General features: G+C 40.5%; 4 protein-coding genes across 5 annotated transcripts in view; 2 read left to right on the forward strand and 2 right to left on the reverse strand.

Annotated features, from left to right (window-relative positions):
* Positions 1 to 15,146: 15,146 nt before the first annotated feature.
* On the forward strand, positions 15,147 to 40,799 carry tmie (transmembrane inner ear). Its single transcript, XM_034105438.2, has 4 exons — positions 15,147 to 15,480; positions 19,006 to 19,123; positions 24,168 to 24,317; positions 40,425 to 40,799. Exons 1-4 carry the CDS (start codon positions 15,376 to 15,378, stop codon positions 40,733 to 40,735), a joined length of 684 nt encoding a protein of 227 aa, XP_033961329.1. The 5' UTR covers positions 15,147 to 15,375; the 3' UTR covers positions 40,736 to 40,799.
* Positions 40,800 to 43,187: 2,388 nt separating this feature from the next.
* On the reverse strand, positions 43,188 to 87,626 carry pth1r (parathyroid hormone 1 receptor). Its single transcript, XM_034105054.2, has 13 exons — positions 87,550 to 87,626; positions 65,187 to 65,289; positions 56,756 to 56,866; positions 56,397 to 56,518; positions 51,795 to 51,889; positions 49,879 to 50,005; positions 47,507 to 47,660; positions 46,913 to 46,973; positions 45,749 to 45,815; positions 45,516 to 45,610; positions 44,982 to 45,123; positions 44,618 to 44,659; positions 43,188 to 44,529 (listed from the first exon to the last, which is right to left on the reverse strand). The coding sequence occupies exons 1-13, from the start codon at positions 87,613 to 87,615 to the stop codon at positions 44,167 to 44,169; spliced, it is 1,548 nt and encodes a 515-aa protein (XP_033960945.1). The 5' UTR covers positions 87,616 to 87,626; the 3' UTR covers positions 43,188 to 44,166.
* Positions 87,627 to 122,251: 34,625 nt separating this feature from the next.
* On the forward strand, positions 122,252 to 126,703 carry myl13 (myosin, light chain 13). Of its 2 annotated transcripts, none has more exons than XM_034104586.2 (5): positions 122,252 to 122,425; positions 124,002 to 124,029; positions 124,420 to 124,569; positions 126,010 to 126,183; positions 126,285 to 126,703. In XM_034104586.2, exons 1-5 carry the CDS (start codon positions 122,315 to 122,317, stop codon positions 126,389 to 126,391), a joined length of 570 nt encoding a protein of 189 aa, XP_033960477.1. In that variant the 5' UTR covers positions 122,252 to 122,314; the 3' UTR covers positions 126,392 to 126,703. The 2 variants fall into 2 exon arrangements, with proteins under 2 accessions (XP_033960477.1, XP_033960478.1); XM_034104587.1 differs by lacking the exon at positions 122,252 to 122,425 and adding an exon at positions 123,720 to 123,852.
* A 14,872-nt stretch (positions 126,704 to 141,575) lies between these two features.
* The window catches only part of LOC117461797 (corticotropin-releasing factor receptor 2), a 48,495-nt gene continuing 45,891 nt past the window's right edge, over positions 141,576 to 144,179 (reverse strand). The window contains exon 12 of the mRNA XM_034103756.1: positions 141,576 to 144,179. This exon is cut by the window's right edge and continues 86 nt beyond it. Within this exon, the coding sequence (XP_033959647.1) occupies positions 144,125 to 144,179 (55 nt within the window). The 3' untranslated portion in view covers positions 141,576 to 144,124.

Genomic DNA, 144,179 nt, shown 5'->3' on the forward strand with positions numbered 1-144,179 from the left:
TCTGGTATACCTAAAAAACAATGTTAACGTCTTTAACCGTGCGTGGAACCCTGGGTGTCCGAACATGTAACAATCACTCCTTCCTCTATCAAGGACCTAAAAACAGAAGTAATGTCATCAATGGTTTGTAGCTGAACTTAGGAATTATCCCTCATGGTAGGTATGTTTTTACTTTTTAACATCTCTAAATGTCAGTTAATTACTAACTAAATGAATGTCCATTAGGAGGTGGTGACGCTAGTCCTCTAAACTCATAATCTGGTGCCGTGCGCTTCCTGTGAAGCTGCAAGTAAGATTTTAAAACCCACTGCAGGGTGGGTCGAGTGACCCCTCCTCCCTATTGGTCGTCAATAATATGCACCCTTACAATGGGTGATTGAAGGCCCCACATTATTTCCCATTTCAGCATCAGCCCTCTTTACTCTAAAATTACTTTTTAAATAGGAATATGTAGAAATGGAACAAATATTCAATCTTCAGAAAAGTTCTTAACCAATGTCTATCTGGTGACTAGCCAACATATTTTAAAATGTCAGATGTATAAAAATAAGCCTAAATACTCCCTTACCATCAAAGTCCAAATCTAGACACAAGGTGAACAGTTTTGGTAATGGACAATTTAATCTAAAAACAAAATTGGACTTGTGTCCTTGTTATTTGTTCTTCAAAATACATTAGCAAATACCCTGCGAAGTATTCGCAACATAACTAACCCTCCCCAGGATATGAACTCCATTAATCCCTTTACCCATAGTTAGTTTATATGTCTAGATTATTATGTGTGACCTAATAATCAGATGTCTTGTTTGCCAAACAAGGATATTAAACTTTAATCTTTTCAGTATTCCAGACCATCGTTTAAACAATCAGCCTCCCCTCTCAAACATTAATGTTATTGTTGTACACCACCCTCTGGAAAACTCTTGCACAGTGATGCTGTCAAATCATCGCATAATTTCCTCAGAGTCTGAGACCAGCCTGTCTCAAGATCTTGTCTTAATGTGAACAGTCAGTGATGCGTTGTCCTCTGCAGCTGTAGCCAATAGGATCAATTAAACTCTTGCACTGGTATGTCCTGAGGGGGAAGGCACCTCTGGATCAATGTACTACAGTCAGCAGACACACGTTGTCCTCTGCACAGCAGGAATCCCCAAAAACTGCTGTTCCTCTTCCCACCACTGTTGCCTTGGCAACGAGGTACACGCAAAATGTCAAACCCTCCTCAGATGCGTTCTTTGCACAGTTCTTCTGTTTCTGTAGTGAGCAACTCTTCACCAACACACTGATTCAGAGTACAACCCAAAGGTGGCGCACAACTTTCCAGTGCCGCTGTAATCACAATAAATCAGCAACTGGAGATAAACTCAATTTAAATCTCTCCCCCAAAGGGTTACAAAATAAAACGGCTGAGTGTCTATATGGTCAGGAATGCTGAAACATGTGAATGTTAAAACAAATCAATGGCAGTAGTCTACCCAGATTCTTTACTCCATTAAAAGTAGTAAAACCACATTGTAAAATCTCTTTTGTTTAGTTGAAGTCCTGCTTCTAAAATTATTAGTCAGAAAAAATAAACTTCATCTTTAAAATCTCCTTTAATTTGAAAACAAAAAAGGTCTTCCTTCTCCACCATGATCCTATCTCTATATCAAAGTCCATACAAACTGATGATTTATCTTTAGAAACCATGAGGAATGACCCATAAAACACTATTCTTCCTTACTTCAGTTCTAAATCAAATGAGCCAGACAGGAAACCCCCTTTAACCACTTGCTTATTCTATTCTTTTTGAAATTGTTTATCTAAGTTGTGTTACAAGCAGGTTAGATCTGTAACAAAATACAAAACTAACTGTATTTAGCGCTATAATTGAAAAACAAGTAATCTGATCATGTTTAATGAATATATATGTTTGAACACTTATTATTGCCGGAAAGGTTTCCTCACAAAATGTAATCTCCATTACTAAAGCTCAAACCTAAAGAAATCATCACGGAACAGTTTTCTGTCATTATCACTTAATTGTCTCAATACAAACTAAAAAGCGTTGTGAAAACTCCCACTCTTGAGAACATCTCAACACTTTATTCCATCTGAGCACGAGTGTTTGACAGACACGCCCTATTAATCCAAAACGGTATTTAATGGTATAAATTGTGAACTTCCTTAATATGAATTGTAAATGCAACATATGTTCTCTTTAGAACACAGATAGGACAGTAGCTGCTGAAACTGGTTAATAGCAGTTTTCTGTCAACCTAGTTAAGCATGTTGTTGTTATATCTAGTAAATATATTTTTATTTCATGTTTACTCACAAAACAATATGACATTATTTAGAAACAAGTTTTACTCTCTCTGAACTCTTCAAAACATCTACTTGTCTTTCTCTTTCCTCCCTGTGCCCTGCAGCTGCCGGCTCAAGTTTCCCCTCATCAATCACCTGTGTGTTTGTGCAACACCTCTGTCATGCGTAACCATTTAACAGATTCATTCTGACTGACAACCTTATTTCAATCAGGAGAGACGTGATGTATGAAATACATGTTTATTATCGGTCACATTATATAAATGAAACATAATGATGACAGTTTATAACAAGTGAATGAAATGTGTTTTGGCGACTAGGCCCAGGTTTTGTAGGACATCATTCGAGAAGGGAAATAACCGTTTCCGATGAACCCCCCTGGGTCTAGACCTGGTGGTGGTGATAAGTGGTTAGGTCCGGTTGGAAGGGAGAAGGTTGAGCTTGGCCCTGAGTTGGAAGCAGGAGGCGAAGGGGTGGAGGAGGGTTGCGCGTTGACGCCTGGAAGACAGCTGATAGGAAAGGGGAGAGCATATATAGAGGGTTTAACAGGTGCGATAATTAGGCTTGTGAATGGAGGGAAGTGATATGTTGGCTAAGGAGTGGCGCTCCCTGTCATCCAGTGGAGGGAGTGAGTATTGCCATGACGAGCAATACGGAGTGTTAGGTCTTCCTGTCTGAACTTGCGCTCAGCTTCATAACAACCTCCCGTTTACTTTCTACTCTTTCTTCATAAACTTACAAACACAATTAATGTCTACTAATGATATTACAAAAACACTAGGTGGAATAATCCACTATTATGTTCAATTTGAATCAAACTTTAACCTGCTTCATATACTCAGCAAAAGCTATCATTACTTTCCCTCCACGTTACTGTATGCAATAAATGCCTCTGAAATATAAGTAAACTTCTCAGTAAATGACAAATACCACGAAATTCACAATGCAATGTTTCTTATTTGTTTAAATATCTACGACACATTGATCTATTAATCTTCAATGTTATTCCCTCCTTTTTCAGAGGAAAGCTGTGAAGTGGGGGCTTTCTCGAACCCACGCCTCCAGCCTGACTTCGCATGTCTTTATCTGACTTTTCTCCCTTATCTATTAGTAATTATTCACAGAAAATTATTCCCCGTACAGTCTATCGAGCTTTTTGGTGCAATGTTTATTTCAACAGATAATGCGACCTTAGAATGCGCTTCGACACGGCTTTTCAGCTATGTGACATCCTCATGGAGCCGAAACCCAGGTCAACAGAATCCTTTATCGTCACGTTTAGCTTCTTAGATTAATAACCCCACAGAACAAGAGAACGAGATTCCGTTCGTTTCAAAATGACTTTTTAAAATGTGCGTATCTCCTCTTGGATTTATTACATATAATACACTCCAGCGTCCTATGAGGCTGAAGAAGTATTATTCAGTTTCGTCCTGGGTGGATATCATTTTTATAAAACCCACTGGACTTCCCCGACTGAAATTGCCGACTTGATTTCTCTAAAACCAACGGGGCCTTGCACCTTCGTCTTACATTTCTCGTCGCTTCACGTGTAGCATATCCCCGAGGTTCCTAACCGTTGCTTTATCAATATCAGTAGTCCATCGTTACCTACCTATTCTAATATATGCATTGCATCATTTTATAACATTTATAGTCCGTCGTTACCTATCTATGCTAATGTATGCATTGCATTATTTTATAAGATTGGTAGTCCGTCGTTACCTACCTATGCTAATATATGCATTGCATTATTTTATAATAAAGTCTATGACACTGAGAAATATTCCTGACAACTCTAAAAAATTTGAATATATCCAAATCACAGATTTTGAGTGTAACGGGTATCCGTGCTTACCTGTGTTTTTGTATAGAGCTCTGTTTTTAGTTGTCAGAAAGTATTTCGAGGTGCCCCCCTGGACAGCTTCGTCCGCTGGCTCCTGATGTGACTCCCTTTGAACTCCCACTCGCTAACGTCGGGTCACCACTTGTTGGGGATTGGGGTTCTTACAACCCAACTCCTCACCGCGTGTTGTTTTGACGAGTCCTGCTTGAAATCATAACAGGGAGGGAATTAGAAGACACCAGGATACCAGTTAAACAATAATCCGTTTTAATTAAACAAAGTAATAATGCAATACGATATAATATAATACATTACTATACAATTCAAAGAATCATATAAGCAACGTGTGGAGTACTCCCGCCCTTATTCACGCGCTGCGGACATCCTTTCGTCTTGTCAGCGCATGGAGAGAGACCCAACAACAAGATACACATTTCCCTAATACTAAGAAGGGGTGGCGTTTCATTTGGGAGATACCAAAACGCTATCTCACAGGGAATCAGCGCATGGCAGCTATGAAAGCCACAGGTGTTGGGAAGGCCTGCAGGATGCACCTCATTAAAATCAGGGGAAATGTCCCTCCCAATTTGCAAAGCCTATCGATGGTTTAACCCAGAAAAACATTCTCAGGGATAATCTTTACACTCAAAACTGAAATCACCATTAATTCTGCATCTTCCTTCTTCACAAATAGCTTAAACACCCTTTTGATAAACAGGTAAAAAGTCAAAGAAAAAGACTATTGCGCTAATCTACTTTTAAGAAAAAGGGAACATTGTTTCAGGAATCTATAAAAAACCTCTATATTTGAGAGGACAAATTTACCTTTTGTTCCTTCAACTATTAACACACAGGAATGTATAAACCCACACATATAATTATTCAAGATATATAGACTTCCCTGAAACTTGGCCTGCTTGAGATCTTAAGCAGAATATACTCTCCCCCACCTAGCACCCTGTCCTGCATATCTCCACCTCCCCCACATGGCAATAAAACCCAGTTTACTCTTAACAGCCATTTGTCTATCGCCATTTTAGTCCTCACATTTATGAAAGGATAAAACAGAGAAATCACTATAAAACACAAACACAGGTATTGTTTGAACAGTATCCACTTAACTGATACTATTGATAATTACCAGAGAAACTCAAAGGGACCTCTTTTAATATCTGGAAATTGCAACAAGACTTTCTGCCATTTCAAATGTAACACACTTCTTCGGTACTATATCTCACATCAATTTCCACACCGCCGAGTGGATTTAGCACGAGAGGGAGCAACTCTTGCAGAGATAAAGAGTCGGAAGTGTGGTCCCGGCTCTCCTCTCGCCGCCCTTCTCGCCGCCCTTCTCGCCGCTCCTCACACCGCGTATCGCCGCTCCTCTTGCCGCTCCTCTTGCCGCTCCTCTCGCCGCTCCTCACACCGCATATCGGCGCTCCTCTCCGCGCCTGTGCTACCGGCGGAGATGTAAAGTGGATTAAATAGCCGGTGTAACGCGGTGGGATTACCTTCTCTACTCTGCTGTGTTGCTGTAGCTGAGGCCTGGTTCCACCTTGCTCCGGGAACAGCGTGGATACTGTTGTGCTGGACTGGGAGAATGGCGGGTGTCGTGTTTCTGCTGTGCCTTTTCTTGGCTGTGCTGGACAAGGAGAAGATCGCTAGTCGTCCTGAACAATCTACTGGATTCGGGTATGTTCTGCCGCCCGCAGTGGACATCCCCTGTACAGTTTCGGAGGTGTTGCACAAACAATTGCTGGTTGCACTGTCGCGGACATTCATTTCGGAAAATGTTTGTCTTTCTCACATGCCTGCCACGATGGTCCTTCAGAATTGTTTTTTAAACTCTAATCTCACTTTCGCGAAGTTTGCTGGTGACTCTAGAACAGCTGACAATGTATGTGTGTTGATTAAGAGGAAAAGGTGCTTGGTATTTTTATTGTTGTTACTATCAGGTAATGTACAGCCAAATCCAGGTCCACCTAGCAGTATTAGTCAAATAGCTACTCCTGCTGATTTTATATCTAGATCTGGGCTAGGTTTAATTTATTTAAATGTACGTAGTCTGTTACCTAAATTAGATTTTGTCCGTATTTGGGCGAGTTCGACTGATGCTGATGTCATTGTCTTATCAGAAACGTGGCTAGATAAATCCATTTTGGCCTCTGACATTTACATAAATGGTTACAGTGTATATCGTACTGACCGGCCTAAAAAAGGTGGTGGCGTTGCCATTTATGTGAAAAATAAGTTTTGTGCAACTAATATGGTTTCCAAATCTGTTAGTAAACAGCTAGAATTTTTAGCCGTGAATATTGAGGTAACAAAGGGTCAACAGGTCATGGTGGTGGGCTGCTACAGGGCCCCTTCGGCTGTCAAGGTCTCTTTATCGTCATTGGCAAAACTGTTATCACAACTTTCCTACAAGGAAATAGTGCTGCTTGGTGATTTTAATTGGGACTGGTTAACTTCTGTGTCAGAGGATTTTAAAAACCTGTGTACCTCATTGAATTTTACCCAGATTATAGACAGTCCTACTCGCCCAACTATTAAGACCCCAAATAAATCCTCCTTAATTGATCTAATTTGAACAAATGTTCCACATAAATACTCATCTGTGGGAGTATTTGCTAATGATGTGAGTGACCACTGTGTTGTAGCCACAATTAGGGACACTAAGGTCCAAAAGGTTAAACCACGTATCATCACAAAGAGAGACAAAAAACACTTTGTGGAGCAGGGTTTTTTACATGATCTGTTTGATTTTGATTGGGGTAAAATCAATTTGTGTGCTGATGTAGAAACTGCATGGTCTTATTTTTATCTTGGTTTTATGAAAATTATAGATAGACATGCACCTCTGCGTAAATTTAGAGTGAAGGGACGAAACAATCCCTGGTTTTCTGCTGAGCTGTCCAATCTCCTTCATGAGAGAAATAATGCTTGGGCTAAGGCTAGGAAATCAGGCTCAGAGGTAGAATGGCTATGTTTTAGGCAGCTAAGAAATAGCTTCACGTCTCAAATAAAAAGTGCTAAATCAAAGTACTATTTGTCGGTTACCACAGAAAACCTGAATAATCCTAGGAAATTTTGGAAAGCCATAAAATCGATTTCCACTGGTGATATCCCAAATGAGCTATCTCCGTGCCTCACCACAGCATCTGGCTCTATATCAGACAGGGCTACTATGCTAAATTGCTTTAATGAGCATTTTGTATCTTGTGGCTCTCTGTTTGGCTGTGTGGCTCCTGTGAACGCTCCAATCCTTGACTCTGAACAATGTGGTCTGGAAAACCCTTTCAGTTTTACTCCTTTAACTATTGGTATTGTTCATGAAGCATTATCCAAGTTAGATCCTAGGAAACCGGCTGGCCCGGACAATGTAGAACCTTTCTTTTTAAAGATAGCTGCAGATTTTATTGCTCCACCTCTTACTTCTCTTTTTAACCTCTCCCTCAGCACGAACACAATTCCAAAAGTATGGAAGTCTGCTTATGTCTTGCCTTTACTGAAAGGAGGGGAGGCAACTATTTTAAATAACTATAGGCCAATCTCTAAATTGTCAGTTCTGGCTAAGGTGCTCGAGCGCTTAGTGAGTGAACACATAAAGGAGTTTTTATGTATAAATGATATCCTGTCTAAACATCAGTCAGGATTCAGAAAGAAACACAGCACCATCACTGCGACAATGAAAGTGGTAAATGACATTACTACTATTTTAGATAATAAGCAGAGTTGTGCAGCTCTGTTTATTGACCTTTCCAAAGCATTTGACACCGTTGATCATCGCATTTTAAAGCAGAGGCTACTCAGTATTGGCATATCCAGCAATGCAGTGGGGTGGTTTGTGAACTACCTCTCTGAAAGGTCCCAATGTGTTCATTTTGATGGACTGTCTTCTGAATGGTTAAACATTTCTAATGGTGTACCACAAGGTTTTGTTTTAGGACCACTTTTATTCTCCATATATATTAACAGTGTAGGTGATAATGTGGATGAAGCTACTTTACATTTTTATGCGGATGATACTGTGATGTATTGTGCAGGTCCCTCCATTAAAGAGGCTGTTGTTAAATTACAAGCTGTTTTTAACACTATTCAGACTCAGCTCTCTGAATTAAAGCTTCTTTTAAATGTGGATAAAACCAAGATAATGCTCTTTTCAAAAGCTAAAAAGACACCAGAGCCTGTTTTAGATATTGTAACTACGCAAGGTACAAAACTTGAAGTTGTTGCCTGTTACAAATACCCTGGTATCTGGCTTGATGATTGTCTCTCTTTTAAACTTCATGTCAATAACCTGCTTAAAAAACTGAGGGTTAGGCTAGGTTTCTTTTTCAGAAACAAGTCCTGTTTCTCGCTTGAGGCCAGGAAAAGGCTAGTCACTGTGACCTTTTTACCTGTGCTGGACTATGGTGATTTGTTGTATATGAATGCACCTGCCAATTACCTGAGCAAATTGGATGCTGCGTATCACAGTGCTCTGAGATTTGTCACAAATTGTAAAGCGCTTACACATCACTGTACACTGTATACCAAGGCAGGTTTACCATCACTCTCTGTACGGAGGCTCAGTCATTGGTACACGTTTATCTATAAAGCTTTGTTGGGTAAACTCCCGTATTATATCTGCTCTCTGATAACACAGAGAGTTGCAAGCAGCTATTGTCTGAGGTCACATTATGTAGTCTTGTTAGATGTGCCAAGAGCAAGGACTGTCTTAGGTAAGACAGCTTTTATGTGCGCAGCTCCACTTGCTTGGAACAATCTTCAGCAAGAATTGAAACTGAGCAATCTCATTCCTCTGCATGTTTTTAAAGCTAGGCTAAATGAAATGCTTGCTGATACAATGGGCACTTGTAAATGTCTATAACTATGTATCCTGTAAATATAATGTATAATGTCCTTTATTGTTTTATGTTTCATGTGGAACCTATATGCTGCAGGTCTCCCTTGAAAAAGAGATCTATGATCTCAATGGGACCAATCTGGTTAAATAAAGGTTTGAAATGAAATGAAATGACTCTAGACCCAGCAGGGTTCGGAGCAGCTTGGGCGAAGGGCCGCTGTTGCGGAGGCAGCGGCTGGACCCTTCGAGGGAGACAGAGGTGGAGGGCCTCGTCTTCCTTCTTTTTCGACTCGCACCTCCTCTGCATGGAAGCGAGAGCGGAGCCGAAAATCCCCTCGGGAACGATGGGCATATCAAGCACATCTTCCTTTTCCCGGTCCGGGAGGTTGGTGAGGTTGAGCCATCTAGCTCTTTCCTGCACCACCATGATCCCCATTACCTTGCCCGTGGCCTGGACGGCGCAGCGTTGGACACAGAGACAAATGTCTGTGACCGCGGCTATCTCGTCCAGAGTGGCCGGTCCAGAATTGCTCGACAGATCCTCACAGAGCTCCGCTTGGTACGCGGTTAGCATCGAGGAAACGTTCAGAGCTCTGGCGGACAATGCTGCAGCTTTGTAGGACCGTTCAGTCATGGTCGACTGGAATCGGTCCGTCTTCGCTGGCAGTGTGGGGTTCCTGCTTGGTGACGGGCCCATCCTCGGTAGGAGGTGGGCTGCCACCAGCGGTTCCATAGGCGGTATGTGGAGCAGGCCGAGCCTCTCCATACCGTCACAGTCAAGGGAGGAGGCACCCTGGATTGGGGCCTTGTTGCTAAAGGGAGAGGGAGGTGTCGGTCCACGAGACCGACACCTCATCCAACATCTCCGGAAAGACCGGGAGGAGTTGCCTCTTTGTCCTCGTTGTTTGGGAAAAATGTTTTCCCTCGTAACGGGACCTGGAGGTCTCCTTGGCCACTTCGGGCCATGGGATGTCTAGTCTGGCCGCAGCGCGCTGACACACGGCTTGTAGGTCCATACTGAGACAGGGCGAAGCTGGTGTGCTATCGCCCGGGAGAGCAGCCATCGCTCCCGGCTTTGCAGCCTGAGCTGGTGACACGAAGACGTCTTCTTGCTCGTCCGAATCAGACAGGAGGAACTCAGAGGCATCCTCTTCGTCCTCCATGTAATCCAATTCTAGGACATCCTCCGCGGGTGAAACCATGGTGAGGTCCAGCCGGGAGCCCCAGCTTGGTATAGTGTGGGGCCCCGTTCCCGCGTCCTTTGCCGCCACCGGGTCCCGGCCTGATATGGCGCGGGAATCCGGTTCCGCGGCTGCCGCAGTTGATGAGCCCCAGACTGTGAAGGTGAGGGACTCAGTCTCTGCGGCGGACGCCCCCGTGTCTTGATTGCCAGCCGGCCAATCAGTGGACATGAGGGGATCCTGTCCCGACAGGCTAGCTTGTCATGCTAACCGTCGGCGGAGGCTCTTCATGGTGAGGCGGGCACAATGTCCGCACGAGCCGGGGTTGTCAATGGCCTCCTGGGCGTGTTCCAGCCCGAGGCAGGACGAACAGATCTGGTGTGAGTCTGTGCCTGACACTTTCAACCCGCAACCGCAGCGCCGAGCCTCCGAATTCCTGACTCCTCTGGTGTGAGGGAGAGAGGCGTCCATCTCGTTCGCCGTGAGGCGTGGAGAGGGCCCGCTCATAACAGGTACGTCGAGAAAGAAGTGTTTACCGATCTGTCTTTAATCCGGGGAAAAAAGGACAGCGTGGGTCTTTTTCTCTCAAAGGATATTACCTGGTATGGTAATATTCCTGTAATCCTTTTCTCCTCCGTGGAAGAGAGAAGAAAAAAGCGTCCTCGCTACCGTGGTGTTGGCAGTGAGGGGAAAAAAACACAAGCTAGCAACTGGTGTGTTGCTAACTTGAAGTCAAAACCTTACCTTACTCCAGAGGAAGAACGGCGAGGTTGACTATAATACTAACTGGTGTGTTAGTATCGTACTCTTCTGCGAGGCAGAATAGGGTAGCCGGCTAACGCCCGTCGACCGAAATTAGCTTTGGTTCAGTCTGTGGACTGTTAAGCTAGCCCGGCTACTATTAGAGATGTGCTCTGAAGCGAGAAGAGGTGTTTGAATGACGCATGCGTTGTGGCGCAGGCTACTTATAGGGGGTGATTTCCCCTGACGTTGACGTCAAGATCACCAGCCAATCAGGATTGGCGTAATGAGATTGATGCTTCTGTTTGCTCCGCGATGAGGCGCATCCCATAGTGAGACATCGAACGGAGTGTTATGAATGAGAACTGATATTGATGAAACTGATTTGCTCGACTGTCTCAAATTGTAATGATTGTGTGCATTGCTTGAATTTCACTTAACAGACTGTATGTGGTTTGTCTTGTGTGTCATGTTTTGCTTTTTGTCTTTTTGTTTATGTCTGTAAGTTGTTGCTATTGTCGGGACCCCCTTGAAAACGAGATGGTGCATCTCAAGGGGTTTATCCCAATGAATACAATTTCTATATATATACAGCCAGGGCGGAAATGTCAAGCACTCACTTACAGGCCCTTTGACTCCCTGTATTGCAATAAGACAAGTGAATTGACCTTCAGTGTTTGATACATGAAGATGCGACACATCCTTCTTAACCCATTCTTCACCAACACATCCATTTACCAAGAATACAAAGAGATCTCAATCTGTTTATTTAGTTGTATGTATCTAACTTCATGTGATAGAAGCAAGAGTGCATATTGAAGAATATGAATTTGAGTTGTGTTGGACTATATTTGCTTGTCTTTTCTGGGTTTCTTTATCAACATTTATTTTATGTCAAGTTGGTGAATGTATTTCCTTGTTTGAGAGCAGGTTTTTTTTTAATGAACGTTTCTTGTGTTTTATCTGTTGGGTGTATTTTCATAATTTGTATTATGTTGAGCTTTTGTACATTTCCCACACAATTATTAATACAGCATTGGTGATGATAATAAAATAATTTATTCTCAATTCTCAATCATTTTCATTTAAATGATTAAGTAGCCGTAATACAGATAGACATGTAATTTCAAAAGGGGGTGAATTGGATGCTTAATGTCTTTAAACCTCCATTGAAGACAAATCAAATGCCAGGACAGAACACTATTTCAACACCTCTCTTATTATTGTATTGTTAACTTTGACAAACCAAGCTACAAAAACCGAATCTATTCTCAAATAATGTAATGACAAGAAATTCAAAACCCTAAGCTTTATTCAAGCTACACAGCAGGCTCTTTTATATTCCATAGTCCTGTTATGGTGATTGCATCCAACACCTCCGACAAGAGCCAATCACTGGGAGCTGTTTCCGACAGAGAGGCTGAGGATAAGGGTTCCCGTTATCACCAAAACCCTTAGGACCGGCCAGGGGCGCCGTAAGGGGGTGAAAAGTTAGGACGATTCTAAGGGCCTGTGACTGACAGGGGCCCCAAAATGTTCAGAACATTAAGAAAAAAAATGTCAATCAATCCTCAATAATTAACATTAATAGAACATTATATTGATAAATTACTCACTAAACGTGTGAGGAGGGATGCTAGTACTTAATGACCAACAAAGTCAGGCTCTAAGAAAAGAAGAGAAAGGAGAGAAAGACAAGAGAGAGGGACTAAAGGGCGACAGTATGTCACCCAGTTTTTCACAAGAAAAGGTGGGTATGGTCCATGAGTGGTGGAAATTAGTCTGTTAGCTAATGTTTTTTTGTTTACTAAGCTGACATTAAGTACTGTTAATATCTTTACAGAAAATTCAGAGTTCTTTAATTTCACTGCTCTATTAGCTGATATTTAAAGGTATGGTAGGTAATTCACTTCAGAAACGCTTTTTGTTATATTCCATGGAATGCTCTTCACATCCCGATAGCAATGAATATATTAAATGCTTTGACAATAAATACATACAAAAATGTCATCTGTGGAAGCCGTGGCGCTGTAAAAAGCACGACCAATCATCTGAGCTGGCCCGGCAAAAATGACTGGATGGCCTACCTGCCTGTCAGCCTTCCATCTGTGCACAAACTTATCTCTTGTCATGTGCGCGTTCGTGTGTGTTGGAGGTAAGGAACTCTGAAGGAAGGGGCAGATTTTTTTCAGTTGTGTACTTTCAAATTCTAGCACACTCGAGCTGGTTTCTCCATTCTTACCTCCCTACCTTTAATAAATGCAAGCACATTTTTAGCGCCTATTCATACTAAATCAGTTGTCCCTCCCCCTTGTGCCAGGACCAACAGATCCATCTCTAGGCTCAGCAGCCCTGTCCCCCCATAATGTTGAACCTGAACCAGCTTTTCTCCCAACTGAAGGAGGTGAGCAGCATTGTGTTGAATGACATGCCACTTAACATATCTGAAGGGAGACTGGAATACTATATTATATATATATATATATATAACAAAAAGCTAACATCTAATTTAAATTATACATTTCAAACACAGTATTTTCCCACATAGCCAATGATCTATATAAAACAAAAAACTGCTTTTAGTCTATTTAGGATGATGGACAGTTTGAAGCATTGAGTGATCAGTCTGTATACAACATGTTAATCACAGACATTTTGGTTATGATATTAATACTAATGTTATTATATTAAAGCAGGGGTGGGGAATCTCCGGCCCCCGGGCCGTATACGGACCGCTATACCATTCGCTACGGCCCTCAAGGTAATTTATAAACAAAGTGGCCTGTGCCTGGTGGTGGGGCCCAATGTGATATATTTTCATGGGGCCCACAATCCCTGGCGGCGCCCCTGGGACCGGCTGCATTTCCCATTAATCATAACAGGGAAGTCAGATTAAAGTGTGCTACATATGGTCAAGTGATTTCTCCTGGATCAATTCACACAATGTATAGTGCCCAAGTTTTGTGATTAATGTGTGAGCCAAATTGTCTAATATGTGTAGACAAGATCAATTTGTCACTGTTAATTAAAGATTTACCCAGGACCAAGTAAATATAGCATTTATCAGTTAAAGGACAGATATTCTACTCAGGCTTTTGTAGTTACCCATAAATAGAGCTAAACCATCACCCTGTGACGGTATCACTGTCAAGACGCCATTTTGAGACATTTTTGATGGCACTTCCGATTGTTTTTCATATTCATTTTGACCTTAACTACACATCTGTATTGTTTAGTGACTGTATCTTACATCATTGTGACGTAATTGCGGTCACACAAACTGTACACAAACACACTCGTAAGGTGAATAGAAGAGAACTTCTTGCGGCTTGTAAAGAAATAGAAACATTTACCCAGAAACAAGCAACTGGTGCATACACATTTTTGTGAAAAGCTTAACTTACAATTTAGTTTTACTGGAATATCACTTTCGATACGATATACCACTTTAATGTATTTCAATTTGTTTTGGGGCCTTTCAGAGAGATCATAATATTGTCATTCTATCTTGTGCACTGCTGTGTCTGGTGTACTGGTTAATAGATACATAATTTATAAGCAAAACACGGAATTAGAAAATGATGAATTTTTAACCACATACAGCATTGTACGAACAATTTAGAGCCACCCCTATTATCTGGACAACCTGTAACATTTAAGATACATCAAAATAATAAACAGATCTGCAATTTGTTACAGACTTTCTTATTCTTTATGATCTTTAAATACAACTCGTTGACTTTAAATTGGAAACTTGTTGAGGAATCTTATATTAAATTCAAATTTGTTTCCATCTCTGGAAACATCATACGTTAACGTCACCCATTACACAAAGACATATGACCATTTGACCTGTTTGCTCTTTCCTTAGTCATATTGGAAACACTTGTTCCACGGCACCTTGTCTTGACATATTCTGCCACAGAGAAGGGGGGAAGCTGTGAGCATTTTTCACACTCCAGTTTCTAAGGTAATAAAAATGATGACGCTCACAGCCATTTGCTTCAGTGTCCTGCGCAGGCCAGCCTCATGGCTAACTGCACTGCCCAGCGCCCATCCCCCCACACTGTGCACACTGCCTGTCCCCGGCAGGATGAGCTGACTGTAAACCACACCAGGGCTATTGATTAATTAATGTACCCCAACTGCAGGCTTGGCTCCCTGCATAGTAGTGGAGCAGTTTTCAGCTGCCTGCAGTGGTTTGTGCCAGTCTGGTGTTCCTGCAGTGTTGAGGGAGGAAAGGCAAAAAATAAGAGGAGCAGAGCAGCAGACAACTGTGGATGGGAGGAAGGCGTCAGCACCATAGTCACCATTAATCACCAAAGGGCCATTGTGGTCCTGTCCTCTCCACGGCGCCAGCGCAGGCAGGCAGACAGAGATAAAGAAGAAGAGAGGAAGAGGCAGAGGGACAGAGCGGGCAGGGTGGCTGCAGGGAGGAAGAGGGGGAGAGAATGGTTGGGGATCAGCCTGTATATCCATCTCAGCCCCTGCTGCGGGGCGCTCTGCTGCTGTCTCAGTGTCTGTCCTCCGTCTTCTCCCAGGTCCCGGACCCTGAGGTAAGAGCCTGATACTGCACCATGTCCTCCACAGGTCCCCTCTGAGGATGGTCTATCCTGAGGGGTTTCTGTGATGGGTGCAGGTGTTTGCCGTTTATAAGGTTGATTTATGTCATTTCTACTTGTTGTTTGGTTGCCTGAGCGGTTGCTTGTGTTATTGATGAAAAGAGAGGGAACATTTGTAGAAACCTGATACATTATATAGTCTTACATATAGCCGAGATACGTGTTTTTTATGGGTGCAAGCAAGAGGATAACATGACGAGTTGTGCTACCACAAGTTGTTTTGAACGGGGTTACATTGTAAAGAATTTGACTACCACAATGATTTGACTTCAAACAAACCATGAAATGATTCTCCCTCTGAAAAATAGACAATTTGGCTACTCGCCCATGTAGAAACAGGACTCAAAATATAAAATACTATATTATTATTATTATTACTGACGAAAGAGTCTAATATATAAGATTTTATTAAAGTAAACCAGAATCTGTGGCTGTATAATGAAACAAACTATAGACACTTCAGGAAATATAATCTAAATGTGGTAAGCATGGCACACAATTGCAAATATCCAGTGTAAAGTAATCTCATTGTGAGTCAATGTTTTGTAATTGGTGTTTTTATAATACACGTGTCATAACTAAACCTGTAACCCAATGCTGGTTTTTCTATTTTTAGATATGAATCCTCCATTCTATTATACTAATCTTCCTCGATAAGGATCTTCTTAAAAACAAAGCAACATCTCTATAGAGGAAGAATATAATATGTAATGATCCAACCAACCAACCATCCAACAAAATTATGTTATACATTTGGGTATAAAATGGAAAACAAAGGTCATTTGAGGTCAATAATCTTCTGAATTGGTGTTGTTTATTCCACCAGAAGACTTGAGGCTTAGAACTGCTAATCCCGTCCACTAAGATGGCCCAGAGGAAAGGATTTAGCATTATATAATCGTTCTTGACGCAAAAATTGTTATTATTCAAGAGAAGCTCCAAATATCCCCATCAAGGCTAATCCTTCTGTGGGAGTTGGATAAACACGAGTGTAAAGTCATTCAGATAATTTTTTCGTGCAGTTTTTTTGTTCAAGTTCACACTCCTTCTTGTGTCCTCCTCAGCAGACACACAGGGGCCCTGAAGACACACTGTGCTGTCACATGTCATGTCACATGTCTAGCTGAAGCCTATCAGGGGGGTATACTGCGAAGCAGGATTTTCGCTTAGCCGGCTAAATTCAGGGGAAACTCCGGCTTTCCGGTCCTACGAAGCTGGTTCTCTTTTTAGCAGGCTAGATCTCCATGGTAATATATGCTAAGCAGCTAACCTGGTCGGGACCAGGTTAGGTTGCAGGCTAAGAGCTCAACTCAGTGAAAGCACCGCCTGCTGACCAATCAGAGCTCAGTGTGCGGAGTTTAAAGCGATCAAGTCATATTACAGGAGAAAGGAAATACAGAAAAACTGCCGTCGCAGGAAAGACGGCCGGCAAAAATCACCGACTGTGTGAACGTGAACATGAATAGAATATCACCTCCATCTTCAGAGCAATCTGACTATTATAACATTAGCGTTAAGAAAGCTTACTTAAATATCGGCCACAACATAAGTAACCGGATCAGAGTACATTAAGTACAGTCCGCGGCATATCACTTCATAATGTATCATATATCTCCTTATCTGAGTCAGCTGAGCCGTATCTGGCCGTGCAACACTCACAGTGTCACATACTGTATGCAGAAGTATTATTTTAAGCAACACATAAGTTGACGAAACACTCGAGACAAATGTAATTGAAGTCAGATCGTGTTTTAGACGGGGCAGTGATATCATAAACCTGTTAATGTACGCATTCAAACACTTTTTCTGTTACCAGCTGTATTCACCTTGCAGGTGCAGCTCTGTGGCTTTTATCCTGGATAAAGTGTTTAAGTCATGGATGTTTAAAGTTTAACTTCTTCATTTTTGACTAGTATTAAAGTTCACTTTTCATTCAGGAAGTATGACGCTGCGCTGTCAGTACGCTTCTCCATGTTTGTGATTGGTCGAATGCTCCAAATACCACCCCTTTCATGTGAACGCGCACCTAACTAGATAGGACACGGCTGGCTTGAGCGATCCACTTGATAACCAGCGTCGTAGTACAGTTTAGCGAGAGCGCGTATGTTTTGGATTAGGCCAACCGGCTAACTCAAACATATCCAGGTTAGGTTGAACCAGCTTCGTAGTATAGGCCCCTGGTCTGACAAACATGAACAATCAGTTGAAAAATTGTCATTTTGCCCATTTCTTGCTTGGAGTCTCACATGGCACCAAGGAAAATGCACATGGAAATGTTGGAAACCGTGCAAAACAAAGCTCTTTGTAAAATCTGCTGATATTTGGTGAAGTTGTCCTCAATGCGTCAAGACAACACTTCCATGTGATTGCAATGTTTTCTCTCCGTCATTTTGAAACATAGTGGTCAACATTTACATGCAAATGGTTTCTTGCTATACTGTATGTATATAATGTGTTGGTATACAGTATATGTTAAATTAAACACATTGATAGTGTTTTTATTTTTACTGTATTTCTACCAAAGCGAAATAGTTCCTTTTAATTTCTTATCCTCTTGCAGAGCCTCAGTCCCCAAGTGTTTGCTCCATCACTGTGACAGGCTATTCTCGGATATATATTGTTCAGTTTCAGCACATAATGGTGTTATCAGTAAAAAAAGGCAGCAATTGTAATAAGTGTTAGCTGATACATTGCTGTATATTTATGGACTAAAGTGTAGAGTTTCCAAAGCAACCTTGTATCATCCAATCAAGGGATCGATATACAGGATAGGGAGAGCTCCTCACAATGGTTATATCAGCGAACAAATTGTCTGCTGGCAACAACAACAACAACAACAACAACAATAGTGATCCAAGCCATCGATCTAACACACACACACACACACACACACACACACACACACACACACACACACACACACACACACACACACACACACACACACACACACACACACACACACACACACACACACACACACACACACACACACACACACACACACACACACACACACACACACACACACACACACACACACACACACACACACACACACACACACACACACACACACACACACACACACACACACACACACAGCTCTTATATTAGAGTGTTTGGAAATTCAAAAATAAGCAAACTGAACTTTGTTCAGCGGAGCGACATCAAAGACCACTGGGAAAGTTGAGAGGAAATGCAAGAAAAGTCTGGAAATCAGCCTATTCATGCTGCATGGTTTATGATGTGGGTGTAGTTGTCGTGTGGCTGAATAGATGCTGAAGATCTTCTCACTTTTTTGTTTTGAAAAAAAAGTCAGATAAAATAAATGTGATGACTATGTCAACCATGTAGTATCAAATCATGGAATTGTCCCTCACAGAAATAGGCCAACGAAGGTTTATGTGTAAGGGGCAGATGAAGAAACTCAAAAAATCTGTGTCTCTTTTTCCACAGCTTTTGCCCACAGATCCACCAAAGAAGCCGGACCCCATCACCTCAGAGTCTGTTGTTTTCTGGGGGCTGCGGTTATGGCAGGTCATTGCCATCTTTTCCGTGTTTGTTTTAGCAATAAGTTAGTATACCTCTTGAAATATATTTTTAAACCTCCACAAACTATTCTTCAAGTAGACTGAAAACTTTGGAAATAACTGCAGGCCAAAGATGTCGATGCATGCAATCATCTGCCTCAGTGTGATTATCAAGCACAATCTGATAAGCTACACTAGCAGCAACTAAGGAAAGAGGCAACCCAGTCTCACGGCATTTCGTGTTCACCAACACGATTTTTAATCTATTGATTCGTGGTCACCAACACGATTTCCCCCTTTTTTTTCGTGTTGCACAGCACGATTTTAAAAGCAATGTATTTCTACTGGTAATGTGTTTCGTGCCTGCAGCACGTCTTTTTCTCCGGTCGGGTCGTGGAAGACCGGAAGCTGTGTGGTTCATAAAAACATGTTCTTACTCAATATCAAGCCACAATTATTGCTTTTATTTTAAATCGTATAATTTCTGACTTTTGTTGCCGTCTGTGAGGAAAATAAATGGGGCTCAGAGCCTCAGAATACTGAAATCTGTATTTTTAAATAATTTTTTCCTTCTAATTTGTTATTCTTTTCAAAATAACACACTGTTATTTACTCACCAATACCACACAATTATCCTTGCTTTTATTTATTGGTTTAATTCCATAATCTCTGGCTTTTTTGGCGTCCGTCAGGAACTGAATTTAAAAATAAAAATAACCGGAAACAGACGTAGGCCTATAAGGGACATTTCGAGCATCATTGCGATTATCAACATTTCTGAGTTTAGGATGGCCGAAGACACTACACTACCCATAATCCCCAGCTATCGTTTAGGAATACAGTCCCCGTGATTAATCTTCAAGCTCTGAGATTGGATGTTGGAGTGGCAGTGCGCCAAGGTTACGCCGAGCGTCAAACAGCTGTTTGAAATGGAACGAAACCACGCCAGACTATCCAAAACTGAATCGAACGCCCCCCCCCCAGAACTACACATGCTGGCTATTGTGTTCCGCAAAATGTTCTATGGGACGTCTCTACTGAACGTTTTCGTTTTTCCCACAATTAGAAGTTGCCAGTATTAAACACATTGGTGTTATCAAAATGTAAAACATATAATTAATAAATGGGTGAAAATCGCTGTCCATAATGCGCAGCATTAATATATACCCACATGACAGCTCATTGTTACTTTGTAATTCTACTCCACTACAATTCAGAGGTTAACCTGGTATTTTTACTCCACTATATTTATTTTAGTTACTTTGCAGATTCTGATTAATGATGTGAAATATAAACAACCCTTAAATCAGACTTTAGTTACACCTGAGTAAAATTCAGGTAAGGTGATTGTCAAGTGCCAACAATCAGGAGAGATATTTGATAGTTGGTGCTTGATAAGACTAAACATGTATCTGCAATTGACATGAATGGAAACGAGTAATAAAGTATATTCATTACTCATTATTCTCTACTAATAGTTTATTAAAGACTGTATATTATGGCTATTTTGCACATCCCTTTCAAGATTTCAAGATTTTCAAAGGTTTATTGGCATAATATACACAACTACGGTGTAGTTATGCAATGAATGAAAAACTTGGGTCACAGGTTCCTCAACAGTGCATTACAAGACATCTATCAATATGTGTGTACCTCCACCATTAAACTGTCATATTCTGCACATTTCTTATTCTATCTACATACATAAGAGTATAATTCATATGTATAATATCAGTTAAAATAAGTGCTTCAACATAGTTAACATTGCAGGAAAGCAATATTAGACGTTAAGTACTTTGTCAGGCTTAATATTTATCTGTAGATAGATACCCCCAACGTTTTTTTCTTATTTAAAAGAAGACCTTAATCTGTTATTTAATGTTTAAATAAAGATTAATTCGTTTTTCTGTTTTGCACCTCCTCCTATTAATATCTTTGTAAATCCTGCACTAAACTGTTTTATTGTAGAGATCACTTATAGTATCTTCTTGATTTTTTATATTCTATATTTCTATCACAGACCTTCTACTTCCCCCCTATGAAAGTATATGTACTCTTAATATGTTTTTAATCAAATATAACACATAAAAACAATCATTCAATAATGTGCTTTAACCACTAGGCGGTGCACACAAGGTACACACAGCCATAATAACTTTGTATTATTAGTGTAGGACACTTATGTATGTACAACATCTGAAGATGTGTAGTTTTATTAGCGAATTAGTGTTGATACTGCAAGGAGACGTATTGTGTGAAGAGAAATTGAAGATGTTGTTTAATTGTTGATATATCTATGATCCACGTCAAGTATTCAGTTTCGGCGGCATTTCTTCAGTTTTTCCAAAGGTCTTCTCATCAGGGCGCTATAAATAAAGAACTACGGCAGATCTGTAATATGTAATGCAGCCGAACCGTGTATTACAATGCCGTTATGTGATGACTTTCAAAGAGAAAAGCAAGAGCACTCGGAATTAAGTATTATTTTATTGTTTTAAAATGTTTTCCGGATTTCATATCATATAAACACCAAATCCCAGCATGCACTTCGGCTAAAACATCCAATCAGCGAGCTTAAACCATAGCTGAGGATCTTGGGTAATCGCTCGAAATGCCTACGTCTGTTTCCGGTTATTTTTATTTTGAAATTCAGTTCCTGACGGACGCCAAAAAAGCCCGAGATTATGGAATTAAACCAATAAATAAAAGCAAGGATAATTGTGTGTTATTGGTGAGTAAATAACAGTGTGTTATTTTGAAAAGAATAACAAATTAGAAGGAAAAAAAGATTTAAAAAATACAGATTTCAGTATCCTGAGGCTCTGAGCCCCATTTATTGTCCTCACAGACGGCAACAAAAGTCAGAAATTATTATTATTATTATACGATTTAAAATAAAAGCAATAATTTTGGCTTGATATTGAGTAAGAACATGTTTTTATGAACCACACAGCTTCCGGTCTTCCACGACCCGACCGGAGAAAAATACGTGCTGCACGCACGAAACACATTACCAGTAGAAATACATTGCTTTTAAAATCGTGCTGTGCAACACGAAAAAAGGGGAAAATTACGGAGCCCCCTAGGGGACATGGAGAAGAAAAATAAATAAATAAATGTTTTGCGAGATCTCGCAAAATCTTTGCGAGATCTCGCAATACTTTTCATTTAGTACTTCGTGGTCAGTTCGGCTGCCACGGAAACACAGAAACCACAACAATGGAGTGGTTCATCGATTTTACTTTGAGCTTGGCCTTAAATATAAAGATATAACATCAGTGCTTGGCAACAGGCATGGGTTTCACACATAGACTGTATATATAAAAGGGTTTCACATAAGTGAAGACACCTCAAGAAAACACTCAGAGCGAGGGGACATGCACGTTCCTCTGAGCTGAGTTATTGACAGATTCGAATTTCGCGGATCAATAACTCATGAACATAACGTTGTAAAAATACAAACAACATGACTTTACAATCATAGCAAGGTAGACAACGAGCTACAGAGTCGTTTTTATCAGAACAGTTCGATACGCGCCGTCATCCGAGCTAAACATCAAGAATTGGTCACAATCTGCAGCTGGAGGAAGGAGAGGAGTGCTTAGGGACCGTGTACAAACTGCAACGGGGTTTTGCGAGATCTCGCAAAGGGGTTTTGCGATATCTCGCAAAGGTTTTGCGAGATCTCGCAAAACATTTTTTTTTTTTTTCAAATAATTTTTTTTTCCTTCTCCATGTCCCCTAGGGGGCTCCGTAGAAAATCGTGTTGGTGAACACGAATCAATAGATTAAAAGTCGTCTTAGTGAACACGAAATGCCATGAGACTGGGTTGAAAGAGGACATACTTGCACTGTTATGCAATGTGCAATTATGTAGGCATACGTTATAGACACTTTCCTACAAGTTACATTATTCTAGTGAGATCAAGCCATGCAGGTAGCTTTGATTTGCTAGGTATTTGACATCTCTGAATTGAATCGATCGCAAAGGACTAACATTAGCATTTGTATCAGGTCTGCAGACGTGTAAAGCTTTGTGAATCTTTAGTTTATCACGTTCACATGCGCACAACGGTAATGTTGACTATCTTTTGCACAACATTTGTTTTGCGGGTGTGAATGAGACACAAAAGATTTGACCTGCTAATGGTGCTTACTCAAACTTTAAAGGTGGGGTAGGTAATTTCGGAGAAACCAGCTCGAGTGCGCAAGAATTTGAAAATACACAACTTCCTTACAGAGCCCCTCCTCCAACACACACAAACGTGCACATGACCAATGAGGGCACGAGATAAGTTTGTGCACAGATGGAAGGCTGACAGGCAGGTAGGCCATCCAGTTACTTTAGTTGGCCAGGCTAAAATGATTGGTCGTGCTTTTTACAGTACTACGGCTTCCACAGATGACATTTTTTATGGATTTTTTAGTCAAAGCACTTAAGATATTCATTGCTATCGGGATGTTAACGTGTATCTCGAGCCGGTTTCTCAAACTTACCTACCCCACCTTTAATTATCAGCCATTGAAATGAACCAAAGGTTGATCAGGTTCAGGTTCAGGTTCAGGTTATTTATTTGTACCCGTAGGTAGATTCTGTTTGCAGAGAAAAATACAAGGGTTCCATCCTGACACTAAAAACAAACACAAACAACAGACACATCTCTAATAAAGGACTTGTAAAAGTACAAGTATACCCTGCTCAACCAAATCTCAAAAATATTTAAAAAACATTTTAAGAAGGAAAACACTAGTACAAACATGGACATTCAAAATTCACAATTCAAAATTAAATAAATAAATAAAAATAGGCATCTGTGTGACGCTCCTATGATGTGTTAATGTGTGCAATAGCTGCTGGGATAAAACTGTTTTTATACCGCTTCGTTCTACTATATATCGATATCAAATCTACCCAACAGTTGTTGAGATATTTCACTCTAAAACACAATTGTGAAAGTCATGATCATTTTCAGATGTATGTAAGTGACAAAAAAACACCTAAACCTATCATCAGATAGGATGTTGAAATTGTTAAGACTCTCCTAATGAAATCATTTTGTCCCCCCCCTCTTTCTCTCTCTTTTTCAGTCATCACTCTGTGTTGTATATTCAAATGTCGAATTCCAAGAACCAAAAAGGAAATAGAAGCACGAAATGTGCAAAGACAGGCCGCCAAGAAATACGCCAACACATTAGAGACAGTGCCACCTCTTAATGAGCTGACTGAGATCCCAGGATGTAAGTACCTTTCTATAATATATTTCCAAGCCACGATACACAAGCTATTTCCTGAAATGGTTCTAACTGTTGTTTTGATCCTGCCATGCTTTGAAGCTGCTTATTGAAACTTAATTTGCCTGTGGCACCAAATAAAATAAGTAGAATAAGAAAATGAAGTAAGATAAATAAGACTGTATCATACATTGTTGCCCTGTAACAATAATAAACCACATTGTATAATACGTAATTCCCCCTTGAGCCAGTATGATTGCTTTGCACAAAAGCACACTGTAGAGGCGTGGAAAACAGGATTAGCAATTATTTGTTTGTTAAGCTCTTGGTTTCTATTTATGAGAAGAGACGTGTTTTTATGAACACTGTTTATCTTTTAACCCAAAGGTCTTGCAAGACTCTTTGCTCATTTTGATGTTAAGGCTACCTGGATAGCTTTTCTATCTATAAAAAAACATCTGTTAACATCTTCCCTAGGACAGCTTTCATTTATTTTCACTTTTTCACTGTGTCTTCTTCTCACCTCACAACTTGCTGCACTTCTTTAAATTCTTTCTGCTGTGTTCAATTAAAGTTTCTCTCTTCTTCTCTCTTCTTCTTTTCTCTTTTCTTCTCTTCTCTTCTTCCAGCTGCCCCAGATGCATCTGCAGTTCAGACAGTCTCTGAGCAGGTCCAAACTCAAAGTGCCACCAGCAGCCAGCTCTCAATAGTTAGGGTCAGCGAGGAGCAACCCGGCTCTCTCACCTTGCCAGAGACAGGATGAATGTTTCCCTCTTCTTCTTTTTCCCTTATCTTCCCGCAGACTTTTCTCTTGGCTAAGTGACTTTAAAGTAAATGGTGCATATGAAAGTAGCCACTCTAAAAGTCCTCTTCATGCAACACACATCCATCTGGTCTTCCTAAATGCTATTTTCCGTATCTTGCAAGAGAAATTCAGGCAAACAAGTAACTCATTCAACCACATCACTTTAGACATCTATAGCCAGAAAATAGAGTTTGAACTTTGCAAATGTTGCTTTGTGGTGGAGTAGTGCAGCAGTAACTCCGTATGTGCAGAATAAATCACATCTTTAACTTTGACTACAAAACAGAGATTGTCATGCTTTTGCAAATTAGGTTACTTAAAAGCAGCCAGACATTTGCAGTTTATACTTTTGTATTTTTTAAGTCTTTCTATTTTAAAAGATGTGTTTCATATAGATTACACGCTGCTTCATTCATCTTTGAGTGGAAATGGTCAGAGCATATAACTTTGAGTATGGAAAACTGCTATTACTGTTAGCTGTGAAAATGGTAATGCATGCAGCATGATGTCTGTGCTCTGTGTATTTCTGTCTTCCAACCTGCCTGGTTGCTCTCCTTTGGTTTAGCTTTGAATAAATCACTCACACTACATCCAGCTGTGTTAATTATATGATCATTGGTGTCAGCGACATCGGCCTCATCCGTCTTTTAATGTTCTGGTCTTTACTTCTCCTTTCTCTTTTTTTCTCTCTCCCTATTTCTCAGGAATATTACAGTATGTGTTGCCTTGTTTATACATATCAGACATCTTAGCTGCGTAGCTGTGTTTTTCTCAGGTTAAGAAATGTGACAAATATAGGACTGACATCTGTCTGTTCCTCGGTTTGATATGTTACGCATTCATGTGCAAAAATACATTCAATGGTTCTTGAGTTGTTAATGATGGAAGGGAAAGCATTGAGCTGTCAATACGTTTTTCTTGCATGATAACTGTGTCAAACAAGATCTGCCTTAGAGGGTGGGGGGTGCGCATGCTAAACCTACTGTGGTGAGAGCGTTCATATATCTGCAATCCCTAGTGTAGTCTGGGGAGATGATATAATACGCATTGGATTAAATCCTTTTTTGTAACTCTATAACTAATTAAACTAATCAACCGTGCGCCTCTGGGAGAGGGGATGCCTTTATTATTAACAAATAATAAGGATGAACATATTTGCCATCTGTTCTCAACCATGAACTCCAAACTAACCGTATTGTAATCAATCAATCAATCAATCAATCAATCAATCAATCAATCAATCAATCAATCAATCAATCAATCAATCAATCAATCAATCAATGTTTATTTATATAGCCCAATATCACAAATGTTACATTTGTCTCAGTGGTCTTCACAGTGTGTACAGAATATCAGTATGACAATACGACACCCTCTGTCCTTAGACCCTCACATCGTACAAGGAAAAACTTCCAAAGAAAACCCAGTTTAAAGGGAAAAATGGGAGAAACCTCAGGGAGAGCCACAGAGGAGGGATCCCTCTCCCAGGACGGACAGACGTGCATTAGATGCCGTGTGTAAATTGAAAAGATAATACATTTGCAACATAATGTTGCCTCTGCATTAACTAAGGATGAGGCAAACTGCATAAGTGATTATGTCATGCTTAAAGTACACGGAAAAAAAATATGCAATAATATCTGACAAACCAGACGAGCACATACAAATAAATAAATAAAATGAAATTCATAATCAGAAGCCTTTTTCTTTTTTTCTTCTTTTTAAAAGAGGGCTTGATTATGCAAAGCAGAGCGCACCTAGGAAAACCAGAGCAATCAGAACGAAAAAAACTAAATAAAGCAGATCATTTGTGTGACAAATGAGGTTTAAAAACATGCCCACTCTTATCTATAGGATCATGGATGTGTGCATGAATACATGTTTTCACACAAAACAGTAGTACAATCTGATTAAGGGTTTGCAGAAAAAACATCCTTTGTTTTTGCACCATTCAGATGTGACATTTCCCATTAACAATTTCTCTGAACTTTGTTTTCCACATTCTTACCTGGCTGTCAAGAGCATCTGGAACAAAGTACGAGAAATGAAAGCTAACCAATTTAACGGCCAATATGTGTTGCTGCCCAGGGTATACAGAGAAGGAAGCCACACAGGCTTATTCTCTGTCTAACAGCCCTCTTCTCCTCACAAGCATTAAATACAAAGGAGGAAAAGCCAGAGCTGTGAATCAATCTCTCCTTTTTACTACCTTCCCTTATCTGCCATCAACTCCCACCAGACCTGCTGGTTCACAGTACAAAATAAATTGCATGATTTCAAGTGGCTGAAAATGAAGAAGTTCTTATTATCGCTGAACAGTTTCAGCTATTGTTTTTAACAACTCAAACACCTTTCTGAAACATCTGTCTGCTATAGCTCTGAATGGACAGAAGGTTGTTTAAAGTTCATCGCACACCAACTGATGAGTGACGGATTTGTGAAAAGGAATTTGGTCTAGTTACAAGTCCTGCTTTGTTCCTCAGGAAGAAAACCATATTTGTTGGAAATATTTGTTATATCAGTAAGACAGCTTGTTGCTAGCAGAAACATCCCTTCTGTTTACATTTACAATTTTGTCAGTAAGACTGAGCCGGGATTTCCTTGAAATGTCACAATGTCACAATGCCCTGTGCCCCCAGGTTTTATAAAAAATTCTACCAGCAGTATCTGAGCTGAACTTTAAATATGTAAAAATGCTGTGAGGGTCAAGGCCTTTTGTAGAGGGCATTGTTAACCTTTATGTATTCCTCTACTACACACAGTATGGAAACTCATGGCACCAGCACTCAAAGTTTGACCGAAATTAGAACACTGTGGATGTCAAACAATGTCAAGTTCTGACATTTAATTACAGCTCTTCATTTTCCCATCACCAACCCACTCTTTAACCCGTTGCCTCATCCCTCCGAGTTGTGTCTAAATCTGACTGGTAGGCTATATAAAGAAATAGGGCAACAAAAAAAGAGCTCATGAGCGGAGGAGAAATGCCCGAGGATAAGATTTGTAGACACAAAGACATCTATTCACAAATATTCTGATGGTTGGTTGATTATTCTAAGACAACTAGATTAACCCAACACAGGGAAACACAGGACCAAAAATAATTTCAGGTTTACTCTGACCCCTCTGGCAAAGTTTGACATTTGGTGTGTGTTTGTCGTTTGGTTTCTTGGCCTGCGTTTGTGTATCCAGTGTCTCTGCAGCATTTGTAAAGCACCTAAGAAATGTTTGCTTGGCTCTTGGAAAAAAGACTCCAAGAAACTCTGTTTGGCCTCGACTGGAGCCGGTCCTTTGAGCAATTTTCACAGTTAAGTGTAAAATCACACCGATGTTTCTTTCAATATAAAATGTAATTAGTTCGTTCCTGCCTAAGGCTGTTTCATGTATTTTAGGGGGTCGGTCGGACCCTGTTAGCTCAGTGTCAGCTTTATTTGAGAGGTGCATCTTTCATGTGGAAAGGTGTTCTGTCGAAAGTGATTCCTGAAAGAGAATGCTGTGGGTATTTTGGCTATAATATTAACGAAAAATGAATTAGGAGTGAAAACCTTATAAGGATGATGTAAACTTCAAAACAACTCTTTTATCCGTCTGTTAAAAATGTAACTGCAACCAAGTTTTGCTTGGCAAAAAGTCTAGGAAAAGGGGAGACACTAAGAGCTCACTAAAATGTTTTTGCTCATTTATTTAAAGAGTACAAAAGGTGAGGTAAAGTCATGTGATTAACTATTGTTCTTCAGGAGCAGTAACCCTAGTCTTGTCGTTACTGTTTATTCTGTTTCTTCTACTCTTCATGTCCTTTTAACCAGAATTTTGTACAAAAACAAACAAGTTATATTTCTTAATAAGCTTTAGGGATGTTTTAGGCAGATTTTGTAACATTTGAACAGAGCTCGGTTGACTGTTCTCTATAGTCTTTATGCTAAGCTAACATACTATTAGCGGTAGCATCAAACAGACATTAGTGTGGTAACCAGTGGTGTTGTAGCTCTCTTCACGACACAGACACAGGTCAGTTCTTTAAAACGGCATTTATTTCTTAGGAGTTTTCATCCTGTAGCCTTCCCTCTTCCGTTACGCCGTGAGAACTGACACCGAAATACGTATACATAGCCAAACATATTAGCATATTGTGCTACACATATGAATGAAAATAAGAAAATGAAAACATAAAACAAAAATACCTCGTTGGCCGCTTGTCGTGAAAGGAGATTAGTTTAGTTCCTTTTCTGCATAACTTTGTCACAGACTTCTTGTCACATTAAAACTTTATCACAGACTTCAGCAGAGCTTCAAAAAAGACGTCAACCCACGTTGAGTTGTACAGTGTAACAGCAAAACACGCAGTACCAGCACATGAACAAACATTAGTTCCTAGGCACAAGAAACACACACGCATATCGGTTTAACATGTAAAACAAACTGTATTAAATCATGCCATATTTAACGATTATAAAATAACATGAAATAAAGTATTTATTTATCTAATTGAACTATGACATTAATTGTGTTATTCTTTTTAATTAAGGCAACTTCGTTACGTCATTTACACTCCCACCAAATCACTCATTAACTCAAATGTGGGATTTTCATTCAAACAAAATGCAAAGAAACAGTCAAGTGTTTTCAGTGTGTATGACTATATTCTCATGTATGGGACTTAAGTGGCCTGAAGTAAGGTGACTACCTTATGAATAGGTCTTTCGAGGTAGACTAGTCTAGTGTGTGGTTTTCCTTTATCAAGTGTAGTGTTACTGACTAGTAACTTCAGCTTTCGATTACGCTTTCGCTCCCACTCGTTTCTTGGTAGGCTGTCATCTCGCAGAATGACAATGTCATCTACTTGTGAATTCCGCAATGCCTTTGGCCATGTCTGCCGCTGTTGGAGGTTTAGCAGGTATTATCGTTTCCATCTTTGACAGAATTCATTGGCAAAGAACTGCATTCTTCTTTCTTCAAGGCTAGTTGCTTCATCAGTTCTTGGCTGAAATCCCTTGGATTCTCCTGCAAATCTCTTGAGTCTTGCGACGGCTCTCACTTCCTTGGACCAGTCAGAAAACTTAGAGAAGCGGTTCACCATCGAGTTTTCTTCCATAGTCTTGACTGTGTGAACATGAACTTTGCGAAGTTCAGGATTGTTTTTTTCCACTTCTCCCACCTTCTCTTCACACGGGAGGTTCAGCTGGAAAAGAAAGTCAGGTCCTTTTTGCGAGTTAGACTCTTCGAGCTGAACTGCACTCAGCCCCCTTGAGGCGTAGTCGGCTGGGTTATTTTCTGTAGTGTGTTCAGTGAAATCAGACTCAAGAACTTTGATTATTTCTGTTGGATTGATCTCCTTTACTTGAGTTCTAGACACAAAGTGTACTTCTCTCTTCAGCTGAATTGCTGGCTGGACAGCAGGTGTTACTTGTCGCACTATGATTCTGTGACTAGTTCCCTTTGTGTCACTGTAGTCTTTTGCTGGATTCGAGAAGCCGATGATACTCCAGCCAAGATCCGTCCGCTGTGCATATGGATAATTGTCTTCACCGGAAAGGATCTCTCTTGGAAGGAGGGCTTGCTGACAGTTATATCCGATTAAAATACCTACTTCACAATCCAATGGTGGTGGAATCTTGTCTGCCAACTATTCCAGATGTGGCCATTTTAGAGCTGTCTCTGAGGTAGGAATGTGTGACCTGTCAACTGGAATGAACTCTCTTGTGAAAAGAGCTGGCAAAGAAATCCTTTTTTCCAGCTCGTATCCCCTCACTTGAAGATCGGTCAGTTTCTGACTGTTGACTTTGTTGACATTGTAGATAGCCGCAAACGAACATTTTCTTTGTTTGTGTCAAGATTTTGGGCCACTTCATCTAGAATGAAAGTCGTGTCACTCTGTGTGTCCAAGAGTGCGTAGACAAGAACTTCTTGTTCTGGCTGTTTTGTGGATCAGACCCAGACTGGTATGATTGCGGACGTTTGTGTGCTTGGGCCTTCTTGTATGACTCTGTTGGTGGTTGCAGCGATTTCTTTGGTGTCTGTTTTGTCCTTTGAGATGTCGTCTCCATTAAAGGTTGTTGACATTTTGCCTTTGAACTTGTCGTCATGCAAACACGTTGGATGTCTCCTCTGACACTTTTCACATGTGCTTTTGTCATTGCACGCCTTTGACTGATGACCAGTATTCAAACATCCAAAGCATAGCCTTTCTGTATACACAAACTTAATGCGATCTTCAACTGTCTTTTCTACAAACTTTCTACACTTTGAGAGGACATGTCCTGTTCCTTTGTAGAATATGCATGCTGGGATGCTACTTTGTGTTGTGTTTGTGGACAGTGTCTTTGCTTGAATAGTTTGGCTTCTTGGATTCTTTGTTTTTTCACTTTCGACACTCCTGATAGCTTGTATCGAGGATATGGGATCACATGCGAGATCTGCTTCCTTTGATATGAAATCTACAAACACTTTGAATGGTGGGTAACCACCGTTTGCATGTCTGGCCTCCATTGCTTTTCGGTTCCAGCCGGATACCAACCAATCTGGCAGTTTCATCAATATTTGTTGACTCTCGTTGCAGTCATTCAGTACTTCTAATGTCTTAATGTGGGGCATTGCAGCCTCACAGCTCTAAAGGAAGTCTGCAAATTCTCTTAGTTCGCAGCCATCTTTAGAGCTTATCTTTGGCCATCCATGTAGTTTATCTCTGAAGGACTTCCCAATAATAAATGGGTCTCCGAAACGTTTTTCTAACAGCTGCCAGGCAGAGTTATATGCTGCTTCGGTGCCTAACAGGAAGAATCCTTCTACTGCTTTCTTTGCAGCACCTCCTATGTACTTTCTTAGGTAATACAGTTTTTCATTCTTTGGAATGTTTTTCCTGTCTATTAAAGTTTCAAAGGATAGTTGCCAGTCTTTGAACTTCAAAGGATCTCCTGTGAATAATGCAGGCTCTGGTGTTGGAAGGTGATTTGCACTTATTGCTTCTGCTAGTATTTTAACCAAGTCAGCACTATTCTGCATCTGAGCTAAGGGCATTGAGGTTGGTAGAGCTTGTGGTACTTGCTGTGGACTGTGGAGACTATAAGCTTAACTTGCAGGTTGTAGAGGTTGAGGTATGAACGGAGGACTTGAAGCATTGATGACTTGTGCTGTTACTGGCTGAGACTGATAAACGAATGGTGGAGTTGTGGAGTACAGAGCTTGGGTTTCTCTAGCTGGTTCAACATCATACAGTGAGTCAATTGCTTCACAATTTTCTTCTATTCGATTGTACACCTTGACTCGAGCTCTTGCGGCTTTCAGCTTTTTAACCTCTTCTAGGCGTTCAAGCTTTCTGCGCTTTTTCTTGCATTGCCTGAATTCTGGCTTGCTTTTCGAACTCAAATTGTGCCATCTGTTTTTTATCTTCAGTCTCCAGCCTTTGAAGTTCTGTTGCTTCCTTTTCTTGTTCACCTAAAACTGCTAGGACTTCCTGCGATGCAACGGCTTCAGCTGCAGCTTCAAATCTTTTGACTGAGAGAAGACTAGAATGAGCAGAGCTACATTTTGATCGACAAGACAGTGGAGATAATGAAGAGTCAGTTGAGTTTAGAACAGATCCAACATCGGGCCAAGATTCTTCCTTTAGGTCTGCAGTATTCTCTTCAAGCTGTCTCTCTGCCATTCGAATAATGAATCCTGAGAGTGATATGCATGTATCAACTCTGCGTCGCAGGTTTGGTTCAGGAGTATGTATGAAACGTAACTCTTCATACATGGCTTTTACATCTGAGCAAGAGCTTTTTACATTTGCAATAAGCTCTCTCAATTCATCCTTGGAGGCGTCATCATTCAGTATTTCTTTGCCTATTCTCACATGGTACCTCCATTTCTCATAGACGATTCTGTAGTGACATTGTACACTTTTCAACTTTTCAGCTTGGAGTTATTTTCCTTTTTCTGTTAGTGTTCGATTTCTTTCACTTCTTCGTAGCTCTTCCACTTCTTCTGCCAACTCTGTTTCTGTTGTTTCAAGTTGAGCAGATGATTTGGCATTTTTGTGGCAGGTCTCAGTCTGTGCTTCTGACATTTTGAGATGACTTAAAGGTGACATGTCATGCTTTTCCGGTTATTGCCCGTCCCCTTGTGTGTTATGAAGGTTTTTATGCATGTAAACGGTCTGCAGAGTCAAAACCCTCAAAGTACACCAAGGGACAACAACAGGGAGTAAAACTCTAAAACTGTTACGGTAGAGCGAAGGAAGCAGGTAGGACCCAAATGCAGATTAAAGTGAAAAGAATTCCTTTATTTCAAGGCTATATATATATATATATATATATATATATATATATATACAGGCAGAACAGACCACTCACCGAGGACAAGCCAAATCACAAGACAACCCGACAAAGAGAGACAGAAAACCCAGAACTTAAATACACCCAGGACTAATCACATAAACACGAGACAGGTGAGGAGGGAGGAGAAAACACATAGGTACCAGGTGAACACAATTGGGTAATCAGAGAGGGAAACCGACAGAAAGCAAACAGGCAGGAAACGGGGGTGAACACTTTACAAAATAAAATAGGAAACCCAAAGATAGAAAAGGACAAGAAAAATACCAACACAGACAAATCCTAACAAAAACAGAAAATACCTCCCCAAAACGCCTCGTTGGAGATACGTCACTGTCCATTTGATTCTTCCGGGGACATCATGATGTCATGTCGTCCCCAGAACGAAATGGACCAATTCGTGGAGCCGTTACGTTACGTCTGCGGAGCCGTTACGTTAAGCCCCCGCTGATTGGTCCAAATTGACCAATCCACGGACTTCCTCACACACTCAGTGCAGGCAGCTCTGCTGATTTCTCCTCCCTGGCTGCAGGCTGATAACAGACAGTTGGGATCGCGGGGAAATTCTCTCTGCAGACCCATTCTCACAGCGTTTATCAACCTTTTTCTTCTCAATATCAAGCCACACTTATTGTTTTTACTTCGGCTGTGACTTTGTGTGTGCTCAGGGTGAGTTTGGCTGTGTTTAGCTGTGTATCGCTAAACAAGGAAATCACACCTCCACGGAGCTTAGCGCGATTCACAACGTCCCGACTGGTCCCGACTAATCGGAGCACACTGGGCTCACAGGGAGGGGGGGGCAAGAGCTGCAACGAGCCGTTAAGGACAGAGAGTGAATACACATACTTTACAGAGATGCTGTATGCGAAACCAATGTCAGTTTGGAAAATTACACAGTATAAATCTATTCTAGTAGACCACAACAATGGAATTATGATCAGTGGAAATGGCCATGACATGTGACCTTTAATAACTTATAACCGACTGTAATAGAGCATATGTCACTACTAAGCTTGAATTGGATCTCTGAATGTATAAATGTAAGTAATCAGTAAGGTTATCAAATGTATGCCTATGCACTCCTTAACAATTTTAACTTGACCTCAGCTTTACAACAAAATAACAATAACAAGAATAAGATTTAGCTTGTTACTAATAAACCTTAAATGTAGTGAAATATGCTTAGAAAGGCATTACATCACTTATACTTTACAAAGAAAATGTTTTTGTCATCAGTGGAATGACCCTTTAAAGCTCAAGTAAATTGTCCTTTAAGTTTAATACCTTTCATAAAATGTGAAAACGTTCTTCTTTTTTAACTTGAACTTATAAATAATATCTTCTTTCTTTAATATTAACTTATCATTTCTTTACTTTCTTATATGATTAATTTTCGTCTTTAAACCCTTTTGACATGTGACATTCATGAACACTAACACATTAGCTTCATCACCAGCATGTAGGCTTAGCATAGATGATAGACCTGAGTCCTTATTTGCAATTTCCAGATTAACCACTTCTCACACCACCTTTAACTTGAAGGATGTGGTAGAGCACTTCCTGGCTTTATCCTGAAATGTTGCGACTTTGACACAGTCTAATCACCGTAGCTTGGTCGTCATGCCGACAGTGCACCGCTGGCGTTGCTTCTCTGATGTGCTGGATGGTCCTTGAACGCAGCGTCGTCTCTCGCTCCAGTCTCGTTAGGCTTGTTTGAGACACATTGCGGCTCGCCTCGAAAGTAGACGAGAGTAGCCGATCGCAGCCGGGGGAGGTGTCAAAAAGCTCGCCTGAAGTCGGACAGCTCCGAGTCGGCTTCTTCTTCTTCATCTTCTTCTTCGCATTCTTCTTCTTCTTCTCTCGGTTTTTTGGCGGATTGCAAACAACTTTAAGGTGCATACCGCCACCTCCGGAGTCGGCTTGACTCGGTTTGCATTTATAAAGAATGCACACATGTGTTTAATCGTTAATGTCAGATATGTACTAAGTAAATACATTTGTTCCTGCTCAAGATTAGATTCAACTTTATTGTTATTGCACAGATTACAGGTACTGAGACAACGAAATGCAGTTTAGCTTCTAACCAGGTGCAACAAGCAGTAAAGTGAAAAGTAATGTACACAATCTACAGAATAAAATATAGAATGATGAATAAACAGTGAGGGGTATGAATACACTAGATATCAGCCTGTGAGCAGTATGAACAGTGTGTATGAATATGCTAAGATATATAAAGTATGAAAACGGTAAGCAGTGAGTATAGTATAAAATATATAGATATTAATTTCATGATGATAAACATTGTGGAACAATGATGACAAATGGGAATTGATGTGGCGACGTAAAACTGACACAAAACAACAACAAACTTTTGTCAGCCAATTGGAGAGTTTCATCAGCAGCACGTGGTAAAAACCACCAATGAGCGCTCAGCTCGAGATACCAGCGAGCCGTTTCCCATCAAGCATTTCGCTTCTGCAGCTCGTGGAGAGCAACTGCGCCAACTCGCCTCGCTCTCAAGGCTGCGGGCGTCTTTGTCCCGCGAGATTTCAAAGTCTCATGTGGGCGAGCCTCCAGAGCAAGTCGGACAAAATGACTAACCATCATGCAACGCACTAGCAAGACGTTGATCGCAACAGCGCAGGTCTGCGCAGGTCTTGCTTGTCTCAAACAAGCCTGTTGTCTTTCCCACCCGCGCTGAGCAGGCGAGTTCTCACTGTAGCTCTCTTCACGACACAGACACAGGTCGGTTCTTTAAAACGGGCGTTTATTTCTTGGGAGTTTTCATCCTGTAGCCTTCCCTCTTCCGTTACGCCGTGAGAACTACAACACCGAAATGACACGTACATAGCCAAACATATTAGCATATTGTGCTACACATATGAATGAAAATAAGAAAATCAAAACATAAAACAAATACCTCGTTGGCCGCTTGTCGTGAAAGGAGATTAGTTTAGTTCCTTTTCTGCATAACTTTGTCACAGACTTCTTGTCACATTAAAACTTTATCACAGACTTCAGCAGAGCTTCAAAAAAGACGTCAACCCACGTTGAGTTGTACATTGTAACAGCAAAACACGCAGTACATGAACAAACATTAGTTCCTAGGCACAAGAAACACACACGCATATCGGTTTAACATGGCGGCTCTTCTGGTGATGTAGTCAGGGGCGCCGCCAGGGATTTTGGGCCCCATGAAAATATATCACATTGGGCCCCACCACCAGGCACAGGCCACTTTGTTTATAAATTACCTTGAGGGCCGTAGCAAATGGTATAGCGGTCCGTATACGGCCCGGGGGCCGGAGGTTCCCCACCCCTGCTTTAATATAATAACATTAGTATTAATATCATAACCAAAATGTCTGTGATTAACATTTTGTATACAGACTGATCACTCAATGCTTCAAACTGTCCATCATCCTAAATAGACTAAAAGCAGTTTTTTGTTTTATATAGATCATTGGCTATGTGGGAAAATACTGTGTTTGAAATGTATAATTTAAATTAGATGTTAGCTTTTTGTTATATATATATATATATATATATATATATATATATATAATATAGTATTCCAGTCTCCCTTCAGATATGTTAAGTGGCATGTCATTCAACACAATGCTGCTCACCTCCTTCAGTTGGGAGAAAAGCTGGTTCAGGTTCAGCATTATGGGGGGACAGGGCTGCTGAGCCTAGAGATGGATCTGTTGGTCCTGGCACAAGGGGGAGGGACAACTGATTTAGTAAAAAAATCTGCCCCTTCCTTCAGAGTTCCTTACCTCCAACACACACGAACGCGCACATGACAAGAGATAAGTTTGTGCACAGATGGAAGGCTGACAGGCAGGTAGGCCATCCAGTCATTTTTGCCGGGCCAGCTCAGATGATTGGTCGTGCTTTTTACAGCGCCACGGCTTCCACAGATGACATTTTTGTATGTATTTATTGTCAAAGCATTTAATATATTCATTGCTATCGGGATGTGAAGAGCATTCCATGGAATATAACAAAAAGCGTTTCTGAAGTGAATTACCTACCATACCTTTAAATATCAGCTAATAGAGCAGTGAAATTAAAGAACTCTGAATTTTCTGTAAAGATATTAACAGTACTTAATGTCAGCTTAGTAAACAAAAAAACATTAGCTAACAGACTAATTTCCACCACTCATGGACCATACCCACCTTTTCTTGTGAAAATCTGGGTGACATACTGTCGCCCTTTAGTCCCTCTCTCTTGTCTTTCTCTCCTTTCTCTTCTTTTCTTAGAGCCTGACTTTGTTGGTCATTAAGTACTAACATCCCTCCTCACATGCTTTCACTCTCTGCAAGTGCCTGGTGCCGCACGGCGTTTGGAGGCAGGACCAAACCATTACATGTAAATAGAAGGGGGTGTACAGAGGCTTTGGGTAATTAACTTTTGGAAGAAAATAAGTTAAATGAATCGAATAAAAATGAATTAAATGAATTAAATTAAATGAATAAAAAATGTAATGCATTATTATTATTATTAATGTTAATTATTGAGGATTGATTAAAGGTTACTTACATTTTTTTTCTTAATGTTCAGAACATTTTGGGGCCCCTGTCAGTCACAGGCCCTTAGAATCATCCTAACTTTTCACCCCCTTACGGCGCCCCTGGATGTAGTACTAGCAGCTTCACTTGTAGCTTCGGTGCTGCTAGCCTCTTTCTTCTTGTGAATTATATTATTTTTAGAAAAGAAGTGAAGTAAAAAATGTTTGCCTGCCATTATAGAGCTTTTTCGTTAGCGTTCTTGAGGGAAAGAGCTGCCGCAAAACAGGCGGGCGGCGAGCTGGCCGTGGGTGTGTCACTGACACACGTTTTTATTTTTTATTATAATTACTGTGAAATGTATTATGTTTTTGTCATTATTACAACAAATACACACTTACAACTGATAAGACTGGCAATGATTTTATATTTATTAGACTATTAAAAAAAAGATCATGTTCCAAATAAGTGGGGGTACGGCGTAGGCGTACCCCCCCGTCCAACGCCCACTAAACCACTGGTGGTAACCATCGTCTCATCAAACTTTCAACAAGCAACATATTGCTGAAAAGGTCAAAATATTCTCTAAGGTCTGGAACTGGTATTCTGTTCTGTTGTTGCTCGTCTGGTCTTCAACCTTCCAACATTTTCCCACACCACACCGCTCCTCCGCTCCCTCCACTGGCTTCCAGTAAATGCTAAAATCCACTTCAAGACAATGGTACTTGCGTACCATGCTGTGAATGGATGCCCTTCCTACATGCAGGACATGGTTAAACTGTACACCCCAGCACGTGCACTCCGCTCTGCATCAGCCAAATGGCTCGCTGCACCCTCGCTGCGAAGGGGACCCAAGTTCCCATCAGCAAAAACACGTCGGTTTGCAATCCTGGCTCCAAAATGGAATGAGCTCCCCATTGACATCAGGACAGCAGATGGCATACACATCTTCCGGCGCAGACTAAAAACTCATCTCTTTCGACTCCACTTCGAGCAATACAATTACTAACAAAACACTTACTAATGAAGGACTGGCTTATCAAAGCCAGTTGAGTAGCATGTTTGTGGCTCTATGAAACCTGATGTAGGCTACTATGATTCTGTTTTCTTCAAGTTTGTATCTTCTTGGTCGAATGCACTTATTGTAAGTCGCTTTGGATAAAAGCATCAGCTAAATGCAATCTAATGTAATGTAAAATGTAATGTTGTAAATATTAAATTAAATCTTATCTTATTACCAAGATATTCATCCTCACTAGCTCTGTTAAGGCCCTGTCACACTGTCCCGAAATTGACACCCGATGGACACACGATAAAGGAAATGTTCAAATTCGGCTGTGATCGTAGCAACATCGGGCCATTCGTGAGGGCATCTAAGCCATCGTATGACCGCCGGTGGAGTTTCTCAGGCTCCGGCAGCAACTTCGTGAGCGGCAACTTCGTAAGGCACTCGTGAGGGCATCTTGTCAAATCGTGTCATCTTCGTGTTATCATCGGTGCATTCACATTCACTCTGATCGGGGCGAATGCCCGATGGCACAGAGGATAACAAGATGCCCTCACGATGGCCTTACGAAGGGCAACATTGACACACGAATTCAACACGAAAATGAACCTTCGCAAGGTCCTTCGGCAATTTTTTGGCATGCCAAAGATTTTGCCTCCGCTCACGAAGTTGCTGCCGGAGCCTGAGAAACTCCGCCAGCGGTCATATGATGGCTTAAGATGCCCTCACGAATGGCCCGATGTTGCTACGATCACAGCCGAATTTGAACATTTCCTTTATCGTGTGTCCATCGGGTTGTTTTATTGCACAACAAAATCATGTAAATATATTATGTAAATAACCCAATTTGTGTTCTGTGAAACTAAAAAGGATATAATATATTATTTTGAAGGACAGTTGACAGGAAATTGTTGTTGTTATGGAAACAACATTACGGAGAAAACGTAATATTTTCTACATATAAAGACGGATAAAGTAAAGAACAAAGTCTGAAGATATCAGTACAGTATCATAGTACTGTAACATAATTGTTTTTGGTACTTTCATTGCAGTTGTATGTCTTAAATGTAATGTAAATGTTGCCTTCGTGTGTGGTTCGGGGCCATCTTCGTGCGAAATTCACAATTCCATATTCGTGTGTCCATCGGGTGTCAATTTCGGGACAGTGTGACAGGGCCTTTAGCGATGATACGTCCTCATAAATACTGTAATAACAAAAAACGTTCTCTGTAACTCAGACAAAACAGACAGTAAACTTTAGTCTAATTCCTCACTGAGAAATTAGGTCAAACAATCCAATTTAAGAAATAAATAGACCATGCTTATTAGTACAGATAGAAACAGATGCGACTTCATTAAATGCATCCTAATTAGCTCCACATTCAGTTGGATTAAAATCTGCCTCCCACTTAGCGTTACAGGCAGGACCCAGATGATAGGCCTACCTTAATGATTTTCTTTTGTTTTCCACAGCTGCGAAAGTAGCAGAAAAAGAGGAGGTGACAACCGTTTCCGGCAAAGTGGATGCGGATAAAGGAGATAAGAAGACCAAGGAGGGAAAGAAGGATGGCAAGGCTGCTAAAGGGGGAAAAGATGAAAAGGATTCATCAACAAAGAAGGGTGAAAAAGGTGAAAAGGGAGAATCCAAGAAAGAAGCTGGTGATGGGAAAGGAAAGAAATCTGGAGAGAATGGAGACAAAGGAGACAAAGGACAAAAGGGAGGCAAAGGAGAAAAAGGAGGAAAAGCAGGGGCTAAAGGTGGAGCCAAAAAAGCTCAGAAGTGATCTCTGCCTTCACAGGACAGAAACGATTATTTCATATTTTTCACTTCACGCATTTTGCACACTTTTTTTTCTAAGACGACATTTGTATATTATATTTGAAATAAATAAAAATCTTATATATAAGAACATGCCTTGTTTGTCTACTTCAGAATAATGAACGTTGCAGGAATCTCTGTACAGTAAAATTACAGATTTATTATTTTATTCACAATTCACTGATGAACATTATAGAACAGAAAAACACTTTACTATTTTAATCCAATTTTACACTGATATATACAACGTGCCCAAATCACTACAGAGTGATGAGAAGGCGAAAATGCACAACACTACCCACATACTATATTTAAAGCATGAAGACCAATGTTGACTGCACTGAGTACATTTCGGTACAAGATAAATAAAAAAACAACCATATAATTTATATACTTCCTTGAGAGGTATCTTAAAACAATGAAATACAACATTAGCTCTGTGATGATTGGCCTTATCGTACACTTGATTCCAAAACACAATCATTTTACATGATACAATCAGAACAACTTACTTTATTATAGAGTATTAAAGTGCTCAAATATAATTATCCACATTTTTTTAAACATTTTTTTTTTCAATACCATCCACCTTTTCTATAAAAAAATACGGTCTTACACAAAAGTTAGATAACGTTTACTTGCACGTTGGCAATATGTGGAAAGTCTGAACAATCGCCTTAATAAAATATTTTACAGCTGTATGGATAAATTCAGAAAAGGTTTCCAGAATTGTCAGAGATGCAATACATACCAGCTAAAAGAAGTTAGTTAAATATGAAGAAAAAAATTGAGATCTTCAAATACTGTATTATCGAGAGACAAAGGTCTCACTCCAGCCTTTCACTGCAGCCTCCTGCAATAATGTCCAACCCCCATGGAGATGTTTAAGATCTAAAACCCGCTTCCTAGAATTCCACTGCTTATCATTGGTTCTTGTATATTCTTCTATATTGAGGTTACTGATATGTAGTTTCATTTTTTAAGCAATATAAAAACAGGGCTATTTAGCTTCAAGCTATCATTATTCAGGAATGTGTAAATAGTGCATTTGTGAGGGATTATTTTCAGCTGCTGATTGTTACTCATTTGGTGGGCAATAATAGAGATGTATGACGCAGAGGAATAGTTATGTTAGACTTTCTGTGTGTCAGTTCTTTATTTGTTCTGGTATCTTTATGGGATTTGTTGAAATAAGGAAACAAAGATAACCAGCCTTTTAAAAGTTTTTTTTTTTTTAAAGGGGGGTGGGAAAAGTTTGTAAAGATATCCGATTCATTTATTAAATACAAATTACTTTAATTTTATTTATTTTTTGGATGCATTGTAACTCTGTATAGGCAGTAAGAGCTGGCCATGCTTTAACATTTTAAACCAGCCTCAAAGCAAACCTCTTAATGGATCTAGCATCAGGTGGAACACAGCTGAGAACACGATTCAGTCAGTGTGAAGTCATCAAAACAACAAAGAAGCAGGAGGGACAAGAGAGCTTGAAGTTCATGACTGTAGGATTTAAAGAAATGCGAGAAAAAATACTGCGTAGAATATTAGCTTTGGTCACATAAAGTAAGTGATGTGAGGTAAAACTCTCACAACTCCATCAGACAGATAACCAAACAGTGATATATGACACTTGAGACGCAATTCCAAGTAGAGCAACACAACTGCGTTAAATATTAATGATTGTGTTGTCTACGGAGTGTTTCGAATTGTTTTCTCATTTGTCTTAATGCTATTTACATTAGAATATTTTGAACGAAAACTCATTCTTTGTGGGGGCTATATTTCTGTATTTCTATCTACCTACCAGTAGCAAATCCTTTTTATGACAGAGGGTGGTTTTAAGATGTTTTGGTCAGTGTAAACAAGATGGATAATGAACAAACAAAGAAACACTTTAAAATACCCTTTCTCTCTCAGCGTTTCAGTCCTTTTCTCTTTGGTTTAACAGATAATGTTTTCTTAACCAGCATTTCATGCAGATTAAGTGCGATAAATTACAAATTATGGAGTTTAAAATGTCTTGCAGAACGCTTATTTTGTTTGAATGCCATTCGTCACCTGTAAATATATTCGGCAGTTTTGTTTAGAAATATATACATTATCTAATATTGCAAACATTCCGTAAATAAACATGATAAAAAAAAAAACATTAAAACATATAGCTTTATAACAAAACACATGAACACTATTAGCTCACAATTAGAATGCATTTCTGATCTTTGTAAACATTGTGACTTGTATATACTGTACACATCAAAAAGCAGCATACCACTGGACCATCTGTACAAATAACTGTGTTATTCATTTCTGAGTTTTCCTTCATTTCCACCAAAAATGTCACTCTTGGAATTCTTGTGGAATTTGAGATTTTCTTGGAATCCTCATTTAATTAACATTCCTCTGAAATAGGACTGCTTCCTGCACCCTGTGTTTTTAAAGGGGGTCCTGTCTTTTGAAAACTGTGTGGGAACATAATACCTTTTAATTAAGTTTTTACCTCAACTAACTCTGTATCTGAGGCTAAGGAAAGAGACCGTCTTCAAAGAGATATTCTCACTGTGTGTAGCATAATGTTGTGCGTTTGTGTGAAGGAGGGGTAACCTTGTAGAAACTTTGAATATGAAACATTCATTTGAACTCGTCAAAATCTGTTGTACTTAGAGAGGTGAATACTGGGTTTTTCTAAACATCTGAAATCATACAACATGTTAAATATATATTTTACAGCTTTAGATAACACACCAACACCCCTGGAGAAATGCTGACCATGACAATACACCACTTTAAAAGTATACAAATAGCTGAGCAACAAAAGAGGGCTTCAATTACCTGAGTACCTTCCCTTTTACACTGAAGTGGATTCATGTCTACGCACAACTAATGAGATACCATGCCAGAAAGCGAGAAAAGATGCCTCAAAAAATAGTAGCATTAACATTTTTTAGCTCACCCTACACCTACTTAGTCTGATCACACTGATGTAATCATGCATGCTTGTGTCACTAAGTACACTCAAAATCCACCTGGTTTTACACCGGTGGTTAAGGCTTTTCCTGGCAAGTACTGCACTGTATTTAACCCCAGTTTGATGTATGCACAACAAATGAAACAGAAAACAAACAGAAAACGAAACAACAGTCTGTTTTCATCCTTCTACACATTCAATGTGGCAGGTGGTTGGCGACAGAGTCCATCATCTCTCAAATGAAGGTGGCCCAGCACATAAAAGTGATACACCCTTATGCCTCGAACCTCATCTGTCGGGAACGTCCTGGCTTGATTCAAAGCAGAAAAAACTGTCAGTGTTGATGCACGCCGTCGTCCCCTTCAGACCCCCTGAGACTGATTTCATTTAATTTCTTCCAGTTTTCATCTCTACCAAAAGTGGCCTGGAGGTCACATGACTGTCTCCCTCTCCTCCTCCACCACAGGTGAAGGTTTCTCGTTCTCGCAGGGCCGAGTATGAGCCGAATGCTCCTCATCAGGAATGTGAAGCTCCTGTCCTGACGAGGGTAAAGAGTTCTCAGAGACAGAGCCGTTCTTCACGTACCCAGGCAGGTTCCTGTGCCCGTTAACAGGCACCGGCCCCAGCCTGGTGGTGAAGTGAAGGGCCAGCGGTCCTCTGGCAGTGACGTTGGTAACACTGGTGTGTGACACCATCGGACCATAGCTGTAAGTGTTGCTGCCGCTCCGAGCTTTCCTTTTGAAGTCCAGGGCCAAAGTCCTCCTGCTCCACGACTTTTTGATCTCAGCTTGCACCTGAGATCAGAAAGAAGTTACTCAGTCATGTAGGAGCTTAAAAATCATGCAGGAGCTTGTTGTGTAAGATGCCAAGCTGAGTTCTTACCTCCCCATTGCAAAAGCAGTATATAATTGCAACTAGGAATCCCTGGAAAAGAGAAGAGAATGATTTCATGAATATACAGACTAGCCGTGTTTAACAACATGACATGTGAGCTGTATCATTTGATATTTTGCATGGTATTTCTAATCATAAGCCATCCCTCTCTTCCTCTTTATCTAAATTGAAATCTAACTACAACCAAACAAGTAAGCAGTTATCTGACAGGGTTTGGTTTTTTAATGATAACGATGCATTAACCATTACCAAGCATGATCAGATCACATTTGTTCAACTTGAAAGGATACATTAATATTTATTGGGACCCTTAGAGCTAAATTAACATTTTCTGAAATTTCAGAAACTTTACTTGGAAGGAGTTGAACAGCATCTCATAGTGCATCTGTATCAGCCAGGGAACTCCAGACACCTCTGTATACGGCATGGCATGGAATATGATGTAGTGGACACCGAAGAGAGGCATCAACACCATCGTGGACTTCAACAGTTTTCTGTAACAGTAAGAAAACAGACAAACTTAACAAAATACTACATAGTGTGCCAAACCATCTGCAGATTAAAGAGCTAAAACAGAAACAGAAAACAACAATCCTGAGTAGTTTCAAAGAAGGCTGATGCAAAAATAATTCTGTTTGCAGCTCAAGTGTGAGCTATTGAAAGACATAACCTTGAATATTGTGAAAGGCCTTTTCCACATTTAGCAACCACTTGAAGCCAAAATCAATTAAATGCATCAGACTGACTATTCGATAAAAAATGCAGCCTTACTTGTACATGTGGCCTGATGCAGTAAGAGTAAATATATTCATGGTTTTATTACACTGACAGTGATCCATACATCTGATGAATGAAGAGGCCAGTCTTGTATATCTTGTCTCAGTACCTGTACTGTTGCCTGGTGTCACACCTGCCAGCATTTGTTTCTCGTAGTTTAGTTGCCAAGACTCTGATGATGTTCAGAAATAACATAAAATTGACCTGAAGAGGAAATAGGAACATAATGATATCAGTTAGTGTAATTATAAACATAATGAGATGTTATCCAACAACTGCTATGCCACAGGTGTTATTTACTGCACAGCAGGCGAGAGGTGCAAGCAGTGAGCATGTACTTACCACTATAGCTGCCAGGATTGGCACTTGGTATATCCATTTCAAATTGCCTGCACTTAAGTCCCAACACCTGCAGTAGATAAACAACATAAGGATCAGCAAAAGATGAGTAAGGATCTCGCTGCTCGCTGTGATGATCCAGGATCCCTCAGGTCACCAGCGGTGTCTCTGATCATCACTGCCATCATTTCATACAATCATAGGATTTAGACGGATGCGGATAGGATTTACACACCATATTTTCTCTATCTTCCCCCATCGCTCAAATTGATTCGATATAAGTATCATATAAAACCACTGAGAAATTAATTTGAGTCATTTTCTTCTTACTGAATTGATTCATAATCCTTGGGCTTCACATCAAGCCCCCTTATGTTTCAAAGGCTTTCGTACATCTGAAAATGCTTTTTAGTATTCCTTTGAAATAGAAAACCTTAGGCTTCAGTTGGTATAAAATATAATAAATAAATATAATGTCCTGTTTTTGAACCACATGATTTTCCTGTCCTTTTGGGGCAAATATCACAGAACTGGGTAAACATGTTGACAGTGGGTCAGTATTACCAGTGTGGTCCGCTGTAAATAGGTTTGATTTTCAGCCAAATGCTTATTACATCCCAAATAATTTACTACAGCTTTGGTTACTATCAAGCTTAGTTTGTTTTCCTGCCCAAAATGCGTGGCAGGGAGCTGCTCTCCTGCTGAATGATAAGTGAAATATGTGCTGGACATCAGCCGGATACCAGCTTAGCCGTAAGCTCTCAGCTCCATGGTCCTTCATGTTTGACTGTGGTCCAGGACCAATGTGGAGACTACAGATAGTCAGTAAGAGGGGGGTCCACGGTCCTCAAAGTTGGTTTAAGGCAGTATTCTCTGAAGGTATTCTCTCCACTTTAATTCTTCACAGCTTTTAAAACTGTCCTCAAGCTTTACTACACAAGTATATGGTGTATTCGGTAATCAGAATCTGTGAAGAATGCGATATTTTTAGACTTCTTATCTTGAACCTTAGATATGCTGTTGTTACAATATGCAAATCTATTGAAGGAGAATTTCCGCAGATCCCACATCTGATCAGCGAAGTAAAACTACTGAGGCCAAATGTAATTCTCTCTTTATTTAAATGTACCAAGACAATATGTATTTATGTTTTTACAGATCACTTACTCTGTGTCTGCAAACGTGGCTCTCATAGTTGCCCAAACTGTCACAACCATAGCTGGTACTCCTGAGAAATACAATTAAACCAATTAAAGATGCTGTGATAAAATAACCATTACTATAATATATATATATATATATATAGAATAATCTCAATAAGTCTTTAAGAAATCCATTATTTGTCAGTATTGGTAGAACCCGGGTAGCACAGCATCCACATTGTATGCGCTGTGCTCAAGTCACTTATACGCACAGTGTGTACAATGCAGGAACTGTAAAGCCCATATTCAGCCAGTGTGTTTACTGTTTACAGGCATGAGTCATTCTCTACTGTCCTGAGATATATATATATATATATATACATATATATATATACACATATGTATATATAAATATATATACACATATATATATATATATATAAAATGCAATATCGGGGATATGACAGCAGATTTCTCTCTCTCTTTTTAACATGATTAATCAGACCATAACAACCTTACACAATACTTAACATATTTAATGTTTTAATTAGCATTGGCAAGTTCACTAATCATATTGCAATCACATGCATGTGTAGAATGTAAATGAAACATAACTCACCCCATCCAATCAGAGTAAATCCCCATAGATATTTTCTGTCTGAGAAGAAGGTCATAAAGATGAGGCTGTGGAGGTAAAGACCCTCCACAAGGATCCAGTAGTAATTGGTCGCCAGAAAGTACAAGAACAAGGTCACAACCACCTTGCAGCTGATCTATACACAAACAACAGAAAAGGAAAACGGATTTAATCAATACCCACACCGACAAAAAATGTCCCACTTTTTGAACACTTTCCAGAAAACTGTAAGAGTCCATCAAAACAGACAGCTGCAGCTGACTGAATGCATGCTTTCGGAGACCCTCATTAGTACAAGAAAGACCATGAAAGTGCATCACATCTTTCCAGTTTTCAGATCCTTTAATTGGCTAACGTGTGTCTAAGAATTGGTAACTTGATAACTGAAGATGTTCTACTACGGGACATTCCTGGGAGGCTGAAATGAGGTGAACAAACGAGTTTGTGAAGCTTCTTGTGTTGATGTATTCATTCATGTGTATCACCCCGCTACTTCAGCACTCAACACCTCCATCTTGGCTGGCTTCCACCTCCTCTCTGCTCAGATACGACATTGTATTAGCAAGAAACTATGGAGACATCACTTTGATGACATTGCTACAGATGAGATGCAGTTGGTGTCAGACAACATAATGCCATCTATAATCAGTATAGAAGGAAGACGTTTTTTTCTGAGAGCGGACAATCTATAATTATACTGATTTGCACAAAAAATGTACATAATTTAAATAGTGTTAGTGCTTGTGTTATTCACACCCTGTTATTTGTCTCTGACACAGTGTCTACACTTGTTGAAGCCCAAGCTTTATTCTAATGTTATTCTTTAAAAGTGCAATCACAAGTTCTCTTGAAAAATGAACTTTTTATAGATAAGTATACTTAAACTTCGCCTTTAATTTACAGCATTTTCTTCCTGATCATAATTTGGTGGAACAAACAGGGTCTAGTCAAGTCAATTTGATCAATTCAGCTCTCTGTCCTCCATCCCTCTGTAGTTAGCCCCTCAATTGGAGTTTATAAATATAAATAAATAATAAAACCTATTATGTTCTTGTTGCATTGACAGAAAGTCCCAGAAGCCTTTATTCATTTAGTCAGTCATCGATTCGGCTCAACCTCCACACTGTGGTCTGGCTTTGGTTGTTCATCAATGTGTATTCCAAAAAGCATGTCTGGGCTACAGCAGGGATTTAGCCATGGGGACTTTGGATATCTTTGTTTTCTACAAACACATTTTTTCCAATTTCTTTAATACAACTGATTTTAAAAGCTTGAGTATAAGGTTCTTGATACGGACTAAAGATAATACAGATGTTTAGGAATCTGATGTTTGATGATGAATGTTGATGAATATGCTGTCAGCAAATGAAAGGTAAAATGAAACCTTTTAGCACTAAAACTATAGATCAACAGAGATATTTTTAATAGTATTAGTGTTGAACAATGGCCAATTTCTATTTTCAATAGAGCGGTTATTTGCTACATACTTGACTGGCAGTACTGATTCCTTAGATAGAGAGGAAGTTCCGAACCAAAACAAATATGTACTTGAAGATCAAATATCACAAGTGCCTTAACAATTAAACATTCCTCCTAAATAATAATGTAAAAGTGTTTCCAATTATAATAAAAATGCCTCTTTAATAAAAAACTAAAGCCAAAATAAAACTCTACCCATTATTTAAGGCAAGAATAAACTCTTGCACAAATACAATCTGCACTGATGCAGGTTACCTAGGAGAAGAGCGATATCAATATTCGCTCCAAGTTTGCATATGCTTAATCCAGTGAAACACAATTTAGAGCCAGGATGTGCCCACTAAATACATTTCACAAATTGTTTGTTTGCATTGTTAAGCATGCGTGAAAAGTGTCCAGTCTTCACCCATTTTTTAAACCTGACTCTGAAAGGGAAAGCCAAGTACTGGCCTAGTAAAAGCTTGGCATGGTGACAAACCGTGCCGTTTATTTGCTCCAGCACTGGAAAGGCAGGTGAGACTTGCAAATTACAATTTCCTTTTTGGAAGCAAAACGTTAATGCCCAACTACACGATAAGTTAAATCGTGAACACACAATTAAACAAGGAGGATTCCTGTTAGGACTTTAATAAAAAACAGTTCATCCTTCATTGGCCTAATGGCACACTGTACCTATATCAATACTGTATGTTACATCGAAAAAGTAGCATTATGTGTCTTTTCGCTTGCTGTGGCATACACATAATTTTCAGTGAGTGGTTTGCCCTCAATCTTTTCTCCGTTAAGGTCACAGTGTGCTGTGCTGGTGTACTTACAAACTGTGTTTTGTTGGCTGGCGGAGCCTCAGTGATGGACTTGAGGTCTTCCACGGTGACTCTTTCCATGCTCTCTACGGCTGATCCAGAGTAGAGCACAACATCTTTCACAAAAATACTGATAGCTCTTAGCATGTAGGACACAAATAAGTGCATGTGGATGTAGTTCCTGGTGCAGTGCAATCGTCTAGGGAGAAAACAAACAAGAGCGGCAAGGTCAAAAGAGAGACCTTTGGTAAATTGTATGTGTGTGTGTGTGTGTGTGTGTGTGTGTGTGTGTGTGTGTGTGTGTGTGTGTGTGTGTGTGTGTGTGTGTGTGTGTGTGTGTGTGTGTGTGTGTGTGTGTGTGTGTGTGTGGGCTGGCACAACTTCATGTAATTGTGGGTAAGTACTTTCACACACACACACACACACACACTGCAACAATACTCATCCTAATTAGAGCCAGCTGAGTTCCACGCTGACTATAACACATTCTTGAGATTTAGGGGCTTGAGACGCACAAATATTGAATTGCTCCGCTCAAAGCGAGCTGTAAAAACCAAAATTGCAAGCATGTGTTGAGAAAAGCATGCAAATTTGCTTCCAGACGATCACGAGTTTATCTATCAAAAGTTCATCCAAAACATCCTGTCTGAACATTTACTGTGGAGCGGGCCTTTGGGGGGATGCTCCAGCATTTGAATATGCTATACAAATACAATAAAAACTAATAATACAACTGAATGTTCATAACATTTTAATTCATTCTAAAAGCCAACGTGAACAATACTGCTTATTGGAGAAAAAAATCTATTCGTTATTACTGTAGCTATTTTTCTTCTAAAGCCTCATTAATGAGCTGAATATTTGGCAAGCTATCCTTAGAGAGATATTGATTTAAGGGGAAAACTAATCTAGCGCACATTTCCCTAGTGACAAATTCTGAACACTTCTAATGTCAAATATCCCTTTTCTCTCCCTGGAAAACATTTACGAGCTCTCCTGTCCAAAAGCTGACATGTTCAAGGGGAGACATGGCTGGAGAGCTCCGGAGCACAGAGCCAGAATGTCAGAAGGGCCCATGGGATAACTTATTAAACTAATTTGGCCCATAGATTTCCTGATGCCAGTTGGGAGCGTTCCTAAAGCCGTCTGACTGCCTGCCTGTATGGTAAGTCACGCTGGTGGGAACATTGGTAAACAGCGCCTTCACATCGATTCCTGATACTCCCCATGCTTCACATATAAGCAAATAAGGATAAATGTGCTCTGCATTAATTAGCTGGGGAAAAAACAAACTGTTGCCTCAAAAATTAAATGAATTCAACCTTGTTTTAGGGTTTTTCTTTAATGATCAAATATATATTTAACATTCCTACAGTAGGAGAAGCAAAGCTGTTCAAATGCAATAGCTTACAATTTCCCTCTCAATTATTCACATTTTTAAGCACTTCCCTATTTTCTTTATTTGTGGGAGTAGTAGAGGGAAAGGATAAAGGCAAAAGGCTTAAGACCTGTAATCTTTGCAAGCATGTCGGAATAACAGAATCAATATCCGAGCTTTGAGTTGAGTCATTGAGTCTTGAAATCAGCATACAAATAACAAACAACCTAAATGTCACAGACATGCGCTCCTGCAAGCCTGAAGGCAGATTCTTCCTCAAAGGTGGATAGATCATAGTCTGTTAAAACTCAAAGTAAAGATCAAAGGTAATGTTTGATTCAGTTTGCATGCTTCGTGTTTTTGCCGTGACACACTCCATCGCATGCTTATAAAGGCTGTGGCATATCGCATGATTTCATGACAAAGCCATTAAGCCATCACAACATTAAAATGCTTTCTGTTATCTATGTTTGCGACGTATAACATGGTAAGACATTTTCATTGTGCCATCATGCTGGTAAACCTTTACACTCTGTTTCGATCCCTGCTTCATTTGGGAGCCTCTGTGATTGAAAGGATTAATTTGAACATTTTCACTGCATCGACTCACCGAAAATATCCCAAGATGACGACAGCAACCATGAGTGATCCCAGAGAGATGGAGTACCCGACTGTGTAGATGAGATACAGACGGTGAAAGACCTCCTGTGGAAAGAGCATTGTTTGTTACAAAATCAACAGGCTTCAAAATGGATAACAATACTGAGACAGGACTACAGCACATCCTTCCTTATACCCTTGCCACATGAGGACGATAACGATAACGGACCGCAATCGTTATCAAAAAAGTCTTCCGTCCACACGAGACCGCTCGAAACGCTGTAGTACATATGCCAGGCCTGTGAGTGGCGCTGTAGTCCTGCACAAAAGCAGCAAAGAAGACTTCCCGCGCATGGTTGGACCGTTTTCGTCCTTGTGTGGCAAGGGCATTAGTGCATTGTAGTGCCTATTCAAATTAAATACCTGCAGTTTGTGTCAAAGAACTCGAAAACAAACTAGAAAATGTATGAATTGTAACAATTGCCTTAGTAATAGGACATGTCGACAATAGAAAGTAAATAGATCAAAACAAATCTTGTGTACGCTTGTAGGCTACTTAATTACGATTTATTGTTTGCTCATCTGCTAACGAAAATGTTCAATAGGCCTCAGTTACCGCAATGTAATGTCATTTAATGCTGCTTTCATAAAAAAAAAATTCCAACGGTTGGAAAATAACATGCATACTCAAAGGGGTTTTATTTCGTTTTACGGAAGCAGATACATTGAATAACTAGTTAACACAGTTGGAATGTTTTTCACAAAAAGAAAATGCAACATTGTGTCAAATATAAGCATCTCAGGTGAAAATATTAACGTTGTGCCAGGTTAAGTACCTTGGAATCATTATTGAACACAAGTCAAGTCAAAAAAGTGACCCAAAGAGTCAAGTTTAGCCTAGCAAATTTTAAATACATAAGAAACACAATGACATTGAATTCTGCCAAATTATACATGAATGCCATGATCATGTCACATCTTATACTGTCTCACAAGCTGGGGTCAAACTAACAGCTCCACACTGAAGCCACTAGCAACCCTGTACAAACAAACCCTCAAAGTACTGGACCAGAAACCTAACCGCTCCCATCACTGTACCATCCTCAACAAGCATAACATCCTGAGTTGGGAAGATTTAATAAAGTATAGGAACATCGTTCTGGTTTACAAAATCCTGCACAATACAGCCCCTCCACCTCTTAGCTCATTGGTTACTCAACGTAACAACACCAGACGGACCACTAGAAGCTCCACACGTGGCGACCTATCATCCCATTCAGGAAGAGTACTTTTGGTCAGTCATCATTCTCGGTCACAGCAATACAAAACTGGAACTCTCTACCCACTCAAATCAAAGACACACATACACATCCCACCTTCACAGCTCACTTAAAAACATGGTTCACTGAGAACTACACCTGCACACACTAGTCTGTGTTAAGTATGGCGTGAGCGTTACATGTTGTGTTACATGTTGTGATCATGGATGTTGCCCCTCGTTTCTGTGATGTGATTGTGATGTGCTATACTGTATGTGACATGTACTGTATATAGTAACGTGTGTTGTTTATTGTTCTCTTTTATCCTCTTTCCTCCTTTTTATTTTATTTTATATATTTTCTTATAACTAATGCTGTTGATATATTGTAATTTTAAGGGTGTCTATTACCATCTGGCCGGGGACAACAGCTGGAAATTAGCCATGTCGGCTAAAGCTGCTCCATTTACTGTTTTTGTGACAGTTCATCGATGGAGACTGTCCACGACACTATAAATAAATACACTAAACTAAACTAAACATATTTGTTTGTTGAATGTTTTTAGTTACTTGATTTAAGCCACTGCAGTATCAGTTTATTCTTAGTGCTTAGTAACATTACTATCAGGTACATTATTATTGACTACCTTACTTAAGTCATTTTATTAGAAAGAGCATGTGTTTACAGCATTCGCCCTACAGTATATTGGAATATCTTCCCTTTAAATATGCCATGCCACCTGGTGACAGAAATGTCTCAAACACTCTGATGGAAAACAGCATTTGACATGGGTGGCAGGGCTAAGAAAGGCTGGGTGGGGCGGTTTGATCTTCAGTCGTGAGCTGGCAGCCAGAAGAGAGCCAGTCCTTCTGTGCGTCAACATGCTGAGAAGGGGGTTAAGAGCCCCGTGTGACGTAACTGCTGTTATCATTTAGCATCAGGGTCCTGTGCCAGAAGTTGTGTCTAAGTTGTGGTGGTGGTCTGCGGCATGGCAGTTGAGCTGTGTGGGGCTTTCATTTGTGCATATGTATTTGTCATTAACTGCTGCAACCGCTCCCTCGGGATCCCATCAACATAAACATGTGAAGTCATAGAGAAACTGAAGGGCGCCATGATGAGATTGTGCCCACATCCTCGACACCACATTCACACAGCCGAGAGGAAAATGTATGTGGAACATACAGCTGATGATTTTACCAACCCATGGCACAAATGTGTAAAAAAAGTAATTCAACGTTTCTAAAAATGAGTAACTGAGTCCTCCTTTTCTCTTTGTCCCCTATTAGCCAAGTGCAAAACATTTTGTAACCACTAGCAACACTGCAGAGCCACTAAACACCAACCTCTAATTTGGTAATAATACACCTAATTAAGTTAAAGGCTATTGAAGGCTTTATATTCAAGACTGTAAAAAATGTTTTGAGACCATAAAGAAAATACAATAAAAAGTCCTTTAAAAGCCATGTCAGCATCATTAGGTACTGTGCACAATGCATTTTTTACTGATACACATGTGTCCATATATAAACAATAAGAGCTGAGTTAGTTCTATTTTGACCATTTATAGCCTTACAGCAGTTTTCCACCCTACTTACAATACCCAGTAGTCCTATTCACTGCCAGTGTTATGTACTGACATCCAATCTGTACACAGTGATAGAGAAAGAAACAAAGCTGCGGTCAGGGTCACCTTTGTCAGTCACATGGGGAGGACGGAGGAGCAGGAGGTTGCCTTGCCTGCTTTACAAAAATGTTCTCTACAAGCGCTGTGGTGTGATGGTGATGTCAGTGCCCTTATATTATTTATGATCCCACGTTTGACTCTCGCATGCAGACCCTGTTGGATTTTATGTTACAGATGGTTTAGCCGAACGCTGTGTTAGATATTAGTGGTTTAATATAAACAACAGTAATGTATGTTAAAACAGTTGTGCGTCAGTCCTACAGATAGGTGAGGGTTGATGGTTCCAAAATCATAATATTTTCCCCAATAGGAGAACGCTGTTTGTGTCCCGTGTGAAACAAGAAATCACTGTTGATTTATTTGTTACATCTGTACTTAATGAAGACAACTTGCATATTTATTTAACCCAAACCACCATATTTTCAGTATCCTCTCTAAGTGGTTTGTTGCCTTGTTTTGCTGGACATTCAAAAATAACAACATAACTCTTATTGTATAAGGATACATTGACTGATGAGGCAGGCATGGAACAATGATCATCCCCATGTCAGCTTTGCTCTTCAATCATCATCAATCATAACCACAGCAAACGACAATACAAAAATACAAATAAATCACAAAACTCGCTTGGGACTATTCGAGCAAGTAGCCGAAAACACAAAACACACACAGTTTCTGTTGTGCTTCTTCTGCAGCTATTTTTGATTGTTTATGTATAATGATTGCAATGACAAAAGTGTACCTCCATGTTCAACCCAATGTTTCAATGTGACAATGTTTTTCAAAGTGAGGTTCATAAAAAAAATGGCTCTCTGCGTCAGGGGTAACAGACCTAGTTTGGTAGCAGAGTGCTGATCTGAACCACATCAAACACCTTGAGGACACCTGGGACGAGGTTAGACACCCAGCTGTGAGACGTTTCTTATCACCAATCACTGGAACCTGGCTGCAACGATTTGCTCCCATTCAGCCTGGTTTCAAAATGTGGGTGTAATGTTTGGCTGTGTGCATACTTATGATAATTCAGGGCATAGACATTTAACTAATTTACAAGATTTGAGTTCATTCATGAAAAACAACAAACTAAGATAACTGGTAGCCTCAAATGGCTACTGTGGGACACTTCTTTTTTAAAGTTTGATTACTTCAATACCAGGAAAGCAGCATGACTCCAGTACATGGAGTCATTTTGGTTTTCATCTCTTTTATCCCTGTGTGGCTGCCGTGAAGTTGTCTTTGAGGTTTAGTCATTATTGGTGACTTCTTAGACTTCTTTGAAATTGAATGTTTTTTGAGAAGTTTTGCAATTAGCAATTAAGTCAGTGTAGCAATCCCTTTAGTTTATACTGACATTCAGCTGATTGAAGTCTCATATTATCAAAAAGCCACCACATTGCCATACTGTCATTATCTTCCCGTCATTATCTCTACATTTCACTCAATAAGACTCAATTTCATTTGCACTGTGCATTACTTAGCAGGCATGCTGACAATGTGCTACACATTTAAAAGGGGTCGTAATGGCAGGGTAACACGGTGCAACAAATGCCTAGAAGGCTGAAATATCTAAAGCATTACAATGAACTTGATGCATTGACAAAGGCTATCATGGAGGAAGACACTGTAACTGTGACCATGAGCATGGAAATGGCGATGAGACGGACCTTACCCTTTCATGGCTAGGGTTGTAATGGAGGAGGAATTTTGAACATTCGTTATAATTGGCCCACGTCTTGTTGGCTGTGGCCAGTTCCCACGTTCCGTTGTTGTCACACCGACGGTATGCCAGTCCTAGACATCAAACAGAAAAGGCTATTTTTAATTACAGATGTTGCCACTTGTTTTTCAACACAAGCAATTACTCATCCTCAGCTTACTTCTTAATTGGACCTGAATAATTGTTGAACTTGAGAAAGAGGTTAGGAAGCCAAGTTATGATTACAGTACGTTAGCATCTGGGGCCTGGTGCTCTTTGAGCAGCTGGAAAAAAGCATTACGGTTTCAGCTGTGTCCGGGGCTAGGGCTCACCTTTATGGTTGAAGTCATGGATATACTCCGGACAGGTAGTTGATACAAGCTTTCCCGGAGGCCCTCCAGGCCAACAAACAATGCCGTCCCATTCTGGTGAGCAGTAACTTTCTGAGGAGACAACAGTATTACTGACTTTTAAATCTAGAACCACAGAGTGTTGTTCTCCCTCTGCTGCAGCATTACATGTCTGTAGGCATTTACAAGAGAAGAAGTGCAGCATGTTGCCAAGGATTATGTTTTCCTTTGAAAAGTAGTAACAAGTTGTCCATTGAATCTGGTTTGTTGACTAAGACTTGTTTGTGAGTTGCAGCATATTTAATGATTGTTTTCTTCTTGATAGCATCATATTGTTTTTTTGCTATATGATATTCATTTCAGATTGGATCTCATTAAAAACATATTTCCTGCCACACTGCATCGTAGTACTCTTAGTATCTTATTATGGCAAGATACTAATGAGTGGTGGTATGCTTCCGTCAACAAGTCATGATGCAGTTTACATCAACTTCTTTCCAAAATGTCATCACTTTATAAGTTTTATTTTATTAGACATGTGTTAAACTATCATAATAAGCATATTCATTTTTGTTGTTGTTGCCAAAACCCTGTTTCGTTAGATCGCAGTGATCTTGGCTTTTGACCTCCTTAACCCAATAAAATCATCCCTGACTCCAAGCTGACATTAATTTGTGACCATCCACAAAGATATAATCATCTGTTACAAAGGCATAATAAAAGCTATGTTGAAAATAGAAATGTAAAAATATTGGAAAGTTTCCCTTCTGTCTCATTAGTTTGGTATTGACAAGCACTAATGAGGCATGCTAGTGAACATATTTGATTTTAATATAGATTTTCTTCTCTTCAAGTTATATTAAAAATATGAATATTTGCCGATCTGGCCGGCTGACCAAGAGTCCAACACTTTAATATAATCCATTAATTATTATTTACGAGATGCTGGAAACAAGGGGTTTGCCATTTTTCCTGGTTTACTAACTGTAACATTCAATTAGTTTTTGTTGCCAATTATTTTATTAATCAACTTACTAATGGATTATTTTTTAATCTTTCAATTTAATTATCACGGCTCCCTGGAGGTCGAGGTGTAATTTGTTTTCATATCTCTACTGTCACTATTTAATAAATATATTCTATTTTGGCAGTATTAATAATAATCGAAAATGATCATAAATCTTGTGGAATACCTCATCCCTCCTTGTTTTGGTCCTTAATGAACAGACATTACGAGTCAAAACATCTAAAAAAAAGTTTAAAAAAATGCAATACATCAGGTTACATTTCACATAGTTTTGCTTTTAATTACAGGATTAGCTGATCAGATGAAACATTCAATTAAAGATTCACATTTGTGAAATTGTGCTGAGGAATATGTGAAAAGTTGTGCAGGAAGCTTCAAGATTATTTACTCTGTGCTTTTCCTGAAGATCACCAAATCTCTTTCATCTATTTTCATGAAGAATGTACAACATGAGACTTTGTAATAATATATTTCTACTTATTTCAGACAAAGAGTTGCATGTTCAAAGGGAAGAAAAATGCAATTTCCAACCGTAGAGGCCCCTAATTGTTAGCTAAACCGTGGACCTCAGCACTTGATAGTGGGAGCAAAGTCCCTTTCCCCACAGATTCCTGGCAAAAGCCTCCCTTATGGCTTGGCATCCATATTGTATTATTGAAAACATCTGCCCAACTTTGACCACTAATAAGTAGTTAAGGATAAAACTAAAACTATCCTCTCTTTGCAGTAGATCCATTATTTTCTCATTCCTATAATCAAACTATACAAAGAAACATCTGAAGCCATGACGACATGCTTTTTATTTGCCTGTCACTTGGAGCGCAAAATTAAAGAGCTGACTGATTCCTACAGATCTCTGGTGGTTGAAAAACAGAGTTTAGTTTTGAAAATCACGCAGACCACACATCCTGGGAGCAAAAGTAAAATTGCTTTTCATTTTTTGCCATAGGTTTCATTACCATAGGACCACCTACTAACAGGCTCAAATTAAACACAGAACACACGCACATATATAATTTCCCGTTCATTTCTTGACCACGATTTAAATATAAACCTGACTACGGAGGGACTTTGGTAATAGTGATGTCACTTGGGTTTTAATACGGTTTTCTTTTCCCCAGACTCATTGGTTTCTAACCTGCAGATGTCAAAACACATATTGCATTTTCCCATGATACATGCAACCTTTTATAATGATCACTGATGTTATTCTACACGCAAACCACAAGCTTGAAGGCTGAGCTATTTTCACACTGCAAGGTCTGGGGCATTGCACCCACATCCCTCCACTGTCCTCTCCAAGCAAACCTCAGTGTTTCCCTCAATGAAAACCTTGTCTTTGCCACGCAATGGAGATTTTTGTGTGTTTAAAGCACAATTGAGAAACAAAAACAAATAGATAAAATGCTGAAATCGAACCAAAACTATGGTTTTACCAACATGATCATTTGTTTTCTCTGGACCTAGACTTGCACAATCAATTAATTACAGAGCAAAACCTACATTTCAGACCAAGCGTTTCTACAACAGTCCTCACTACACATCTCCTATAATAGAACACCACATGTTTATACAGTGCGAAAACATATGGGGGTGGTCAGGCTGGACACAGGCAAGACAAATACTGAAGTAAAGCAAAAACGTCCTAAAAAATGCAATTTAGCTGCTATTCACCGAGCTACCTCATCCCAAAGATGGTCACACCAAAATACAAGTGGAATTTTTTTTTGGAAAATCACAAGAGGGAATTCTGGCAAAGTCCTAATGACCACTTCAAGGAAAACACTTACATGGGTCACCAGAAAGCACGATAAATGCTTTCTTTGAACTGAATCTTAAATCTCGCAGCCTCTTAAATGATACATTACTCAGATTCAAAATGATTTCCACATTAGTTACAAACAAAAAAACACATGTCAAAGCCATGTGTTGTTCAGTAAAAAAGAAAATCAATTCAAGCATGTTAACAAGCACATATTGCTTATCAAGGCATACAACAACCACATCAGGGACTCTTTTTTTAAGGTAATATGTTTATTTGAATTGATTGAACAATGTGCAATTTCCCGAAAGAGGTCAGAAAACAGCCCCCACATACAGGAGGAGTCATATCCAGAGTGTTTGCCCGCAGCATCAGGTATGCAGATCAGCTACTGTGTGATGTGCTAATGTGCCCTGAAACTTCACCTCAAGCACTTCACAGATACCAGCAGGACCTTTCTGATTCAGTGTTAATCACATTATATACAGACAGGGCCGGCTCTAGACTTTTGGGGGTCCTAAGCGAGCTTTGGCTTGGGGGCCCCCCTCACTCGAGCGCGTTCTCAATACACACAATGCGGAACGAACTTTTGTCTTATGATGTTAGTATAAGCACTAGGGATGTAACGATATACCGAATATCGCGGTCCCAATACCGGCGTGAGACTGACAAAATCTACCGCGATTTAAAAAAAAATAATTAATTTAAAAAAAAATTGTTGTTTTTTTTTTTAAACACTTTTTTTTTTAAACCTTTATTTAACCAGATGGTCCCATTGAGATCATCGATCTCTTTTTCAAGAGAGACCTGTCCAACATGGCAGCAAGTAGGTTACAACATGAACATAAAACAACAGAACACAAAAAGACATCGTATTTACAGGGCTACATTTACACAGCTAGAGACATTGACAACCCCAGACATGTATTGATCTGTACGGCAAAGTACGGTTTGGAAACTATATAATTTCCTTTTGGAGGGCATGCATAGCACGGCATAACACCAGAGCCTCGCTGCGGGGAAACGTTGGCGCTGTTACGAGTTTGTTCTAATCTGTCAAAATGACAGACTGCTTTCAGATTTTTCCATCAACACGACCACTGCTGTCCCAGCAACATCAGTACCAAGCGAGAGAGTTTTTTCCAGAGCAGGGGATATTGTAAATGCCCAAACATTCCAGCTTATAAATACCTGGACATTTGGACATTCTCATATTCCTAAAAACCTGTCTGATGATGCTGAGTGAGTGACTAGTGAGTTTGAGTTGAGTTACTTGAAAAACTAAAGTGAAACTTGATTTATTTTATTTATTTATTGTCTGATTATTAAATGTCCTTGTTCATTTGTGAGATGCAGTGGCACAAAGAAAATGCCTACTTTGTTTGGTAGTACTATAGGTACAAAAACACTGGTTTTCTTGTTCCAGTCTGTTACTGTCACTTTGTTTTTGACACTTTAAAATATTGCTATCCTACTAAAATGCTGTACAAATCAAATTTATTATGTAATAAAGAAACATTTTCTGAGTAAAAAACATGTTTATTGAAAAAGAAAAAATATTCTTTTTTCTTCCCTTTATTATTCAATATCGCGATGAATACCGTACCGTGGACTTGTTATTGCGATATTATCGTACCGTGAGTTTTTGGTATCGTTACATCCCTAATAAGCACACATATTGTAAACACCGTGGACTTCACCTCCTCTAGGGGCATGGTTTTTAATATTGAAGTTAAAAGCATCAATCTGGTGCACTTTGAGAGCAAAATTAAGAGATCTATTGATACATCTCTCAACACCCATATGAAACAGAACTGTAAACAGATTTTTCTTTATGGATATTTTACAAATCACTTAAACTGTATTCTTGTTTTGTCATATAGTATTTCATAACTGTTTTTCATTTATTCTCTCTGGCTGTCCATCTCATAATGTTCACATATAAACTAGCTGTCAATAGGAATATCATTCAGAAGAATTATAATTTCTTGCAAAAATCTGTCACAAAAAGAGGTTGAACATTTAAATTCAGGTGTTGTTATGACAACGTCAGTGGCCAAACAGCCACATTTACTGCTGCAAATACGTTCAAACATGCTGTTGACACGTAAAGCAGTGACAACTATGCCACCATTTCAGCTGACTTTTTCTCAGAAATACTGTCACATAACATCCATATATTTGCTTATAGATGCTTAGCTAAGCTAACTATGAAGCACTTTAACTGACAGGACTCAGGATCAACTGTGTACTGTAAGGTAGCTTCTAGCTTCATGTCGAACAGTAAGTCAACATTTTCCACAGAGCTTTCTTTGAAATCACCAGGTAACGCTAAAAAACATTACATTTCGATTGTATGACAAAGTGTTTATTTAATATATCTGGCTAGCTATAGCTACTTGCTAACGGTTTAGCTTACCCCCGCGATTCAAAGTAACGTCAACGTAGCTGTAATTTATGCTTTGCATATGTTATGTTCGCATAACTTGGAAGTTTACTGACATTTACATACCTTGTTTACCTGGCTCAAGTGGTGGCTCTGGGGTTGTTGTGTGAGCCACCACTTGAGAATGTTCGCCTATTTTAAGAATTTTTTTTCCTTATGTCCATCTTCAAAAACTCTGAGTCCGACTGACAGTTTATTTTAAACATTGTCACAGCTCATAGGATAGGTACATATTAGCCAATTTCCATTCAACTCTCTGGTTGGTCTGGTGTCTTGCCTCTGTTGCATTCACTGAACACGGGAAATTACAATCCTGCCGTCCTCTCTAGTGTCATGATGAGGTTCAAGTAAAGCATGGTTAATGTATTATATTATTGACTCAATAATATAATACATGACTTTGAGAGTAGGCAATCTAGGCATATTAACACAATTAATTAAACATACTTATCACGCCGACGGTGTACTGAGATTTTTTTTTTGTTGCTAGGGGGCCCCTTAGTGGCTGCGGGGCCTTAAGCGGCCGCTTATGTCGCTTAATGGGTCGGGCCGGCTCTGTATACAGACACATTGCCACGAAAGGATGTCAAGTTTATATAGGGCTGATATTTGCCCTGATTTATCAACGATAATTTAATTTGTAAAAGGTCAAATACGTTTTGTAGGTGTTGCTTTGGGACTGATACAACTTAATTGTTTTTTGTAATAATTTAATTTGTAATTAAAAACTGAGCACATACTCACTTTGAGAAGCTGTTCATAAAATGTAGCATTAAACCCTAAAAACGTGTTTTATAAATAGTTTTAAAAGTTTTGAAATTAATAAATGTATTAACTTATTGTTCAAGATACACTGCAAAAATAAAGGGCAACTACATCTCAATTAACAATTAAAGGACTATATTGTAATGTTAGCAAAAATACTCCCTTTCGTTTTAACAGTAAATATGAAACTTCCACTAGCAGTAAGTTAGCCGAGCTTAGCATGCATTCTTAACAACATTTAGCAAGGAAGATTCTGCTACTGGGCAAGAAATATCCAGAACATAAAACCCTGTTGTTTGCACAATTCTGATTAAAACAACTTGATATTGTAACCTTTAAAGCACGGTTAGCTGTTCCCAGTCTTTATGCAAAGCTAAGCTAACCAGCTGCTAGCTTTAGCTTGACATTGACATGAAAGTGGTAGGCTATCAGTCTTTTCACATCTTATTCTCTACAATAAATCATATTATCGCATTATCATGTGCCAATCATATCTAAATCTCATCAAGACTATTATTGGGTTTGAACTCAATTCACAAATAATATGTAAATAAAAAGACAGCTGCAAATGTGCTTGGAGGTTGCTGGTGGAGTGTGACACGAGGCATGCTAGTCACTTCGACATGTCAGGATGGATTAGGCATGATTATGGTGGTCAGATGTGCAGTACGCCTCTTATCTGAGAGAGACCTAATGTATGACTGACTGCTGTGTCCTGCATTAGCATGTAGCCTACTGCTACTGCCATCCTGTTAAATACGCTTTGAGAAAAAGCACAGTGTTGTTATATTATAAGCCTTTGACATCTTTCACAAGCTTCTGGTCGGCGCCTGTGTTATATGTCTGCAACAACTGAAAATGGACTTTTATCAAAACCATGAAAAGTTGGAACAATACCACACGGGAAAATGGACTGTGACTAGTGGGAATGGTCAACAAAGGCTTTTGTGTTCTCAGCCTTGAAGAAAACATTTTTAATGATGTGTTTCATTCACAAGGGGGTAGCGTTTTGAGGGTCAGATTATACAATGTGACCACAATGCACTGGGGTTAAAGAGAATATAATATGATTGGTTTGGCTGTGGAACCCAAAATCCCTCTCCGAACAATCAGCAGGGAAATGACAGTAACCACAATGGGATAAAGTAGATGTTGGGGTATGCTGGAAAATACTGCCCTTAAGAAACCCATAAATACACAAATACACTCGAGCAGGATCTGCTTCGCCTTTCAATCCCACCCTCAGAGGAAAGCCACAGGGAGGGCAAAGGAAAGAGGAAAGTTCACATTCAGAACAAATCACCAATCACTTTCAATCAAGACAACATGGCAGTCTTCACACTCACACTCTCACACTTTGATTTATGTTTCTGTGGCTGGCTTCACTGTTGACTCTCACAGTTCCTTCTACACTTTATATTTTGTGTCGATTTATTTCTACCTCCATCAATCCAGAATTGTTCCAGGTCCTCCTCCTACATCGTATCGGCACCCTTTTCATTGAGTGTTACATTTCATGCACTTTAACCCCACAGGGATTAATGGCACTCCCCATTAAAACTCTTGTCCCAACTGGAATTCATTGTGCCTCAATAACTGAGCCTATTCTGACAAATGAAACCATTTTGCGCGGTTAAATGACACAGAAATTATTTGTAGGGAGTGGAAAATCAAACAATTGGAGAACCAATCAAGGCTAATGAAGTGAGACCCTGCCATCACGGGAGGCCGTCAAAATCTCTCGTATCCTACATGATTAGCTTTCTATAGTGTTGCTAAGCAATACATTCTGGTCAATATACTCAAACCATGATGGGCAGGCCTGTGGATTTTTATCTGTTATCAATACAAAAATCCAAACGGCAATACTGTAACCCCCCTTTCTTAAATCTAGTATTGCATGACAAAATCACTATGTGGTTAAAGGAGGAAAAACGATAGACAAAATTGAGTGGGTGATTAAAGATACCCTCTCAGCAAAAAGTGCTCTGCGGCAAAAAGAAAACCTGCAATAGGATTAAGAATTGTGATATTTCCTTTTAGCTTTCTTATCTTGAACCATGCTGTGTGGCTGCAGTCAGTCCACAGTTTTGATGCAGACGGTAATATCCAAACAATAATGTCATATTGTCTGCCATGACACTTGTTACAGACGTTCATGGGCCCTTGCTGATGAATACTTCTGACTGTTGTGGTCGTTTTACTTCTATTATATATTTTTTTCAGTTTAATTCACCACACTAAGCTTTATTGTCCACGGAGGTCAATTCTGGTGCAGCAGACACATGGGTGAAACATATTGCACAATGTTAACATGCTAAACTTCAATGTTGAACATTGTGACCCTGCATAATGACCATGTTATCATTGTCATTGTTACCACTTTACATAAACATATTGTTTCTCTACTCACCAGGAACCTTCTGCGTTGACTTGTTGTTCTCCTCACACTTCTGTTTGGCTCTGAACAAAAGGCCTATCTGCTCGTCTCTCGTCAGCACATCATCTGCGTAAGCCTGGAGAATTAGAAAATGATATTGAGTGAATAAACGGAACATTTGAGTTTAAATGGCAGTGAGGTGCAAGACCCATGTAGTAAACCCTGAGGTTTACTACATGGAACAGCATCATTAAGCAATATTGAAATTTGTTACACATCCAAAGAGGCTTTGACATTAAGACTCAACAACTGGGATGCCTGATGGATCTGAAAAAATCGATCTTTTCTCTTATAGAATATAGACAAGTAGGACAATGTGATTGATTCAACAGGGAAACTTTGTTACCAAATTGAAAGTGCTCATTATGATCAATGAGCAGATCTTTTAATCATGACACCGATTCAACAACGAATACATGCATTATCTAAAAAGCCATTTGGTATTGAATTTAGTTGATTTTGATACATTGAACTTAATAATTTACGGCATTTCTTCGATCTCCCTTTCTAGAGATCATCATTGTAATTTTCCTAAAAACTGCGTCACAGACACTAATGTTATTGCAAGGGCTCTCTTCAGTTGGCCATCGGCTCGAATTGTGCGACCTCATTTGGCAATAGATATTCACTTAACAGACAACATATTTGAGATTGTTACTTTTTATTAGACTTCTCTTAACCTTACTGACTGTAACTCAATGCTAGATTGACAACTTTTGATATCTCCAGACATGATTTTCTCTTCACAGCTGCTTCAAAACCCTCCAGCCATGGGTTTCCTCATCTTTGGCCACAGTGCTGCAGGCAACACGCTCTGAATCTGGTTTCTTTCTGTGAAATATTCTTGAAAATGTACACTGCTGACATTTTCTTTTTTTGGAATATGAGGAAAAGCAACAGGGTAGCCTGGATGAAAGACAGCCTGGTCTATCTAGAAAGTCAGATTAAATTGTACTTAACGTAACAATCCAACCATCAGTGTTAAAGCACTACATTTATTCCTGACATGAATCAAAAAAGGACGTTTTTTTCTCCCTTATATAAACAGTTTCCATTTCACTTGTTGTTTATAGTCCCAGTTTGTATTCCTGTGGTTGTAACTGTGTGGTCATTAATCGAACTCGACAAATGTATAACACGAACAAACACACTATTATTTTCCTAAAATGTTCTCACCCTATATGTCTCAGCTTTTGAAAATTGTGTTAGAGTGTCGTGGAACCTCAGGTGTGGTTTTTCCAGTAATGAAAATATTTTCCATACTAATAGGTCACATCGCCTGGCTCTCTGTTTCTCTGAGGATCACTCTTGGGCATGACAAATGTGATTGTATTGAAAAAGAACAAATTCATTCTCTTAGTGTGACAAGAAAAGAGGAAATAAAAACATAGAAATTCAAGCCTAGTTTTGAAACTAAAGCGTGGATCAGCGCACAAATCACAATTGTCTGTTATAAGGGGGTTTTCATGGTGCTTTGAGCCAATACTGCAGCGAAATGAAATATAAAAACACAAACGAACGTGTATGCCATACAATATGCCTGGAGGTATGGCTAAAAAAAAACTCCTAGTCTTGTTTTTTTGGTTCAGTGATGCAGAGCAAACAGTACAAATGAAAGACAGACGTTTGCTCACAGCAAACCTGGCTGCTGCTATGTAGAAATCTAATTCTGCTCACAGGTTTTACAATGAGACAGGAAAATATGTTGACAAGCGGCAATTTAGTCCCAACATCCGAAGAAAAGAAAAAAGAGACAGAGTGAAGTGATTACGTCCATTCACAAATACAAATAACTGCACTTAATATGTTCTTAGAATATAATTATCATATTCAGGCTTTCTGTAACTACAATTTGGTGCGGATTATTTGTCCATTTGTCCCTTGTTCATTTGAATCTGTCCAACAGGATTATTTTGTTAGATATGCGCATATGAGATGTTTCTGTCTGTGTTTTTGGTCAATTTAACAGCACATCATTGTCAATACAGTCATGAACTGTGTGCTCCTTCTCTCAATACAAAATGTGCTTGTATCTAAATTCTCTAAAATATAAAAAATAGAAATACCCTTGTTGGAGCTGTTTCATAACTTATTATGTTTTTTGGATTATTACTACATTGTAGCGTTTGATTTGAAGCCGGTAAAGTTGGAAAAGTACATCACATTTGCATTTAAAGTACAGAACTTGATTTAATACCAGTATATATTTTAGTTAATGCATGATTATTGTTGCACCATTGAAATGCTCGTACAGTTATTGTAGTTATGTACTACTACACCAAGCAGGATGTATAGTTCTACAGTTGGCTGCAACCAATGACCTGAACACCATCTCTTTTGCAGCAAAGTTTACTTTCTTCCAGACTTTCTAAGTTCTCTCTAGAGCCTGTTTAAAGTCCAGAGTAAGCTGCAGAGGAACTTCTAAATCTGCGTGCTGAGAGAAAAAGTAATTTGGGAACAAAGACGTGTACAGTATACATTGTCTCTTTTGTAAGCTTAAAATGATACTGTAAATACCAAGCTGTCGTGGATTTTCTGCACACAAAACCATAATACCTCAATCCATCAACATTTTCACTACCCTCAGTCCTGAAATAAGGATGTCCAGTCTGAACGCTGAATAAGGTTACAGAATGAAGACGTTTATGGATTTGCACAGTAAACAACCACAGATGGAACAACATTTGACCGCAGGCGAACAAGGATAGATACTACCTGTTTACTGTATACTAAGCCAATATAGAATATTCCACTGAACGCTGCTGAGGCGGTCACACTATTTTCATCTGAATAACCGGCTGGTGTTACTTAAGGTGAAAAGCTGAACCAACAGGAAACCAGAAACAGTAAATCTGGATGGTAACTGCTCTGAAAGGACAAGTGTCATTATCGTCAAAGCATATGCACAGTATGAGTAGTTTGGCAGTTTTGTAATTGTGCATTTTCACAGCTTGAATTTAAAATACCAAGCTCTTATTATGTTATAGATCAGTAATTTATATTATATGTTGAATTTTTTCACTTCAGTCAAACACTTCAAAGTGAAGTGATATGTTTATTACACTTCACATACAATTTCCTTTTTGTACAGAAGTCTTTTGCTTTCACAAACCTGTCTAGTAAAGCTGCCGTTCCAACACATTACCAACACATTTCTTAACCTTTCCAGGTCAGTTTGAACCCCTGTAAAACATTAAACTAAAATGAGGCGGGGACTTTTGCGGTTTATTTTTTCTAACCCTTAAAAAAGAGGGACATTTATGTCTTTATCTGCAGACGCCATCTCACACAGACATAGTAGAGTATCATTTACCATTTTAAGAAGAGAATCCTGCAATAAGTGTGCCCCCTGATTATTTCTGAAAACTAGTCCTCCTCTCCTGGCGAGACTCCAAACCTCCAAAGTAAACATTTACAGGGAGAAACATTGACATTCTTATTTACTGCATTTCACTCAAAACAGTAATCTTTTTGTCAAATACTTTTTGCATGTGTGCCAAAATGAAAATTTGAAAAATACACACCATGTGTGTTTTCATCACCGGTCGCTAGAATACAAACGCCACTTGAATAAACCGCACGTTTCTATTTGTCTTTGCAAACTGCAGCTTGATGACTTAGACTGCAACGCGCTGCAAGGATATAAGACCAATATTGAGAGAACTGTTTTTAGGCTTGTGTGCAAGACAGTGTTGAACCACTATGGCTAAATACTGACACTACAGTATATAGCATGTGATTGAAGGAACATTTACAGTTCTAATTCCAGCATTTGGTTTCTATATTATTTTAGTAACTTACAGTTTTATTTACTTACTTACAAGTTCAGCTTGACTGGTCCCATATATATATTCAGTGTTCATTTGTAGATTTGTGATTATTTCTAAGTAAAAAATACATTTATTTTAATGTAAAAAATGGAGTCACGTGGATAGACGGCATGCATACATGGAGTGGAGACACTGGGTTTCCGGTACATTACCAACAGTCTTGATTGTGGACAGCCTTGTGCTTTTTCTTTTTTCAAAAAAGTTGTGGTTGACCAAAGTCATTTCCTGAAATGCCCTACAGTGAATAAGAGAGCGAAATGCTGGAACTCGTAAGGTAGACTTTCAATGGAGAGTACAAAGCTAAAAAGTTGAGTTTAAATGATCGGTAAAAGCTCCACTGAGTTTAAAGGCGTGTAATTATCTATCAGCCATGGATTGCAAGTCAAACCCACCCTAAAGATGATATTAGTAGTATCGCAGACCTACTCATAATACAAAAAAACTACACTACTGAACAAAACTCTAAGTCTAAAATCAAAAACTCATATCAAACCAGATTTGTTTTAAATCATGACAGCAAAGTATTGTGTGATCAAAAGTCTGAAGCTTGAAATGATTGAGACCTTTGCACTGACCGCTGTAAATTTAGAAGATTAAAAAGAAAATGTCTCATTATCGTGGTGGTGTGGATCGTTAAAATCACTCACAGCATATTTCCACATCTGAACACAGAAACAATGCAGCATCTTGATAATGAAATGCCTGCTTGCTGGCGAATATACTTGCAATAGCTGAATAATTTAAACGATAAAGATAAATTAATGAATCAAAGGACTCTTTTAACTACAACATGACATGAATATTAAAAAATATAATTGTAATGCAACTAACTGAATGATTTCTAAAAATGGTGGATTACATTTTTTTTTGTATTTTTGATGATCATGACTGCATTGAAGGCTCCATGAAGCATACATTATAGGAGGTAGTTAGCTATAATGTATGAGAAAAACATGCATGTCATATGTCACAATCAAGGGAATATCCTTGAGACTCTCAATTAAAGACATCGAGATTAGTAAATTATGACAAATATATAACCATAAACTGAATGATTGCTTTCTAAACTCCCAAGCCACTGTGGCCTAATGGTGCCAGAGTGGGAACAGTTCTAGGACAAGGAAAATATTACATTTGTCTCTTTGTATTGGAACCATGGGAATCGGAGATAAGTTCACTAGTAAGGCGAGGCAAGGCAAGTTTATTTATATAGCACTTTTCAACACAAGGCAATTCAAAGTGCTTTACAAAAAATGAAAGACATTCAGAAAATGGCATTTAAAATCAGTCATTAAAAAGAAAAGCTAATAAAAGAAACATTAAAAGAAAAAATACATGGATAAAAGTTACAGTGCAGTCTAAGATATGAATAGTTCAATTAAACATTAAAAGAAAAAGTACAAGGATAAAAGTTACAGTGCAGTCTAAGATAGTTCAATTAAAAGCAGCGGCAAAAAGAAAAGTCTTCAGCCTGGATTTAAAAGTAGTCAGAGTTGCAGCGGACCTGCAGGTTTCTGGGAGTTTGTTCCAGATGTTTGGAGCATAATAACTGAACGCTGCTTCTCCATGTTTAGTTCTGACTCTGGGGACAGAAAGCTGACCAGTCCCTGAAGACCTGAGAGATCTGGATGGTTCATAATTTAGCAGGAGGTCAGAAATGTATTTTGGGCCTAAACCATTCAGTGCTTTATAAACCAGCAGCAGTATTTTGAAATCTATTCTTTGACACACAGGAAGCCAGTGTAAAGACTTCAGAACAGGAGTGATGTGATCCACTTTCTTAGTGTTAGTGAGGACTCGAGCAGCAGCGTTCTGAATCAGCTGCAGCTTTCTAATAGATTTTTTAGTGAGACCTGTGAAGACACCATTGCAGTAGTCGAGTCTACTGAAAATAAAAGCATGGACAAGTTTTTCCAAATCCTGCTGTAACATTAGTCTTTTAATCCTAGATATGTTCTTTAGGTGATAGTAGGCTGATTTAGTAACTGTTTTAATGTGACTGTTGAAACTCAGGTCAGAGTCCATGACTACACCTAGTAGTAAACTGAAAGAGCAGATTGATGGTGGCACTAGAGGACCACTACAAGTCCAAAAGCTGTCTCTCTCAGTCAGCCACTGGCAGAGAGCCAAGACAACAGTCTGGATTTAGACAGCTTCTTCATCTTCATCTCCAGCGTTACAAAATAGATGTTTTGGAACCAACAGCAGAAATTGCCTTGAGGTGTGATACAACAGAAAAATCACTGAACACTAATAAAGATAAATTAATGTTCAATTTGTCTCAATACCAACAACGGAGCTTAATCTTTAAGTCTATCGACTGACTGTGCCCTAAATCAATCATACATAACACATCACCACTGGCAACAGTCTGTGCATTTTTCAAATGTATTTTCATAAAGTCACATAAGTACTGTCTGCAGCTGAATGGAAAATGGCAGATTTATTTGCAAATGTGATCTTATTTTTACATCATTCTTAAATGTTCTCCCTATTGATGGATGTGTTTACCGACATATGTTATGTGAGATTTGCCGTCTCTGGGAGTGTGTATGAATTTACTTTTTTCAGGGTCAATTTCAACATATTTAAAAAACACCAAAGTGGCATTAACTTTTCAAACTGTGTTTTGATTGTCAACAAAAAACCTCTGATTGCAACTTATTTTTATCTGGAAACACAAATGTATACATTTTCCTTACCGACTCCAAACACCCCCCCAATAATGTCTCCCTCTGTGAGCTGGTTCCTCAGTGAGGATGAGATTGTTAGGTAAATGTGCATATAAAGTGAGACTTTCCTTTCCAGATCACACTTCATCACATAGATGATATATAATATACAGATAATATTTACTCTGGTCACTGTAAAGCGCCTCTATTATGGATATATAGTCCAATGTTTGTTTAATGTACTTGTTTTGGTCATTTGCCATTCTTTGCACCATTGGCTAACATTCACTTCCTTGTTGTTGGCATGTATTCAACATTTGATCTCCAGGGCTTTTGGACTTTCTTGTATGTTTTTCTCCACAAAATAGGGGGGTCTACGAAAATTATATCTCTGCTGAATCTTGTTTTTAATGGCCAGCGTACTATCTGGAAAAAACATGAATATGTTACTTTTGACATATTGCACCGCATGAATGTTTTAGCGGCTGAGGTTCCTGGATATTATAAACTCTATGAGTCAGTGCCACTCCTCTTCAACTGTGCAATTTGCATTTGATGATAAAAACCACAAACCACAAGACTGGTTGTCCTTTGGAAATGCTTGCAGACCACATTCTGACTTGAAGCAGCATTTAGTTCCTAATTATACCCTGTTCTGGTCATAAGCCTGAAGAACAGCACTTTTGTCCTTGATGGAAACATTGTGTGTGCTCTAAAAGGCAGCATAAGCTCTGATTGGGTGGTTCTCCCACATACAAAAAAGAAATGTTTTGCATTACATAAGGGATTAAGTACACATGAGCAATAAAGCAATGCAAATAAAGCATTTTAATTGTCATTAAAAGCTTAAAGACGACTGCTTATGCAACAATCAAATGCACCGGACAACTCATAATATCTTAATGGATTTTTCAAATTGTCAACTAATAATACTTGTGGCAGACTGCAAGCAGGACAAAGGGTTACAAAATGGAGTCATCTTTTGTATATAGATTATAAGGATCATAGGTTAAAAATACATTTCTAAATGGAATTATAATCCTTAGAGCTTTTATTTCTCATAACAGACGGTGTTCTCTACACACGCTGTAGTATTAATGGCAAATGATACCATATCAGTCACTGCTTGGCAACCTCAGGAATAATCCTCTAAATCACAGCCACTAAAGATAAGACATGAGAGGATGTCATGTTGGCATGAAAACAGCATCATTTATTCATGGCAAACATTGACTCAAACAACACATTCAATATTAATTATTTACAAAATATTTGGAAATTGCCTTTACCTACTGTACAGTTCTTGTGAAAATGAAAATAGGTGAGTTCACAAAAAGTAGGTCTATGTGATATTTATAAGGATTGACAGCAGGTACTTTCTAATGGACTCATCTATTTTTAAATGACACTTTCACCAAAATACACTCTGATAAAAGAAAACACTGCATGAGCCATAAAACGATTGCAAGTCTCTCAGTGGTCTTTTTCTTTTTTACACGAAAGGTTTCATAAATGAATGATGACAGTGAGGCCAGGTGGACTTAATGGTTCAGGTGCGGTGTATCCAATGCGTCTGAACTGAAAGAAATTCAGTTCATTCCCATTAGCGTCTTTGTGGCAGCCACAAATCTTTCTTTGCCTTCAATTAACAGCAATTCATTTGCATAACCTTGTTCCAGTTTTGGAGCCCACAATCTCACTGTCATCATTATAATGAATTGCTCAAAGCCAATTTTTCAATTAATATACCATTTTGTTTAACAAGACAAAGCCAAAGTGTCATTACAGAGAAGCACTTTAACAAGTCCAAATGGATGTGAGTATCGGCCACCATCAGTATTCTCGGCACGTAGATCAAACTGCTGCTCGCTCTCGCTGCTCATGAAAACCCAATAGAGACTACAACATAATCAATGATGATATTTTCAATTCACAATATAATCTAGTGCAGGGGGTCATGGATGCCGTCTGTTTGCATCATACACTCCAAGTGATACTCTATTTATTAAAAGTGGTGCTGGAGTTTTGACCTCCTTTTCCCTTCTCCATGCAGCTTTGAAGAAGTTATGCCAGAAACCCCGACTCTGCTTCTCCTGTTTGTCTGTTTTTCAGCAGGATTACAAAACATCTATTGGCCTGATTTACATAAAGCCTGTTGAAAGATGTAGCATGGGCCAACAAAGACCTTTCGTTATGCCTTATCTTTTATGTTTTAGTTTAGTGATTCGAAGATGCTCCCTTGGGCTTGTGTGTTGTGACATAGATTCATCAGTAATGAAAATAATTCTAAGTTGCAGCCCTATCACTACCACAGCCGGTCATTCTGGATGATCTTGTGCTTTTAAGTCACAGCTCAGCGAGTGATTTTGATGACATAATAATAAATAATTAATAATTCCTTACATTTATTATATGCTCATTATTATAGATGCTCATTACACATATTTTTTATACATGCAATGGTCACTGTGGACAATACCCACAGGAGCAAGTTCAGGTGAAGTGTCTTGCCCAAGGACACAACGGCTTTACAGACGCAGCAGCAGCGGGTTTCACCCCTTGATCTGATGATCATTGCACAGCACACTGCGCCACACCGTCCATCTTCACGCCTCGAAGTCATCGAGGCGCTTTTACAAGTACACATTGATATTATACATGTACTGTGGACAATACCCACAGGAGCACATCCGGGTGAAGTGTCTGGCCCAAGGACACAACGGCCTGACGCAGTGGCGGCAGGAGCGGGTTTCGAACTGGAGTTCCCCAGCACTCCCCCTTGATCTGATGATCGGATGCACGACAGACCACTGCGCCACCCGTCCCATAATGATCAAACTAAAGTCAATGAACCAGAAAGCTATGTGGAACTGCCTGTCCAAGAGTCAGCACAAATACACGGAAAACTGGTGCGCAGTGGGGGCCTGTGGGCAAAAATATTTGACCAGTTTGACCGGTAGAAGTGAACACAATGAAGCACACTTTGAAGCCAGAAGCAAATGCTTGTCCTTGTGACCTTAGGAACCTGATGAAAATAATTTCCGTAGCAAGTATGTTGTGGGCCATTACTAGCAAGAGCCGAACACAACAGAGCAATCAGTGCTGCAGACATTTAACATTTGAGAGAAGAAGGAGCGGAGTACAAAAAAGGTGACACATGTACAGTAGAGGCAATCAGCCCCTTATCACTGTCGACCAAAGGGGCACTATGCAGCCTGCTGCTCACTAACAACTAGGGCAAGGACAATGTTTTCCCCTAATTCTTACAGCCTCCCCATTAAAGCCTCTAAATTGTAGACAAATTAGGCACCGTTTAAGCACCCCAAGGTGTCCCTCATTTGCACTAATATTCAACCCTTTTCATTTGCTTATTGAAGTGGCTGCTGAGAGTGAACCTTTGCACTTGGTCACCTTGATTGAGGTGCTTTGTAGAGGACTACTTAAACTCATCTAGCAAGGTCAGTCATCTCTCTAATTATTTATTTAACAGAAAAGAAAATGAATAACACTCCAGTTTAATAACTGACAACATTATTATTATTATTATTATTATTAGTTTATGTATGTATTCATTTTTTAGAACAAAACCATAATGTTGATCAATTCAGTTTAACATATTAATTGTTATCATAGGGTTCATTTTTGTGCTGAACAATAGAAAACCATTATATAACATGACTGTAACAACTATACTATGACCTTCAAAGTGATATTTACTTTGCGTTGTAGCTAGCCTCTTTCCTTAAAGCACTGCTGAGGGCTTAATTTAAATAACACGCAACATAATTTCCAGTGTGACTTCAAGGGAAAAGCCTTCACAAGACATACAGTAAGTCCATTTGAAACGCAAGATATTAAGGAAGATTATATAAAAATCACATTGTAGACATTGTAGTGTGTTTTCCATAGGGTGTTTTTTATCATTGTATTTGTCAAAGGATGCTCACAAGCCAGCTTGCTCTATAAAAAGATGTTCTTGCGCAAATCTGATTACATAAAGCCACTAAATGATGTGCTGAGCCATTAATGGATTAACTCCAAAGATACATATATATCACTGCGTTTAAGGATTTAATACATATCAGAGACACAAATGTTGATGCATCAATTTGAGGATGCTCAGACTGTCTAGTGCACTGAGGGAAATGTAAGCACACATGGACAACACTGTTCACGGTGTGCTCCAACTGAGAGGCCTGCAAGCAGCCTGTCAGCGTGAGCTTTCCACTTTCCACTTACTACAGGGTCATTGGTGCTGAGGTCTTTGAACCATGCTTTTATTTGACTGAAAATTGCTGGAACTGGGTAAAAGGAGTCTGTAGCGAAAGGCAAACAGTTTGCACGGATGAGAAAAGCGCAAGTCGATATCACACATTCAGCTTACTATTAACACAGCCGTTACTCAGTCAAAGAGAATTAGCTCTGCACATCATACACAAAAAATGAGCACTAACACAAAATCATCTTTATGGACTACATTTTAAAAATATGTTTTTTTCCCAGTGTATGGAGGTGTTGCTTTCACTCTAACCAAGTATATTTAAATCTTAGTAATATACTCTTAATTCATGGGTTAACACTGTGGTGAAGTGAAGTGGACCAGATTATTAGCACATAGAAAGAGCGTAAAGCACCCGATTTCTGAGCATTTTCTCATTTGCATAATTGTTAGCAAGCAATCATTTTCAAATGTTCCCAGGGGAACCAAAAAAGTGCCTCTGCACACAAACTGAAACCAGACGACTGCACCTTGCAGACAGAAATTAGCTTCCTTGGCCCATTATCAAAATTCTCCAAGACATAATTTCAGCAGAATCAAAAATATCCTCTTTTCCATCTTCTTCCTTGTCAAAACCTGGTGCCTTCATTACCCACAATGCAAGTTCAGTGGTGATGGATTCAGTTGTGTTATGCTAGTAGCAGCTAATGTAGCTCTGAGATGATAACATGCAGCCAATATGAGGAGTGAGCTACCGATTTCTGTTAATGTTAGGCTAATTCTTTCTAGCTCCACACCACCACATTTGTTTTTGTTTTTAAATTGTGTTTAAAATAGTTGGCTGCCCCAACCATACAGTATTTGACTCAAGTGTCAGCCAATTAACCTGAGTTTGTGCAGCCCCTCTTGAACCACAAAATGCTTTTAGATTTGTTTTCTCGCATATGTAGTAGTGCTCTCCAAGACCTGTAACATACTAAGGACTTTTGGTTACATTCCTCCACCCGCACCCTCAGCACTGGCTCCCCGCAGGGCTGCGTGCTGAGCCCTCTACTCTACACTCTCTACACACACGACTGCTCTCCCATTCACCCCTCCAACTCCATTATCAAATTTGCAGATGACACCACTGTGGTCGGCCAAATATACAAGGGAGACGACCAGTCGGCATACAGAGACGAGATCCTGAAGCTGTCTGTGTGGTGTTCAGCAAACAATCTGTATCTGAACACAAGCAAAACAAAAGAAATCATCATAGACTTCAGAAAGCACCGTCCAGAACACGCCCCCCTTCACCTCAATGGAGAGAGAGTGGAGAGGGTCTCCACCTTTAAGTTCCTGGGGGTTCACATCTCGGAGAGCCTCAGCTGGACAGCACACACCACTGCAGCAGTTAAGAAGGCCCAGCAGCGACTACACTTCCTGAGGGTGCTTCGGAGAAACCGACTGAACAAGAAGCTGCTGGTGTCCTTCTACCGGGCGACCATCGAGAGCGTGCTGTCATACTCCATCTCGGGGTGGTATGCAGGGTGCTCAGCTGCGGACAAGAAAGCCCTGCAGAGAGTGATCAGGATGGCAGAGAAAACCATCAGCTGCCCCCTGCCCTCTCTGGAACACATCTCCACCTCCCGCTGCCTCAGCAGAGCTAACAAAATGATAAAGGACAGCTCTCACCCAGGTCACAGACTGTTCTCTCTCCTGCCTTCTGGGAGGAGATACAGGAGCTTCAAGTCACGGACAAACAGACTTAAAAACAGTTTCTACCCCTGGGCCGTCAGGCTGCTCAACCACCACACATAATGCAATAACTGTAACCATTCTCACACATACACACACTTTTAATGCACTTTATATACTATTTTTATATCAATATTTGTAACTATTTATTCCCCCGTATGATTGTATGTCCTATTGCTGTGTTTTCTAGTGTTATGTATTTGTATGTATGTTTTGCACACCGGGACAGAGTTGCACTCTGAATCTCGTTATACTCTGTGTATAATGACAATAAAAGGCTTTAACTTAACTTATTTAAGTAGTCATTTTGGACATGGGATAATTAACACAAAACTTGGAAATCTTTTAAACTGATGTAGCAGCCTCCTATATTACAGTACAGGCTGAATCTATAATTAATCGGCTTTTACACTTATTTACTGTAGTCTTTATGATACATATTATCCCTGAAAAATATCGTTAATAACTAATAAATATGAACTTATTCAACAGAGAACTATTGTTCTTTCAATAATTGCATTGCCACATCACATCAACAATACACCTTATTGCAGAGTTGAATCCAGAAATAAGCATGAGAGTGACATGGTGTTATGCACAAATTCACTAATATGCTTTTTTGTGCGCATTTTGAAGCACTGCTTATGATTGTTCAAAAAATAACTTCACAAGCAAACATTAAACCACAACAACATGAACATAGACATAGTACATTTAATCAACCAACGTTGCATGGTTTAATAGTTAATTAACCTTTTCACTAATTCACTCATTCAGTAATTTCTTACTCGCCACTGGATATATAGGGCTATAGGGAAAGACACAGGGGCATTTTGGACAATGAGCAATATCTTCTAATGATGCAGGAAGAACTTGTGAGTTCCATAAGTTTAACTAGTAGTAACTCGTTTGCATAGTGCTAGGAGTTAATTATCTAACCTTTGACACATTAATGTTAATTAACATTATACTCACTAATGTCAAATATAAATGTAATTCCTGTAGATTAGGGGTGTCCAAACTACGGCCCGGGGGCAATTTTGAAACGGCCCTCAGCGAATTCAAAAAGTATAATGAAATATGGCCCACAAATGAAACTTGTGCTTCTCTTGTATTGTACTTCTCCAATATATATGCAAACATATATTACACAGTAGTATTCAAGAATTAATAAGCCAAATGTCTCAAATACATTCAGTAAATTCAAGTTGAAAACTATTTCTAACAAATCTAAGTTGATAAGAAAAAAGCCTAATGACTTATTTACATAACAAGCTTGAAATCAGAGGTTTGACGGACAGGATCGCAACATTTCCGTCAAAATCCATTATCACCCGTCGGCCTGTACACAACTCTGCCGGGGGGCAGAGAGAGCACGCTCGTGAACTGTCACGCCGTGTTATGCATGCCCACGGCACCTCGCGAGAGCGCGCACAGCGTAAAGCAAATACTTTTGTTGATCTGTTCGGCAAAAGTTAGGTTTGGAAACGATATAATTTCCTTTCGGGCGGGCATGCATAACACAGCATAATAACGGAGCCCCGCTGCGGGGATACTTTGGCGCTGTTCTGAGTTTGTACTAATCTGTCAAGATGACGGACGGCTATCAGATTTTTCCGTCATTGTTAAAAAAAATCCGTCATAGACGGAAAATATTCGGTTAATGCGACCTCTGCTTGAAATATACCCTTCCTGTGTCCCTTTATTAGAAGCAATCTGAGGCTCCTTTTTCTAAGGGATGAGCTGCCAACAAAATATAAGAAACCCTATGGAGATCTGTGATGTAGGCTGTTTTTTTTCATAAAGCATATTCAAGTAACAAGCATAATTTACCTACATTTGATTGATTTTGCTGACTTACAACTTAAAGGGGACCTATCATGCAAAATGCACTTTTTTATGTCTTTTATACATAAATATGTGTCCCCGGTGCGTCGGGGAACTCACGCAGCGTCAGACAATAAAACCCTCTCTCTTTTCCTCCGTACCCAAATCTCTAAAGATGGGGGTACAACGTCCGATATGACGTAATATCGGAAATGTTGACCCACGGCACTATCAGAAAGTTGCTATCAGAAACAATGCCCGACTGTTTTGGACGTAATATGGTCGGTGTTAACATTAGCATTGCTAACACTCAGAGCTAACCTGTACTGGAGAGCGTGTGTGTGAAGAAGCAGGAAATAAAAAGGAACTCACCTTGTGGTGTAACCGGCAAGAGAGAAAGCCTTTGAGCTCCAGACTGTTTCAGAAACAATCCTTGATAATCCATGATATGGCGTTTCATCACCGCAGTATTTAGTTTAGACAGTAGCTGCCGGGTCCCGCATGAGCTCCGCCCCCTCCTTTTTTGTTATCAATTTATTTAATTTTTTTAAAGCTTTATACCCAAAATCAGCACTTTTGAAACAGGAAGTGAAATAGAGGCATATGAGGCATGGCTAGAATGGGTGATCTGTTTGGTATTTTGAGCAAAACACTTCATAGACATGTTTTTTATATATTTTTATATATCTGAGACCTATGCTATTGCCTAAAAATAGCATGATAGGTGCACTTTAACTTATGAGGCAATATACCTCACCAGTGAGGGGCCCTTTTTATGTATCTGGCCCTCGGTGAAAAAAGTTTGGACACCCCTGCTGTAGATCATTACAAGTGTATTTATACCGAATACTTTAACCTCTTTAAGATCTGCAAAAAACGTAACTTTGCTTCCACATTCAGGGTTTGTTCTCATTGGCTCACGCGTTAAATGCCAAGCAGCTCGACTTCCCCTGTACAGTGTGAGGATTTCTAACTTATTGCTGGAAAATCTGGGAACTGCATACTTACAAACCCATAAGGCCCAGAGTTTTGCAATGAAACTAATAAAGGTCCTTTTAAGAAATGCGGCGTCCTCTCAGCCATATGCCATGTGCCAGGGGAGTATTCCTGGCCCAGATCTGAGCTGCTTTCAAATCACGTAAACAACTGGATCAGATGTATGAAATCTTGCACTTAAAATGTTTTTGTTTTTACAGGATAAATGGATTGGTTAACATTGGAGTTTGATTTGATATTTTTTGTGGCTGTTTTGCCATATATTCAATAAGAAAATACCATTCCTGCCCCTGATAATGTAAGTAATTGAATTGTGTACAAACTCAATTGGTGTTGCATTTAGGAGGGTAGAATGAGTCTGGCTGCTTCTGTAAACTTGAAACTCAATCCCTTCACCAACAGCGGGGGTTGGGCTGAGCAGAAACGTAGGTCAACGACAAAAGCATCTACATTTCTGAGAATTTTCACATGTCAACTCAACTGAGGTTCTCGGAGATTCCAAGCATATTGCCCGCAAGGAAGTCTGCACCACAATATTGATACAGCAGGTAAGTGATGAGGAAGGACTACATAAGAATAAAACGTATCAAAGCACTGGCAATCAATCAATAGTCTCCACCTTTTAGAATTGTTGAGTTTCAATATACTGCTATTCCAGCCAATTTCTTATTGCAATGCTTGAGTTAAAACAATCTTGATATTGGACGTTATAAAATATAGATTACCTTATCAAAGCCAGACAGAAGAGAGGCAGTCTATAACTCTGAAATATTTGACAAATAGCCACTTGAACGAGATAGCCGTATCCCACTGGGGAATTCAGCTTAAACTTGGGAATTGTCCATCGGCAGGTAACAACCAGGTAACAACTAATTTAATTCATGGCATGTCCAAAATAAGGGAAAGAAAAGGTGTGTGTGAGTTATTATGTCAGATGTTGTTTGATAAAACATATTTGGCCTCATTAATTGGCCTCCTCTGTTTCACTGATCTTTGTCAAAGTGCTTTTGAAGATGCGTCACTCACAGGATTATTGAGTACTAGGAAGCTGATTTAAATGCATCATTAAGTCGTCAAGGTTACAAGATATAAAAAGGCATAGAAGAAAGGGAAAGATATGTTGTTGCCAACAACCAAAACTTATAATGTACACACAGTCAAACTATTTATGAATGCTGAAGTTCATAGAGCAGAAACAAAGTGGTATTGAGTTACACATACTCTTCCATCTTTCAAGAGGAAAGCTAAGGGGGAAAAAAGCAGAGGTCAGGCTAAGTCAAGAAAACAAGCCCTTTCCTGAGTCAAACACAGCCATGGTATAACCTTACCATGCTGGTGAAACTGAAGACTCCCCTATTAACACACGTTATGAGTCTGACTCACAGGCCCACTAAAAACTGAGCTATGTGTCAGTCAATACACAAAAAAAGATACCTGTGCCACAGGATGTATGACTTTCTATTTAAAAAGTTCAAGTAATTAGATTATTCTGCAATTATCTCAGGAATCTTCTCAGCTACTGTAAAGCTCCGCAGTGAAAAACACAGCATAATGACACGTGTGTGAATAGTATTTTCCCAATACAAGTTGCCTCTGTGAGCTCAATCCCAGACTAATCCCAGGGAAAATTCAGACAAACATGTTAACTGACCAGTGACGACAGAAGTGACTCACAATCTACAGCAGCTGACACAGAGTTTACACCTCCATGCTGCTTAAATCCACATAATGCGCTGTAAAACTAAATTGCAAAACAGGATGTCTCAAGTCTGCCAACCACATAATCTCATTTGGAGGGAGAAATTACATTTGAACCAAGGTGGTACCATCTGTGCACTAAAATAGCCTCTCTTACACCCTTCAGCGTTTGAAACTCCTGCTGATTTCAATTTATCCACAGTCTTTCACGGGCAATTACATGATACTCTCAAAGCAGAGGGAGTAAACTTGTTTTTTTCTGGTGTGTTTTCGATGATGTGACGTTTCACTCGAGCCGTGAGTGCAAGTGTCTGCAGACCGTCACCGCAGAGCTGCAAGCTTTCTGTGGTTTTAAGCCCTTTCCATAAGTACACCTAAAACACGACTTTAAAAGCTTTCACGACCTGTTGTCCCCTTTAACACCTGCTAATTCACATCAAGCTTGTGGAGATGATCAATATATGTCAATACGGAGAAAAAGCTTTTAATATAGACAAACGACAGACCCAAGACCAGTGGGATAAATCATTTCATCACAATGAGTTTGTTTAGAGAGCTTAAACATACGCAGCAGCGAACATGAAGAATTGTAAAGACTGTCAGCTTTTTCAAAAGGGCTATAATTTGAAATGTTTGCATGATGTGAAACTGTGTGTTATTTCCTTCAAGCCACTTGTTAAAATAAAATTGTACAATCAGTGGACTGCCACCACCTGATACAACAGTGTGTTATATTGTTTTCTACATTTCTACACAATGTGAAAAGGGCATAAACGATGGCAGCCTGCCGGACAGACGGACACAATACCGGATATCAACTTTTTTTATTTCGTCTTTAGACAGAGAAATCTCTTTCAGACATTTTGAATTGAGGCCAGACAATGAAGTACACATAACAAACACTATTAAAATTCTCCATAGAACCAGAACCTGCACATGGGAAACACAGTGGGAGTTCCCTGATGGATCTATGCCTTATCAAAGCTATAATGAAAATGTTTCATCCTTTTCCCACTTGAAGGATTAGTATCAAATAATTATCAGCCTACAAGCCAATATGTCAAAGCTACCTTGGGGCAAGATCTAAGCTCACTGCCGGTTTGTTTGTGAAGTATAATAATATACACAAACCAGGACTGTCAAAAAACTGTACAAAAGACTACAAATAAACCAATAACAGTAATGGATAGTAAGATATAAGAGGTGCTGCAATTATTTATGTTTATATTATTTGTTTAATATTACGGATATTGTTAATTCCTGGGTACCACAACACCTCTAATATGATATATCCAAACACCCAAGGAAGCATAATCCTGCATTCAAACCTTATTTAAAGGTGCTATATTCACAAAAATCGAATTGATAATGATTATTTTTACTTGATTCCCCCCTGGTCAAATATATGACCTTTGAAAATATAGCAGTCATTGCTCATAATGCATTCATTCCAGAGTGGATGACTGCATTTCGAAAAGGTCTCTTATTTGCGCATAATTGTAGATTATCAATGAATATTCTGTCTGCTTTTTTTTTTTTTTTAGTGGTGTGGATTTCGTGTATTCCCATGACCAGATGGCATGTCCTGCATTGGCCTGGTTTGTAGCTTCCCGCCAGGGGAAGAGCTCACATTTGCTCAAGCTAATCAACAATTAGCAATCCGCTCCACAGATCTTTTGCTGCTAAAGTTGAACTAACTTGATAAAGTCATAAATAGAGTGTGCATTGTCTTTGTTAGAAGTGGGCATTGGGCTCTGTAAATGGTAAAAGGACATTTAGTGCAAAAGTGACCAATCTCATCAAGGTAAAAGCCTTTGTGATGTTCAATAATCCCATTGGAGATAGGTCCAGCCAAGCGTACAACACTAATGGATTTCTTCAAAAGAAGCCTCAACTGTAAAATCTGTTAATTGGGCGTACAATCCTTGCAATAGCACAACAATTTATATTTGTATGAAATGTTCGTGGGTTTATTTCATGAATAAAGCATGTCTTAATGGGGTCTGATAAGAGAGAGAATTAAGATCAAGGCTACGACCACAGGGTTTCAACTCCCTGAATAAATGCAACGCATTAAAGGTAAATGACCAATAGCTAGTATCAAATAAGGTGTCACAAGAGAAATTGCAAGTCATTGCAAATGAGGCTCACTGATGCGGCCAGAATTAATTTTACAATAATAACGCAGCATTATTAAAGCACTTATTTTACAATTTTAACTATAGTTTTCAAAATGAAAGCAAAAAAATAATAATGTACTTCTCATATCCCCCATTAAGTTAAAAAATCTATTTTTTCTCTTCTGTATTTGAGATTTAAAATATTTCTTTTATTATGGAAAATGTTGCGCATTATGTTTACATAGGGAGACAATGAAAAAGAATAGTTAATTAAAAAAAATCACTCAGTCTTTCAGTGTAGGGTCAACTGAATAATCTTTCATTAGGAAAGTCCATGGTGATTAACTGCATGATTCTGCAGAGATCGAGTGATTACAAGTGAATACATTTAAGGAGATGCTTCATTGCATGCTTCTTCAGGCACACATGCAAACTCCCAAAAGTGGGAAAGAAATTATAATAACTCCTACAAGAGATCAGTTAAAAAGCCCTGCAGAAATAAATTGTAATATAGGAGCACGTTTCACAAATACACCAACAGGAATTAGTGGGAAGTAATCTGCTGGCCCTAATTACCACAGACAGATTGAGACGAGATTATCCCGCACTCTAATCTGTGTTATGAAATTCCATAGAGGGTTATTTGGCTAAAGCTACTCAGCCTACAGTCCAAATTAAAATTGAGCAATTTTATTTCTCTGAATGTTTTTAAGGCACGTCTGCACGAGATGCTTTCTGACACTATGGGTGTTTGTAAATGTTGGTGAATATGTAAATATGATGTCCTCTATTGTTTGTTTTTATGTTGTTTTTATGTTTCATGTGGAACTAAATTGATGCAGGTCTCCCTTGTAAAAGAGATCCATGATCTCAAGGGACCTATCTGTCTAAATAAAGGTTTGAAATGAAATGAAATGAAAGAAGCGTTATAGCCCTTTGAATGATACTTTGAAGAGAAAATATATTTTTTTAAAGATATATTTGCCTGTTATGCCACATCCTCTACTTTTTCATCAATTTTAATGAAACTGTAAACTTCTATTGTAATGTTGTTAGATGTTAAGGTCCAACGCCACATAGACTTATCAAGACCTTCCCGCCACGTTGAGGAACTAAGCCACTGTTTCTGGGCTAATGTCGTTAACAGATATTTTCCACATGGAGTCAAACTGGTAAAAACGGCCTTACAAGACATGACAGCATTTACAGTGCTGACATAATGCTTGGCTATGGTAGACAGATACAACTGTAGTCCTTCCAGTCAGGAATCAGACACGTGAAAGTCATCACAGGGCAAAACACAGTCATGAGGGAGAAATTAAACGCTCACTGAGGATCCTAAAGCAGTGCTTCCGTTTAAAACATGTAATAACTGAGTACGTGAGGCAGCCAGTTACACTGAACAAAGGCTCTGTGATGAGGAGCTTTGTCTGGGAGCTGTCACTGCAACAGGCCAGCTGAGATGAAAAACACAATGCAGACCCAACTAATTCATAGTGTTGTGCTGGTGAAAATTGGCATTAATGACAGGATTATTTATAGTAGGCTACATGCTGAGCTTCTGGACTCAGCCATTTAGTTTGACAACTGTATGTCTCAATTTAAAATGTAAAATGTATTTTAACCGAGACACACACTTTCCACGCACAGCTTAAGCTTTCAGGGAAATCTAACATTTGGTCACAGTTTGATGAGAAATTGCTTTTTTTGCAGAGAGGAAGACTGAGCAAACACCAGTGTAAAAACGGGTAAACACCATGACAGACACAGCCTTTTAACGACTAAATGTTGAATCAGCTATAAATACACAGCAATGTTATAATTGTTTTCCTCTGCCATCTAAACCAATGAGCCTAGAGGTCCACAGCGGTACAGTGATGGACCACATCACTGGGAAAATGCACTGTACCTCAGGCCTGGGCGAACTGCCTGTTGAATGCACAACAGCCACCGCCAAAACACACACAGAACCAACTCGGTGTGCTGTCTGCCTGTGTGTGTGTGTGTGTGTGTGTGTGTGTGTGTGTGTGTGTGTGTGTGTGTGTGTGTGTGTGTGTGTGTGTGTGTGTGTGTGTGTGTGTGTGTGTGTGTGTGTGTGTGTGTGTGTGTGTGTGTGTGTGTGTGTGTGTGTGTGTGTGTGTGTGTGTGTGTGTGTGTGTGTGTGGCAGGCCCTCTGGATACAGCTATTTCAATATTTGAAAGCGCAATTATAAATCACAATGTTGGGCAAGTAAATAATTACAGCTGTGAATCAGAGAGGTGAACATGTTCAGGAGCTGCTGCAGAATATGAATTAAATGCAACTGCAACATTGCTTTGGTTCAGTCAGGTGAGAGCTTAAACCAATTTGTAGTTAATACGAAGCCATGCTTATTACATAACCAAGGTTACCAGGCGCTGATTTCCACAAACACTGTGTTGTTGTAACAGTGGGGAGATGGATTTAATGGAAGTGTGATCATTAATTGCAGCAGCTTGTGTTAGGAGCCCTATTAACCCCTACAGCCCATGTCAATGTCAATAAGTGTGTCAATAAACAAAACGCCAACACTCTAATAGCATGGATTTACAACAACTCCAGATTAGTATGACAGCAATTTGCTACAACGCTTTGCTTTTCTGTCCATCTATTATTGTACACCTTGCAACCTTAGAGTCAGAACTAAACATGGAGAAGCAGCATTCAGTTATTATGCTCCAAATATCTGGAACAAACTCCCAGAAAACTGCAGATCCGCTGCAACTCTGACTACTTTTAAATCCAGACTAAAGACTTTTCTTTTTGCCGCTGCTTTTAATTGAACTATTTACATCTTAAACTGCACTGTAACTTTTATCCATGTATTTTTTCTTTTAATGTGTATTTTATTATCTTTTCTTTTTAATGACTGATTTTAAATGCCATTTTCTTAATGTCTTTCGTTTTTTGTAAAGCACTTTGAATTGCCTTGTGTTGAAAAGTGCTATATAAATAAACTTGCCTTGCCTTGCAAAAGCATGCTACCTTTTATTTGCAAGAGATGCAGATTCCATTAACATCAAAATCAATTTTGTAAATACATTCAGGTTTTTTTCTTATTAAAAATGAATGTGGCATTATATTTTCTTCAGCATCTCTTTTATCAAATGCTGCTCTCAGTGACGTGTGTACAGATTAGGCACTGCTGGAACAGTTATTTTTGATAAAACAGTCAAATAAAATGTTGCATGGTTGTAACACAATATAAAATGACTTACCAGGCATAAAGTGCTGAGAAGTGAGATGAGAAGGAAGTCCAGGTTGTGGAGCAGAGAGGATCCCATCGCTGACCTGAGACAGCTCTACCTCCAAGAGTCCTCGCGGGGTTCACTCACAGGTTGATGATGCTCGGATGATATTTGTTATTATGTTTAACTCTCTTCAAAGTGGAGCGAGTTGTATTTCTTCACTCCATCTGGCCTCTCGATGCTTAGGACGGCTTGTGAAATCATAACTCTGTAATCGCCTCGCTCTGCCCTCGATTTAATTTCCTTTAATCTACTATATGCTCAGGCTCAGCCCGTTCTCTTTATTTCTCTGCATCTGTCTTTGTTTTCCTCTTCTGAAATTACATCCACATGTCAGAACTATTTATGTCGCTCTCGCTCTGCGGTGGGAAGTTCAAATGATTCTTTGTAGGGAAGAAACCAACGCTGTATTTTTAGGTCTTTTAAATTTCCTCCCAGACTAATTTAAACACTTCAGTATGGAGCTGTGCGGTTTATGGCTTATTCCAGTCCACTCTTCCAAGTGTTAAATCAGTGTTGGGCACAAACAAGCCCGAAATGTATCACTCCATCACCAGTCGCTGTGGGATTTTACTATTTGATTCTCTTATGTCCCCATCAACGCAGTCACAGAGCCGTCTATCGAGCAGAGAGTCTCAGACAGATTTACATTTACCAAGACACACAAATCCTGTCACAGAGCAGAGCGTGAAATTACTAACTTTTCATAGATCTGTTGGCTTGATTTGCGTAAATCGACTATAGTAACGCACTGTCGCGCTTCACTTTTCTTATTTCTGACTCAAGAAAACCCAACATGGAAATGTGTCATTTCATGTTAACAGGAAACCACGTTTAACTAACACAATTTAGCGTGGCAGTGACACGGGAACTGAATGTATGAAAGTCACACACGGGCACAGTTTACGAATGTTACAACAACAAAAACTCAGAGAAAGACAGAAACGCCAACTTGGCTTCAAGAAGCTCTACTTACTACACCGAGAAAAGCCAAATTCTCCCTGACGGATTGACAGTTCGTACACGCCTGAGTGTTTCTGAAACACAAAAGTTGAAGTTTCTCGTGTTGGGAAGCGTCTCCAGATGTGGCAGGAGGCAGGTCGTGTTCAGTAGTGAGTATGTGGATGGAAAGGGGAGGGGGGGGCGGAGAGGAGGCAGGTAAAGGCTTCTGATTGGTGCGCACTCTCTTACGTTGGAATAAACCACGACTCCGAAATGACATATTTTCTCACCCCTCAAACAAACTCTACATTCAACAGATCGCAGGGACTTTGCCAAACCACTTTTTCCCCCTGCAGTCTCTCAAAAGTTGCATCTAGTAGGATTGGATTACCGAGACATAATGCAGGAGACGTCCGTTTTTATCACAGGCTCTATACGGTTCCTTAAGTAATTTGTGAGCATTTAGTTAACACATTTCTGAAATCTGAAAATTAAACAGTGGACGGTTTGACATGTGTGGAGTTTGTGCACATTTTCAGGGAAGTAAAAACATTTAATAAAAACTAATTCATAACATTTTGTTGATCATGAACAGTTGTATTTAACTTAATTGGCATTAATTAATTCTCAAACAGACCCTACTGCTGTATGTGTAATAATAAGCAACCAATATGGGCGTGAAAATCTGTATAAATCAGATACATTTCAGTAACAGGGGACAATTTAGGGCACAACCAGCACTTTGACTTTTTGCTGATAATGTTTTGGTAATTAACTTGGGTAGGAATAAGAATTTAGGACATGAATTATGGAATTTATTTATAGTGCAGCATTAGAAAGTACTGTCAACACTAATCACATTTAAAATGCATGAGGAAATCCACCCCCCTTAAACATGGTGTCTTAATTCATTCACAAGCACTTTCCTAAAATTACATTAAGTTGTGAATTACAATGCTGATAATACAATGTTGAAGCTGTTTAGTGAAAGACAGCCTCAAAACAGGAAATTAATGTTTGGATTAGATTATCTGTCTTTCTCCAGTCGGAAATGGTTTGTCCTTTTTTACTCTGCAGGTGTTGTTGAAGGTGACGTTCAAAATGCACCCTTTCTGATTCCAAAGGCTACCTGTTGCTTCGTGGCCAGGGTTTGGTTTCATATCCTCTTCAGATCAACTCAAGTGTGAAGATTCACAGTGTGAGTTTTCTAACGACTTTTTGGAAAACAAAATTGCCTTTTCTCAAACGAGAACACAGAAACTTGCTGTTAATTTATCATGCAGATATTGACAATAACACGCTTTTACAGTATTATGCAAAACCAGTGCGTATTATATCTCTATTAAACTGTAAAAGCTGAGGGAACAATATGTTGTTATGAATGTGTGGTGTCAACAGTGAACCAGCACTTACCTGTGACACAATTAGTGAAATGTTCCATCTATTAAACCATGCAAGGCCACAGCTATGATATCAGAATAATGCTGTAATTCAGTAATCACCTCACAGGCTCTGCGGTTTGCTCCACATCATGACAAGCAGCAAACTATGAAACAATGAAGAAAATAGCTGCGAAAGCACTGACACACAGAGATGCACTGCTGCTGTGGACTGAGATTACACATGCATTATCACACGTAGAAAATAATGTTTTAGCAGCAAAGTTATTCTCTGTCATATGCTACTGCGTAGCCGTAGAGCATAGGTTTGACGCAAAGCAACTGTTAAGTGCAATTTATCCAGATGTGATGTTCCCATGTTGTCGACAATGTCATCATATGACATGAAACCAAATCAAATGTTAACTTGCTCTGTGGCCTGTCTGCCAGATGTGCACTTAAATATTAAAAACTAGACCTAATGTATTTAGCATTTTCAAGCATATGAACATAAAATAAATATATACACATACATACATATCTATAGAGAGAGAGAAGTGTCAATTTATTTTGTACTTTAAATATAACAGTAATGTCTGAAATACACCCAAATAGAGGCTGGTGTCTGAACAGATAATGAACGACAAACGGGTAAAACACTGTTTTTCAAACCTCAATACGGCTTGTAACTTAAATGGACTTAAAGAGCCTGTGACACGGTTTTCCCCCATCATCCAAACCCATCAATTTGAGTAAATATTGTCCCCTTGAAAACCGTTACTGAACTGATTTTGGATATTTGTACTTTGATAACCATTAATCTGCCTTCAATGTTGACAATTTTCTGGATCTTCTCGCGGATTCTTCAAGTCCCGCCAAATGATGGGTGACGTCATTGCGGGCACAGCGCTCCAGCTGCACCGTCCAGGATCCCAGCATCTGCATGTAAACCTTTATATATATACAGTCAGATGTAAACGCACGACGGCGCACACAGCAGCAAGCTCAGACAGCGATGACAGGTTAATGTTGAACGTGTCTGAGAGCTCATATGAGGCTGAAGGATCGGTTTATGTTGTATCTTCTAAGTTTAGGAATGAGGTGCGTCAATATGGGCGATCATAGGTCATGTAGCCAGTGGTGGAATGGGACTACAAATCATCCCGGGACTCTCGACCGGCCCACTTCGGTACCGCTAGTAAATTGTCAACGGGGGGAGTTGGGGATGTCAGGGGCGGCAGGTGCTGTATATAGTAAATGTAAATATGTAAATATTTGTGTCACTGCATCCTGGTAAAATACAAATATAATGTATAATGTCTGTGTCTTTGACATTAGCGCTGCTAGCCACCTGTGCCCTGTAGCCTACTACGAAGCCAGTTCAACAGACCCTGGATATGTTTGAGTAACAAACAAACTAACAACAACAAACTAACAAACGAGATCTCGCTAAGCGGTCCGACGACGCTGGTTATCAACTCGGTAAATCAAGCCAGGGTTTCTCTCTCCAGCTGAGAGCACGTTCACGTCTAAGACACGAGTGGATCTGACTTTAATTACATTCGTCTCGAGTGTTTCGTCAACATAATGTGTTAAATAATACTTCTGCATCCAGTCTGTGACACTGTGAGTGTTGCACGGCCAGATGACGCTGGAGAAGCTGACTCAGATAAGGAAATATATGATATATTATGATATTATATGATCGATGATCGACTGATTGATGATGTAATATGAATGATAAGTGCGACACGTCGGCGTCTTCTCTGCATACGGCAGTTTAAACTGTATTTCCTTTATCCTGTAATATGACTTGAGAGATTTAAACTCCGCACACTGAGTTAATCTCTTTTCTATAGACGCCGGAGGCGGGCAGCGTCAGGTAAAAGAAGTTATTTAGCCTTCTCAAACCTGAGCCTCACGCGCCGCCTATGGGGAATGTGCTAGTTACTTATCCGACCGGCCCACTTCGGTACCGGCCCATCGGGATTCGTCCCGATGGGCTAGTCCGCCACTGCACCCAGCCCACGTAAACTGTCAACGGGGGGAGCCTCGCTGCGGGGAAACGGTGGACCTAGTGTCCCGATCGGAGTGGGAATAATAATAATAATCCGTGCATTTTATCCATTAATTTCCCCAACATTGTGGTAAAAAAAAACACACGTTTAATCCATGTTGTTGGTGTACTACAACTACAAAAAGCATCGGTTTGTTTTCTCATCAGGAAATGCAGACCGGCTCAAACAAACGATTTTTAATCATCATCCTCACTCATCATTTAATGTATCATATGTTCGCCGAATTGACATGAAAGCACTAATAAATGTAGTTTCATCCACTTGAGTTTACAACCACAAAAATAATCGATTTGTTTTTATATCACATCCGACGGGAGGAAATTCAGCAGCTCTCACTCCCGATTTGTAATCCTAATGTAATCATCATCTTCACCACGATCATTTATGTCGCCGAATTGACATGAAAGCACTGACAAATATGAATATACTGTAGTCAACTTCATTAAAACGTTATTAACGTGCCTAATCTCAGTAATTCACCATTTCTACGCATGACAACACACTTTGTCCGTGTTTGGCTCTCGAAGCGTTCCCGCATTGACGTCACTTCCGGCGTCCCCCAAAACTTCAAAATGAGTGAAGGAATTTCCCCGTGATGTTCGAAATTATTGATATTTAACGGAACGGTATCGCTTTTTCTTTTTTAAACTGACGGTTCGAGATTACTAGTAGACCAATATTTCATTGCACAACAGTTGTTGGGATGGTGTCACAGGCTCTTTAAAGTTAAGTGTTATCCTTATGTGCAAACAATAGAGTGCTGCAGGAATGATTCCTAAAACCTCGAAAATAGTTAGCATTTACAAGCCCCGGTGATAAAAGAATTGTGGTTAGCACAAAAGGGATTTTTGAAGATTCTCTCTTTTTATTTAATGGCAAAACTTGAATTTCCATCCAACTGTGATGTCGTTCGCTCATAGCCTAACGTTGGCCTTTTTCCCCTTGTAATCGTATTTAGCTGAAGTTTTGCCAAATTCCTTGATTTAATCCAAAATCCAATTGAAAGATCCCATTGCCTTTTGTTTTTGATGCCAACATTCGGACAGGCCTATAACATACTTCATCCCTACACTCTATAGCTAGACAAAAGCAAAAGAAAATCCCAAAAAGTTGATAGAGATTGTTGAGTAATACCAATGTGAGGGAGAAGACCCGTGTCACATCGAGATGGGCTGCAAAAATGTGTCGAAAGCAAACTATTATTCTTAGGACACCTGTCATGTTATTTACAACTGATCGCCCTGCTGCACACACAGCCCCTCTCCAAAGGTATATGTCATGCTGTTGCGACAGCACTTGTCGATGCAGCTCAGCAGTAGTTCTTAGTTGACCTTCGACATTAGATTTCTTGCCAAAATTGAACCGTTTGGGGGCTTACGTTAGCTAAACTGGTAGACCAGGCATCCCAGTAAGTCTTAGTCCTAACCACACTGGCCTTGACATTTCAGCAAAACATAAAGACACATTGAGTGGGAGAAATTGGGGGTCCACAGCACCCAAATGTGTCCTTGGTGTCCAATCTACTGCTTAGTTGCTTTGCCTAGTCAGTCAGAAATAGAACCAAAAATGTAACCATTCGCTAGTGTTTTTTTTTTGTATCTCTACTCATGTGAAATGTTAAGTACCTGCTTCACAAACGTTTCCATGATCATGTGTTACAAGTTCAGTGGTGAGAATATGAATACATTAATTTATTTCCACTTCCCTCTCTTCCTTCCTTCACTTTTTTGCTTTAACTCTGTGCATTAATCTTCCAGAAGCCATGTCTTTGTCAAATGTAATCAACCTTAATAAGCGGAGGCTCTTTACCCAACAGGAAAAGGTTATTCCTGGGTTCAAAGACAATGAATAATATGCTGTGAATATACATCTGCTTATTCATCAAGCAGAAAGATTAAACCCTAGTGCATTTCCACGGGAAACTCAAAATACTGCAGCAGAAGTTTAACATACTGTGGCAGAAGTATGCCTAATCTCTTCTTCATTTGCAATCTGTCAGCGTAACCCTTTTTTTTATGCAGAAGCTTTATCTTTGAAATATCTTTGGTTCTTTTTTGACCACTCTCTGCAGCCACCATCTATCATCATATCTCGTCCATCTGGAAGGATTAACATTCTCTGTACCTATACATTTCCTAAGTGCTTTGCAAATGTCACCAATTGCAGGCAACAAAACAGATGAGAGCTTATTAACATGAGAACAATTTTAAACATCTCTGGGGTTGTAAGAGGTGTTCGTTCAATGAGTCATTTGCGACAGCCAAGTATATGAAATGATGGTGTAATTTTCCTAGAAGGAGCTTGGCAAGCTGCCATCAAAGCGTGAGTCCCACTCAAAAGTAAGTCCATTTGTAGATTCATTTTTTCATTATTTAAGATCAGTTTGCCAATGCGTTCTCAGGGAAGTGAGAAAAGTTTAATCACAAAAGAAGTTCGACACAGGTTTGTACGCCTTAGAGATTGCGAAAAAATTATCAAACATTCCATCCCGTGACATACAATCTGTCTTCCCGAACTATTAACTGGCTTACCATTGGATGTTTGTTTTTTTTACTTGGCCTATGGTCTTCCTCTGATGTTTAATGCACACAATCAGATAAGCTATTGACATATTACTTTTATTTTTGCTTGACAAATTCCCTTGCAAAAAAGCAAGGAATATAAATACCCTAACCTACAAGAATGTAGGAATAGGGACATTGAAACCCTATATCTTTGTGACGCATTTCCCAAAGCCTGTGTTAAAACCCACATATAAATGTAAAGCACATGTATGTTTTGGCCACATGATGGTTTTCATGTGTGATCTTTTTTTTGCACTTCACTGGTTTTAAGAAACACGTATGAATATTTCTATTTATACTTCCAGTTGGATTTTTCTTCCATACGAACATTTATTTAACTTTTCCACCCACATTTTACCTTTCCACATATAGTCTTGACAAATGCACATTCAAACAGTCAAAGTCAAACAGAGCCGGCTTTAATGAATATGATATGAAATAAAAAACAGATAATAAGTGGTCGAATATTAATGATACATAGAATAACAAAATATCTTAACTTTATTCAGAATTGAAATCAAACACTACACATATGTTTCATTTAAAGACAAACCACCAATTAATAGGATAGAAAACAGGTGTAATGATCGCAGGCAGTCCTGCCTCCTCTGGCAAGCTGGGTGTAATCACCCTAATTACACAGCCCAGTGAATCCTCAATCCTAAAGGAGGGTTTAAATAGTAGCTGTGTGCGGTCCTAGTAGACGGAAGCGGGTAGACGGGAGGCACCTCTACTGAGTCAGGACAGGCAGCCGGTAAGAACATCCATCATGTTGTGAGAGCTCCGCAGAGCCGCTGGCGAATGTTCTGTTGAATTGTTTGCGTGTATGCACGTGTCTTGTTAGAGCGCGAGCGGCGCTGCGCAGCATTGTTTGTGTAGTTTAAATGTGCTGCGTTAATGGTGCGGTTTAGACGCACTGTTTATTTATCTAAGAAGGAAGCTTGCTTGTTTAAAACAACCTGATCTCACCAGAATGCGTGACTCCACCACGACTCCTTAACACCACAATGCGTGGTGGACTCACGAACTTTGTTACATTTGCGTGTCGGCACCACGCAAACAAGCCCAATGTAAAGTGAATGAGGCTCCTTTGTCGTGGTGCACACACGCATTTCTACAACGTCCTTCAGGGAGCTTTTATTCTATAAAACGTTTTTAAAATATACTTTATAGCTTGTAGTAACTCGCGGGAGGCTTCTTTTATTTTATTTGTATTCATAATCATTTTTATTTTTCGTCAGAATGTATTATGTTGCATTATTTACGATTTTTGTTCTAAAAAAACAGTGCATTGTGTGTAATACAACTGGGATTTTTATTAAATTAGTTAGTTTTTAAGGAAGGCCAGAGCTTCAGCTGTGTCCAATAGATTGTTCCCTTTAGTTAACGTTTTTAAAAGAACATTATATTCCTATTTGATCATGTCCCCTTTATTGTATTACGGAGAGCAATGTGAGCATCCATTCCCATTGGATAACGGAGGATTTTACACCCGGAAGTAAGTATTCCCCTTACTGTCGATTAATTTTACAGTGCTATCTGCACTACTCATCAACTCAAAAACACCAGATTATCCTTGTTAATTACACAACATTGATTGGTTTAAATTGTGTGCAATGCTTTTGTATTTTTCCCCTTCGATTCGGAGAAACAAATATGTGTTCAGTTTAGGATGGCTGAAGACACTACACTACCCAGAATCCTCAGCTATCGTTTGGGACTCCACCATGTGCTTTGCTTGACAAACCCCGTGATTTGTCCTCAACCTCTGTGATTGGATGTTGGAGTGGCAGTGCGCGAAGTGTACGCTGAGCGACAAACAGCATTTTGAAATGGAATGAAACCCATCACGGCACACTATTCAAAACAGGAATCGAACGTGTCCTACCCCCCCCTTAGGTCACAGGCTCCTCCAACGGTGCAACACAATAAAACAGATACACAGAAAAAATAGTGCAAGTAAATACAAAAAGAAAATTAGTAAAAAGTGAAATAGTGCAATAAGAGTCTATACAAGGGATTGGAATATGATATATTAAACAAATCATTTCTAAGTAGCAGCCAGATTAATGCTATGGATGTTATTTCAAAGTTCAGGTGTTTAATAGTTGTATGGCCTGTGGTATGTCCAGCTGCAGGTGGAGAGGATGGGTGGGTTATCCATCATGGACAACAGCCTGTTCAGTGTCCTCCTCTCCAACACAGCTTCAAAGGGGTCCAGCTTGATGCCGATGACAGACCCAGCTTTCCTGATCACTTTATTGATCCTGCTGGTGTCACCGGCTCTGATGCTGCCCCCCCCCCCCCCCCTGGCAGACCGCAGCAAAGATGAGTGCACTGCCCACAACAGACTAGAAGATCTCCAGCATCTTGCTGCACACGTGGAAGGATCTCAGCTTCCTCAGAAAATAGTCTGTTCATCCCCTTCTTGTACACAGCGTCAGTATGAGGGCTTTCTTTTAGGTTAACCTGGTATTTTTACTCCACTACATTTATTTTAGTTACTCTACAGATTCTGATTAATGATGTGAAATATAAACAACCCTTAAAGCAGACTTTAGTTACACCTGAGTAAAATTCAGGGAAGGTGATTGTCAAGTGTCAACAATCTGGAGAGATATTTGATTGGAGGACTGGCTTATCTAAAGCCAGTTGAGTAGCACTTGAAATGTTTTTGCTCTATGAAGCCTGATGTACTTTATAATTCTGTTTTCTTCAAGGTTGTATTTTGTTGGTCGAACACACTTATTGTAAGTCGCTTTGGATAAAAGCGTCAGCTAAATGCAATGTAATGATTGTTGGTGCTTGAGAAGACTACATATTTATCTGCAGATCCCTATAAAGTATATACATTACTTGTTATTCTCTACAAATTAATTAGTTAATTAAAAACTGTATATAATTGCTATTTTGGACATCCCTTTTCAAGATTTCAATATTACTCTAAACGTGTAATAACGTGCTTTAACCAGTAGGTGGTTTGGGTTAAAAAGCTGTCAAGTTTACAGTGTTAACTAAATAAAATATACTGCTGTTTCTGGTTTAGTTTACGACGGATATATTTAGTTATTGTTTTGATATTTGTAACACAAAAGCGATGGAAAAACCCCACAGCAACACAGAAAAGATAGTCTTAACATGAGTAGTTAATAAAAAACAATAATATCAAACAAATTATTACTACTAACTTTATTGTGAAATTAAAACAGAACGGTAAAATAGTTTCCGGTCTATTTTGAGGCCCGATCTCTGTAGATAAAGAAATAACTACGACAGATGTGTACTATTTACAATGCATTCATGTGATGACTTTCAAAGAGTAAAGCAAGCACTGCTGAATAAAGTATGATTTATCTTTAACGAAACGTTTTTTTTCATATGGAATGCAGTTGGAGGTCAACCAATCACAGTGCTTGAGGCAACGCGGAACAATAGCTGAGGATTCTGGGTAGTGTAGTGTCTTCGGCCATCCTAAACTGAACAAATCTTTGTTTCTCCGAATCGAAGGGGAAAATTACAAAAGTATTGTACACAACTTAAACCAATCAATGTTGTGTAATCAACAAGGATAATCTGGTGTTTTTTAGTTGATGAGTCGTGCAGATATCACTGTAAAATCAATCGACAGTAAGGATAATACTTACTTCCTGGGTAAAATTCTCCGTTATCCAATGGGAATGGATGCTCACATTGCTCTCCGTAATACAATAAAGGGGACATGATCAAATTGGAATATAATGTTCTTTTTAAAAAACGTTAACTAAAGGGAACAATCTATTGGACACGGCTGAAGCTCTGGCCTTCCTTAAAAACGAACTAATTTAATAAAAATCACAGTTGTATTACACACAATGCACTGTTTTTTTAGAACAAAAAATCGTAACTAATGCAACATAATACATTCTGACGAAAAATAAAAATTATTATGAATACAAATAAAATAAAAGAAGCCTCCCGCGAGTTACTACAAGCTATAAAGTATATTTTAAAAACGTTTTATAGAATAAAAGCTCCCTGAAGGACGTTGTAGAAATGCGTGTGTGCACCACGACAAAGGAGCCTCATTCACTTTACATTGGGCTTGTTTGCGTGGTGCCGACACGCAAATGTAACAAAGTTCGTGAGTCCACCACGCATTGTGGTGTTAAGGAGTCGTGGTGGAGTCACGCATTCTGGTGAGATCAGGTTGGTTTAAAAGTAGTAAATGTCTTATAAAGAATCCATTTAATTTAGAAGCGTAAATAGTGAAGTCTTATTTTATTCATTGAATACCTCTGTGAAAGAATGGGAAATAATAGTTTCTTGTTTAAAAATAATAATTAACTTGATTTGTCAACATTTCCAGAAAAGTTAAAAGAATCCGCTTTATTTACATGGTTACAAATTCTAAAATGTTCTCTTTTTTGTTTCAAAGGTTTTTCACCTGCACAAAGTGACTGCACAAAGTGACTGCACAAAGTGAACTTGCCAATCAAAATAAAACGTATTGAAAAGAAGCTGTGTCACTGGAGTGAAATCCTGTTCCCAAACTCCGGTAGACGCCTCATCCCTTTCAAGTGGGGACTACACCCCAAAAAGCCCAGGAACCTTGACAATTTGTATGTGAGAGCTTTGCTCTATGCCAGTGGTGTTTCCATGACAATAAACGTCACATACAATACAACCAATTTCCTTTATTTGTCTCAAAACAATTTGTGAATGGGAAGCTATTTCCAGTTGGATTAGGGTCAGCAACTCTTATCTTGACAGCTCACACACTCAGTTCTCCCATAGGTAGGCGACAATAGAGAGGACGAAGCAATCTGGTGAAAGAAACTGTCTCTGACATCCCGAACATGGGTTAGGCATTCAGCCTGCTGAAATGGTCATCTTTATCTTTACAAACGTCCTTCTTTCAAGTTCATGTCTAAAGCCATTGAGGCAACTTTGATCAATATGGCCTAGAAAGATAAGGGAACATGAGGTTACTAATAACTTTGACTCCCCTCTACACCCAACAAAAGAATCTCCTCACCTCACAGCTGTCACATTATATTGAACCTGGATTGACACAGATATCAATAGTGAGTGTATTTCCATTGGGGCTTGAAAGGCAGACCTTTTGTCACCTGCAGTATGAATTTAATTAGAGGTGCATTTTGTTATCCTCAACCCTATAAAATACAAACCTCAACCTTGTAAAATAAAAACAAGTGTTCTTTCAAAAATTGTCCAGCTTAAATTGAAACTGCTTCATTTTGTTCTGAAATGTATAATTATAAATCAAATACTGTAATTCCAAACACATGCAGTTGCTTAACACACATGTCAAGTAAAAATATTTGTAATATTTGAATGTCAGCAATGTCCAACAGTGTCAACAAATTCCAAAGAAACCAAAGTGTTTTGCAATAAGATATTGGTGGTGGCAAAAAAATGCACTGTACCCAATACAAAAACAGCAGGGGAGAGTGTAATGTCAATGTGAAGCATGTGGGAAAAAAGGTCTCGCAGAACGCTTTAAGAAGTCCTTAAATTACTAAAAAGTCTCAGAACATTGTGGATTGTGTTAGCAACTATTGTTAACAAGATCACACATTAACTTTCAATAACAGAATGCTGTTTAAATTGTGTTCTCATTTAAACTGATGCTTAACAAAGTCTCTCGTGAAAAATGTATAATAAAGAACAATGCTAGATTTGTGTCTATGCATATTTGTGCAATACATGAATGGGGTAACCACATGAAAATAACAACAATGTGTGCATAATCAAGTTAGGTTAACACAGCAATAAAAACAAATTGGATAGGGTGCAGATAATTAAATGTCTTCAGATTGTTGTGAATCATTTTATATAAAAAACAAAACACTGAAACTGTCAGCCAGTGATAGCGAATGCATACAAACATGTCTGATGTGAAAAATGATTTCACATTTTAATGATTATATGTAAATCTTTTCATGAATGACAGTTTATATTACCTCCTTATACAGAACATATTGAATTTGACATTTCCCGTTTGAGAAACATCTCAGTTTGTCATTAACATGCATCGCCACAACAATCTTTTCTTTTCACAGCCCAGTGCAATTGATGAAATCAGCGCAGGCTGGTAGACAAATATGATGGACAGAGTCGGTCATTTAACTGATCAATAAGAAACAGCAGCAGTGGGGTTGAGGCCCAGAAGAAAAGCTGCGATAAGAGATTTGTTTGTGACTTTGACGCCGTCTCTGCACTGTGCACAGATCGCAACACACAATACAATTTTAGATAAACGAGCACATGTCACAGTCACTTGGCAGTTAGCACAGTTGTGGTGTGTGGTGGTCACCATGTGCCGGAGAGGGGCTGCTGACTCACATTCAGTGTATTAGTTTTGAACACATAAACAAATATCTTTGTTTTTTTCACTAAATCATGAGTAAGATAGATAAACAGTAGGGTCTAAAGATACTGGTGTAACACAGCTGCAGGCACCAAGGGTATTTCATCAAATGAGCGAAGTAATGTGAAGATGTTATTATACAAAGTTATCTTGGAAAATGTCAGAATGATTCAGGGATGCAAAATAACTCAATGTCCAATACGACATATTTGTTTCGAAGTGTAAAGTAATGTCAATGAAGGTAAAACATAATTGATGATAAAAGTGAAGAAAATAACAATCTATGCTTTAAAATGAGTTTTCAGTGAAAGCTATAGTTTTCTGGTCAATGCGGCCCAAGGGGGGCGCTGTGGCACAGCTGCTGGGACTAAAGTCTGACACCCCCCTCCTTAAAAAAACTTTAAAAAATACATAAGAAAGAATCATACTTGTGTTCCTTGTTATCTTTTAGAATGATGCAGGAATTGTGCACTTGCAAACACTGAAAAAAAACGTTTGGTGTTGTAGGTGTTTGATTGTAAAAGAATGGAACCAAGAATAGTTCAAAAATCAGTAAATTGGCTCTGACACACACACACACACACACACACACACACACACACACACACACACACACACACACCATAAATGTTGTTTTCTAAGGTGGATATAAAAAAAGTTTCAATGGAAATCCAGCTGTGACTCCCAAGAAAACAGTGTTAATATTATCTTTACTAAATAAGAATTTCTGCCAAACAACATGGCAGCAGTCTATTTTGGAGGGAAGCCGGTACAGGCTGGCACTGAACTCTAAACTGGATACCACATCGGGTCCTTGCTGGACAGGGGACAGATTAATTACATGGTCGCACACTTCACTGATGCCTTGTGGAGTTGATAATGAATACGTCACATCTACCCGGAATTCAGCTGGCGTATTAACCACCTTATTAGTTTTAGCATTGGCATGTACGCACATATCCTGAGTGCTGGTAAATGATCACAGTGGAACAGTGTCACCAAAGCTCCACACAGAGGAATACAGAGCCAGTTATTTTCTGTCAGTCAATAGGAATTATAAAACATACACCTGTGGAGTAATGACTCCTCACATAACACCTTATTAGGAGGAGAAACATTTAAACCAACCACATAAAAATGACACTTGCTGAGAAACAAATCTCATTTGCCTTCACAATAGAACTACCGTACATCTATTTTGTTATAAGGAGATTTATATGAAAGGTATTTGATCCAAATAAACCAATAAATAAATAATGGAGCTATATAATACAAAATCTCGTTTATTTCTGTATAAACATATATATAAACAGTATTACAATCTGCCGTGTTTGCAGGTAACATAGCGTAAAGGTGTTTAATAATTACTCCAGCTAGGTTTCAATATGTTCAATCAGTAAAGTTAAGACAGCAAATAAGTCCTGTGAGAGGAAATGCACCAAACTTGTCTCATTTCTTAATTATGAGCCAGTCCCCACACCCTGCAGGAGAGGTGATCCGAATAACCCTCCAACTAACTCAGGGGAATTGTGATATATAGCTAAAACGAAATGGGAAAAAGGAAAGGAAATAGAGGGCAACAGATTAAGGAACATCCACATCTACTCTAGTTGAAGCAAATAAAATGTAAATACAATTTGGCCCAGAAAAAGTTTTCTTCTTGGTTGTAAATATCTAGAAACAATATTGATCAAATGAGAGACACACAGAATGAGTTTGGAGGCATTTGCATACATTTTAATCATGAATGTTATTGAAACAGTGTTTTGTAAGTAATTGGACATTCTCTGTAAGATTTTCAAGATATCATATTTATTGAGTTTCTCATTTGGTATCCAACTGATGAATTATACATCTATGTAATGTATACTCACATATTGAGAGTTCATCTATTCTAATGAACTAAAACAAGGCTACTGTTTAGCAGCACTGGTGAAAATCACTAATGACCTCCTTATGGCAGCTGACTCCGGACTATTAACAATCCTCATTCTCCTTGATCTTAGTGCAGCTTTTGACACCATTTCCCACAGCATCCTCATTGACAGACTGACCTCCATCGGAATCCCTGACACACCTCTCCTCTGGTTTAAATCATATCTCTCTGGCCGCACTCAGTTCATCCAACTCAAAACCTTCAGATCACAGCCACTTCCAGTCACGACCGGTGTTCCACTTATTTTTATCATCTATCTACTTCCTCTTGGCCATATCTTCCGTAAACACAACATCCACTTTCATTTCCATGCGGATGACACCCAGCTCTACTTGTCCTCCAAACCAACCACCATCCTTCCTCCATCATCCCTGTCTGACTGCTTACAAATCCTGGTTTTCCTATAACTTTCTCAAACTTATTTTTTTTTAGTCAATGTATTGAACATGTCAGAAACAAAAACATACAACAATAGTATATATATATTTTCTTTTTTTCCTTTTTTTTTCTCACTCAAATTAATAATTATAACAGTACAACAAAAAAACAAAAACAAAAAAACAACAATAATTCTCAAATAGTCTCTGTCATGTTCAACAGGGGCAAGAAGAATCTTCAAAAAAAAACTTTTATGGTCCTACCCCCTCTAGCATATATTTTTCTTAGAAATAAAATATTAGGTCATCGTCATCAGCGACATGTTTGTCTTGTTAATTTGTTTGCTTTTTGTTTTTTTTACAAAACAATCAGAAAGAAATTACTTTTACAATTACAAGAAATAACAACAAATGGGATTGTACAGGTCCTGTTCATAACCATTAATGATTTGGCTCCTAAATAATACTTTCAGTTTAGATGGACTTGTACAATATTTCAGTGCATCATTACAGTTATTCCACAGACTAACACCTTTTGATGAGATGCAATGAAGTTTGGCATTTGTTCGTACGGGTGGTTTTTTGAAAATGCAGTTTGCTCTCAACATGTACATGCTTTCTCTCCGTGTGTGAAAAGTCCTTGGATATTATGAGGTAATTGTTGATTTGCGGCTTTGAACATAATTTGAATAGTTTTATAGTCGACCAGGTCTTGTAGTTTTAGTGTTTTTAGTTTGATGAATAATTTATTTGTTGGTTCTCTGTACGTAGTTTTATGTATAACTCGTATGGCTCTTTTTTGCAGGATGAAGATAGGATGTGTATTTGTTTTATATGTGTTCCCCCAAACTTCCACACAATACACATCATGTATGGAAGTATGAAGGAGCAGTACAGCATAAACAAAGAAACTTGATTAATTAGGTATTTGGCTTTATTCAGAATTGCTATTGATTTGGATATTTTGGCTTTGATATAGCTTATATGTGGTTTCCAACTTAATTTATTGTCTATGATTACTCCAAGGAATTTTATTTCCGATACTCTTTCTAATTGGACGCCATTTATAGTGAGTTTCTTCTCTGTATTGGTCGATCGATTCCCAAATATTATGAGTTTGGTTTTGCTTGCGTTCAATGTTAATTTATTTTGGTCAAACCAGATCTTCATCCTGCTCAGTTCCTTTTACATTGTGACCAATAGCTGTTCTAAATTGTCCCCACAGCAGAGTAGACTTGTGTCGTCTGCAAAAAGAATGGTTTTAATAGTTGTTGATACTTCACATATATTGTTAATATACAGAATAAATAGTAATGGCCCCAAGACTGAGCCCTGAGGCACCCCACATGTAACTTGCAGTAGTTGTGAGGTTCACACACATTCACATATGAGCGGGAAATGTGTAAAATTGTTCTGTGTGTGTTTGTGAGTGCCAGGTGTGATTCACATGGGGGGATTGGGTGTGTGTGTGTGTGTGTGTGTGTGTGTGTGTGTGTGTGTGTGTGTGTGTGTGTGTGTGTGTGTGTGTGTGTGTGTGTGTGTGTGTGTGTGTGTGTGTGTGTGTGTGTGTGTGTGTGTGTGTGTGTGTGTGTGTGTTATCTGATCCGGATGGTTACTAATTCCTTTTCATAGTTAACTAAATCATCCAAAATTCAATGAAAGTGGTGGTCAGCAATTGTATATGTTCAAATGTCTACTGTGAAGGATATCATAACACCTTAATGCAATCGAATGTAAAACAAAAAATGTATGATTGATGAAAGTAGTAAATCGGTCAGACTTGACCCGAAGACAACAGGAGGGTTAACCCTAAGAGCACCGTCATTCTTGTTCACACCCTGGTCACTTCCCGCATTGACTACTGCAACTCCCTTCTCGTTGGTCCATCCATCTTCTCCCGCTTATCCGTGGTCGGGTCGCGGGGGTAGCAGTTCCAGCAGAGAGCCCCAAACTTTCTTTTCCCTGGCGACATCAACCAGCTCTGACCGGGGGATCCCAAGGCGCTCCCAGGCTAGCGAAGAGATATAATCCCTCCACCTGATCCTAGGTCTACCCCTTGGTCTCTTCCCAGCTGGACGTGCCTGGAACACCTCCCTAGGGAGGCACCCAGGTGGCATCCTAACTAGGTGCCCGAACCACCTCAACTGGCTTCTTTCGCCGCGAAGGAGGAGCGGCTCAACTCCGAGTCCCTCCCTGATGACCGAATTTCTCACCTTATCTCTAAGGGAGACCCACACCCGCTGCTTTGCCTCGGCCACGGATGAAGCTGCTGCCCTTCGGGCCTGTCGGTACCTTGCAACTGCCTCGGGAGTCCCCTGGGATAACAAATCCCTGAAGGCCTCCTTCTTCAGTCGGACGGCTTCCCTGACCACCGGTGTCCACCAGGAGGTTCGAGGGTTACCGCCCCTTGAAGCACCTAGGACCTTGAGACCACAGCTCCCCGCCGCGGCTTCGGCAATAGAGGCTTTGAACACCGACCACTCTGGTTCAATGTCCCCAACCTCCACAGGAATGCCCGAAAAGCTCCGCCGGAGGTGTGAGTTGAAGGCCTCCTGAACTTGGGCCTCCTCCAGACGTTCCCAGTTCACCCGAACTACACGTTTGGGCTTACCAGGTCTATCCAGAGGCTTCCCCCCGCCACTCGACCCAACTCACCACCAGATGGTGATCAGTTGACAACTCCGCCCCTCTCTTTACCCGAGTGTCCAAAACATACGGCCTCAGGTCCGATGATACGATAACGAAATCGATCATGGACCTTCTGCCTAGGGTGCTCTGGTACCACGTACACTTATGAGCATCCTTATGCTCGAACATGGTGTTTGTTATGGCCAATCCATGACTAGCACAGAAGTCCAGTAACAAACCACCACTCCGGTTCAGATCAGGGGGGCCGTTCCTCCCAATCACGCCCCTCCAAGTGTCTCCATCATTGCCCACATGTGCGTTGAAGTCTCCCAGCAAGATTAAAGAGTCCCCTTCAGGAGCCCCATACAGGACTCTTTCCAGGGTCTCCAAGAAGGCCGTATACTCTGAACTGCTGTTGGGTGCATAAGCACACACAACAGTCAGAGTTTCCCCCCCCATAACCCGCAGGCGTAGGGAGGCGACCCTCTCGTCCACTGGGGTAAACTCCAACAACGAAGCACCTAACCGGGGACTTGTGAGTATCCCCACACCCGCCCGGCGCCTCACACCTTGAGCAACTCCGGAGAAGAATAGAGAATAGAATAGAGCCGTGAAGGCTTTCACTCTCTCTGCTGACAGGCGGGCTGTAAAGGCCACCGAATTCAGGCGTAGGCCCAGGAAGAGTACAGTCTGGGCTGGGGACAACATGCTCTTTTCTGTGTTTATTACGAAACCCCGGTCGAGCAGGTGTTTTACGAGGACATTCGTCTGCGTAATAGCCTCTTGCTCCGACTGTGCGAGAAGGAGCCAATCGTCCAGATAAGTTGCCAGGCGAATACCCTGTTGTCTTAACGGGGCTATCGCGGCTTCTGTACACCGTACAAACACTCGCGGGCTGAGAGACAGACCAAAGGGAAGTACTCTGTACTCGTAACAGACACCCTGAAAGGCGAACCTCAGATATTTCCTGTGTGGATAATATACTGGGATGTGGAAATACGCGTCTTTCAGGTCGACTGATGTGAACCAATCGTTTTGGCGCACGAGACGCAACAGAGATGTGTGAGTGAGCATTCTGAATTTGTATCTTTTGAGATATTTGTTCAGAGCCCTCAAATCTAGTATAGGCCAGGGTCCAGCCGTCGCCTTCAACGGCCCCGCGGCAGTCCTTCGGGGAGGACAAAGCTGGAGAGCCTCATCCTACTTCTTTTTGGATTCACACCGCTGCTGCATCGAAGCTAGAGCGGAGTCAAATATGCCCTCGGGAACAATAGGCATGTCCAAGACGTCCTCTTTTTCCCAGTCTAGAAGGTTCGTCAGGGTAAGCCACCTGGCTCTCTCCTGTACCACCATTATCCCCAGTGCTTTGCCCGTGGCTTGGACTGCACAGTGCTGCACACGGAGGCAAATGTCCGTGATCGCTGCGATTTTGTCCCACACGGCAGGCTCAGGTTTGACCTTCATGTCCTCGCAGAGCTCCGCCTGGTCAGCAGCGAGGAGACGTTGAGCGCCCTAGCAGACAAAGCTGCGGCTTTATAGGCTCGTTCGGTCATTGCTGACTGGAAGCGGTCTGCCTTTGCCGGTAGCGTGGGGTTCCTGCTTGGTGCCGAAGCCAGCCGCGGTTGGAGGTGGGCTGCCACCAGCAGCTCCATGGGTGGCATGCGGAGCAGGCCGAGCTTCTCCATGCCGTCACAGTCCAAAGAGGAGGCACCCTGGATTGGGGCCTTGTTGCTGAAAGGGCGGTCTCTCCACGAGACCGACACCTCGTCCAGCATCTCTGGAAAGACTGGGAGAAGCTGCTTCCTCATCCTCGCTGCTTGGGGCAAGTTCTTCCCCTCATAGCGAGATCTGGAGGTCTCCTTGGCCACTTCAGGCCAGGGGATGTCCAGCCTGGAGGCAGCGCGTTGGCACACGGCCTGCAAGTCTATACTGAGGCAGGGCGAAGCTGGTGTGCTTTCGCCCGGGGGAGCGGACATCGCCTCTGGCTTGGCAGCCTGGGCAGATGAAACGAAGATGTCATCTTCGTGCTCATCCGAGTCGGATAAGAGGAACTCAGAGGCATCCTCTTCATCCTCCTCCATATAATCCAGCTGTAAGACATCCTCCGCGGGTGGAACCACGGTGAGGTCCAGTTGGGAGCCCCAGCTTGACACAGCGCGGGGCTCCGCACTCGCGGCTCTTGCCGCCACCGGGCCCCAGCCTGACACAGCACGGGGCTCCGATTCCGCAGCTACCGCCATTGTTGAGCCCCAGCCTGACACAGCGTGGGGCTCAATCTCCGCGGCGGTCGCCACCATGTCCCGATTGCCGGCCGGCGAATCAAAGGACATGAAGGGGTCCTGTCCCGACAGGCTAGCTTTGCGCGCTAGCCGTCGGCGGAGGCTCTTGATGGTGAAGCGGACACAATGCCCGCACGAACCGGGGGTATCGATAGCTTCCTGGGCGTGTTCCAGCCCAAGGCATGACGAGCAGACCTGGTGTGAGTCCGTGCTCGAGATCTTAAACCCGCAGCCTCCGAGCCGAGCCTCCGAGCCGAGCCTCCGACTCCTCTGGTGTGAGGGAGAGAAGGGTCCATCCTCGTTTGCCGGGGTGTCGGCGCGGAGGGACAAGCTAGTAACAGGTATGTTACCGAGAAAATAAATCCAACCTTATCGTTATTCCGAAAGGAAAAAACGATGGGGTAGATTTTTTTCTCCAAAAAATATTAACTGGTGTGTTAATATCTTTCTTATCTCCATCTCCTCTGGTGTGAGGGAGAGAAGAGTCCGTCCTCGCTCGGCGTGGTTTCGGCGCGGAGGGATAAACTAGCAACAGGTATGTTACTGTTTGAAGAAAAAATCAAACCTTACCGTTATTTCGAAAGAAAAAACGGCGGGGCAGATTACAATATTAACTGGTGTGTTAATATTTGTTCAATTCTTCTGCAAAGCAAAAAAGTAACCGGCAAGCGCCCGTCGACCGAATGTTAGCTTGGGTTCAGTCTGTGGACCGTTAAGCTAGCCCGGCTACTGATATTCGAGATGTGCTCTGAAGCGAGAATGACGCTGCGACGTAGCGCAAGCTACTTAAAGGGTGGGTGGATTCCCTTACGTAGACGTCAAGATCACCAGCCAATCAGGATTGGCGTAATGAGATTGATGCTTCTGTTTGCACGCCCACAGCCTGTCTCCGCATGTGACACAGGAAGTATTTAAGTACATTTACTCAAGTACTGTACTTAAGTACAGTTCTCATCTCTGTTCGCCTGGCTGTTGACTATATAAAAAAACTAACGGAGTAACGCACCATATAGTAACGGTAACTGAGTTACTGAATTTAAAAAGTAATGCGTTAGAGTACTAGTTACTGCCAAAAATAACGGCGTTACAGTAACGCGTTACTTTGTTACTTTGTAACGCGTTAGTCCCAACACTGGTTATGAATGAGAACCTTACTCCTCTGTACCTCTCCGACCTCCTGCACACACATCAACACACCCATCCGCACTCAGGGGCACCGTAAGGGGATAATAATAACAATAATAACTGAGATTTCTATAGCGCCTTTCAAGGGACCCAAGGTCGCTTTACAGGAATTGGGGCGAGCACACACAAAACAAAACAAAACAAAGGTCAGACAGACAAAACAACAGATCGATTTAAGGGCCGAAAGCCTTGATGAAAAGATGGGACTTGAGGGCCCTTTTGAAGGCGTCCAGTGTGGGGATGTTGCGAATCTCCGCAGGGAGAGCGTTCCAGAGGGTGGGGGCTGCCACACTGAAGGCTCTGTCCCCGAAGGTTCTCAGTTTGGTGCGGGGGGTGGTGAGCAGGCCAGAGTCTGAAGACCGCAGGTTCCGGGGTGGGGCATGGGGGTGGAGGATGTCCGATAGGTACTGGGGGGCAAGGGCATGGAGGGACTTGTAGGTCAGGAGGAGGACTTTATAGTTTATGCGGAACTTGACCGGCAACCAGTGGAGGTGGATGAGGGTGGGAGTGATGTGCTGCCACGGCTTTGTGTGTGTGAGGACCCGAGCTGCACAGTTTTGGACATACTGGAGCCTGTCCAGGGTTTTGTTGGGAACCCCGAACAGGACACCATTGCAATAGTCCAAGCGGGTGGTGACAAATGCATGCACCAGGGTCTCAGCAACCGACTCCGAGAGTGACGGTCGGAGTCTGGCAATGTTCCGCAGGTGGTAGAACGCCGATTTGGTCACTGATTTGACATGGGAATGGTAGGAAAGGGTGGAGTCGAGGATCACACCCAGGTTGCGGGCTTCAGGAGATGGGGAGATGGAGCAGCCGTCGACCTCAAGGACGAAGTCACCAACCTTCTGGAGCAGTGCCTTGGGTGCCACAACCATGAGCTCTGTTTTACCGCTGTTCAGCTTCAGATGGTTTGAAGACATCCATGTCTTGATGTCGTGCAGGCAGTTGATGAGAGTCTGAGGGGGGAGCTGGGAGGATGGAGTGGTGCTGAGATACAGTTGGGTATCGTCAGCGTAGCAGTGGAAGTTGAGTCCATGATGTCGGATGATCTGGCCGAGGGGGAGCATGTAAATGGTGAACAGGAGGGGGCCAAGTACGGAGCCCTGGGGTACACCGTGGTGGACTGGGGCCGGGGGTGAGTTTGAGCCACTGATGGAGACAAACTGTTTCCTGTTGTGGAGGTAGGATGTCAACCAGGACAGCGCTGTGCCAGTGACACCCAGGAGGTCTGAGAGGCGGGTGAGGAGGATGTTGTGAGAGATAGTGTCAAACGCTGCAGAGAGGTCCAGGAGGATTAGGATGAAAAGTTAGGACGATTCTAACATTTTTAGTAAAGTAACCTTTCATCAATCATCAATAATTAACATTAATATAACGTCATATTGATGATGTACTCACTAAACTTACGATTCATTTAACTTATTTTCTTCCAAAAGTTAATTATACAAAGCATCAAACACGCCCCTCTATTTACATGTAATGGTTTGGTCCTGCCTTCAAACGCTGTGCGGCACCGGACCTTTCTAGCAGAGTGAGAGCATGTGAGCAGGGATGCTAGTGTACGATGTTTCAACGACTAACACAGTCAGGCTTTCAAGAAAGAAAATAAAGGAGAGAAAGACAAGAAAGAGGGACTAAAGGGCGACAGCATGTCACCCAGTTTTTCAAAAGAAAAGGTGGGTGTGGTCCATGAGTGGTGGAAATTAGTCTGTTAGCTAAGCCATAGTCCATTGTAAATAATAATTGTAATGTTTTGCTGACAGAAGAAGAGAATACTTAAAGGAATGGTCCACTCATTAGATAATTAATCAAAACTTCATTATTTAGTGAAACATTATGTTTAAACCATACCCTGAAGAAATCAGCGATATTCCCCGGTAAATAATGATTTTATAGCTCTTTTTTATCAAAACCTGTATATTCCGTCTGGCCGCCGCCATTTTTGCCATTTTCAGTAGTCACGTGATGGTCGTGACGTCATCCATGCGTTCACTTTGTCAACACACGGAAACATGGCGGAGTATTTGAGTTCGGACTCGTCAGCAGAGGAAGAAGTTTTGACCAATGTGAAGAGATTGGATGGGGGAATTCAGCCATACATATCAGTATGACAATACGACACCCTCTGTCCTTAGTCCCTCACATCGTACAAGGAAAAACTTCCGGAGAAAACCCACAGTTTAAAGGGAACATGGGAGAAACCTCAGGGAGAGCAACAGAGGAGGGATCCCTCTCCCAGGACGGACAGACGTGCAATAGATGCCGTGTGTAAATTGAAAAGATAATACATTTGCAACATAGGTAGTCCAAATGTTTGGAAATGCATGCGTGTATAATAGGAAGATGATATAAGATACTATATGTATGCATGTAGTACCACCCTTGCTAGCGATTCCCTCTCTAGTTTAGCATACTCAGCTTCATTGTCCATGGCCATAGAATCACGATTTTATGGGGCCGGAAAAACTGGGGGAAAATACACACTAGCCGGTACTACGCTATATGGAAAGGCCACCAAAAACTGTCCTGGCCTGGACGCTAAAGGACGTTAAAACGGGGCTAGCCGCTGCAATGGAAATGCGCTATAACATACCTTATTCTTACTCCGAGCACTACTTCTGCTCCTCCGTCGCTTCACACTTGCAGAGGGCGATTTCTCAACTGGCCGAACTGGTGTCCTGGTCGGTGATGACACCAGAAAGACCGATGGTACTGCATCTCCATTAAGTAATGGTTGTTCCATAAATCCCATGTTATGTTTTACCATACTCTCAGAGTAGTCGTCCGGAAATTTGAAATGTTCGCTGCATACATGAGCCTGTGAATCTCTCGGTTCGGGCCGGCCACATTTCGCTAGCCACTGCCTCCGAATGTACTTCTTACGCTTACCTTTTGGCAACAGATGGAACCGAGCATTCCGTGGATTGTTCCTATCAGAATTGTGGCAATATTTCGCGATACAGTGAGGCATATTTGAAGAGAGAAACTACAGTAAATAACATGGAGATCAACGTGTCTTCGAAAACCAAACGCATGGTTTACGTCACGTCCGGAAAATGGCGGCGCCCACAGTGTTGATGTTATTTCGGTATATAATCAGTTTAAAATCACTGATAATGTCGTCGGATTAAAAAAAAAAAAAAAAAGACTGGCAGAGACTGGTCTGTTTTATCGGATGATAATTATTTAAAAATGAGTGTCATGAGCATACCATTCCTTTAAAGGTGGGGTAGGTAAGTTTGAGAAACCGGCTCGAGATACAGTTTTTGTTATATTGCATGGAATGCTCTTAACATCCCGATAGCAATGAATATCTTAAGTGCTTTAACAAAAAATCCATAAAAAAATGTCATCTGTGGAAGCCGTAGTACTGTAAAAAGCACAACCAATAATTTTAGCCGGCCCGGCTAAAATAACTGGATGGCCTACCTGCCTGTCAGCCTTCCATCTGTGCACAAACTTATCTCGTGCCCTCATTGGTCATGTGCGTGCTCGTGTGTCTTGGAGGAGGGGCTCTGTGCGGAAGTGGCAGATTGTTTCCACTTCCGCACAGAGTACCTACCCCACCTTTAAAAGGTCATGTATATTTAAGTTATATTTATTTAGATTTTTGAGTGTTCCATTCAAAAATGTTATTAAAAAGGCATGTACACCATAAAAGATGACTATTGAGGTATATTGTCAGGAATGTTAGTGTTATATCAAATAGTGAATTCTACTGCAGTAGAATGTTCCACGTCTGCACAGTATTATATGTTCACCGCTCAGTGTCAGTAAATATTGTGCAGTTATTGGACTACAAGATAGATGCAAGCCTGTACAGGTAGAGTTATTTAAAGCATAAGAGTCGGTTGGGTTTTGGAGGTGTGGTTACAGCATTGTGCTTGGTTGGCGTGGCCTGGGCCTGGTGGTGGGTCCCAATGTGATATATTTTCATGGGGCCCAAAATCCGCCCCTGTCCGCACTCTCAGGTCTTCTGCTTCCCTCCACCTCACTGCACCCCCCTTCTGTTTAACCACCAAGGGGTCTAGAGCCTTCAGCCGCTCTGCACCCCGCCTCTGGAACTCTCTCCCACCTGACATCCGCAACACTGGCTCTCTCCCCATTTTCAAATCACATCTCAAAACATATCTCTTCACACTTGCATATCCACCCTGATCATTACCCATCACACATTCTCAGTTTTATTTATTTGATTGATTTATATACTGCATTGTCTTGTTTATGTTTCTTATGCTGGTGTTATGTATTGTGTATCTTGTTTTTATGTGTTTGTACGGCGACCTTGAGAGCCTTGAAAGGCGCCTATATGAAATAAATGATTTATTATTATTATAATTCATACAAAACCTCCAATTATGGATCCATGACAACCTGCAGTTAAAAACAAACAAACCTTTAGATGTAGTGTAGCTATTGGCTGTAGGATTTCAATTTCTTCCATCTACCAGGAGGGGGACACTACATTCAATCTCAGAGTGTTTCTCCTTGTCATCGTTCTCCTTCTGAAAATAGGGTTCTCTGTATCTTGCCTAACTGGATTTCACACTTGGGACCCATAAACAGCACATAGTGCAGGGTGAAATATATCGCCTCAGAATCGAACTACATGGCAGTGATACTTTGGATACATGAGTAATGATTTTATTTTGTGACACGTCTAAATTGAACTCCCAATTATATAACAGCCCCACACCGCAAAGGCTACAGCTGCATCCAAGGTCATCTGATGGTTCCAAGTAACAATCGGCATTGTACACAAATTGGACACTTTCCAGGGTACATACATACCAGGCAGATTAACATACTAACTCCAAAATAGCAAATTGGGCAGGTCTTGGATGTTTCAAAAACTTGACTGTGTGGTTGGTCAAGTCTTGAATTGTTGCCGCAGGCTGTCAATGGCAATCACCTGGTGGGATCTAAAGGGGGGTTGGAGCTGAGCTATGTGGGGCTGGATCTGTTTATAATCGCACTGACACACACAGTTTCCGTCTGTGTCTCTATGTAGGTTAGCTCCAGCCAGACACTGACCACTTCAGTCATGTGCTGTTTGAAAATAATGAGGAACAAACCGCAGTCATGACTATTATTTCTCCAGTACGCATTAATCTGGTAAATATTTTATGCTCTGATGTGCCTTCTCTTCCACGGCCGACCAGGCCACAGTGAGCAAGAGAGGCAGTCTGACTATTTCTCTATTTTAAATTATCTTAGAGTGCCTTCTGATGCATTAATGAATAATTTCAAATCTACAATGATATACAAAATAGCCTCTCCGTGTGTAGCAATCTCCAAGCCATTGATGCACATATTGCTCCTGACAGGTCATGCTAATTCACCAACTTGTTCCTAAGCCATAAGGCTTTATTTAGGCTGGCATAGTTGAATACATCATCCCCTAGAATTGTAATTTAATTCTCCAGTTAGCTTTTAAAGATGTGGGTAGATTTTGTCTAAATCATGAATACAACTATAATCACTACCACAGTGATATTATTCTGTGCAGGCCCCCAATTAGTGTTGTTGTTTTCCCAACCTGTTGTCTCATAGCTCATTCAAAGCTCATATTGACTTTTAAATATTTGCTTTTATTTAGGAACAAGGACTATAAAAACCCCTCCTCTAAAAATGCTGGCATTGAAAGTAAAAAGGCAAATGGATAAGGGGGATGTAGGTTGTGCGGCATAGCACAATCAACAAATGCTGCTGAAGGCCATGCTTTTACTTCACAGACTAAATTCGATTTGACAATACTCACCATTTCCCACTGTTGCTTTGATTGGTTGCCTCTTTTGTCACATGAGGGATGGATGGAAGCCCAGAGCAGATGAAAAGGTTGTGCAAAGACAGGGATGTATTGAAGTCTGTGTAATTATAACGTGTTCAATACATTGAGGCGGAAATCATTCATGAGGCACCTTGATACAAGATGGGAAATTCTACTAAATTCTATAGCTCAAATATTTAAATAACAAATACTAGACTCAATGTGTATCACTGTTTATCACCCATGTTGATTGTTTGTCAGACAGTCAGACACTGATCAGCTAAATCAAGTTTATAAGTTGCAGGAGAAATTGTTTTCTCTTTTTTTTTATTATTCAATGCAGATACACATTCAGATACCCACACATAAATCAAAACATTTATTTTTCAATCCATACTGTTTACTGCACCCACCTCACAAAGAACAGCAGTGGAAAAATTAGGGAAATATTTGTAACTTACGTAGACAATATTTTGATGAGTGATCGGTTATTATTAATTAGCTCTCATAATTATTGTAATTATGGGTATAATTTATGACTTCAGATGGTTTCATGAAATTGTAACGAGCTATACAACGGTTCACTGAAGAAATTGAATTATTTAAGCATAATATCCATAGTAAATGCTTTTAGTAAAACGTCCACATTTCTGAAAATACATTCAATGCAGACTAGAGTTATGATCTCATCATTAAATTGTATTGTTTCACTCTGTAAGCACTTGACTGTCACATTCCAGGATTTCATTGGATTTATGCTAGTGGAGAGAAACTGTGGCACGCACACTGTAGGTGTGCCACATTTGCGCTTCAGATGAGGCTCCCTCCACAAAATGAAGAACCCTCCGCAAGATGAGGCCTCCTCCGCGAGGTGAGGCCCCACGCAGTCTGCGTGATCTGCCTGTAGGGAGGGGTGGCCCTGTAAATACAAACCAACAACAATGAAAAAGCCAAACTAAAAGAACATTACAACGTCATCAAAACATGGTGTAGGTGCAAACCCAAAAAAACAGGATAGCTGATTAATACTTTCTTTGCAAAAATGTTGAATGTTCAGTCAAGTCTATATTAAAGTAAGAATGGCGAAACCAGCTCATGTGCGCTAGAATTTGAAAGTAGGCTACGGAGCCGAAAAAAATCTGCCCCTTCCTTCAGACATCCTTACAGAGCCACTCCTCCAACACACACGAACGTGCACATGACCAATGAGGGCACAAGATAAGTGTGTGCACGAGATGGAAGGCTGAAAATAATTGGTCTCGCTTTTTACAGCGCCACGGCTTCCACAGATGAATTCCACACATTTTTATGTATTTTGTCAAAGTATTTAATGTATTCATTGCTATCTGGATGTTAAGAGCATTCAATGGAATATAACAAAATGTGTTTCTGAAGTGAATTACCTACCCTATACCTTTTAAGGGGCAGATCAAAAGGGTTTCAGAATGTTTATTTGTTGTGTGTGCTTATAGATCTAGGTGGATTCACAGGATAGCCTACTGAATGTGCTTTAGACGAATACTAAAACTACCCTGGTGTTTTACGGGGGATAACACGCTATAGGCTGTGTGGAAATATACCGTTTGTTTTGTTGCATCCATGAAGAATTGGTAAGTGATGTTACGTATTGCGCCGACTCCGAGGCTTCGGAGAGTGTGTCGAGTAATCCCCGAAGCTTTTTCTGAAGCTTGTATCGTTTTGGGCCAGTGACGTCACCGATGACAAACGAAGCCTCACTGCCCCTCAATACCACGTGACTGCTTCAGAAAGTGCTTTAGATCGGTTGAACCAGAACGCTCATAATACCCATGGATGCATGGGCGGCGCCAGGATTTTTTTGCTGCAGTAGCTTTGCAGTTGCTATATGACAGCACGGCGTTGCTAGTTAATTTTCAAAATAAATAAACAAACAATACCAGTCGGCCAAGCACAAGCCTGTTCATATTGTAGCGTTCACCGCTATTCAAGATCATAGCATCACTCGAGCCTTCAATGTCGAAAACGTTCTCTTTATTTTCTGGTATTGACGGCCACAGCCACGCCTTACAAGGCAAGGCAAGGCAAGTTTATTTATATAGCACTTTTCAACACAAGGCAATTCAAAGTGCTTTACAAAAAACGAAAGACATTAAGAAAATGGCATTTCAAATCAGTCATTAAAAAGAAAAGCTAATAAAATAAACATAAAAAGAAAAAATACATGGATAAAAGTTAAAGTGCAGTCTAAGATATGAATAGTTCAATTAAAAGCAGCGACAAAACGAGCGTCTTCAGCCTGGATTTAAAAGTAGTAAGAGTTGCAGCGGACCTGCAGGTTTCTGGGAGTTTGTTCCAGATATTTGGAGCATAATTAACTGAACGCTGCTTTACCATGTTTAGTTCTGACTCTGGGGACAGAAAGCTGACCAGTCCTTGAAGACCTGAGAGATCTGGATGGTTCATAATTTAGCAGGAGGTCAGAAATGTATTTTGGGCCTAAACCATTCAGTGCTTTATAAACCAGCAGCAGTATTTTGAAATCTGAACCAATCAATAGTATAACATTCATTATGACTTTTCCCCACACTCGAACACAACTCCTACCGTCTCGTACTCCCGTCCACACACACCGGAAAAAGCACACACACACCTGGAAGGGGCGGTCTCTCCCTAACTCCCACCAACAACATTGCCTAAATAACTTTACAAATGTACTAAAACTGTGCACATCTGATAACTGAAATAACTAGGACATGCTACAATATTATCCTTAATATTTACATTAACAACATTCCTTTGACACTTATAACATTACTTTGCATAAGCACAACCAAAATAAGTTTCTAAAAGCAGAATTTGAACACTGTTTCTGCGCTCCTACACACACACACACACACACACACACACACACACACACACACACACACACACACACACACACACACACACACACACACACACACACACACACACACACACACACACACACACACACACACACACACACACACACACACACACACACACACACACACACACACACACACACACACACACACACACACACACACACAGCAGTGGTGAGGATCTCAGCCTGCCACTGACGTTCAACCAGAAAACATCAGCCGTTAGCTAGCACACAGAGCTCACAGCTCTTCATATCTGTTCAGAAACTGGACAAAAGTTAAACAAGTACAAACCACAGACTGTCTGTGTCATGGCGAATACAGTCGCTGGTTTATTTATGTCTGTAGGCCGTTGTTGTGAGTGTGGACGGAGTAGGCCTATATACAACGTTAGCTTAGCCTGGTCGACCTGATCTTCATTCAGAAAACAAGCATTTTAAAAGTGATTTTGCCTGCCGTCTGTCTGCAGACTTGTCAAGCATTAATTCATGGTTTTTACTAACCGGTATTAGTATGTTGTTACTTCGGCATCATTTAGAAACGTGTATTACAATTTAATCACGGTAAAATATGTTAATTTTGTTGTAGTTGTAGCTCCCGTGCCAGCGCGTCTTGTTTGAATGATGCGAGTAAACACAGCTGGCAGTGGCAGCCGTGGTGAAACCATGGGTGAAACTCGAGTGTTTAGAGCGATGGGAGCGAACAACGACTCCTGATAGATCTCGCGAGAATGTGTATAAATATAGATACATTTTCATAACAAAACAATGGGGTTGCTAAGCCGTTGCTAGGCCAATTGTTGGAGTTGCTATAGCAACTCCAAGCTACCCCCTGGCGCCGCCCCTGCATGGATGTATAATAAAAACGATATTACCCTTCCTGTACCCGGGCCCGGTGACACGATGGAATTAAGAGAGCTCAGACCCTCACTTATATAGAGGTCGGAACATGTCATATTATAAATAAATAAAAGCATAAATAACTGTAGGCTGAGAAGATTAGTTAGTTAGTTAGTCAATTTATTGAACATGTCAGAAACAAAACAAATATATAACAATAATATATATATATTCTCCTTTCTTTTTTTTTTTTTTCCTTTTCAGATAGTCTCTGTTCATGTTCAACAGGGGGCAAGAAGAAGCTTAAAAAACTTTTCTGGTCCTACCCCCTCTAACATATATTTTTCTTATAAAACATTAGGTCATCGTCATCAGCGACATGTTTGTCTTGTTAATCTTTTCTTTTTTTTTTTACAAAACAATCAGAAAGAAATTACTTTTTACAATTACAAGAAATAACAACAAATGAGATTTTACAGGTCCTGTTCATAACCATTAATGATTAGACTCCTAAATAATACTTTCATTTTAGATAGACTTGTACAATATTTCAGTGCATCGTTACAGTTATTCCACAGACTAACACCTTTTGATGAGATGCAATGAAGATCATGCATATTGAGACTGAACATCCGACTTTGAAGAATGTGGTACTGCACATTGGAACAAATGATGTTGTGAAACAAGTCAGAAGGGCTGAAAAAATACTTTAAATGTCTGTTGGAAACTGTCAGCTCTCTAAATGCGGAGGTGTTCATCAGTGGCCCTCTACCACCAGTCAGAAGAGGAGTGGAGAGATTCAGCAGATTGTTTGCACTGAACACGTGGCTTTCAACTGCCTGTACTGACCACTCTGTCCATTTTATTGACAATTTTAACTTTTTTTTTTTTTCTGACATATTCAACTGCCTTCAATCTGTTCCCTCTCCCAAGGACAAACGGCAAGAGGAATCAAAACAGGAGAAAGACACAACACATTGCGCAGAAAACCTTGAAGAAGTATCACTGCACCCGCCTGAGGATTATGGGAGACCGATGACACAAATGGAGGAGTGTCCACCGACATTCACCCCCCCTGTCAACACCTTTGAGGATACTCTTCCTTCACACCCCAGCTCTCTCAACTCTCCGCTCACCCTTTCACCCTCGCCCACCCCCCTGGAGTTTGATGAGCAGGTGAAGGAGATACAGAGGGTTGGCACCAAGTCCTTCCTGGAGTTCAATGACCGCATGAAGGCGATACGCAGGGTTGGCAGCATGTCCTTTACCCCCGCCCCTCCTCAACAACGCCCACACCACAATCACCACAATCACCGAAGCATAGACGCGCACCATCACCCCCGTCACCATGCCTACCACAATAATCCGGACCAAAACGTCCTCCCCCCCCTTCAAGACAGCATCTGCTGTCTCCGAAGCCTGATAATAATGTGTGTGTAAAAAACGCAAACACTGACTGATATGTGCTGGGCAGGCTCAAGGGTGTATGGCACTCTCACCTCTTTCCAGGACAAACCGGGGCCCTGCCTGCCAGTAGCTTTGCCGATATCTGTGTTGATGGGTAATAGATTAAGAGCGGTGAATCAGCTTAGACACAGGAAGCGCTCAAAAGTTTGTGTGAGTTTATCAAATGTAGAAGTGATTCCATGTCAGCCACAGCTTGCCACAAAAAATCTGACTGATAGTGTATTTAATAAACTTAAACTAGCTTTATTAAATGTCAGGTCTCTGGCATAATTTTATCACTGAGCACAATCTCGATTTTATGTTTTTAACGGAAACATGGATTGAACAAAATAACAGTGCAGCTGTTCTTATCGAATCAACCCCCCCCAACTTTAGTTTTATGAGTCAGGAGAGAATCCATAAGAAAGGAGGTGGAGTTGCTATTTTGTACAATGATTCCCTTCAATCCAGGAAGACATCTTATGGGAACTGCGACCCACTCGAACTGCGACCCACTTTTGGGTCGCGACCCACCAGTTGAGAACCACTGAGATAGAGCACACTATTGAGATGTCAAATCTGCCTGTTTTACACACTTTAACCAACAGGGGGGGTTTGTGTTCAAATGAAGCCCATGATGAAGCCTCATGAGATTAACCCTTTTGCGAACCAATTGGCTGGAAAGCTTCATAAGGCTTCATCTCGCCATCACTATCGGTAAGCTCGTTACCAGATGTGAAATAATAAAATCCATTAATGGGATACATACGTCATCAAAGTCATTCAATAATTGCCCGGACAAACAATCAAAACGTAACACTCGCGCTACAGGGGTCAAACATACCCAATCATGTGACTTGACACACCTTAAATACCTGTGCCCTAGGTAATAGGACAGCGACACCCCTTGGCACACACAGTAAATAACACACAATTATGACAGCTTAAACCCAAAAACGACCCTTCATTCAAATGGCTCTTACAGGTTACAGTGTGGACGCAGTTCAGCAAATGTTATGGGAACAAAAATATTATTTTGAAGGTCTTTGAATGAACATCTCAGTCAGTATTTCTAAAATTCAAAACTATGATTCTCTTATGAGGAGAGAATATGGGCTTTGGCTGCTGCACTCTACATTGATTTGCAAATCAATTGAATGTTTGCTTGGGTTGGTTACACTCACATGAGCTTTATTTGAAAACAATGTGAACACCAGAAACACCACCCTAGCTGCCACTCGTGTGCAAAGCTCTTGTCCATTCAAGTGTGAATGGCAGCTTCAGAAAGTGGCACTTAGTGTCATCCTAGATTTCTTTCTAGCTACTTTCCTCACTGTGTTGTGGATGCCCAGCCTTTGGAGAGGCATGTTCACATAACAACGCTCGAAAGCCAGAGATCAGACAGTGACAGCGTTCTATGAATCCTATTTTAAGCCGGCAGATTTGTATTTATTGCTCTGAAAATCCCTATGATCAGACCAGATAAATCATAATCATAAACGTGTCTCTTGGCACAGCATGGGCACAGCGAATACTGCTCCGTCATTGGTTGCGATATTTAATAATAATCAAGGATAATTGCTTGGAACTGTAGCTCCCACTTCCCATCAGACAGCATTGCTGCTCTGTCATTTCAACATCTTCACCCCCTCTTGTCCACTAATCATCTTTGTCTTCATCCCCTCCTCACTAATAACCACCACACTTCACTGAACACGGTCAACTGTCCAGGATCGCAGAGGTCACACCAAGGTCTCACTAATGTTGATGGAAATAGCCTGATTATCAGAAGCTCCCAGGCGTAGGAGCTTTCATATCCTGATGATGTACACGCACAATGGCAATCTTTGTCTTAAATAGAAGCACAAAGCCACATCCTTTTATAGTCATCCCTGTATTGTTGGCAGTGTGGTTGGGCGTTGTGGGAGGGGGGGTGGGGGGTTGTGGAGGACATGACACCTGTGGACAGTGGATAAAGGGACCTCACCTCTAATGGGCCACTTCTAACCGCAGTACCCCTCCGCTGTGTCTTTCCTCCACTTTGAATTATTGTGATGGCCCCGAAGAAGAAAGAAGAGCCGAAAGCTGCAGCAGCACCAGCAGCCCCCAAACCCCCAGAGCCAGAGCGCCCTAAGACCCCGGTGTTTGACCCTGCAACAGTCACGGTAAAACAAAAGAAAAACAGCACTGCAGAGCAATTGTAGATCTGCTTTTAGACAGATTGGAGTGTTTTGGTCTTTAATCAACCAATAATTACTCACACTTGAAATTCAACTTAACCAGTAAATACTTAAATGATGTTTTTAATAGAAGCATTTCTAATGATCTTACTATGGGATGTTACTAATAATGAGATTTCACAGCAATGGTCTGTTTGAAAGCTAAGCTGGTGTGTAAAGAGCATCAGAGACCCCGTGTGACTTAAATTCAGCAGTGCAAGTGAAACAGGAGTGTACAGCCACATGAAAGGTTATATTCACAATTTATATAACAATTATAGTTATTTCAGTGCTTCATTAAACTTCAAACATGCATTGTAAATTGTGTAAAGCTTTGACTTCTTGTCGGGGGGATTCAGAACAAACTGATACCAGACATCATGGAAAGATCTTCTGCTGACTGGGCCCCTTCTCAATGGATACATGTTTTCCTGTTTGAGGGGAGCCTCTTTGTTATAATGGAGCTTGGTTAAAGCCACAAAATATGATTTCATTATGTTTGAGAATAGCAGACCACCCGCACCATTTCTCTGAGGGCAAGTGGTTGGAAAATCTGGAAAGGAAGAAAAATATAGATAATTACATCCATCGTCATCCCTCTCTAACCGAGCATAGATAAGTGTTTGGATAATATTTGTACAAAGCTTCATAGAGGAGCTGGGGTTTGTATAAATCCAGACATCAGATAGAAACTATGGGCACTATTTGATGAGAGGCCAACATATACAGTATAAATAGTCATCATGTGTCATGGGTATTAAGAACAATAATGTATTTTAAGACGTATTATTCAATTTCCATGTTAGAAGTTGGTTTGACATCTCTTTCTCTGCTATAGCGCACATGTTAAACAAACAACAATTATTTTACAATTGCTTTGTCCTTTCATTCTGATGCTGACTGATCTCTTTGATATCCACTTTTTAAAAGTGTGTGTTGGTCTTGAAGAATACCTGTAAATAATTAATACAGAGTGATGATAAAGTTGTAAACAAGGTTATTTTGAAAGTTTTGAACCTCATGTTTCTCACGAAAAATGGTTAATGAATTATGCTTAAAGTGAGTGCATCCAAACGTCACAGGACATTATCATCAACTTTTAATGTATTGACCTAAATGTCATTCTAGCTCTATGAAGCTTTGTAAAAATATTATCCAAACACTTATCTAAGCTCGGTTAAAATATCACCTCTGGATGGTGTTAACAGTATCAAACATTCATCGCCAGATATTGCGACTAAAAATAAACTCCAACGAGGCAGACAGTCGCAGACGGACTGTAACAAGGAGGCATCCGACTGAAGGTCACCGATAAACAACGCACTATGATCAGAATGCAACTTGATCTGTGGATAAGCGCTGTAACGACAAAGGTCAGGCCAGAAGTCAAATGTAATAGTTTTTTCTGTGTTTCTTTTATGAATGTATTCTGCTGTACATTTGACTGACTTGCCTTGTGAACTGCAATAATCACGCATGATCTGCAGCATCTAACCGCCTGGTTTGCTTTGTCTCCTTTCAGCTGGAATTCACCCCAGAGCAAATTGAGGGTAAGATTGACGTTGTTGTTGTTGTTGTTGTTCTAGTTGTCGTTTGTGTTGCATGGAGTGTCAGCTATTTATAGATGGATTGAGTGGATTGTGTGATCGTGCCCTCTCTATTAGTGTGTGAGAAATGCAAGGCAACAGCTGATGATACAACATATCAGGGATATTATTTTAAAGTAAATATTTCCATCAAAGTAGATCCCTTTTAAAAAAAGAGTTTCTTTCTGGCTCCTTCTTCTTCTAGAAAAAGACTTTTACCTCATCGGTGTCATTAAACATGATTACTTTGAAGCATCTTGAAGGCCTTATTTCTAAGATTATGCATGCATTCTTGGATCACAATGAACTGAATAGTAATCAGAAGGAATCACCTGTTTTTCGTTGTGATTTTAGACTTCAAAGATTCCTTCCAGCTGTTTGACACAACACCAACCAACGAGATGAAAATCACTTACGCCCAGTGTGGTGATCTGATTAGGGCTTTGGGCCAGAATCCTACCAACACAGAGATCATGAATGTCCTTGGAAAGCCAAAGGTTGAAGGTGGGTCAATGTCTACGTGCACGTTCTGGGGGGGGGCAACAGGGGCCAGTGCCCCCCGTAACACTTTATTGGAACTTAATCAAATCAGAGACCCGGATGTACAGTAGAGATTAAACTGTTCATTACCTTATATAAAAGCAAATACTGTTTATGTGTTTTAATTAAATTGTCACTTAAAGTTACTAAAACAAATACTCTAGAGATGTAGCACTCCAGATAGGACTCCACCCAGCGGATTCCAACCAAAAACCCAGCGGATCCCAGTGGCTGGGGGTGTTGCCAAATTACTAGGGGGCGTTGCCAAATTGCTAGAGGGCGTTGCCAAATTTCCCCATTTGTTCAATTACAGGATTTAACCATGAGATGGCGCTTCATTCACAAATACACAAAGACAACTTGGTGTTGTAGAACTTAGTCTCAATAGCCGTGTTCACACTGCGGTATTTTTCCCACAAAGGTTCATGCGAACTTAGTTCATGATCGCGTTCACACCAAAAAGAGCCGGTACTAAAAGTAGTTCATGCGAACCTTTTTACCCCCTCGAAAGTCCCTGCTAGAGAGCAGGGACTTTCGAGCGGCTCTTTTTTGAGAAAAGAGCTATATTCCTGATTGGCTGGGCGAATTGCAAACCACGCCCCGTAAAACTCCCAAAAAGTTTTGTGAAGCCGCCATTTTATTATCCTCGCATTAGCATTATTAGCATTAGCCCAGCGCAGAAACGCAGAGAGACTAACTTATGGCAACACAAAATAAAACATGGGAGCGGTGGAGATGAGGAGGTGTCGGCGTTCTGGCGATTTACTCGGAAGGCTTCAGTAGAAGCTGCTGGGAGTCCCAGCAGCTTCTACTGAAGCCTTCCCCAACTCCGGGGACTTCCGGCCGGGGACTTTCGGCCGGGGACTTTGGGCGGCAGTATACGCCGTGAAGTGATTTGCGGCCTGCCAGTAAACCCAAAGCAGAAGAAGAAGAAGTGACGTCAGCGGCTTCATTTGCCTAATCCACCCCCAGGGACTTTTTCTGGTGTGAACGCGATCTGTACTTAGTTCATGCGAACTAAAGAGTTCGCATGAACTAAGTTCGCATGAACCTTTGTGGGAAAAGTACCGCAGTGTGAACGCGGCTATTAACTGAAACAAAGGACTGTAACTTAAATGTACTAAAACAAATACCTTACCGTATTTTATGTTTATTTTACAGAATTACTTTATACTGTCTTTGTCTTTTTAACCTGCTTTTATTGTGCCCATCTCATGAAATAACTGGCCCCAGCCTCGCCCCCCCCAGTAAAGTTGGTCTAGAACCGCCACTGATGTGCACAGTTCTGGTTCAAATGCAGATCTGTGGAAAACGCAGAAAGGTTACAATTAAGTTCAACATCGGTCAGAACTGCAGCCTGCGCAGATTTAATTTCCTTTGGTAAAAACACTTTTTCACACACAGACATGCATACCAAGATGCTTGACTTTGACCAGTTTCTGCCCATGCACCAACACATCTGCAAGGCCAAGGACTGTGGTACATATGAGGACTTTGTGGAGGGTCTGAGGGTGTTTGACAAAGAGGGGAATGGCACTGTCATGGGAGCTGAGCTGAGACATGTTCTGGCAACATTGGGTGAGCTAAACAGTTTTCATAATGATTTTTTTTAAAAAGCGATCATTATTAAGATGCATTCTGAGCTAACCGTCCTACTGTTTCTTTCTAATGCTCCACAGGGGAGAAGATGAGGGAAGATGAGGTGGATCAACTGATGCAAAACCAGGAGGATGCTAACGGATGCATCAATTATGAAGCTTTTGTGAAATACATTATGGCCTCCTAAAAAGGGTACAAGCGTATTAAACATCATTGTCATTCTAATAATCCATCACCCCTTATCAAATCAAAAAGAGTGGTAATTAGTTCGCTTGTCCTTCACCAGGAAATCCCTGAATCCTTGGCCGCAATATCTTTATGTTTCTGTAAATCCCATCGTGTATATTTCTAATTTCCTTGCATCTCTGATGAATTTACAACTCATTATATTTCACCTTGTTTATCTACATGTACGATGGCTTGTGTAGATGCAGTGCGCACTTTGCACCCTACCCCTGTTATTGTTGAAGATCATAGTGAATAAATACATTCAATTTGACTGTGTTCTCTTTGTCAAAACAACTCAGTGTATACGATTGCCGTTTGAGCTAGGTGTAGCTAATAAACTATACCTACAGTAGGCAGATATTTAATATTGTGTTCAAGTTTATTAAGTATTTTTACTAAAAGCAAACATGTGAAGTATGAAAGCCTGAGACAAAAGATGAATTCCTTATTAAATCAGTGTCTGAAGTTCAACAACCTAAACAAAATGGCAGAATCTAAAATACTTGTTCATCAATAAACCCAAAGAAATACAAAATACAAATAATATACTGTAAATAAATAAATGAAATAAATATTGGGAGGGATGAAGCCCTCTTTAATGGTCACACATGCAGAGCACACAGCACACACAGTGAAATGTGTTCTCTGCATTGTAAAAATAGATGTTTACATAATACAGATACAGAAATGGTTGCTCTATTCGAAATGTGTAGTAGCAGTTTCCTTATTCAGCCAGCAGGAGGAACTGTTGTTCAAATAATCCCTGCTTTATTCTAATTGTATTTATTCAGTACACATGAGGAAAAACAACATACTCTTCATTTGCTGAATGAATCACCCACAAAGTTTGGTTGTATATTTGTAATATGTAATTAATGCTTCAACCTTTTTGGATCGGCCAATGAGATCATACAAAAGGTCACAAGCCATCCATCCGGCTGGTGCCACAAAACTCAATGTTATTTAAATTCAAATTTCTATTTGATCCAAAACATGACCGGTTTAATCACATTGATGATGAATCTACGTCTTTCAACTCTTCACATAAAACTCATAAGCCTAGCTCAAAACTGATAGATGCCTTTTCATTTAAAAATGTCAAACCACACGTTCACTTATTTTAGGTTGATAAAAAAAACTCGCTTTCCTTCTCTCCTTCTTTGAAATACACATTTGCAATTAAAGAAAATGAACACAACCTTTTCACAGGACTGAATATGATTAATGTTATGCTGCTCCAGCTCCACTGCTGCTTGAACATGTTGGAGTTCAGAGTAGTTGGGTGTCTTGTGCACATCCTGCATCATGCAAGATCAGTTTATTTTAACAGGGTTGGAAAATTACATTTCCATTGTTTCTGAAAATGTTCAAACATTTAAAAAAACAATCTGCAGTCACAGTACGACAAAAACCTACATCTCTTCAGCAGCTGCACATTTGGCAAATCATTTATTCACTATCTCTCACAGTTTATCATGACTTTTCCGATTTTCATTTAGTTGTTAGGTATTACTGTAACTTGAACATTTGTGGTTTTTAGTGACTTTACTTTACTTTAATATGTTCAACAACTCTCTGGCTGCCACCAACTAAACTGTGAAAGTTTACTGTGACAGTTCATTCTGAAAGTGTTTGACTGGAGGCCGAGGGTCGTAATCCTCTTAGTTCCCCCGTTGTATTTATCCATAAGGAGCTTTAAGTAAAAACTATGTTAACACTTTAAGGCATACATTTATATATCCCCAGGAAGTGCCATATTTGGTATCTTTGAAAATTGGCGGTGTACATTATAATTAAAAGTGGAATATTGTTTGTCTGCACAGCATGAGTTGTAATGACTATCCCACGGGCATTTGAGGAGAAAGAATTTGGAAACAAATCCAACTAAACTATTTTAATTTTAACATTAACATGACCTTCACGTTCTCCACAAATAGCTTCTGCAAGCACTTCTCCCTCTGTGGTCGGCTGACCTTCATCACAGCGCATCGTATTGTCAGTCAGCTCAGCTCTCCTGAGCATCAGGCTATATATTTAGCAGTTATTTTGTGTGCACAGTAAATTTGAAATTAGACCTCAAGGATCGCACCAGTTAATGGTTGCTGGAGTCTTTCAACTCCATTGCATAGCCTTAGTAATTCAGTAAACTGACTGCATCATTTATTTAATGTGAGGAATGCTATTCATGTGAATTTCAAGTGCATCGACCTTGGCTCCAAAAGGCTTCTCCTGTGTCGCAGATATAATGCTGCAATAAAATGTTATCTTTTGACAATCTTGATTATAGTGATGCATTAAATTGATTTTTACGTTTTACTTTGCACTTTTATGAGCCAAAGGTTTGAACTAAAGTTTATTATACTATTCTTATTCTTGTTCATTCGGGCTTTAGTGTCACTGAAGAAAAACACTTACATTCTTTTGTGCATTTTATTTACATAATAGAAACCTAACTTGATATTACTCTCAATAATTAATATCAATTATATGAGAGCTCATCCTATTTTGTATTTTTAAAGTGTATCGTGAGTATTTAGGAGATGCATCAACATGCATCCTTTTGCTTTGTCACTTGAAATGTATCACTGGTACCTCCCATTCCTCTTTATCATCTTTGCAATCATTCAACACCTTGATTGGAGTCCATCTGTGGTAAATTCAAGTGATTGAACCAGGTTTGGAAAGGCACACACATGGCTATAAGGTTTAATAGCTGACAGTTATATCACACCAACAATTCAGATAGAAGGCCAGACGACCTGCTGAACTGACACAGCTTTGTGTTGAGATCTGTGAAAGGTTACCACAAACTTTTCTGCTGGATTGACGGTTCAAAGGAGCCCATTGGCCTCCATATTTCTTAAATGGAAAAGGTTGGAAACAATCAGGAATCTTCTTGAAGCTGGCCGACCTCCAAACTGAGCAATCAGGAGCGGTCCAGAGGTCCTGTGGAGATGCAACATACACTGGTCGGATGAAACCAAGATTGAACTGTTTGCTATCAACTGTAAGCATCATGATCTGAAGGTATTTTGCTAAAGCAGGGACTAAGGTGATTCCTTCAATAAATTCATGGTCCTGAGGTCAGAGAGGCTGTATTGCTGCTTAAGGAGTTTCAACTAAATACTCAGTTAAGCATCATAACACTCAGGTAAATGTGATGTAACAATTTAACGCGTTATTGCCTTAAGTGATTGGAAACATTTTCTAATTAACATTTCATTCTTTTTATGTTATAATTGATTCATAGTGTTGAGTAAATTCCTCCTGATAGCATTATAAATCAAGCATTAGAAGGCTGGAGTGCTGGCCTCGGGCTGAGAGGCAAGCCATTTATTTTTAGCTGAGGTAATGACTGGTGAAATGCAGTTTAGTATCCACACAAAGAAGGCTGGGGGCAAACAATCCTCAGTGCAGTGCTGATGTGCTGTTTGCCTCTGGCGCTGGTACACTTCAGAACATCATATCCACTGTCCGCCTTTCATGCAGTTGTCAACCATCATAGCATGAATTGTCACAACAGGCCTTTATTAGGCTGCATCAGAGTCACGGCTAATTGTTTGGGGGACGTATAACTATAGGTTACTTACGTAACCCCAGGCCTCAGAGTAACATGAAGTGAGATGTCTCACTATGGGATGCGCCTCATCGCGGAGCAAACAGAAGCATCAATCTCATTACGCCAATCCTGATTGGCTGGTGATCTTGACGTCAGCGTCAGGGGAAATCACCCCCTATAAGTAGCTTGCGCCACAACGCAAGCGTCATTCAAAAATAAGCACCTCTTCTCGCTTCACCATAGCAAGGAGGGCCGTCTGGTGAGACATCTCACTTCATGTTACTCTTAGATCTGGGGTTACATAAGTAACCTATAGTTCTCATTCATAACACTCCGTTCGATGTCTCACTATGGGATATTGTAGCTCCCATATTGCCAGACGAGCTTATCTCGAAAATCGCCAACCGATTAGAATTTTAACAGGTAGGACTCCGACTCAACCAGGTGTCCAGCACTGCTTGAGTCAATCTGGGAGTAGAACGCCCAGACTGTTAAAAGGCGGACACAAGTGAGCAGCGAGTACCAGCTCGCCGCTTGCACCAATGTCTTGAAAGGGAGACATCCTGGACAGAGCCCAGGATGCCGCCAGACCCTGAGTCAAGAGAAAACTCGCGAACCCGAGGGTGCCTGCGAGCTCTGACTTGTATGGGCCCCACAGCAATTGCTTCCACACAACAGTGGGAGAGCCGTTGCTTAGTAATAGGCTTGCCCTTGTAAGTGATAGCCCAGGACACAGGGGGCTTGGTCATTATGACAAAGCACCCCCGATCATGGTACCGCTCACGGGCCAGGCCCATAGAGCCAAGCGCTCTGGGTGTGGGTGAAAGATCGCTCCCCCGCTTGGGACAGTATGTCCCTGCATAGTGGGAGCTGCCAAGGCTGCCCGCACAGCAGCTGATATATCTCCGCTAGCCAGTACATAGCTGGCCAGTGTGGAGTTATCGGAATAAGCGTGTGGCGTTGCTCTCTCACTCTGGCCAGAGTTGGAGGTATCAGAGCCAGGGGTGGAAACGCGTACAGAAGGCCCGGGGGCCAATCGTGCGCGAGTGCATCCACGCCCAGTGTTGGGAAAGTTCACTTTCTACATGAACTAGTTCAGTTCACAGTTCACACATTTTAAAATGAACTATTTCAGTTCATAGTTCATAATTCAAAATGTTGAACTAAAGTTCATGGTTTCAAAAATGAACTAATTTATAGTTCATAGTTATTTTTTCAATACGTTGCTGCGAGCTATTATTTGTCTCCTGTACGATGTTAATGGGCCATTTCAATTTTTACAATATCCTCAGAGGGCCGTACAAGTTATTGACCTCTGCTTAAAAAAACTAAAATCACAGCTCATTCATTTCATTCTGTGCAAAGAAAAAGCAACCTCTTAATCCAGATATCTCACCATGACTTGCGTATGCATGCACGTGCAGGGTGTGGCGTGACCACCAAAACAGAAAGATAATTTATGGACACAAGATGTGTGCAAATGTATTTAGTTTCCTATCCATGTGAACATGATTTAAGTGGGGGGGACCTAACCTCCTCTAGAGGGGTCCGGGGGGCATGCTCCCCTGGGAAGATTTGTTGCACTTTGAGAGCAACATTAGGAGATCTATGGACACATCTCTCAACACCCAAACACAACTGTAAGCAGATTTTCTTTTAATTTATGGATATTTGACAAATCACTCCCCTTTCAAACTGTATTCTTCTTTATTAATAACTGTCATATAGTATTTTATACCTGTTTACTTTATTCTCTTATTTTTTTTATAACTATAATGATCATATAAAGATGTGCCTTTACCTCACTGGTTGTAGACAAAGCTTCTTATATTCGTTAGCATAGCTAGCTAACCAGATGCTAATGATAACAACACAGTTATTGACTGTATGACAGATGAGCAGATCGCCACTGGGCTTTCAACTAAAGACACAGACACGCAGAAACTGCGGCATGTGTATGGACTTATCGGTACTGCAATTTCTGAAGTGCTTGAGTGGCGTTCTGGTGCTCTCCGTCAGAACTGCACCCCTGTCAGTCGAGACATATACCACGTGATGACACGTTAGGCTCGTGTTGTGTTCAAGGACCCTGACCGTGGCCAGGAAAAACAGGCACTCGCTTGTTTAATTTTGTTGCGGTCTAGATTTCTTTCATTTTTTTATTTTTTGCGTGTGTTTATAAATTACCTCGAGGGCCGTACCAAATTGTCTCGCGGGCCGTATACGGCCGGAGGCCGGAGGTTCCCCACCCCTGCCGTAGAGTCTCACTCTGAGCGAGTGCTGCTGCAGCTGCTCTCGGCTTCGTCCATACTAATTCATTCATTCATTCAATGCTCGCCGGTTCCGAGGTTCCACATTGTTTGTTGTGAGGAGTCTGATATATTTAGTATATTTATATTTTAGTGCGACAGCCAGGGTGACAGGCGCGTACGCGTCACAGGCAGCTTGCTGTTGCCAGATTTGCCGCATTATTTTGAAGTCTGTTTACGGTGTGTTTTAACTGGGTTTTCGGCTGAAAGGCATATGAAATCTGGCACACTTTTGAACGCCGTTATAATACAGTGCTGAGAATGAACGCAGTTTTGAACGCCGTTATACAGCGCTGAGAATGAACGCGTTCTCAATTACGTTCATCTAGCGGAAATACAGTACGTTCAGTTCACGTTCGCCCAAAATATGAACGCGTTCATGAACAATCGTTCATTGAACGCGTTCAGGTACATCACTGTCCACGCCTAACGGTGCATTTAGATCACGCATCGAAAAGAACAGCTGACACTGAGCGTTGTCTTTTGATGCGAACAGATCCACCGCGGCTCTGCCGTAACGCACCCACAGCTGGCTCAGAATCCTTGGATGTAGAGTCCAGTCTGCATAAAGTGGTGCACCTCTGGACAGTAGATCTGCCCCGAGGTTCATCACTCCCGGTACGTGCGTCACTCTCAGAGAGAGGAGACGTCTACAACCAGGATGGCTGACGCCATGAGCCCCAGCAATCGCAAGCATGATCTGAAAAGAACATGTTTGCGCAGCTGGAAAAGAGCAAGACAAGCTCTGAAAGCTTTCACTCTTTCCGCTGACAAGCGAGCTGAAAAGGGCACCGAGTTCAGGCGTAAACCCAGGAAGAGTATAGTCTGCGCGGGGCACAACATGCTCTTCTCTGTATTTATTACAAAACCCAGGTTGAGCAGGTGCTTAACGAGGACATTTGTCTGCGTAACAGCCTCCTGCTCCGACTGTGCGAGAAGCAGCCAGTCGTCCAGGTAGGTCGCCAGGCGAATGCCCTGTTGTCTCAACGGGGCTATCGCAGCTTCCGTACAAACACCCTTAGACTGAGAGACAGACCAAAGGGGAGTACTCTGTATTCATAACAGATCCCCTGAAATGCGAACCTCAGATATTTCCTGTGTGGATAATATACTGGGATGTGAAAATACGCATCTTTCAGGTCGACTGATGTAAACCAGTCATCTTTTCGAAAGGGAGCCGCAGCAGAGATGTGTGAGTGAGCATTCTGAACTTATATTTTTTAAGATATTTGTTCGAAGCCCTTAAATCAAGTATTGGCCGAATTCCGTTCCCTCCCCGTTTGGGAATGAGGAAGTACTTGGAATAAAAGCCGCCCTGACTCTGCTCGGCGGGTACAATAGATATAGCCCTCTTTTCTAGGAGCTAGAGAATTTCTTTCTCCAAAATGAGGGCTGACTCTCCTCGGGACTGCGAGTGCAGAATGCCCGAGAAGCGAGGGGGGGTGACAGCAAACTGGAGTCTGTAGCCCCGTGTTACTGTCTTGAAAACCCAAGCGGATGATGTGAGCATCTTCCACTGGGTGCTCCTTAAAGCCAGTGAGGATGTCACATCTCCTCCTCTCTGAGTCTCTATTTGTTGTGTTATGGGGCCCTCTAGTGTCTGAACACAGTGGTGCCCCTTATCAACAATACCCACCGACACTGCGCATGCGCGTGGCGGTGGTGCCTTCACAGCCCCAGCCGGCACTGCGCATGCCCTTGGCGGTGGTGCCTTCACAGACCCGTCAACAATCTGCCTTTTGAGAGATGCCGTAGCTGCTCTCAGAAGGGGAACAATTGGCAGGCTGTTTATTGGCTTTATTGATTTTCTATTCATAATTTTTTTGAGCTGCGCCCTCGGCCTGAAGCCTGGATGCGTCAGCGGCAAATATTTTATGACAGAATGATCAACCAATGTGTGACATGTGTTTGTGCAGACTTGAGGATGGTGTTTAGGCATCTCTCGAGGCGGCGGGAACACATTCACGGAGCGGAGAAGGAGGGGCTGTCACGCCGCTCGCTTCTTCTTCCTCGATTGCTGGCCGCAATTCTGGGTTGGCTGAGCCTGAGCTGCAGCCGGAACCGGAGAGTTTCTAGGCCAGCCTGCCCTTGTCCCCAGCCTGGGCTGGGGACTTGGGGTGAGCTGCGACCTCTGCGTCTTCGGTGTTGTAAACCGAGCAGAGTTCGAGGCAGCTTGGGCAGAGGACTGCTGCTGCGAGAGCAGCGGCTGGACCCTACGAGGGAGGCAGAGGTGGAGTGCCTCGTCCTCCCTCTTCTTCGTCTCACACCTCCTTTGCATGGAGGCGAGAGCAGAGCCGAAGATTCCCTCGGGAACGCTGGGCATATCCAGCACATCCTCCTTTTCCCGGTCTGGGAGAGTGGTGAGGTTGAGCCATCTCGCTCTTTCCTGCACCACCATGATCCCGATTGCTTTGCCCGTGGCCTGTACGGCGCAGCGTTGGACACGGAGACAAATGTCCGTGACCGTTGCCATCTCGTCCAGAGTGGCTGCCCCCGGGTTACCCGACAGGTCCTCGCAGAGTTCCGCTTGGTAGGCGGTTAACAGTGAGGACACGTTCAGGGCCCTGGCGGATAACGCTGCCGCTTTGTAGGCCTTTTCAGTCATTGCTGACTGAAAACGGTCCGACTTTGCTGGCAGCGTGGGGTTCCTGCTTGGTGACGGGCCCACCTTTGGTAGAAGGTGAGCCGCTACCAGTGGTTTCATGGGCGGCATGCGGAGCATGCCGAGCTTCTCCATTCTGTCACAGTCTAGGGAGGAGGCACCCTGGATTGGGACCTTGTTGCTGAAGGGCCGGTCTCTCCACGAGACCGACACCTCATCCAACATCTCCGGGAAGACTGGAAGGAGTTGTCTTTTTTTCCCCGCTGCTTGGGGAAGATGTTTTCCCTCGTAGCGGGACCCGGAGGTCTCCTTGGCCATTTCGGGCCACGGGACGTTGAGTCCGACCGCAGCGCGTTTACACACGGCCTGCAGGTCCATGCTCAGACCGGGCGAAGCTGGTGTGCTATCGCCCAGGAGAGCAGCACTTGCCTCAGGCTTTGCAGCCTGAGCCGGTGACATGAAGGTGTCCTCTTCCTGTTCATCCGATTCGGACAGGAGGAACGCCAGGGCGTCCTCCTCTTCGTCCTCCTCGTAGTCAGGCCCGAGGACATCCTCCGCGGGTGAGACCATGGTGAGGTCTAACCGGGAGCCCCAGCTTGGTGGAGCGCGGGAAACCGTTCCCGCGTGTCCTGCCGTCACCGGGTCCCAGCCTGCCAGGGCGCGGGATTCCGGTTCTATAGCCATAGCAGATAGTGAGCCCCAGACCGACACGGAGAGGGGCTCACTCTCTGTGGCGGACGCCCCCGTGTCCTGACTGGCGGTCGGCGGGTCCGTGGACATGGGGGGGTCCTGTTCCGACAGGCTAGCTTGTCGAGCTAACCTTCGGCGGAGGCTCTTAACAGTGAAGCGGACGCAATGTCCACATGAGCCGGGGTTGTCGATAGTGCCTCGGGCGTGTTCTAGCCCGAGGCAGGACGAACAGACCTGGTGTGTGTCTGTGCCCGATATCTTCAACCCGCAGCCGCAGAGTCGAGCCACCGAGTCCCTGACTCCTCTGGTGTGAGGGAGAGGGGCGTCCATCTTGGTCACCTAGTGGCGTGGAGAGGGCCCGCTCTCGACAGGTGGGACGGGAGAAAAGATAAAACCACCTTGTCCTAATCCGGAGAAAAGGACAGTGTGGGTCTTTTATTCCCGGAGAATACTGACTGGTGTGGCAGTATGCTCTTTATATCCTTTTCCCCTCTGTGGAGAAGAGAAAAGAGAAAACTTCCTCGCTACCGTGGTGTCGGTACAGAGGGAGCGAGCTAGCAACAGGTGTGCTGCTAGCTTGAAAAAATCGGACCTACCTTACTTTCTCGGATACGAGAAGGGCGAGGTCGATTTTAAATACTAACAGCGTTAGTACTACCGTCTTCCTGCGAAGCAGAAGGAGTAGCCGGCGAGCGCCCGTCGACCGAAATGGGTATTTGGGTTCAGTCTGTGGACAGTGAAGCTTGCCCGGCTACTGTAGAGATGTGCTCTGAAGCGAGAAGAGGTGTTTGAATGACGCATCCGTTGTGGCGCAAGCTATTTATAGGGGGTGATTTCCCCTGACGCTGACGTCAAGATCACCAGCCAATCAGGATTGGCGTAATGAGATTGATGCTTCTGTTTTCTCCGTGATGAGGCGCATCCCATAGTGAGACATCGAACGGAGTGTTATGAATGAGAACTCATGGACCACTATTGCGGTAAGCATGTTGTAACTTCCGGTTGTTGTTGTCATCTCCGGGTATCCCGTGTGCCTGTTCTGTTGCTGATAGCTTATTATCTTAACTTAATCGATCGTTTTAAAACTCTTGATCACGGCAACTGCCTGACGTTGTAATCACACGTTACTACAGCTTAAGCACTCACAACTCTCCTTCTCTTAGCGACTGTAACTCCACAGTTGCCTACACTCTTTTCGGGTTTGCTAACGGTAGCTACTTTAGCTTGATAGCTAGCCATGGCTCTTTTCCCACCCTCGGGTGTTATTTCCTGCTCTTCCTGTCTCATGTTTGGTTACTTCCCTGCCTCCTTTACTGGTACCGATACATGTGTTAAATGTAGTATAGTTGTTAGGTTGGAGGCGGGAATCATAGCCATAGAAGCCCGGCTCCGCATCTTAGAAAGTAACTCAGCTACAGTAAAGCCCATGTTAGCCAGTGCGGACCGGCAAAAGGTAGCTCCTCTTAGCCGTCCCCCGGCAACTCCCGAGCAGCAGGGAGACTGGGTGACTGTTCAGAAGGGGCATAACCAACCCGTTCACGTATCTAACAGATATTCCCCACTCAGCGAGACACCCGCTGAGAAGCCAACTCTGGTTATTGGTAGCTCTATTATGAGACACGTGAATTTAGAGACCGAAGCCTCCACAGTCACATGCATTCCGGGGGCCAGAGCGGGCGACGTTGAGGCGCATCTTAAACTGCTGGCTAAAGATAAACGTAAATACAGTAGGATTGTTATTCACGTCGGTGGTAATGATGTTCGTTTACGCCAATCAGAATGCACCAAACTTAATGTGGAGTCGGTGTGTAGTTATGCTAAAACAATGTCGGACACCGTCATCTTCTCTCTGGTCCCCTCCCCAATCTGATCAATGATGACATGTATAGCCGCATGTCATCATTTCAGCGCTGGTTGTCTTGGTGGTGCCCAGCAAACAATGTGGGCTTCGTAAATAATTGGACAGACTTCTGGGGAAAACCTGGTCTGATTAAGAGAGACGGCATTCATCCTACTTTGGAAGGTGCAGATCTCATTTCGGCAAACATTTCAGGGCTTTGTGGACTTAATCCATGACAAACTGGAGTTGAGACCAGGAGGCGGAGTCGCAGTCTTACACGCTTATCTGCGCTCTCTCCTAGGCAGTCATCCATACAGTAGGATTCCCGAACCCAATAGAATACCCAATATTAACGGTGTGTGTGTCTGCCCAAGGACAATTTAAGGTAAAATCTAATAGAGCTGTCATACATAATAACCTAATAAAAGTAAATGTAACAACTACTACAGTGCAACAAAACAGGAAGATTAAATGTGGTCTCTTAAACATAAGATCTCTAGCATCTAAAGCAATATTGGTAAATGATTTAATATCAGATTATAATATTGATATATGCTGTCTCACTGAAACTTGGTTGAGACATGAATAATATGTCAGCATAAATGAGGCCACTCCACCCAGCCATATCAACACTCATATTGCTCGAGGCACGGGCCGAGGAGGTGGAGTTGCAGTAATCTTTGACTCAAGTTTACTTATCAATACTATACTAATACTTGAAATTGAGCAACTATTAGTCGAACCGCATAATCCTGCTTTATCCGACCATTTCTTAGTAACTTTTTAAATACTATTACGAGACTACAAAGCATTAGTCGAAAGCTCTTGCAGCAGAAACTGTTAGTGCTATAGCCAAATTTAAGGAAGAGATTCCACCAATACTTAACTCGATAGCATGTCTGCATGTAAGGGAGGAAACTTATACAAAATGTACACCACCCCAAATTGATCATGTTGTTGATAGTGCTACAGATGCGCTGCGAATACAATTAGACTATGTTGCTCCTTTGAAAAAGAAGAAAATAAAACAACATAGATTAGCTCCATGGCATAATGCCGAAACCCGCAAAATAAAGCAAAAGTCTAGACAACTTGAAAGGATATGGCGTTCCACTAAACTTGAAGAATCTCGTTTAATTTGGAATATTACTCTCAATGAATATAAGAAAGCACTGCGTAAAGCGAGAGCAGCCTACTACTCTTCATTAATAGATGAAAATAAGAATAATGCAAGATTTCTTTTCAACACTGCATGTAGCCAGGCTGACAGAGAGCCACAGCTCGATTGAGCCTTCTATTCCCATAGCACTCAGTAGTAATGATTTTATGTGCTTTTTTAACGATAAAATTGTTACTCTTAAAACAAAATTAATGACCTCTTGACTTTGACCAGTATAGTGTTATCAACAGCTCCCGGAAATGTAAGTTCTAATATTACACTAGATAGTAAACTAGAATGCTTTTCAGCCATAAACCTTGAACAATTAAATTCAATGATTCTCTCTTCTAAACCATCAACGTGCATGTTAGACCCAATTCCAACTAAGCTGTTGAAGGACGTTTTTCCATTAATTAGCACTTCTTTATTAAATATTATGAATATGTCTTTATTATCAGGCTATGTTCCACAATCATTCAAAGTAGCAGTGATAAAACCGCTTCTTAAAAAGCACAACCTCGATCCAGAGGTTTTAGCCAACTATAGACCTATTTCTAATCTTCCGTTCCTCTCAACATTTCTTGAGAAAGCGGTCGCAAAACAGTTGTGTGATTACTTAAAAAACAATGATTTATTTGAAGATTTTCAGTCTGGCTTTAGAACACATCATAGCACAGCTCTGGTAAAAGTCACAAATGACATTCTAATAGCCTCAGACAAGGGACTTGTCTCTATTCTTGTCTTGCTCGATCTCAGTGTTGCATTTGATACTATCGACCATGATATCCTATTGCAAAGACTAGAGCACTTAGTTGGCATACAGGGAACTGCTTTAGGCTGGTTTAGGTCCTATTTATCTGAACGCTCTCAGTTTGAACGTGTTAACGATGAATCTTCCATGCAAACCAAAGTTAGCCATGGAGTGCCATGGCTAACAGTGCTCGGACCTATTTTGTTCACATTATATATGCGTCCGTTAGGCAATATTATAAGGAATCATTCTGTAAACTTTCATTGTTATGCGGATGATACTCAACTATATTTATCAATCAAGCCTGATGAAATTAATCATCTAAATAAAATTCAAGACTGCCTTAAGGACTTAAAAACGTGGATGACCTTAAACTTTTTGATGTTAAACACGACCAAAACTGAAGTTATTGTACTTGGCCCGAAGAATCTACGAAACAAATTATCTAAAGATATACTAACTATGGATGGCATTAATTTGGCCTCCAGTGAGACTGTAAGGAATCTTGGTGTTATATTTGATCAGGATTTATCCTTTAACGCCCACATAAAATCAATTTCAAGGACCGCCTACTTCCATCTACGTAACATTGCAAAAATCAAGAATATCTTGCCTCAAAACGATGCAGAGAAACTAGTCCATGTATTTGTTACTTCTAGGCTGGATTATTGTAACTCTTTATTATCAGGGAGTACCAAGAAGTCAGTCAAGTCGCTTCAGCTGATTCAAAATGCTGCAGCTCGTGTACTAACCAGAGTTAGGAAAAAGGACCACATTACTCCTGTTCTGGCTGCCTTACACTGGCTCCCTATAGAACACAGGATAGAATTTAAAATTCTTCTTCTCGCCTACAAAGCCCTTAATGGGCAGGCGCCATCTTACCTTAAAGAACTCATTATACCCTACTGTCCTACTAGGGCATTGCGTTCCAAGAATGCAGGGTTGTTGGTTGTTCCTAGAGTCTCTAAAAGTACAATGGGAGCCAGAGCCTTTTCTTATCAAGCTCCACATTTGTGGAATCAGCTTTCAGTTTGTGTTCGGGCGGCAGACACCCTATCCGTTTTTAAGAGTGCGCTTAAGACCTTCCTTTTTGATAAAGCTTATAGTTAGGGCTGATTAGATTCAGCCCCTAGTTTTGCTGATATAGGCTTAGTTTGTCGGGGGACATCTTACTTCTTCCTTCTCTCTGTCTATACCTGTGTACTCTCATGTTCCGATTAACCCAGCTTCCCCAAATGTCTTTCTTTTTGGTGTCTATATACGCCGGGATCCGGAGTCATGGATGATCCTGCGGTCCTATGTCCTGGATCGCGAGCCCTGGATCTTGAGTCGTGGCTGTGGTCCTGGATCATCGGTCCTGGATGGATATCCTCGTGGATTCATCTTCCTATTATACACACATGCATTTCCAAACATTTGGACTACCTATGTTGCAAATGTATTATATTTTCAATTTACACACGGCATCTATTGCACGTCTGTCCGTCCTGGGAGAGGGATCCCTCCTCTGTTGCTCTCCCTGAGGTTTCTCCCATTTTTCCCTTTAAACTGTGGGTTTTCTCCGGAAGTTTTTCCTTGTACGATGTGAGGGTCTAAGGACAGAGGGTGTCGTATTGTCATACTGATATTCTGTACACACTGTGAAGACCACTGAGACAAATGTAACATGTGTGATATTGGGCTATATAAATAAACATTGATTGATTGATTGATTGATTGATTGATTGATTGATTGATTGATTGATTGATTGATTGATTGATTGATTGATTGATGGAGTCCTGAGGCTTCTGGGCACAGGCAGCACTTCACTCCACCCCAGCCTGAAATATATAAAACTGTAAATACATTATTAATGTTACGTAATCCTGCAGGTGTTCTCTGAGGACTCACTGAAAAACTCACTGAAAACTATATGTACAAGTAACACATGTGCCAGTGAAGCTGCATTAGTCTATCTTTAGAATAATTATATGATAAAGTCATTAAAAGACTGCTGCATTTGTTTATTACACTGCTCGACGATAGAGGGATTGATAGCAAATGAATCAACTAAACAGATCCCATTAGTGCATTCTGCAGCCAATGCCAGATTGCAGAATGTAACTGAATCGACATAATGCATCATATTCTGTCAACTCAGATCATTGTTGTTTACGAGCTCCCTTGGAAATAACAATAACAACAAAAATACGAGTATCATTTTTATTTAAATCAACATTTTTTCCTTTCACATGTGGATGTACAAATGTATATCAGTAGCACGATGATACATCATTTACAGAGCTTCCTTTTCCTTTGTTTGTAAGGCAACATAGGTGGTTCAAAAAATACCATTTAATCAGTCGAACGTATTCATGTACAGTTATAAGTTAACAAATCTGACATCACACTGCATTGATTACATTTCCTCATGTACAATAAATGGTGTCAAAATAAAGTCAACACGATTTGGTTTACAAAATGCAATGGCAATAATAGAAACATGTAGGTAATAGAAATGCAGGATGCTGGTAAACATGGTTAATCTCTTTGGCGAGTTGGAATAAATGATGTGTTTTATTTACTCCTGTATCAAAATATTAGACTATGTATTTGTTTTGCAAACATAATATCATGAAAGGTTTTGCAGTGTTACAGCTGAATGATACTGGAAACAGGACTACAGAAATAGTTACAATAAAATATTTACATTAAATGATTAACAATTGATATCAGCCCAGTTGAGCAGCACACCAACAACAACAACAACAACAACAACAACAACAACAACACATGATGCTGTAATATAAAAAAATACAAACAATTAAATATGAAATGTACATTTTACTACAATGTTATGTTTAATGCAATACCTCCACGCTTAACATCAACAGTAAATCCAGTGCATTTTATCACATAATGACATAAATATGAATAAACCAATAAATAAATGTTAACCTGAAATCAAATAAAACAATTAATTTTAATATTAGATAAGACTTAGATAAGAAAAAAACACTTTCGGAGTGGTTTGTCATTGAACTCTTAGCTTTACAGTGAATAAGTGTATCACCAAACATATCAAAATATCTCTTTAAACATTCTTACTGTACCAGCTGACAGAAATACTTCTACTGCATGTAAAGCAGGTCATATAGGGGACACACAAAGGAGCATCTGCATTTAAACATAAGCTAGCAGCATCATTAAGACTTCTTTGATTGTTCATAAACCTTCGTATTTCTGGAGTTTGACTTTGCAGATAGATGAGTGTTCCCATTATTGTGAGTAGCCTGAGCAGATGTAGGAATTAGCATCACAGGCAAGTGTTTGGTGCTCATTTCATCAAGCTCTGAAACCAGCAGCTTAGTAGTGACACAGATTACTAGAAAGCCACAAGGATTTCATAAAGCCAAAATAATGTAATCTGCTCCCTCTGTGCCTGCATGTTGAATCTAAGCATGTCACACATATACATTACATAAATGACAAGGCACCAATTTCTCAACTCTATATTATTTAATCTTATATTTACTCGTTTAGAAGAAAGATTTACTTTTCCACTGCTCATCCATCAGCCTCAAACACGCATGGTGGTGACTCATTTAATTGCTAATTATGTTCACACCTTCCTGCTCTGAGGAGAATAAAATAGAGGGTGAAAGAAAATAGCTGGAAAAGAGAAGAAGCTGAACACAATGTTTACAACAATACAAGACAAACATATCAACACTGTATACAAGATCAGACTCAGGACTTCACTTGAATGGCTTGTTTGTATACAATGATCATCCCGTATTGATCAAAAAGAAACATTTAAATTATCTTTTTATAAGAGAGAGTAGTGCCTCTTTTGAATGAAATACCTTCCTTTCATAGTTTTAGAAACAGTTAACTTAAGGAGCATTTTGACATCTCTCTAAAGAAGACTTGCAATAATGTTTGAGCGATGCACCTCTCCGACTAGGTAACAATGGAGCAGATGCCAACAAGTGCACGAGCTGCTGAAGTATCCTGCTGCAAATCCTCTAAGATTATCTTGCTCCTCTCACAACCACTAAGCAGTAAGATGACAGTGAAAACAAGCTAAAATAAGACTTGCTGTGATGTGACAGTAACATGAGGCCATTGTTGAAATACTTTCCAGAAAGGCTTTAACCCTGTACCTGTAACATGTACACTTTGTTAGTGGAGATACACCTCCATGTACTATTGAAGTATACTTTTAGATTAATTGATATTACCATTCAAGAGACATTGACTGGCTCTTCAGTCAACTGGACACAAAAAGTCTGTTCTGTAAATCACCTCAATGTTTGTACTTCACACAAATATCAATGATATGTGTCAAGTTGCGTACTTCTGTATATAATGTATGTGCTATTTTAGGTGCAAAAGCATACCAATGAAAAGCAAGACAAAGTAGTGGTTTACTCATAACGTTCAAAAAGAAACGCTGGACACTCGTAATGAAAGTAGCAGTCACAATTGCGGTTGCTTTGGTCAACACAGCACTATACAAATAAAATGTATACATGTGTTTTTTTATATATTTAATACATGTAACACTATACTACAGTTGAAAAGTAGCCACCATGATTGTATTGGGTTAACTAACAGAGGCGATAGTCGCTCCCAGTGAGAGCACACAGCAGCCGTGTTCAGTTTGAGACAACGCTACAGTACATGGATTAAATTCACACACTGCGCAAATGTTCACATTACACGACATGGCAGTGTACTAAGGAGAGTATTTGAATTGAGACACAGCATGAGATGTTGTTGTGGAGATGATGTGCTGGTCACACAACTGTGGTCTGTTTGATGCTGTGGAAGCTTATCCGGGTCGGAGATGTG

The sequence above is a fragment of the Pseudochaenichthys georgianus genome, chromosome 17, assembly GCF_902827115.2.
Source record: "Pseudochaenichthys georgianus chromosome 17, fPseGeo1.2, whole genome shotgun sequence".
NCBI lineage: Eukaryota > Metazoa > Chordata > Actinopteri > Perciformes > Channichthyidae > Pseudochaenichthys > Pseudochaenichthys georgianus.

Coding starts and splice junctions, on each gene's coding strand:
- tmie (XM_034105438.2), top strand. CDS start 15,376: ATGGTTGGGGATCAGCCTGTATATCCATCTCAGCCCCTGCTGCGGGGC. Junction 19,124..24,167: donor CGTGTTTGTTTTAGCAATAA/GTTAGTATACCT, acceptor TCTCTTTTTCAG/TCATCACTCTGTGTTGTATA. Junction 24,318..40,424: donor GCTGACTGAGATCCCAGGAT/GTAAGTACCTTT, acceptor TGTTTTCCACAG/CTGCGAAAGTAGCAGAAAAA.
- pth1r (XM_034105054.2), bottom strand. CDS start 87,615: ATGGGATCCTCTCTGCTCCACAACCTGGACTTCCTTCTCATCTCACTT. Junction 56,519..56,755: donor CCATGACTTCAACCATAAAG/GTGAGCCCTAGC, acceptor TTTGATGTCTAG/GACTGGCATACCGTCGGTGT. Junction 45,816..46,912: donor GCCACGTTTGCAGACACAGA/GTAAGTGATCTG, acceptor TATCTACTGCAG/GTGTTGGGACTTAAGTGCAG.
- myl13 (XM_034104586.2), top strand. CDS start 122,315: ATGGCCCCGAAGAAGAAAGAAGAGCCGAAAGCTGCAGCAGCACCAGCA. Junction 122,426..124,001: donor TTGACCCTGCAACAGTCACG/GTAAAACAAAAG, acceptor GTCTCCTTTCAG/CTGGAATTCACCCCAGAGCA. Junction 126,184..126,284: donor ACATGTTCTGGCAACATTGG/GTGAGCTAAACA, acceptor AATGCTCCACAG/GGGAGAAGATGAGGGAAGAT.